Source organism: Bubalus bubalis, chromosome 19 (genome assembly GCF_019923935.1).
Source record: "Bubalus bubalis isolate 160015118507 breed Murrah chromosome 19, NDDB_SH_1, whole genome shotgun sequence".
NCBI classification, from domain to species: Eukaryota; Metazoa; Chordata; class Mammalia; order Artiodactyla; family Bovidae; genus Bubalus; species Bubalus bubalis.
In genome coordinates, this window is record NC_059175.1 from 37,366,760 (window position 1) to 37,510,938 (window position 144,179).

Below are 144,179 nucleotides of genomic sequence, written 5' to 3' on the forward strand. Positions count from 1 at the left end.
GAGCAAATTTCCATTGGCTATCTGTTTCACACCTGGCAGTGTATATGCTTCCGTGCTGCTCTCTCCACTCATCTCACCCTCTCCTTCCTCCCTCTGCCCTTGTCCATAAGTCTGTCCTCTATGTCTGCGTTTCCACTGCTGCCCTGCAAACAGGTTCATCTATACCATCTTTCTAGATTCCATGTATATTGTATTTGATGGGTTTTATATTATATGTGGCTAGAGAAATTACAATTTAACTAAACCAGACTATTTCATGTGGAAGGGAGATTATATCCTAAAACCAGTGCCTGGAAATCCTTAAAAATAGAATAATCTTGTGCGAGTAGTTCAGGCATAATCACGCTCAGAGGCAGAGAGCCGGAATAATGCTTCTTAGAGGTTTGGGGAGAGGAAGACATACCCAGTTTACAGTAACAGCTTCACTGGAATTCCCCTGTCTAACTCTCTCCTAGTACTAATCACACAAATGTGACATGATCGTAAAGTGAAAGTTGCTCACTTGTGTCCGACTCTTTGACACCCATGGACTGGAGCCCGCCAGGCTCCTCTGTCCATGGAATTCTCCAGGCAAGAATACTGGAGTGGGTAGCCTTTCCCTTCTCCAGAGCATCTTCTCAGCCCAGGGATTGAACTTAGGTCTCCGCAATGCAGGTGGATTCTTTACCATTTGAGCCACCAAAGAAGCCTAAGAATACTGGGGTGGGTAGCTTATCCCTTCTGCAGGGGATCTTCCTGACCCAGGAATCGAACTGGGGTCTCTTGCATTACAGGCGGACTCTTTACCAACTGAGCTACCAGGGAAGCCCAATTACACAAATACTATTGCTCATTTAATGGTTTTTCCCTTCTAGGATCTGAGCTTGGCTGGTTAACAGTAGATGCTCAAAATATTGTTGATATTAAGGTAGAATTATGAATGGGCATGTGACTGTGGGTCAGACATCCCATTTGGAGAATTCTAGCTGAGGAGCCCTGTGACATGCTGAGAGAGAGCTGGGCAAACTGGCTTTTTAATTTTCAGGGTAATAAATACTTATTACCAGGGTAATGAGATTTGTTTTATAATTAACTGCCTGGATTTTTTCAGTCTGCAAGAGCCTCTGAATTATGTCACCCGAGGAAGAGACTGATTTCCTAGCGCTTCAACTCTTCTGAATCCCTGACATAAGAATCCATGTGAACATTGGCAGAGTTTTCTTTTTAAAAAATATTTTATTTACTTACTTTTGGCTATGTTGGGTCTCCGTTGCTGCAAGCGGGCTTTCTCTAGCTGTGGATAGCAGGGGCTACTCTGTTTGCGGGGCATGGGCTTCTCACTGCAGTGGCTTCCCTTGTTTTGGAGCATGGTCTCTACTTACATGGGCTTCAGTAGTTGTGGCTCTCAGCCTCTGGAGCACAGGTCAATAGCTGTGGCTCCTAGGCTTAGCTGCCCCGTGGACCGGGGATCAAACCTGTGTCCTCCGCATTGCAAGGCAGATTCTTAACCACTGAACCACCAGGAAAGCCTGGCAGTGTTTTCTTGTGTTGTAATTGTATCTCTGCTCCCCATTAGGTTATAAGTTCCCTGAATCTGTTTTGTGACAGTAAAGCCTCTTTTGTGATTACCTGCTGTACGTGTGCATGATCACCTATCCTCACAGCTACCATAGCAAGGCAGATGTTGTCATATCTCCATTTGACAGATGAAGGCATCAAGGCTCAGAGAGGGTGTAAACCTTCCCCAAGTCACACAATTAGCAGAAAGCAGAGTCAGGATTCAGACTTACCTCTCTAAAGCCAGAGTTGGGGTACATGATAAATACGTGTTGACCTTGCACACTCTTGGTAGGAATGTAAATTGGTTCATCCACTGTGAAAAACAGTGTGAAGGTTTCTCAAAAATTAAAATATAACTACCAAATGAGCCAGCAATTCCACTCTTGGGTATATAATCAAAGGAAACAAAAATACTAATTTGAAAAGGTACATGCACCTCAATGTTCATAGCAGCGTTATTTACAGTAACCAAGATATAGAAGCAACATAAGTGTCTATCAATAGATGAATGGATAAAGAAGATGTGGTATATATGCATACCATGTATGTGTATATATAGACACACATACGGATCCTGGACCATGTCAGTGCAGGCAAGCTTCAGAACATGGAGCCAGAGGAATCATTATGAGAGAGATAATGCCTTAGGGGAAATGGAAATGAAAAACTTGTAAGCTGTCTGAATCCTCAGTCTGAGGGCCAGAGAGAATGAGAGAGATTATACACAATCAAGGGAGAGCGAAGGATAAAGAGAAGGAAGGCAGGGAGGTGGAGAAATGCTCTGAGCTCTAAGAACACCCATAGACTCTCTAAGCAGCCCCTGAAGATTTTTGCCTGGATGGGAATGAGCAGAGAAGGATGCTCCTCATGGCTCTAGCAACTTGCTGGATTTATAGTTGTTACAGTTCAGCCCTCTTTTTGTTGTTTTTCAGCGGCTCAGTCCTGTCTGACTCTTTGAGACTCCATGGACTGCAGCACGCCAGGCTTCCTTGTCCCTCACCACCTCCCAGAGCTTTGACATGAGTTCTCTTTGGCCTTACTCAGTTCTAGCTATAGATCATCTTTGAAGACTCATGAAATTTTAGAGTTGGGAAGGACTTTGAAGATTATTTGCTGCCATCCTGTGGTAAGATCTCTGTCTCTCTCTCTCTAGATAAAGTCACCAGGGATACACAGTGTGAAAACAAGAGGAATAATAACATTAATGATAAAATACCTGGAGGTGATAGTGAACATACTTTACAATCACTGATGCATGGATGCTGACCAATCAGAAGTGACACAGCAGCAAATCCCTGGTGTGGCTAGACTGGACATGGATTTTCAGCTGTATTCAGCTCTAGCATGTTTGTGTGCTGGCCATGAGTTATATGTATGCTGTGTGTGCTCAGTCATGTCCAACTTTTTGTGACCCTTTGGAATGAAGCTCTCCAGGCTCCTCTGTCCATGGGATGCTTCAGGCAAGAATACTGGAGTGGGTTGCCATTACCTTCTCCAGGGGATCTTCCCAACCCAGGGATTGAACCCACATCTCCTGCATTGCAAGCAGTTTCTTTACCTGCTGAGTAAGCATTGCCTAATTAAATCCCCAGAAAACCACCAAATGAGAAAACATTAAGTTCAGAGAAGTGACATTAGTGTCCCAGGACACATAGTGAGTAACTGGAAGTGTCTGATTTGAACTTGAGGCTCCTGACTGTAAGGCCCTGACTGCTTAACCACTCTGGAGTGACTTGCATCTCAGAAGGGCATAGCTGGGCCAGGGTGGGAACAAGGGAGCATCTGTTTGGAGTTTGAGTTTGAGACATGTAGGTGAGGGAGTGTCCTTTCCATTCTTAGAGAGACTTCTTGATTTCGTCCAATAATGGCCCCCGAGAGTGTCACTCTAGTTTCTTATTTCCCTTAAGGCAGGAAATGAATAGAAAATGGTGACCTCTTTCCTATGTTAAAGCTTTCCTGTCCTTTTGGGGAGTGGATTTGAAAAACATGTCCATTATTTTTACTTCAAGCCTCCTCTCCACTTCAAGAGGACTCTTAATCAAGAAAAATGGCTTGGCTTGGTTCAAGCATGACCCTGCAGGGGGCTGGGGTCCTTGACAGGGTCTGAGCTCTAAGACTCTTCAGCTTTTCCCCCAGCAACGTTATTTGTTGCTGTTTGGTTGCTAAGTCCTGTCCAACTCTTTGTAACCCCATGGCCTGTAACTTGCCAGGTTTCCCCAACATGTATTCATAGTCTTTCCTTCCATGTGCAGCAAAGGACCCAAGTGACTGGCAACCTGACCCAGGGCAAGTCACAACCTCATGAGGGGGGACAATTGGAGGGCACTGAGCGGGGAGAAACCTATGCCAGACATAAAAGCCTAACGTAGCTTGAATTTCATAAATGAATACATCTTAAAGGGACTTCTTAGTGAAAGTGAAGTCACTCAGTCATGTCCAACTCTTTGCGACCCTATGAACACCAGGCTCCTCTGTCCATGGGATTTTCTAGGCAAGAGTTCTGGAGTGGGTTGCCATTTCCTTCTCCAGGAGATCTTCCTGACCCAGGGATTGAACCCGGGTCTCCTGTATTGTGGACAGTCGCTTTACTGTTTGAGCCACCAGGGAAGTCCAAAAGGGACTTCTTAGATAGAAGTGAAAAGCGTCTTTGAAAAGACACTGGAAAAACCCCTTGTATGAAAAAGAACCCCAGTGAAATTTCCCTAATCACTACTGCCTCATTTTTCTATAATAATAATTGGTATTATAATAATTACATAATATTTTGGCAGGAAAAAAGTTGACAAGATTTCCTCTTTTGCTTTTCGGAATATATTTTCTGCCAAGCCTGGCCAAGGACACTTATCTGCCTCAAGAAATTAGGATAATTACAGCAGAAAGAAATCAATGGTATTCACGTTCTGATTCTCAAAATAAGATCTTATTTGGAGGCAACAGACCTGAGAGCAGACATTGTGAAGAGAGATTTTCTCAATTTCCTCACATCCTTCCTTAGCTTATCAAAACCCAGGCCTGGTAAACTAGACAGTCGGGGTTTCATTAGGAGATTGATGGAGGGAGTACTGTGGGTGGCAGAACCCCATCCCTTCCAGTTATTAAAACCCCATCCCTCTCAGCTATTAAAAGAGATGCAGCCAGGAGAGAAGTACCTTCTTTAAGAAGCTGGTGTTACCCAAGCTGAGGAGAACTCCATGGGCAGAGACTTCTGTGCTGCGCTGCCCTGTGCCAGCAGAGGGTATTACGGTATGGTTTGCTCACTCAGACCTCTCTCATTTCCTGTGCAGTGTGGATATCAGGCCGACAGCCAGCAGGTCTGAACAGTAACCTTGTGTGTGTGGGAGTGAGTCCCAGGGTTGGAGGAAGAAGCTGGAGAAGAGAAGAGGGAGCAGAAAGTCTAGGGAATGGCACTGAAAGATGCCACGTTATCACAGAAGACTATTTAGCTGGGCAAGGACTGGGTTTGTCAACCTGAAGGACCAACAGAGAAGTGAGAGACAAAATAGAGGATCCGTGGTGGTTCAGATGGTTAAGAATCCACCTGCAGTGCAGGAGACCTGGGTTCAATCCCTAGGTTGGGAAGACCCCCTGGAGAAGGGCATGGCAACCCACTCAGTATTCTGGCTTGGAGAATTCCATGGACTGTATAGTCCATGGGGTCGCAAAGAGTCGGACATGACTGAATGACTTTGACTTCACTTCACTTGTGGGAAAGATCCCAGCTAAGAAGCTGCAGCATGTGGGAGCTAGTTTCCTGACCAGGGATTGAGCCCAGGCCCCTTGCACTGGGAGCATGGAGTCTTAGCCACCGGACCATCAGGGAAGTTCCCACCCTATTTAAATAGTTCTCTAATCCCTCTCCAGGCTCTTACACAGCTTTATTATCCCTCACAATGATTACAGTTTGAGCCTATGTCTTAACAAAATATCACAGACTGAGTGGCTTAAACAACAGAGATTTCATTTTTTCATAGCCTGGAGGCTGGGAATCCAAGCTTAGAGTGTCAGCATGGTCAGGTTCTGGCGAGGCCGCTCCTTCAAGATTGAAGATAGCAGCCCTCTTGCTGTGTGCTCACATGACCTTTCCTTGGCATATGTGTATGTGTGTGTGTGTAGAGAGAGAGAGAGAGAGAGAGGATCACAAATCCTGTCAAATTAGACCCCTATACTTGTGGCTTCATTTAACCCTATTACCTTCTAAAAGCCCCATCTCCAAATGCAATCACATTGGAGGTTAGGGCTTTAATCTATTGGAGGGACTTGTATTCAGTCCAAGGCATCCTTATAAGTCCACGTTTATTCGAATGCATTTCCACATTTCTTAGAATTGTCTGTGCATGCTATTCCTAAATTGCCATGACTGTGTCTGCACATGGCGGGCACTCTATCAATATCTGTAAACAGATGAAGGGCAGAATCTTCTCTGTTTATCCTTGTGAGACTGTAAACAAGTTTATGACTCCATTATGATAACACCTCAAACATGCCCCACTGATCAGGCCGGTGCATGTGCTGGTCTTTTACCTGTGTTTCCGATAGAATCTTCAACAAGATCCTAGAAAAGAGGAATGATTATGACCCTGATAGGGATGAGCCAATTGAGGTATGGTGAAGTGAATTAACTGGCCCAGAGTCACACGGTTAACAGGCAAGGCCGGGATTAGGACCCTGGTCTGTCAATTCCAAAGTCCATTTCTGTTTAGATTCTAGACCAGTAGTTCTCAAACTCCGACGTGCTTCAGAATCACCTGGAGGACTTGTAAAAACAGCCTGCTGGGCTTTTCTGATTGTGTAGATCCAGGGTGGAATCTGAGAATCTGCATTTCTAGTTCGTTCCCAGGCGATACTGATAGCGCTGGTCCAGGGACCACACTTGGAGAATCCCTGCCATAGACATACACTACTTCGGGTTCCCTTTTCTTTCAGACTCCTGAACTCTTTTCTGTCTCTCTAGCCTTTGCTCCAGTCTCAGTCATGAGTTTACAGCAAGTGCCCGGGTTTCTGCCTCGTCTGATCTGGCGGGCCCCTCCGGAGAGCCTAGAGAAAGACCTCTGCCACAGGGTGGCAGCAGTATTCCAGGTACCGAGAGCCTGGCCTGGAGCTGGGGACAGCTCATTAGCGCACCCGCCCTTGGGTTCCCACAGAGTGTGGGCCTGACTGCCTCTCCGTTTCCCCTTGGCAGGGAGCAGGGCGGCTGGAAGGGGCCTGGCAGAGGGGGAGGTCGCTGGCACACAGAGAGGCGGTTTTGTTCTCTGGGAGACCCGGGAGGAAGCTGGGTGGTCCCCTCAGAGTGTCGAATTGTGCCCTTGACAAAACCGCCATGCAGCGCGGGGCTGCTGGGAGAGCCGGGCCTGACAAAGGCCTTGGAGGAGACTGGCAGGGGTTGCCTGTACCCTGGGTGCACGCAGAGGCCTGGGCCCCTCCGGCCTGGCAGTTTCTCAGGATGCTCGTTTCTAGGGGTGATGGGCCTCCGCAAAACCTCCCTCCCAGAGGAGGTTGGTCTGTGGCATGCTCCGGGAGTTCTTTCCTGCTCTGTGGGCTCAGATGGAGTCAGGAGCCACCTTCCCCTCCTCCAGCATCATCCGTGCGCCTCTTCTTTTTCTACTAAGCCGATTTTATTCTAGACACCTTAAGAATCTTCCTAAGTGCCTTGAGCTGTGCTGAGAATTTTATAATTTTCATTTATTTAATTCTCATTACATGTTGAAAGTGAAGTCGCTCAGTCGTGTCCGACTCTTTGCAACCCCATGGACTGTAGCCTACTAGGCTCCTCCGTCCATGGGATTTTCCAGGCAAGAATACTGGAGTGGGTTGCCATCTCCTTCTCCAGGAGATCTTCCCAACGCAGGGGTTGAACCCGGGTCTCCCGCATTGTAGGCAGATGCTTGACCATCCGAGCCACCAGGAAAGTCCCATTAGGGCTTTTTGTTGCGGAGGTCTTATTATACCTGTTGATAAGGAAAGCTGAAGCCAAGTGTGGTTGACCAGAGAGCCCCATTAAACCTCCTCTGGTATATGGAAAACTGAGAGGAAAATTGGTGTGGAGAATCTGGGTTTCATTTAACCTCCACATGTACAGATAAGGACTTACAGGGGAGCCTGAAGGTTTAGGTCAGGGTACCACAGTTGGCTAAAAACAGGTCAGGGATTTTCCTGATGGTCCAATGGCTAAGGTTCCAAGTTCCCAATGCAGGGGTGGCCCAGGTTTGATCCCTGGTCAGGAAACAAGATTCCATATGCCACAAATAAGAATTTGCGTACCACAACTAAAGATCCTGCATACCTCAACTAAGACCCAGCACAGCCAAATAAAAAATAAATAAAAGAAAGAAAAAAAAAAAAAGCAAGCCAGGGACTTGAACTCACATTTCCTTGTCCAGGTAACCACTATCACCATGAAGCCAATAGATTATGTTCCAGGGTTAAGCAAGATAGTTCAGGGATCTTGAAGAAACTGCCCAAGAACTTAGGGTTAATAGTGTGGATTCAGCCAGCATGGTCATATACAGGTTTGGATTCAACCATCACTCTGAAGCCAGCCAAAGGCCTTTAAGTTTGAGAAAGCATGAAGGTATTGATACTTTTAGCCTAGCTGTGTTAGTTTCCTAACACATGTGTAGACGTTCTACTTCTTCAGCTAATGGCTCATCATCAGCTTACATGGAATAATTCTTTATTGAAGCCCTGTAGTGCCAAGGCCATGGAATTTGGTGACAGTTTTCAGACTTGTGTTGTTGACAGAACTTTGAGTGCTAAGTTCTCCCCAGATGGATCGTCAGTTCCTTTGGGGGCTGAGATGACTCTTGGATGGTCTTCTTTATTTTTTCCTGCTATGTCTGCAAGCTCCTGGCTGGCTGCCTTCAGCCTTTTTTTCTTAATCTCTTGAACCTACAGATTCGGAAGGGAAACCCAAAAGTTGTCATCTGACACCATCTTTTGCAAGACCCACCATAAGCTGGCTGTGTGTATGTGATTATTGGGAAAGACTTTATAATTTTTAAGGGGCATATTTTGTGCTCCTTCTGCAGCACCAGTTGGGCCCTGCTTTTTAATCTCCTTCAGCTTCGGCTGAAAGAAGGGGCTTTTGTGGGAATGATGCCCAACCACAGAGGCTACAGTTTCCTCAGAAGACTTTGAAAAATGCCTCCTTTCCAACTTTACAATAGCTGGAAAATGACGGTCTTTGGATAGTGCAATATGAAAAGAATATGGGTGCGTTTTAAAAGAGCACCCCAAATGAAAAAAATATGTTCACATTGGAAAACAATATGTGAATGCCAAATTGCTCAGCTCTGTAACAGATTACAGAAAATATCTTATGTTTGGAGTTGGGTAGGGGCAGGGGAGGACAGGAGGAAGGGGTAAGAGAAGGAAAGGGGGAAAAATGAAAAGAGAAGAAAAACAGATGTGAGCCTAAAATATTTCAAGTATGGATAACTGAAACACTATTTAATTTATTTAAGACCATGCAGTGATTTACAAGCACATAATAAGTGATGAAGTCCCCAAAGTAAATAAATAGGAAGAAATGTCCCAGATTTGGGCTGCCTTTTACACATGTTTTTGTCTACAAAGAGAAATTAAAAATTAGGATAATTATTTTAACAATCACACGAACTCTGTCACCTATAATATTCATTTCACTGAAGCAAGCATAGTCTTGAATTCTTCATTTCACTTGTATGTAGGGTAGCCAAGTTAACCAAAAAATACAGGTTGCCCTTATGATATTTTGGGACACATGCTAAAACATTATTTGCTATTTAATACTCAAACTAAAACATTATTGTTAGTATTCAGATTTATCTGCTGTCTTGTATTTTATCTGACAATCCTACTTGAATGTGTATGTTCAATAAAATGAGACTGTTTCCAAACTGAAGGTTGAGATACTGGTTTTGCAGGGATAAAGAGGGAAGTTTTGCAGGCATAAAGATGAGCTGAAAAAAAATGCTCCCATGCCACTTTCTGTGTACCTGTTTTGTGCTTAGAAAACATAAGTGATAGGATGTGAAGATAATAATCTAGAACAAGGTGGTATCAAAAAAGGAAGTGGGAGGAGAGAGAGGCAGGTCCAGCGGGGAGACTAAACAGAATATCCAGAAAGGAAGAGGCTCCTGGGAGAGAGGACTGGAGAAGTAGGATGACCAGAGGGAAAAGGGAAGTGGGGCGGGGTTGAGTTTTAAACCCTTTGATGGCTTTCACATATTGATCTTCCCTCTGCATTGCAGACCTTGGAATTTCGTATTGAGCTAATTCAAGCGAGTTCTCCAAGAGGAAGTGCAGTTCCTTCCTGCGAAGAGCTCCGGGCTCCCCCCGGTGGCTATTATGGGTATCGCTCCCCCAGGCCCTACTTCATTTATCCCCGAGTTTTCCAATTTCCCGCTTTCTCTCTTAGAACTCGGCCTTCCTCGAACTTAGCTTTCTCGGCTCTTGCTTCTCGGCTTTTTCTGACGGTTTATTCATTCGGAGTCTGCTTTCGGCATGACGCCTACCAACGGCTCTGGCCCCCAGTACAGGCCACACAGAGCTGGTCATTGTTGCCCCAGTTCTGGGACCACCCGGGTGGGAGAAGGGGCAGCGCCGCGCCGCGGAGGCCGGATGACTGACAGCAGCCTCAGGTCAAGTGCCCCGCGGGCCACCCGGAAGGAGCGCGCGTGCCCCCTCCACGTCCCCCTTTGCCCCTTGCAGCGCGAAATGAGCCCTTCCTTCAGACCCACGCAATTAACAGCAGTAAAATCTCTATTTTCAACACTCTGTATATGAATAAAGACTTACCAAAAAAAAAAAAAAAAAGAAGGGATTTTACTGGGAAAGTGAGTTTTTCAGCCTACGAGAGAAAAATCCTGCTTGGAGAGGGGCAGTGGTGCTGAAGGGATAAATATGGGAAGCACGAATAGACTCTTAACTTCTCACAGTGCTGGATTGTAAGAAAAATTGTTAGGAGTGTGTTTACTCATCAGAAACAACAACAAAAAAAGTTGTGAATCTGAAAATTTTCCCAAGTTCCCTTTGTGAACAGATCTATGACCACCACACAGAGGGATCTATGCCGGCTTCCCCATCACCACCCTTAGTCACACACCGACAGGGCTGCCATGTCCCTCAACCCTAATGGCATCTCCAGATCTTCCACAGGCTGATGACCAGCTTCAGGCGTGGCTGTGGAGGTTGGGGCGGAGGCAAAATCCAGCTTCAACTGGGACGGGAAGGAAACTGGTGACTGCAGGAAGAAGCACTTCCTAGGGGGGAATTTTTTGTGGCACTTTCCTGATTGCTTCTGTATCCAGAGAGTCCCATAGATGCAGATTCCCTTAGGGTGGCCAGAGCTGGTTTGATTCCCTCAGGCTGTGGGCATTTCCCCAGCCAACCATTCAAATATCATAGATGCCTTGTAACAAGACTGGTCAAACAGTGATTTGTAAATGTTTTGGTCAAAAGATCCTTTAGAGAAATTGATGGAAATTAGAGATTGCTCCCATGCAGAAAGGCAAATGCCCAGAACTTTCCCTACAATTTCAATGGCTGTATGAGCTCACTGAAGTCTTCACATGGATGATCTAGAACAGTGGTCCCTAACCTCTCAGGCACCAGGGATAGGGTTCATGAAAGACAACTTTTCCACGGATAGGGTGGTGGCGGTGGGGATGGTTTGGGATGATTTAAGTGCATTACACTTACTGTGTACTTTATTTCTAATCTAATGCCACTGCTGATCTGACAGGAGATACCATTACTGTGGCCCAGAGGTTGGGGACCCCGATCTAGGGGTTTTGTGGACCATACTTAAGAGACCCTCCTCTAGGTGGCTGCCACCTGCTGGTAGAGGGTTAGATTAAAAGGTCTCCAGACACAACTTTAATCCGGGCATTCCATGGTACTGCCTTTCAGTTCTTTATTAAAAAGCATGACAGAAAAAAAAAAAAAAAAAAAGGCAGTTACTCATAATTCATACTTTATGAATAGAACGGTTCACTGGCACATTGGCTGTTTCTGAAATATCCCTTGAGATCTTATTCAGCTCTTTTCACAAATGGCAGCAGTCATCACATAGATAAATCTACCTAATTTGAAGGTCAGACAGGAAATTACTTTTTTTTTGGAAGAACCACTGGTGGCATTACACTCTTCTAATTAATCCCAACATGGAAATGATTCACTCTATTGCAGAAATCTGAATCTGAAATGAACAAGTAAATGCAGGCTGTTAAAGCAAAATGCTTCCCTCACCTCCTCCTGTTTCCAGCTTCAGTTTTAGGAGTTGGGCAGGGAGAGTACGTCCTTTCTGATTTTCTTGTGTTTGGGTTCCCTAGCTGGGCCTTCCAAGATTTTACCTAGTAAAATCTAAAAAAAGAAAAAAACCAAACAAACCAAAAATCTGCAAGGCATCCTTCCCAGCATTATCCTGACCTCACTGAAATACTTCCTTGAATGAAAAGTTTATTTTCCTTCAGGGAGAAGAATAATAACCACATGCAAAGATATCATGTAAAACTAATTTTTTTCTTTATTGAAAATACATCTACAAAGTAACGCTTCTCAGTCCACACTGGGTACAAGTGATATGCAGAGCCTGTGATGGGCTGGCGAGAGGGTCATCTCAGAGGATCTGCTTTCCCTAAGAGATGGTTAGCATTAAAAAAGATCACACTGTGTAACAGAGTTAATTTGACATGGTTAATTTTTGCTCTACTGGTGTCATGACAGCCATGGATAATACATTAAGTTTTGTACTGTATTTCCCAAATAGAGCCTTGACATTAAATGGTTATTCCACCACAGCCTAATGTTAACTTTTGTACACACGTAATGCTTGCGATCTATATAAAAATATCTCTAACTGTGTATCAGAGGATGTATGTCTATATTTTCAATCTGTTAGCATAATTAAGTCCATTCTTCACCATTTTCAGTCAGAAACTCAAACACAGTTGGTATTGTCTGACAGCTCCCACTTCACATCTTTAACTGCATATTCCTTACAGGGTAAAAAAAACAAAAAATTAATCTCTAAACCTGGTAGCTGCCTTGCCTGAAACTAATGCCCCAATGTCTTTTTTTTTTTTCTTCTTGGAACCACGCTGACATGGCTTCATACCAATTCATCTTCTACCATTTTTCTCATGGACAAAAACATAATCAAATCAAACACCACTCCAGCTTAAGATTTTGAATGATTTTTTGAGTGGTGTTCCAACACAAAGAAATATCTTGTTCTACTCATTCTGAGAACTTTTGATGAGAGTCAAAAACCTTTTCAAATAAGAGACCACCCACCTGACTCTGGGACCTCTAGTAGAGACAGAGCTCATTCATTTGACTTGTTTAAAATAATATAAGAAGTGACCTTATATTTTAATCTGCAGACTTCCTTAGGGAATGATTTTTGAACTTAAGAGAAAACGTGTTTCAGGTTAAAAAAAAAAAAAACACCTTTTCCTTAAAGATGACTTATAATCTTGGTGTTTTAAAATCCTCTGTTTATAATGTCAACCATGCTCCATTCTTTCCTGGCTGGCTCTTTAGTGTTCCAAAGTAAGATGGGTAAGCACCCTTGCTAACTGATAGTCTTACTTTTTATTTTCTAAAAGTCTATGGTCAGTTGAGGAGTGGTGGGAGACATCCTTCCCAGAAGAGTCCCTTAAGTTTGGGAAGAAAGAAAGGAATACATCCCCTCTTGGGAAGAACTAAGCAGAGTTTCATGAACAACTCCTCCTGGAATGCCTCCAGTCTGGTGACGTGTAACTGACATTTTGGACTCAGGACCTCGTAAACCACACAGCCATCCCTCCCACTATTTAGAAACGTTCATTCGCAATGAATGTCTGCTTTGAAAGTCCCATGCTTCATGGAATGATCCTTGCTACAGAACACTCTGAGGGGAATTTGAGGAATCTGATGTTCTTTCATGGTGCCACCTGATGTTTGGACTGGAATCAATCATAAAGGCATCTAAGGAACTTGCTCATTTTATAGATGGGAACACTGAGGCCTAGAGATAAGACTTCATAACTTCCCCATGGCACATGGAAATTTCTCTTTACATGCCTCCTTATAGCTGTGCTAGGTGTGTATTAATATTGTCCTGCTACTAATAAAATAAGGACACAAATCATAGGAGAAAAGGGGGGGCATCCTCTTAATATCCAACTAATAACCCATTGCTGATCAATTTGTTTTGTGTTGATCCTAAAACTGAATTGTATTCGAAGGATTTTTCCATTCTGAAAGTTGATTTAAAACCATGATTTTAGCCGAGTATTTGAGTCTTTAAATTATAAGATCTATCACATTTACAGGATTGTGTGCCACAGAAACGTTTAAGATCTGATCAGGACTATTTTTGATCTCAGTACCTTATTAGATAAGACTAACACGAAATGACTTAAAAATTTCTAGGCTGGGATGAAAACTATACATTTTGGCCACTGCAAAATCCTCCCTTGGTTTTGGATGAATACTTCCCAATCCTGTCAGAGCAGGGAGGAGAAGGGAGGTAAGGGGCTTACTGGTGAGAATGAGTTGTAATGAGATGGAAATATTGTATAATGGTTTTCAAACACCTGGAGCTCAAGGAAGCATTTCTTTGTGTTAGTCTACATCTTGGTCTCACTGTCCATGGATTTTTCAATTTCGCTTTCCTGGGAAATCAGCTGATATGGTTTCTTCATTTCATTCTCTTCAATCACTGAGTTACCCATTTCGACATCCCGGTTCTTCAGTTCATGTCGTGACAAGTGTTCAACAATGCCAGCTCCCAGAGAGTCTCCCAACACGTTGGTGGTGGTGCGAAGGCGGTCCCTGGGGAAGAGCGCGGAGGAGTGAAAAGCGAGTCTCCAGTAAACATCAGGAGCTTTCAGCTCATGTTCTGAACTAGCCAGCTAAGTTATTGGGGGCATCTCTTAAGTTCTGCTTCCCTGTCTCCTTCTATTTAAAATTAATCTTTGGTTCTCTTTCCTTCCTTTTCCAGAAGGTCTCAAATTGGACTCTAGAGACCACTGGGGGTCACGAAGGTAAAAACAATTTTCATAATAATGCCAAGATATTATTTGCCCTTTTCCGTCTCACTTTCTCATGAATGTCTATCTAGTGGAGTTTCTAGAATACTACAAAATAACACAAAAGATAACAAAAGAGATTGAAGGCAGAAGCAGTTAGTCTTGTATTAAACTAGATTTTAAGGAGATTTTCAAAGATGTTAAATGGTGTCATTCTTTTCTCTAAATTTTTGGTTTGGAAGATGGTATTTTTTCAGAAAAATGTTATATATGTTAACATGTAATGAATTTATTATTGTAATCTTTAAATGTATTTAACATTTTAAAAATGCCCAAGCTTTTCTAAAATGATGAATATTGATAGATATGACCCATACAGATAAAAAAGTTTGGGGAGTCCTCAATTTTTTAAATGTAAAGGGGTTATGAGACTAAAACCTTTGAGAACCACCGGTTTACACTATAAAAGTCTTCACATGAATCGAGTAGGACTATGGGGCAGATAGTGGGCCGAATGCTTCCTATATACCACTGCATTTAGTCCTCATAGCACCACTGAAGACATTCCTGTCTTCGTTTTACAGAGGAGGAAACTAGGGTGGCTGGGTACCCTCCCAGTATCACACGGGGCAGGACACAAGCCCAGATCCAAGTGACTGTGGATCTCTGGCTTCAGTTAATTACCCCCCTCCCCCACCTGATAGTGTCTTGAGCACACTGAGCTTCTGCGGTCATTGGACCTAGCTCACAGCGTCTATGTAGACTCTAGCACCTACTGTGTCCTTCTAGGCTTTCAACCTGGGCATCCTGGGGAGAAATTCTGTAAGTGGAAGGGAAAGAAGAGGAGTGGAACTTGTCAGTCGAAAGGGTGAGGGGAAAAGGGCAGAGGGATGGGCCCTAGAGGTTAGGGTCTAGGGTATTGTTCTTGGAATTTTCCCCAGAGCCAAAAATCAATTCTACTTAATGACGCCAGCTCTCTTTCCACTGTCTTTGGGGACGCCCCGCTCCCTGCGGGGATCAGATGGGAACATCTGCCCTGTATTACGCCATTGGAATGGGAAGCACAAGGAGAAAGTCTGAGCCAGCCTGGGAGGCCCACATTTCTGTCCCGGCCACCATGGGGATGTGTTGTGCAATTCAGAACTGACTTCGCTAATTTATGTTGATTTTGCAGACAGTGGGTTTCCCAATCCCCAAATGGCTTTATGGAGTGAGAAGGGTAACAGCCAGATGTGCCCTGTGGGCTGATAAGGGGGTGAGTGTGCATAGAGTCTGGGACTGAGGCTCCAGATAGCCGTCGGGATCAGGCAGGGAGCACAATAATTACAGGCCAAGCTGCCCCTCTTCCTGGAGCCCTTTGGCAGGGGTGCCAGGCTGCCTGGTGTCCTAAGATGACAGAGGTACCCCCATGACGGCAAGTCAGATGATGCAGCCCGAGTGTACTCACAGGAACCAGTCCACTGCGATGATGAGTGTGATGTCGTCGGTGGGCAGGCCCACAGATGTCAGCACAATGACCATGGTGACCAGGCCTGCCTGAGGAATCCCAGCTGCCCCAATACTGGCGGCTGTGGCTGTGATGCTGTTAGAGGAAGTCCCCAAACAGAAAACTTTTGTTTAAATCTCCCCAAATAGAGAGCAGACCCTATAAAACATGCACAGTGGTGCTGTATGACTTGCCAAATTAAGGACACACTTTAGAAAAATGTAAATGAGATTGTTAAAAAAACCCATTGAGTTAATAAGCATATTAACTAATACTTATCAAATGCCTACTATGTGCCTCCTGATATGTCAAGCATGGCTTACCTCATTTGCTTCTTGCAACAACCCTTCGAGAGTTGGTCCTACTATTACAGCCTTTTCTAAATAAAGAACCTTGTACCTAGATATTGGGTTGGCCAAAAAGTTCTTTTGGCCTTTCCCCTGTGATGTTATAGAATACTTCCTCATGTACTTGAAAGTATTTTGTAAGGTCTAAAATACTGTATAGTTATAATAACAATTTATTTCTAATAATTCCTCTATCCAAGCAGAGGATTGTAAGGGATATTGAACTTGTATGGCTACTGTGGTCAGAAAAATAAATCAAATTTATGAATTCAAAAGCAAAATGATTTATGAACAAAGTTCTGTAGCACTATCAATATTTTTTACAGAGGCGATGTGAATTTCATTTGTAAGGCATATAACCCGTCTGGAACTCAGTTTGTTAAATATCTATTTGATAGGCTTATGTGACAATGTGAAAATGTTTTATGAGTAGATATAAAGTGGTATTCATAAAGTAATAAGTCTGTGGAAGAGACTGTTCATGGTTCCCTTACTTTGTCCCCCTTGTATAGTACCAAGTGTTCTATAGAGTAAGGGACCAGAGCTTGTGATCGTGTCATCCTGGGTGTTACCCTCATCCGGGTGGCCCTGATCACTAGCTCATCATTTAAAGGCATTCTTAAGAAAATGCCATATAGAATATTCCTTGTACCTGATTGTAATAATCTGTCCAAAGTTCAGTTCGAAGTTGTTAACTTGAGCAATGAAAATGGCAGCCAAGGCCTCATAGAGGGCGGTCCCATCCATGTTGATGGTGGCCCCCACCGGGAGCACGAATCTGGTAACGCGTTTGTCTACGCCATTGTTCTCTTCCAGGCACTTGAAGGTGATGGGTAGGGTGGCGGAGCTGAGCACAGTAAAACAGGACATGTCAGTTGACCATCCTGACATGTGAAGCGTGGCTTACCTCATTTGCTTCTTGCAACAACCCTTAGGGAGTTGGTCCTACTGTTGTGCCTGTCTGTTTTAGTACTTTGGACAGAGAGTTCCTTCCTCTCCCATATTCTAAATTAAAGGGAACTAAGTCAGCACTATTATAAATAGGGGAGAGGATTAGGAACAGTGGGTCCCTTCACTGCATCATTTGACAGCTCTTCTGCTTCTAGGTTCCTCCATGAGGCATCGCTTGTGATTACTCTCCAACTCCCACAAGAAGAGCCTGTGCTGACGCTCTGCCATCTCAGGTAAATGGCAACTGGACAAGGGAGATGAGAGTGGGCAGGAAAGGATAGTTGATTTCTATTTTTCTCCTAAAAGTGTATATCCAGCCATTCCCTAAATCCCAAATCAGTGTGATTAGCATCAGAGTCAAAAAGCCAATTCATGCGTCTAGACATTTAAAACCTGGAAAAAATGCACCCTGCCACTCCAATCTGAAGGTTCTGGTTCAAAGTAAGTTTTGAAATATATTTTCTGATAGGAATAAGCCATGGATATATCTATACCTGGAGGAAGTTCCCAGAGCCGTGATGAGCGCTTGCAGCAAACCTCCGATGAAAACCCAGGGGTTTTTCCGCGTTACCAGGAAGTAGAGGAGGGGTAGGACGATGACAGCATGGATGAGCAAGCCCACGATGACTGTCACTGTGTACATGGCCAGCTGTCCCCCGATCACTCCCATGTCTTCCATCTCAACAATTTTCCCTGCAATCAGGAAGAGTATGCCCAGAGGGGCGTACCTATGTAGAAGCAACACACGCACAGTTGGAAGCCTGATTTCCAACAAACTATTCCACAGAAATTACCAAGTGATAAGAAAAAGTCAATGAGAGTTGATTTCCAAACTTTTCTGCCCAGGATACTATGAGGGCTTGCAGAAATTATGAACTTCCTTCTTTCCTTTTTTTAAAATATAAATTTAAATATAAATAGTACTTTAGGCTTTCCACTCACTCAGAATTTCTTTAGGTCACAGTTTTTTTTCTCCAAAGCCAAGAAAAATGGTTGGTTCAGAGGTTTTGTTACTTACCTCTTTTTTTCCCTAAACACCTCAGTCGCTTTGGGAGTCCTCAGATGCCATCCACTCTCCAAGCTCTCCCCACCACTTCCTGTTCCCCTGCTAAATACCCTGAACAGTCAGAATCTACTGAACCAATTTCCAGACTTCTGGGCAGGGGAGAGGGGGCAGCATTTCCCACATCAGAGACTGATTCCCAAGCTAAAGCAAGATGTATACCATGCCATTTCAGTGTTCTAGATTTGCAGTCAACTCTCTTTATCAAGGACCACTTTTATTGGTTTTTCCTATATTACAACCTTGTTATAATATTACATGCGTGGTATTTTTTTTAACTTAAATAAATGTATTATAAGAGGAAATTACATGTTACAGTGCAAATGAAAAACTAACACCATTTGTGATGAGTAGGAGGCAATCGTAAAATAAACTCACAGCTATCAAAGTTAATAACATGCATGTATGTACCTCCACAATCAGGTTATAAGTGCTCTAGTTAAGCAATTATTATCCACAGGCTGCTACCGCTATTTGCAATCCTTCTTCTAGATCTTGCTTTACATCTGTGCAAGAATTAACATCGGAGACATGAAATGGATTGTATACATTGAATCAAGGCTGTGCTGCCAGGCTTTCAACTCTCTTTGTCCGATGTATGCTGTAAACCACAACCCAACTCCCATTAGCATAAAAACAGAAGTCGATCACCCTTCAGGAAAAGGGTCTGTTGGGAACTGTGGAGGACTTCTTTCATATTGAAAAATACAATGGTTCTTTTAAAAGCCCTTTAAAAACACAGGCCAGAAAAGTATAAGAGTACCTGTTTTCAGAAATGTAATAACTCAATGTTGAATGTGCAGGCGAAATGTACAGCTAGAAAAAGCTACATGTGAGGTTCATTCAGCAGCCTTTGAATAGACTTCTTTCATAAAAGAGGTGAAAGGTAGAGCATTTTCATAATATGAAGATAAATGTCCACTTTCAGCCCCACCAAGATTTCCAAGGAGGGCCCCAGCATTGCAATGGGGATGCCTGTGGAGACCGCACTCTGATCATCTTTGTGTTTCCGACTTCATATCCATCTTGTACAAACTCCTGAAAAATGGATTCTCTGGGCTTCAGTGGCAATAAAAACCAAGGATATTTTTAATCACGTTGGTGAGTGCTTTTCTTAGAAATGGATGCCTTCCTGCCTCAGGTGCCAAGAGGGAGTCTGGATTTTAAATAAAGGATAAAAGGAAAGCAACCCTCACAGGAGGTTTAAACCAATCACTGGGTTCTTCCCTGCTGGGGAGAGTTTACTTTTCCAAGGTCAATGTTCCTCTGTGGATTTAGTCTTTTCCTTTGTCTCCTGCTCTCAACTTTCTTTGAAGGAAGTTTTGTTATAAATTGTGGCTTGGCTTTCTATAACACTTCCCATGAGTCCCTCACACTAGCTGCAGAAGGGCCATTTACACTTCCTTCTTAGGACTGAAGTGGAGGAGAGGAGAGCTCGATTTTTCTGATGGTTCAGGGGTTTCGGCCTTTGCTTTTCCCTCTCCTGGGAATGTGATTCTCACCACTTTATATAGCTAGCTTCTCCTGGTCATTCAGAGCTCAGCAAAAAATGTCATCCATCTCTTCAGAGGCCTTTCTGTCCCAACCAAGGCAAATTTTAAGCCTCCTCCTCAGTTTTTTTTTTTTTTTAATCACACCACATGATATTATATAAAATAAAATCTCATGTTTTATTTTATTTTTTCTCCATAGCACTTGTGACTCCAAGCATATGGTTGATTTGTTTAAGAATATAAGATCTGAACAAAGTCCTACTATATAGCTCAGGAAACTATATATAATATCTTATAATAAACTATAATGGCAAAGAATTAAAAAAAATGTAAGATCTAGGACATCTTTGTCTGTTTTCCTCAGTGCTACATCCCTAGTGCCTGGCATTAAATGCTTGGTATACAGGAGACAATACAAAAATATGTATTGAATGAATAGTTAATTAGTTGTAAAAGAGGAATGAGCAATGGGATACCATCAGCACTGGAATAAAGGAGTTGACATCTTTCAAAACCAAGGAAGCAAACTAATGAAGAGAGGTTCACAGATACGTTCAAGGCTACTACCAGCCCAGAAAGTCACTGATTTTCTTATGCTTACCCGGATGAAATCTCTGCAATTGGCCATCCTGCCTGGCGGCATCTTCCTCAGAACAGAACACAAGTTGATGGCAATAAGCATCTTCTATAGAGCATACAGAGCAAATGGAAATACATACCACATGATCACTGCTACCAATCTCATGATGGCTTCGTTGAGAGAATCAAAGAACTCTCGCAGGGCCTGGCCCTGCTCCTTCATGTTTCCAATCACAAATCCGAAGCACATGGAGAAGACAACTAGTCCCAGGGCATTGACCCCATTCACAGACCCTGGGACTGGGACTAACTCTTCTGTGATCCTCGTCAGAGTCTCCATGGCCTCTGACACATTGTTTATCACGGCACCCACGAGTGTTTCGTTGGGCTGGATGGGCACTTTAAAGCTCCTCTTCTCATAGTTGGTTTTAAACTTAAAAAGAAAAGACACAACAGTGATGAAAGATGATTTTTCTTTTCTTCTTTGTACTTCTCTGCTCGCATTTTCTGTAATGATATACATTACCCTGAATTCAGAGAACTGTGTTATAGAAAGTATCTATCTATATCTATCACCTATCTAATCTGTGACAAACCTCTACTACTTCCTCAGTACAGATACACACACAAACACACACACACACACACACACTTAAATATACAGCAAATCATAACAGGAAAGAGGTTGAAGATGTTGGAGTAAACATATGCATGTTTCTGAAACCCTAATAAAATGACTATAATAGGCTTTTTAAAAATTAAGATATTCACAACAATCCCTGTATCCTCTATGGGTACATGTTATGTGATCACTGGCAAATCACCTAACCTCCCTTTGCTCATATCCCATAGCTGCAAAACAGGGGTCACTGGGCTGACTCTACCTCACAGGGTTGTTGTAATGATCAAATTAAACAATATATGAGATTATCTGATAAATTTTAAAGCACAGATTTTAATGTTGGCTAATGATACTCACAAATAAAGCTCTTCTGGAACTAGACTTAGTTGGCGATTTTGGTGACTATTAAAAATTTTAATATCCCCAAACAACATTCCTCCAGGTATTCCTGATTGTATCAGTTCTTAAGAAGAAGTGTTTGATTGGTGAGGATGACAACCCACTTCTCAAGTCTACAGAGGAGTGTCTCCTCTTACTCAGGAAGTGGTCTTGAGGCTTCCCTGGTTGCCCAGTGATTAGGAATCCACCTGCCAATGCAGGGAACATGAGTTCAATCTCTGGTCCAGGAGGATCTCACATGCTGTGGGGCAACTAAGCCAGTGTGCCGCAACTACTGAGCCTGCGGGCTGCAACCAGAAAGTAGCTTCTGCTCGCTGCAACTAGAGAAAGCTTGTGAGCAGCAATGAAGATCCAGGGCAACCATAAATAAATAAATAAATCTTAAAAGAAAAAAAGGGAGATGGTCTTTATACCAAAATTTCTGCATAGATGCCCCAGACAGAAGATGCTGAGTGTCTTCCTGTGGCCATTTGAAAGAAGCCCATCTCTCTATGATTTTAATAAGAACAGAATTTCTGGCCTTCACGTTGATGGTACTAAAGCACCAGAGAAAGTAATAATCTATGGATGCTGCCTGGATCTAGAGTCTAGGGGAAGAAAGCACAGCTGTACATGGAATGCTTGGCCATCACTTTACCAAGAGTACTGGTAAAGTATGGGAGACTTTTTTTGTGCAGTGGGAAACTATCATTTCCAAACAAGGACATGGCCAGCTGTCAATACTGTAGACGTAGCCCTAAACAATCAATGGCATTGCTGGTAATTTTAACAAAGAAACTGGTCCCCTTCTGTCTCCTATTCCAGTCAAATCTCTGTTCAATTGGGGTGCTTATGCATTTTAGTGCACCCCAATTTTAGACTGTCTAGGATGAATTTTCAATCCCAACTAGCCTTTCCTACACCTCCAACTCTTTCCCCTAAGACACAGTTTGCAGCCTACACAGAAATTGCAACCTCACTTGCATTCTGATCTAAGACAAATAGATCTGGAACGATACATTTGCTTCTCCTTCAAAATCATGTAAGTGCTATCCAAAACCAAATATTGAATACAATAAATCTGTGCGAGTCAGCACTTTTCCCAGTGCTGCTAGAAATCAATGTTTTTGAATTCGTCCAGTGCCAGCTGACTAACTGGAAGAATCAGCCCCATGGTGCTGGGGTTGGCTGGCTGGATTGAAAGGGGATTATTATTTATGGTTACAGTTGTTTTGAATAAAAAGAGTTAGATTTTGCCTTGTCAGCCTTTTTTTTTTTAAAGAAAGAATTCTGTTTGAATTTTGCAGTATGTGCAAAATTGACTATTAAAAACGGTCAATACAGATTTTAAAAAGGGAAGAAAAGTGAAGAGTAGAAAACTTGGTCTTCCATGAGGTCAGGGTTTGGTTTTGTTTATTTTACACATCCCAAGCACAAGGGTTAGGGTAAAGTGACACCATCTGGGGAAATGTTTGGGAACTACTATTTAACAACTATAATATTTAATTGTTTCCCTCTTAATATTTTGGGTAACAAAGCTTTTTTTTAATTCAATTGAGGTTAGAATGAGCGTTACTCATTTTATCCCCTAATAGTAAAAATGTATTTGTGTGTTCAACACAGAGAGCCAAGGGTTGCCTGGATTTGGTGCTAAGAAGAACTGACGCTCACTACGGCCTCCTGGGAAGTGTCGCATCAGCCTAGATACTGCTTTCCAGGAAGGGGAACAGAATGTAGAAGCAGAAAGATGACAGAATTGGGAATCAGCACAACAGGTTTGAATTCTGGGTCTGGCATTTACGACTTGTGAAATCGTATGCCTGTTACCTGACCCCTCTGAATGATCACAGATGAGTTGCCTCATTGATGAAATGAAGACAATGATACCCATCATATTTATGTGAGGAGTAAATACAACATTAGTGCTTGGCACAGAGCAGACATCCAATACGTGATGGTGGCAATCCTTTCTGACATGGTTCCTCCTTTAGAGGCCTTTAAAGGCCCTCAACAGACTTTTAAAAAACACAACCCACTGACTTTTAAAATCAAACCCAGACACTTGAATAATCTCCCTGATCTTTGAAGCAAGTTGTAAATATATCTTATACTGGAGTTTGTGTGCTTGGTGAGCTTTTGTGTATGGGATATGGAGGAAGGGAGAAAGTCTCCTGATTAGCCTTCTTAACAATTAACAGAGACTTAATGAGCCATTTGTATGCAAGACATATAGTGTCTGGCAACTAATAAGCCTTCAATACAAGGGAAGACCCCTCCCTCCCCTCCCAATTCCCCAGAAAACTCTAGTGCTTTCCATCTAGTTGGCAAAGGAAGTGTTTCTTATTGCAGGGAAACAGGAAAAAAAAAAGTAAATTCAATTAAAAAGACAGCCACACTCTGTTTGCCAAAGAGGAATTTCAAAGGGGAATTCATGGCTGTAGAGTATTTACCTGTTTAAAGCAAGCTTCCACCAGATTTGGAGGGAACATATTCCTGCAAAGAAAATAATGATCACTTGAAACTTTTCCAAATAATAAATTAGTTCCTTAAATATCTTTTCATTGTGTGTAAGGTAAAGATTGTATCCAACTAAGCAGCAGATGGAAAAAGAGAAAGATTTTGGTAGATAGTTTTGAAATGGGATATAGGTCATCCCTAAGTGTGGTCCATGTAGTTCATATTTTTCAGTTTAAATCCCAAATCCAACTCATCTGTCCTTTTGTCAGACAAATGAATTTTTAAAATTCAGACATCAAACCCTGCGCCCAGGAAGAACCCAAGTGAAAATGGAAATGCCTTTTAGCATAAGCATTCTGGTTGACTGGGGCGGGGCGGGGGTGGCGGGGGTCATTAGGGGTCATTCAATAGGGGTCATTTTAGTATCACGCTGGGTGTTTAGGGACCAAATGTTCTGAATCAAATGTCATGGTCAGACTGTGGAATTTTATTCTCCACAAAGTCCTCCCAAAGAATGCTGGGGGGTGAGATAATGACTCTGAATGGTTAGAGCTTCTAGCCCTTTGGTAACCAACAGGGAGATGGTCCACAGAACTTGAAGTTGGGGCCCAGGTGGCAGAATTTGTCATTTCCTTAGACCAGTGTCTGTGCTCATGGTGGGGAAGGAATGAGAGTCAGCACTCTCACTGGGGAATTTCTAACCAGCTGTGTGACCTTGGGTGACTCGTGGCGTCCATGCAGGTCTCAGTTTGCTCATCTGTTAAAGACGAGATGGGTTTAACTATCACCAGGGCTCCAGGATGGAAGCCTGTGGAGGAGACATGACCTGGGCAGCAGGTCAGAGCCCGAGATTCCAGCAATTGTTAAGTCATCGATCATATGTTAAGATTATAAACTCTTGTCTCTTCTTACTGCCTGGACCATCCTGTTTCTTTGTTCTTCCCATCTATGCTCTATGGGTCTCTTTCTATGAACCCTGAGATAAATGTTTAGGAGGTTCCAAGATAAATGCTCAAACCAGGTGTAAGGGGGAGGACAGGCTAGTCTTATACTTGTCACTGGGGCAAGGAGGGGCAGAAAAGCATCAGAGAATGACAAGGTCCCAACTCTGTAAACAAGGAGTAGAAATTATACAGAAAGAGAATATAATAAAATACCCCCAATCCAAACTACCTGAAGGTAAAGTCCCTGAAAAAAATGGTGAAAAGCTTTAATTAACCGTAGGAACTAAATAAAATCATTGTCATCAGGTGCCAACTTGGTATGAACTAAAACAGAATGGCTTATTACCTTCAGATAACTGCCATTAACTCCCTGGAAAAGGCTTTCAAGAGGGGGCTGTATAGTGCTTACACACAGATGCTACAAAGTCACTTGTGGTAGGTATTGAGAGGTGCTGCTGAAGAGGTCCTTTGTTGCCCAACTCACTCTTGAACCTACCAGCCATGGACCCATTCCTTGAGATGGCATGGGAGACTGAGTTGCTAGGAGGAGCGCTTTCAAATGGTCAGTGGGGAATCCTAGAGTAGACATCTAGGACTGGCAAGCCAGTCACTCTGCAAGTAGGTCCATTAGAAAATAAGGAGGAAAGAGCTAGGTTTGGGAAGACAGCCTGGATGGGCTGCTGGCTGGACTGTTGAGCAGGTGGGACATCTCGAGGTCTGTGCTAGGATATCTTCCATTTGCCCTTCTCCATCTACCCGCCATCCTGCTCTGTGCCTGCGAGGCTGCCCCGTTGCCTTCTGGCTTCCTGTTGGGTTTGTCCAGTGGGAGGTGCTGACAGATCACAGACAGAAGTGGGAGAGAGAAGTGGATGTATAGGTTCTTCCAGCTCTCTCTCTTGGCAGGTTGGGCAATAGCTTCCTTCCTTCAAATTAGAGCTCCAGCCCCTGTCCTTGGTGGCCTTTTCCAAGGCTACAGCTCATCCTGAGTTCTAGGAATAGCTCCCTTCCTGACCTCAAAGCAACAGGTGGTAACAAAACAATTTCCTATTGCTGATAGTCCCCGAGTGTCACACCATCACTTGTAGGTTCCCTTAACCCAGCCCGCACCTTTGCACGCCCTGTTCAGTGATCCTTTTGAGCCTGCAACGCTTCCCTCCAGGACCTGACCCATGCAAAAGCAAATGTGGATAGAGAGCAGGCAGGGAAGTGCCAGGATCAAATTTAGGCTTACTTCTCAGTTCTGTGTAAATCAGACTATATCACTGGGTCTGTTTCAAGTACTAGATAAAACTAATTTGTAATCAGTATACGGTTTGTATATAAAAACAATGCTAAAGAAGTCATCCTTTAATCTTTTATTATTGATTTGCCAAATCCTTTCTTCATAAATAGTACAAAAGGAAAACCTTAGGACAGGTGAGATCAGATGATCTCTAAGGTCCCTTCTGGAAATGAATTGTTGTGTATAATGGATGGTGATACAGATCACAAGTTCCAAATTAGAAGAGTCCAACGAACAGGCTATACTTGAGGGAAAAAAATAGCCTTAAACAGTAAGACTTGAGAAAGGTAGGTCAAGAATTATTGAAAGGCATTATGCTAAGTGATATAAGTCAGAAAGAGACAAATACTATATGATTATCACTTATATATGTGGAATCTAAAAAGTACAGCAAACTAGTGAGTATAACGAAAAAAGCAAACTTACAGACACAGAGAACTAGTGGTTATCAGTGGGGAGAGGGAAGGGGGAAAGGGCAATATAGGGGTTGAAGAGTAAGCAGTACAAACTGATAGGTATAAAATAAGCTACAAGGATATACTGTACAACACAGGGAATAAAGCTGATATTTTATAAGCAAAGTATAGCCTGTAAAAAATTTTGAATTTCTATGTTGTACATCTGTAACTTATGTAATTGCACAACACTATATATACTTCAATACAAAATCATACACACAAAAGAACTATTGATATTAATATTCCAAGATGAGCTGCACAGTTAAGAGGACTGAGTGCTCAGATTCTGAATCCTAAAAGCAGGGCTCCTAAATCTTTATCTTTTCCTTGCTCTTTTTATCTCTTTCACATGAGATCAGAAAACGGATCCTTACTTCCATTTCTGTTACATGTGATCTTCATTTCAAGCCCAGCAGGACTGGTTCAGTTGGATACCTCTTCTAGGGTTTGATCAGCTCCCCCCGAAAGAGGAGAGGTTGTCAAAATATACTCAAGAGGATGGGCTTGCAAGGACATACCTGATCAAGTCCAGGAAGGCGTCTGCAGCTGTCACTTGTACAATTTTGCCTTCTCTGTGCATGTTTTCCTTTGTTCCCTTCCCAGGATGGATGATGATAACAATGATTATGCCAATCACCACGGCAATGATGGTCGTAGTCATGTAATAGACTACAGCTCGCATCCCCATCTTTCCTGATGCCTTACTATCTAGGGCCGCCATTCCTAGGGAAGGCAAACAGAAGGAGATTTTCAGGAAATCAGTTCAGGGAATTGTCCAGTGGAAGGTAATGGGAAGAGCATTTCCTTTTTCACTCCCCAACCCTCTCCCACCCGGCAATGGGATTTTATACATGTTATGAGAACTTGGCACCAAATTGAATCAGGGCATCACAAAAGGTGAAGGGAAAAAGCCATAGAATGGCTAGGCACCAGCTGTGTCAGCTAACACGTGATCACCCATTTTCTGTCCCAAGAGTTGATTTCACATGACTCTCTGATGGTTTCAAGGGGCAATCAAATTCTTTCCTAGGTTGCTACTAGTTGGGGAAGCTGTGAGTGTGAATTAGTGAGTATTGTGTGTGTGTGTGTATATATATTAAGAGATACCTTAAAAAAGGTTTCTGGCAGGATAATCTAAGCATATCTCAAGTTTTGAGCACTCTGCAGACTCACACAGAGTAACTACCATTAAATTCTTTTAGAAGAATTATTATTTTATGTATGTACTTGTAAGTTTTTTTTTAATGTAAAATTTAAGCTATTATTCTATTCACTTACTGAGTTATCCTCAATTTACATTTATAGTAGGCCAAAGTTCTCAAATAGCTTCTCTTGTTGTTTCATTTTATCTCATCTCATCAACAGTTTTTAAAAACAGTAATTTTGGTGGGGTTCCTCTCATTTTTGCTCTCTGCCTTCCTCCACCTTGTCCCACAGGCCTGGCATACCTTATCTCATGTGAAACATTCTTCCCCTCTTTTTCAGGACATCTTCAAAGTCTACCTCAGGCAAGGCATGATCCTCTGTGAGAGAGGAGGCATGATGGTGAATGTTTCCCTAACTGTTCTAGTAAATGGAACACATCTCCATGCCTCTTGGGATGGAAAAAAATTGGAAATAACCCAAAACTCTCAAAAGATTAAGTTTTCGTAATCATAATATGGGCTCTTCTGTTTCATTAACCATTTCCTCATTTGTCTTTTTTCTTTCTCTCCCCCCGAACTCCCTAAAACACTAAGATTCAATTATAGCATCATCCAATCGTAATTAATCAAACTATTTTCTTTATTATGCAAAATCATAATTTTATAAATATATTAAAAGTTTACACTGTAGCTCAGTGATCAGTATCAGACTCTAACAGTGGTTCAATATGTAGGTAGTGGCTCTGTTTATATCAATGTATTTAGAGTAAGGTAAAGTATATTGGATAATGTCCATGAATGCCAGATAACTGGCTGGGTTTGCCCCCAAATCTTGATAATGGTAATGAGCTTATATGGGAATTGAAGCCATGATCTCCAATTTATAATTTCATGTGTATTTGAATCAAATCATTCATAAGTTTCATAATAAGCACATAGTACTTGCTATATTCTTATTTTTAACAACAATCTATAAGGCAGATTAAAAAGCAATTAAGTAAACTTCTCAGTTCTTAGTTAATACCAAGTAAAATGAAGTGGGAACTTGAGCCCAGATCTTATGTAACTGAATTTAGTGTTCTTTCTGCCCCTGAGAAAACCACCTACAGCTCCCACAAACGAGAAGGCCAATTTTGGTTTTAAGGCAGTGAAGTTAGCTTCCTTTATCCTTGTCCTAGGCTTCTTGAAACCTAAGGTTAATACCCACTTGTGAGGTTGGCGCCACTTCAACACTTTACCATCATTAGAAATGGGCTAATCTGTTCTCAGTATACGTGGTCCCATCCCCCCAGGTTCATCTGCAGGTCTCCTATGGTGTCTCAAAATATCTTGGCTTTCCTGTGCTTGAAATCATTTCTCCCAGAAGGGGCCCACTCTCTTTCCCATCATTGCCTGAGCTCGTCACCACTGAAGCCTGCAATTCTTCGGCGGGCGAGTGGTGTGGGCACAAAAGGCCGGATATCTCTGCTAGGGGTACCAGGCGGCAGTATTCTCTTCCTCCGAGATGCTTTCTTTCCCTCTCGCCTTCTATTCTGTGGTGCTGTTCCGTTCTCACGCCAACTCTTCTCTGCCGCTCCTGCCCACTACTCCCGACCTATAGCTATTCAGAGAGAGCGCTAAGTGGTCAAGGCACAGCACTGGAAACCAACGTGGCAGACAAAGGAGGAGGCTTAAATCTCCCTCCCTCCCACCATGGGGGAGGGCTGGGCACTGTTATTCCGGAATTCACAGCTACAGGGCCATCAGCTCTAGGAAACAAAGTTTATAGGTTTTTTTTTTTCTTTTTTTAAATAAAGTTAATAAAAAAAGAAAACCAGTGAGTATTTACTCCATACTTTCCAATTGTGAAATAGATGAAGACAAACATTGAAGCATTTTCTTTAGCAATGAGCCCAGAGAGAGAATCGATGGTCAAATGAGAGGCCTCACCAACCTCTGCATATTGACCCTGATCCTGTGAAAGAGAATAAAGCAGCAACTGCTAACGTTTTAGAAAAGGCAGGGGTGTGTGCGGGTATCTTTATTAACCAAATCTCCGTGGAGGTCCTTCTTCTAAAGGGGTCTGGTGTCCCATGCGGGGCTGCTTGCTGACTTCTGCTCTGGGTACCCCAGTGCCCCTCCCCTCCTCCTTCCAACTCTAACCTCTCCCCTTTTCTCTGAGTAGGGTCTGTCAAACTAAAGGGAACGCTAGAAGCAAAGCCACACACTGTCATCAGGGCAAAGGTAGGATGGATGTGGACAATCTGTCACAACACCGGGTCTGCAAGAGAACAGCCTCAATGCTGGAGGAGCAAAGGAAATGGAGGAAAAGCTCTGGAAGGCAAAACTCCACACGGGCAGGCTGTCATTCTTCCTGTCTCTCACCCCAACTCTGGGGCCATCTCCTTTCTCAAGCCTCCCGAAATTCCAGACAAAGCGCTGCACACAAATGTCAGAGTGTCTGGGCACAAGGGTAAAGCACTAAATCACTCTGTAGAAAAGGGAACTCTGGCAGGAAGTGCTCTAAATGTTTGAGAAGGGGGAAGTCTGCATGGAGCCTCGTCATTTTAAAATATATGGAGGAAAAGGGCACTGGGGTGAGGGCGAACGAGGTCACTTGGGTATGCAGGTACTCGTGGGAGTATGTTATGACAACTGTGTGTTCATCTAAATACGTACGTGAGAAACACATTCCAGGGCAAGTAGTAAAGATAATGATCTTAACTGGTCCCTTTTTCCTCATCTGATCTGGGCTTAGCTGAACCAACCCCATTCAAGACATCCTGACATCTTTATTATGAAAACAATCTGTCATCAGAATTGAGATCCTCTTGAACCCCAAGAAATACTATATTGCCTATTAATTACAGTTCTGCCATAGTTCTTCCAATTACAGTGACATGTTTGTAAGTTTATATGTTTTGTATATTTTGAGTTAACTTTTGTGCTGATCCACTAAATCACTCACCAAATTCTTCCTCTCACCAGTGGCACATCTAATTTCATGACAACTGTATGTTGCAGATATTGTTGATACCATTTTAAAGGTAAAGAGACAAGAGACCAGAGAAGTTAAGTCACTTGCCCAGTGTTGCACAGCTAGTAAACAGTAATGGCAGGATTTGAACCCACACTCAAAGGGAGTACCCTTTCTACTATATCTCAATCCTTACGGACAAGCTAGGAGTCACCCACGTTTCATGCGCTTTTATCCATACTAGCTTTCTCTAACTTTATTGCATTTGAGTTCAATGTTGAAATGACCCATCTGGCTAGAAGAAATTTGCATACAGGGAGGTAACTGTGGAAAAACTCTGACATTTCCCCACCTTGGGGGGAAGTGGACCACAGTGGTCACCAGAAGGACTAGCTGGAGAGCAGATCAATCCGTTCAAATTCCTCATCATTCCTAGAAAAAGAGCTCAGAACGTGTTCTAATGGAGCACTGAGGATCATAGATATTGCTGACCGTGGGCACACGGATCTTGTCTTCTTTTCTAAAAACAAACCCATCAAATACCAGTTGTCAACAAAGTAATCAAGTCAACTATACTCCAATAGAAATTAATTTTAAAAAAGTAATTAATCATTCATGTCTGCAAACCTAATACATGTTTACCAATGAGTTAAGCATCTAAAAAAGACTGAACAAGACATTCTCTAGAATGCAAAAGATTTAGACTTTGCTTCAAACACCTGAATATTTTAGGCAGCAGTCACTCTGAAGAGAGAGGAAGAGAGTTTCTTAATGCAAATGGGTCAGTAAGCATTTACCTCTTTATTTATGAAGATAGTGTTTAAGTAATCAGTTTAGCACAACAGAAAATGCATGAAATTCATGTTTTGGGGCAAGATGGGGATGGGGAGGGAGTGTTCAATAAATATGTATATGGAACTCTGTAAGTTTATTGTAAATTAGATTTCTTCTGGTATAATATTTGGTATGGACTTATTGGATAAATGAAATATGTATTCAGTCAAGTATTAAAGGGTAACATATAAATAATGTCAAGTTCCTAAGGCTCTACTCTTTGCATGGATTTTATTCTCCCATCTGCTAAAAGTCTGTCTTATACGTTAATGGGTCTCAGTATATTCTTCCAATGATTCCTATTTGTGGCTCTGAAATGTGAAATCTAAAGAAGAAGCCTTCTGCTATGAATGCTCTTTCTACTCACCCTCATGGTGTTTCATTGTTCTTTCAGAGCCACTGGATCAGGCCCAGAAAGAATGGAAAAGGGAGGGGGTGGCAACTGCTGCCTCAAGAATATTGTTCTGTTTTAGTTTTTATTTTATTTTAGATATACTCCTTCTCTACCATGGGTTTCTCAGACACTTATCTAATGAAAGCCGCCTGTTCTCAAGCCTCCTAGAATTTTAAGACGGGCAAACTTATAACAAGGAAATCAAGGATGAGTGGTAGTATATACCGTATTCATGTGATGTTTTTTCAATAAGAAAAACTAAACTCTAAAAATTACAACGTACTTCATATTTACAGGCCGAAAAAGGAGCTCTTGTGTCCTAGAGCATCTGCCCATCGCTGGAGCAAGGGCACCCTGGACCCTCAGCACATAACAGCAGGAGAAAAAGCTCTGAGGAAACGTCTGAGGGGGTGGGAGTGAGCATGGAACAAATTGCTGTAAATCTCCTTCTAAAACTATGTGAAGTTTTTTTCCTACTGGAATATTTTCTTCCAGCTTTTTTATAAACTAGATTGGAAAAAAAAAAATAAGTTCGATGATTCTAGGGGTTCTAGAACAGAAGGCAAATCTTAGTTAGGTTAGAAATTGTATCATAATTTTGCATCACAATGAATAAGCTGGTTAAAGCCTCAGAATTTAATCGAAGAGTCAATATTTCAAACTACTTAAGGCCAGCCTCTTGGAGAAGGCGATGGCACCCCACTCCAGTACTCTTGCCTGGAAAATCCCATGGCGGAGGAGCCTGGTAGGCTGCAGTCCATGGGGTCGTGAAGAGTCGGACACGACTGAGCAACTTCCCTTTCACTTTTCAGTTTCATGCATTGGAGAAGGAAATGGCAACGCACTCCAGTGTTCTTGCCTGGAGAATCCCAGGGACGGGGGAGCCTGGTGGGCTGCCGTCTACGGGGTCGCACAGAGTCGGACACGACTGAAGTGACTTAGCTTGGCATAGCAAGGCCAGCCTCAGGCATTTTCAGAAGCACATTGTTTTTAAAAAATTGTGGCTAAGTGATTAAGAGTTCAGGCCCTGAGGTTAGAACACCTGGATTCAACTTCTAGCTCTGGGATGCCCTGTGACCTCTGGAAGCCTCAGTTTCTTTATCTGTATCATGGGAATGAAGAAAGCTCCCTCACAGGGTTTTCATGGCTCTAAAGGGACTTCTGTACAAGATGCACTTAGCACTGTGCTTGGCACATACTGAGCATTCAAGCAATGTTAGCTGCTATTATTATTAATTAATCAAATAATAATATTTGACCTCTCTAAGTCTCCATTGCACCTAGACAAGAAGATAATACCTACACTGCCAGCTTATGGAAAACTTACATGAAGAATCTATACAAAGTAAGCCCTTAATAAATGCTATGATTATTATATGATGCCCCCTGTTAGAATTTTAGTGCCAGGAGAGCAGAACAATCTGTTTTATTCATTGATGTAGCCTCCTTGTCCCAAACAGTGCCTGCACAGGAAGGTGCCCAATAGAATGTTGAATAGTCATTCTTATCATTGTTGTTGTTGTTATGCTGGGAGGAGGCCACAAACTTTTTAAAAACATTTCACTTAGGCTACTGTTTGAATGACCAGCACTAAAATTGCTTGTGTTTAAAATACTCTGAAATTCAGACTCGCCAATTTTGATTGCTCGTCCCCACATTTATCACAGTGTCGTTGTTGTTTGGTTGCTCAGCTGTCGACCCCATGGAACGTAGCCTACCAGGCTCCTCTGTCCACTGGATTTCCCAGGCTGGAGTGGGTTGCTATTTCCTTTTCCAGGGTATCTTCCTCACCCAGAGATCAAACCTGCCTCTCTTGCAAGTCTGCTGCATTACAGGCAAGTTCTTTACCATTGAACCACTGGGGAAGCCCTCTTCCCCAAATTTAATCCAAAGTAGTGAGGTTCCTTCTACCTTGAAGAAGGAGAGACAGACCTTGTGGGGAGGGACCCAGGATCACCTGGAGCTTTATCTCCAGATGGGGGTGGGGGGTAATCCGAGAAGGGCAGGATGGGCAGGAGGCTGGCACACCGCTACCCCTCACCACAGGAGTACCCCTCCCTCTCACCCAGCCTCTCCCTCCCCCGCTCCTTTATTCTTTGCCATCTTTAACAGGATTCACTCTAGCAGATGAGCTTATGTAATTGCTATAGTCCTATCTGTCACACAGTAACAGAACAATGAGCAAATAAATGAAAAACCCAACACAGAGACGGGAATGGAAGAGGAAGTGAGGTTGAGTAAGTGCTTAAGATGCCAGTCATGAAATCAATTTAGTAGGTCATGAGCTAGTATCTTTTATCCTATTAATGAAACAGGATAGAATAGAAAACGATAGAGTGCATTACATGGGGTAAGAGGGAAATACTGCTTTGTGAAGTTTTTCCAGCTGCACGTTTGTATGTCTGTGTGCGGCCAGGTCACTGCATAAAATACGTTTATATGGTATTTGCAGGTTCTAGTTAAAAAAAATAAAAAGAGTTTGCAAATGCTGGTATATACCCACATTCAGTTGAGAGTAGAGGCTTGAAAAAGGAGCCCTGAGCTACGGTCTTCCCACCCTCTCACCTTGCTTCCGTTCCCCTGGGGCTGTCCACCCACTCCACCCAAGACCGCACCCCATCTCTAATGGAGACCAAGGAAATGACGGTGCTGATCACTGGAATCTGGTCAACTCATCTGAACAGAAATTCTGCAGACACTGTAATGAAGGGAGAACTTTTAGAAAAGGTATGCTTCATGGAATTTTGAGCCAAGAAGGCTTTTACTTTAATCAGTGATTCTTGGTGAAGAGAGTTAAACCATCTTCCACAAAGAGCTGAGAATGATTTTGTGGAATTCACAGTCAATTAAATCACAAACATTCTCACAAGGGTTTCCCCCCTGGCCAATATTTCCTTCCTGTTATGGCTGTTCACAGCATCCCAAAACTTGGCGTTTCATTCACCTATGACACCACTTAGTTTTATGAGGTTATTTTGCCTGAGGAGGACAAAGATGCTTCCTAACAAATGTATCACTGGCATATCACTTTGTCAGCCAAGTTGATTTTTTAATTCAATTCTTAAGGCTTGTCAACAAAAGTCTTTTTCTGAGCTCTGGTGTTCACTAGTAGAATGCCATGGAAAGGAAACATTCTTTTTCAAGATTGTTAAATAGGAAACGTAGTGGAACAGACATGATTGTCAGTAGCAGGAAAAGTTTTATCATAAGTCACCTTTTATTCTCAGCGTGGTAGGACTGAGCAGACAATCCCTTTTCTCTGGCTACAGGCAACCTTGAAAATGAGCTTTCACAGAAGGGAGCAGAGGGGACATGGAGGCCCAGCTTCAACTTCTGCTACCTCTCATGTCCAAGAGTTTCTGGGTCCTTTTCGTTGACCTTGGGGTGGGGAGAATCCTTCTTTTGGGTGGGGCTTTCCAGGTGGCACTAGCAGTAAAGAATCTACCTGCCAATGCAGGAGATGTAGAAGTGGCTTCAATCCCTGGGTTGGGAAGATCCCCTGGAGGAAGAAATGACACCCCACTGCAGTCTTCTTGCCTGGAGAATCCCATGGACAGAGGAGTCTGGCAGGCTACAACTCATGGGGTCTCGAAGAGTCAGACACGTCTGAGCGCCCTCCTTTTGGGTAACCAACTGGTGAGGCCCTCCGAATGGTCAAGCTTTGTCTTCTCTGCACTGTGCTGTGCTTAGTTGCTCAGTTGTGTCCGACTCTTTGTGACCCCGTGGACTATAGCCCACCAGGCTCCTCTGTCCATGAGGATTCTCCACGCAACAATACTGGAGTGGGTTGCCATGCCCTTCTCCAGGGGATCTTCCCAACCCAGGGATCAAACCTGGGTCTCTCACATTGTAGGCAGATTCTTTACCATCTGAACCACCAGTGAAGCCCTTTTCTGCACTAGTCTTAACCATCCTATAGTCTCATCCCAGCCTAACACAGCATATCCCAGCCTAACACAGCCCTGCAACGAATGGTTCCAGTAACTTGGGAACCCATCACACCAACTTCCTCTCTCTCTCAGCCTGGTCTCAGGAAACTCGCAGAGGGCCAGCTCTGAGGTTCACGTCTCACAGGCCACAGCTGCCGGCATGAGGCCCACAGAGAGGTGATTTAGATACCCATTCACCCCACACTCTAGCCCATCCTTCACTCACGGTATTGGAATGTGCCGCACAATATGCTTTTTTGAAGAGGAACCAGGGAGTCATTCATCTTCTTTATGTGTGCTAAGCAGAGCAAGAGGGAGAGGCGAGTGGGACCCATGATGAGCCGGGGAGTAGTGATTAGTAACAGCTGACAGCCTCAGACCAAGACCCTTTCTTTGGTTACCTCATTGTAGCAGCCAAACACAAAGGAATGACTGTCTTCTCGCCAAGACTGGGAAACCCAGGACCACAGAAAAGAGCAGCTAAGAGAAAAAGTGAGAGTTGGGCAGTGGGGGCAAGGAGCTGATCAGATCGACTCTGAGTTACACCTGTGGAGTCTGGCTTCGAGAAGAGACCTCTACAAGGTGGAAAGATGCACCCCTGGCAGGGGACCCTCAACCAGACCCTGCCAGCAGCACTGATGTGAATGAGGAAAGCAGGTGACTTCCCTCACAGCAGAAAGAGCACGCAGAGAGCAGCAAATTGCTCTGGTTTAATGAGAGGAAGTTCTTTGAGGGCCAGAGCTCCAGCTCCCTCTGCCTTTATTCCCCCAAAGAATGATTTACAACCAACCACCGGATGAGTTGTTGGCCGTTTCCATAACAGCCCTCTTTCCTTAGGGTTGCCTAACTTGCCACGGAAAAGACCTTTATGTTCTGGGCATCGTACAACTTTCTTAAGAAGGTGGTGATCGAGACAGTACGTTTTCTAGCTGGCAGGATGCTGAATGGGACTGAGTTCCAGCACGGGGCCAGACTCGTCCCAAGTTAATCAAAGGGCGTCACAAATGACTGCAGAACATGTCAGACTCAAGGGGTGCTCTTTCTTCCCAGGGAAGGCCTGTCCCTCATAGGAAAAAAAAAAAGGAATTGAAAGCCTCAGAGAAACTGAAAGCAACATATGGACATTAAAACCCAAATCCATCTGGCCTGGATTCCCAGAACAGTTGAAGCAGGAGTATGACTCCGGGCCTTGAAATGAGGCTGGGAAGCAGCAAAGAGTGCTGGAGCCAAAGGACTCATACAGACTGTGTGACCCAAAGTCCACCCTCCCCCCTCCAATTCCTTGCCATCAAGAATCTGGAACCATAACCCAACCTGAAATGAACTGAGGTTGAGTCTGTTGCCCAAAACGAAAATTAAGATATTTTTAATATTTCTTTAAAAAAAAAAAGGAAGAATTGAGAGTAAGATATGTTCACCTGGAAGCATGTTTTCTGCTTGCAGTGCAGGAAACACGGGTTTGATCCCTGGGTCAGGAAGATCCCTGGAAGAAGGGAATGGCAACCCACTCCAGTATTCTTGCCTGAAAAATTCCATGGACAGAGGAGCCAGGCGGGCTATAGTCCATGGGGTCACAAAAAGTTGGACACGACTGAGCAACTTTCATTCATTCATATGCTCACCTGAGCTATTTCCTGAATTAAATCCAGAATGTAGAGTCTTATGTACTACAAAAAAGAATGCATTTTTGAAAATGTAAGTCCATGTTTTGCCCAGTTAAGAGAGTTTTCAAAATTAAGTCTTTGGGGATCAAGTTGGGGTTGAGGAGAAGAGAAAGATAGTGGAGATAAGAGAGTTGAGGGAATGACAGATAAGAAAGACAAGAGACAAAAGAAACGGAGACTTAAAAGCTGAGAAGTGTGGGATGGAGAAACAGTTCAGAAGGTGCTTTTATCTCAGTCGGCATATTTCTTGGGCTGTGGCCAACACCCACCCCCCTTTCCAGTTCTGATTAGTTTTCTCAGCATTTAAAAGTTCATCAATTGTTCTTATCTAATCTATAAAGGAATAGTCGCACCCAGGGGGTGGAAGATTGTGCTCCCAACTACCTGACCCAAACAATAAGGCAGTATCACTTCGCAGAGTGAAAAAGACTGTAAACTCTAGAACTGGTTGGCTTGCCTCATCTCTGCCTCATGCGTTAAGTCAGAGAACAGTCCCTCCTTGGAAGAGGAAAAGCTGCATTTTTGCCCCCAGGCCCAAGGGCGACAATGGAATTGAATTATTCCTGAAATAGTCCACTAGAAGTAGAACAACACTTTACAGCTTTTTTCCCTTCTACACAAGGGAGTTGTTTCTGCAAATTCTACTTTAGTTTTGTAGCATCAATTTCCTATTTTGATTTTTTTTCAAGGGATAATTTAGGAATTCCCAAAAATTCTCCAAAGAAAATTATGGGCAGCCCCTGACATAAGACTTCAGTTATCTTGAATAGACTTCAGGGATCTAGAAGGTTGTGAAAGAAAAGATGTGGAAATGGTGTTTGGTTGATTTGAGACTGATATTGCATGATTAGTAATATTCTTCTTTAACTTAGACTTTAGGACTGGATGGGCGCATTTAAGTGAAATCTGGTAACACAAAATAGAAAAGAGAGAATATGAACTTTGGGATATTGCTGTTAAAACTGAATATGGCATAAAAGGTTTATAAATAAGATTAAAAAAAGCAGCTACAAAACATCAATTTCAAATGACTATTAAATAATTCAAATAACTAGGACTGTCCCATCACAAATAATGGAAAGAGGCAGTAAGGTAATGAAGTTCTGTTAAGGGCAAGTTACTTCTTTTGAAAGTGGCTATACTAATTGATTTTATAATTAAAAATTTCTCATTTATTCATGTGTTCAGTCACCTTTCATTAAGGGCCTTCTCAATGATCCGCCAAAGACATGATCATTAAGACCCTCATGTATTTAGTATTTAGTAACAAGTAAGACTTTAAAACATATTAATGTGAACAAGTAAAATGCATAGAATTATCCAGCAGAGTGATTTGGAATGGAATTAGGAGGAAAACCAGGAAATTTGTTGGTATATATTGGAAGAATATGGGAATGGGTTTGGTTTGAATCCTGGTTCCCTCACTGATTAGCCGGTGACTGGTCAACCTCTCAGGGTCTCAGTAAATGAGAGATGATAATAGTATTTAATTCATGGGATTGTTTGGAGGATTAAATAAATTCAGCATGTGATGCCTCAGAACAAATATATGGCGCATATCCTAGCCATGATGATGGCAAATTTTTTGTTTTTTTACAACTATTTTTAGGTTTGAAAGACTCCTTGGAACACCACTCTCGTTGTGGCATGGGGCTGAGTTGCCCAGCATTGTGTGGGATCTTAGTTCCCCGACCAGGTAACGAACCTACATCTCCTGCATTAGAAGGTGTATTCTTAACCACTGGACCACCAGGGAAGTCCCAGCTTTGATTTTTTAAAAACCTGGTGCATAGAGAGAACTGAAATCTGGTTCTTTATAACTCTTTTCCCCCTGAGAGAAATTTTAGCTTCTGGAGGAACACAGAACAAATCTGGTCCTCATTTATCAGAGACCTTGGTCTTCTTTTCTGCACACTAAATACACATCATTTCTCCAACCGATCTCCATATAGCATTGTTTTCAGAGGTTCATGTGTGCGTGAGTGCTAAGTCGCTTCAGTTGTGTCCAACTCTTTGTGACTCTACGGACTGTAGACCTCCAGGCTCCTCTGCCCGTGGGGACTTCCAGGCATGAACATTGGAGTGGGTTGTCCTGCCCTCCTCCAGGGGATCTTCCTGACCCAGGGATCAAACCTGCATCCTCTTACATCTCCTGCATTGACAGATGGGTTCTTTACCACTAGCACCACCTGGGAAGCCCTTTCAGAAGTTCACCAACCTGTAATCCTTCTAAAATTGTCTACCAGTCAGGACTCTCATGCTCTGATCCAAACCTTCATCTCTCAGCTTCATCTTCTACAAAGCCTACCCTATTCTTCTGGACAGCCTACACTGCTCAGTAGTCCCTAGACATGCCTCGAGTTTTCATGTCTCTGCATCTTTGCTTTTATGGCTTCCTCTGCTCTTGTCCTCATTTCCTGTGGAAATCCTCCCACCGGTCCAGCTCCTGAATTCTCAGAGCACTCTCTTTATTGCTTCTTGGCTTCAGAGTCAAGCTTGGTTTTACAGTCAAGTGTGTACCTGTCAGGCAGTCCATTAACATTTTCAACTCCTTGAGGCTAGAGACTGGCAAGGTCTTCTTCACATCTTTATTCTCATAACCAGTTAGCACATTGCCGGCTCAAAACAGGAGTCCAATAAATGTGTCTGGGATTGGATTCAACACCCTCTTAGTAGCTACTCTGCTTTGTCAAAGGTGCTCCCGAATGTGCTCGGTTCTAAACAAATACTCCCGAGGCAGTGTGACCACTGCAGAGTACAGTGAACTATTCATAATTCTACTGAGGAAGAACACGACTATATTCATTCTTTTTTAGCCACCACATCCTATTGTTGGTTCCCATTAAGTTTTTAGTTGCATGAACAGCTGCCAAGCTCAGTTGCTCCCTATCCTGCAATTGCGCAATTGCCTTTTGAATCTAAAAGCAGAAATGTGCATTTATCCCCTGCTCAGCTTCATCTTGTTGGTTTCCATCCAGCATTGCCGCCTATTGAAGTCATTTTGAATCATCCTTAGAGGCATATGTGGTAGAAGCTATTCTTCAGGGGCTTATATCATCTCAAAACACAATGTAGGTGTCTTCTGGGTCATTAAGTTGTTGATTTAAAACAATGGAACAAGACAGCGTTTTTTTCATAAGTACACTTGAATACTTTTTTATGAGTACACTGGGCTTCCCTGGTGGCTCAGTTGGTAAGGAATCTGCCTGCAATGCAGGAGACCTGGGTTTGATCCCTGGGTCAGGAAGATCCTCTGGAGAAGGAAATGGCAACCCACCCCAGTATTCTTGTCTGGGAAATCCTGTGGACAGAGGAGCCTGATGAACTACAGTCTATGGGTTTGCAAGAGTAGGACACAACTTAGCGATTAAATCACCATCACCACCATCAGAGTACGTTACCAGGTATCTTTCCAGGTTGCCATGTAGCTTTAAACACTCCTTAGGAGCTAAACATTCAGTCAGTTTCAAGTATACACAGTGGTATATACTTGGTGCTATTTTATTATCAAGGGTACTACAGAAGACTGAAATTTTCAGAACAACCAAAATAAATTGTATCCAATTGAATTCAAATAAATTGAAGTCCATAGCCAAATGTTATTATAGAAAGGGATTGCTTTTAAAACATAAAAAGATTCTTTGTAGCACAAGGAATTCTTACAGGATACTTTGTGAGAATACATTAAGCTTGACTTTGTAACTTTAGGAAATAATTCTCTTTTCCTAAAAGAATCAATAGTATTAATCCAAAAAATTATACATTGATAAATATCTTTCTCTACTAAATGGGAATGTAACATCATGGGGTAGAGATTTAAACAGGACAAGGATTAATACAAACATAGTTACTCATGTGAGAAAGAAATAGCATAATAATTATTTTAGGCTTTAGAAAAGTTCACTGGGTAATTCATTGGCAAACAATCCCAGATGTTATGCTATGTTAATGACACTGATCACTAAAACGTCCATTATTTTTCAAAAGTGTATGCTTTTAACTCATCTTCACTTTTAGTCCTTCTACCAATACAGAGTAGCTTGTGGTTTTCTAAGTTACAGTCCTTCAATTCTAAGTAAACATGATGGTCGGTATTTACTGCTGTACGTCCCGTGGCTATCACAGTAGGGACCCAAAAGTTATTTCGTTGCACAAATGATGAGTGAAAAAGTGCACATTTAGCAGGTGAGAATAATTAAGCAAATGTACTCGATCCACAAATCAATGAGATATTATTTATGTAATATCTACTAAACTCGTCACTGTAACCAGGCCTGAGATGCAGATGGCCAAGTAGTTCCTATTCTCAAGGAGCTCTTTCTTTGAGTTGACAAGTTCTCAACAAATAAATGATCAACCACATGTGACTTAAAAAGTTAAGTGTATACTGCTAAAATGCATTTGTTGCCTTAATGTGGAAAACTTTTGCTCATGTGGAGAAAAGACTTTATTACAGGCAGTAAAATTAAGGCAACAAATGCACTTTACCATTATCAGTCAGTCTTGTACAAATCTAGTGGCCAGAGCCCATAAGAGGTTGCACGGCACTGCAGAGTGTATCTCTGCATGGCATCGCTTTTGTGACAAAGAGATCTGAGTTTGAACACAGGTTCAGTCACTTGCTGCCAGGGACACCTTGGGAAGTTTCCTCATCTGAAAATAGGAATAACGACCTTGCAGAAGGAATAATAAGTATATGCATTCAAGGCCCAGCATGTCTCTTACACTCAATAACTGCTAGCAATTATTATGCAGGTCAAATTTCAAAAGTCACTGACCAATCAAAGAATAAATCTGCAACCAGGATTATCATTTCACCTCTTTAAGGTAGGAGAGAGTGAACATGATCTGAATGGCAATACCAATGTTCTCATACATTTTCAGCTTCAGATGTAAATCACACATTATTTAGCCAATTTTTGAGGAAATACCATGTGCCGGGTTCTGTCCCAGACTAAGCAAACCATGTAGCACTATCTCTAACTTGCACACATCTTAATGCTATGGAAACTTGATAATCCCAAGGCAGAATCTGCAAACACCCTTTTAAACCACATCCATTACCAAAAAGCCAAAATTAAATGCTGAAGACTGGGGCTAGGTCATGGCTAAGGAAAATGAGTCCCAGAAACCAAGAGACTCTCAATAATGTACGAAATGACACCACTTGGTAGTGGTGAGGCTGGGATGGAATGAAAGCTTCACCGTGAAACTTTGCAAAGTAGTTTAAAGCTTTGCATTAGTACACCAACTTGAAGCCAGTTAAAATGTTAATTGCTGAGTCATGTCTGACTCTTTGTCTGACTGACTCTACAGTCCCTGGACTGTAGCCTGCCAGGCTCCTCTGTCTATGGAATTTTCAGGCAAGAATACTGGAGTGGATTGCCATTGCCTCCTCCAGGGGATCTTCCTGAACCAGGGATCAAACCGGTGTCTCCTGTGTCTCCGGCACTGCAAGCAGATTCTTTACCCACTGAGCCATGGGGAAGCCCCATGAAGCCGGTTAAGTTTAGCACAAAGAAAATTTTCCCAATCCTGGGAGGTCATGAGCTTTTCTGGCAAATGAGTTTTTTTTTTTTTTTTTTTTTTCTAACATAGAATATAAAGTGACTTTAATGGTTTAAAAAAAAAATTAAAAGTTAGCTTCCCTGGTGGCTCTGACAGTAAAGCGTTTGTCTAAAATGCAGGAGACCCGGGTTCAATCCCTGGATCGGAAAGATCTCCTGGAGAAGGAAATGGCAACCCACTCCAGTATTCCTGCCTGGAAAATCCCACGGTCGGAGGAACCTGGTAGGCTACAGTCCATTGGGTTGCAAAGAGCCGGACACAACTGAGCGACTTCAGTTTCACTTTTAATTGTTTACCCTGGGTCATCCCCAGCAGTGTTCTTTTTGAGAAACATTGATGAGCTGCAGTGAGCATGTCTTGAAGTGACGTGAAAGTCTCTCAGTTGTATCTGACTCTTTGCAACCCTATGGACTGTTCAGTCCATAGAATTCTCCAGGCCAGAATACTGGAGTGGGTAGCCATTCCCTTCTCCAGGGGATCTTCCCAATCCAGGTCTCCATCTTCCCAACCCAGGGGTAGAACCCAGGTCTCCCGCATTGTAGGTGCATTCTTTACCTGCTTAGCCACCAGGGAACCCACAAATTGGCTGAAAGGAGGTAAAGTGGCATACAACATGATCTGATCTCCAAAACTGGCTACCAATTAGTGACAGCCCAGGAGTGGTCCTAAAGCTGATGCTCCACTACTTTGGCCACCTGATGTGAACAGCTGACTCACTGGAAAAGATCCTGATGCTGGAAAAGATTGAAAGTAAAAGGAAAAGAGGGCGGCAGAGGATGAGATGGTTGGATGGCATCCCCGACTCAATGGACATGAACTTGTGCAAACCCCTCTTGAAGAGTTGGATACTACTTAGTGACTGAATAAGAATAACAACAACAGTCATGGTCACTGATTCGAGCACTATCAGATGACCTGGGGCCAAGACTTTGGAAATGAATCCTCTCTGAGCAGATGCAAGATCTACAAATGAGGAAGGGCCTTTCACCAGATCCTCTCCAGCAAGGAAGCCAAAGGACCTTTGCATTTGATGTTCACAGCATTGAAGCAGAGTCCGAGAGCGACAGTAATCACTAACATTAGTTCAGTGCCTGCAATTCACACAGAGCATGCGCATAGCCACAGTCTCAGCTGGGCTCATCTCTGGGTCCCCTGTCATAGCATGGACAAATATTCCTATCGCTACCATTATTTCCCACTCCATCAATAAGCCTTGAATACCAAAGCAACGTTCCCCTTAGCTAGTCAGTATGAAAACTAGTCTGATAATTCCAAAGTTTGTGCTCTTAAGAAACAAACAGGGATTACTGTGGGTACATGCAGCCAGAGGGAGCCTCCTGTTCTTTGATCCTCTACTCTGCACTGCTCAGCTAGCCCCTTTTCAAGTTTTCAGAATTAAACACCTTGTCTGTCCGCAGAGGAAGGAAATCCAGGGCCTAGAGTCCCTGTTTAACAACTCTGTCACTTGCTTCTTCAGTACCTAGCACAGCTGACTGGAGGAACTCAATACTGAATGAATTAACAAGCTCAGCTAGACAATAGCCACTGTGCATGACTCAGGGCACAAAAGCAATGAGGACACGGGAGGGAACGAAGCGTGAAAACGTACGGCAGATGCTGTCGGGACTATTTACCGCGCGTCCAGTGAAAGTGCGGAGCCAGACGAGGTTTGACGTGGAAAATAAAGGAAGTGGAACAGCCCGTGCTCCCTGAGAAGTGCCTCAACAGTCTTACTGAGGCCACAACACAAGCAAATGACTCATGAGGGCTTGTGGAATAACTTCCAAATGAGTAGAGATGTAGAATACTTCAAGTAGGGAGATAAATGTGTAAAGAAGGTGAATGGAGTAACCATCTGTTGGGAATCAGCTTGCAAGATAGGCAAACACGCCCCTTAAGCCACCCCTGAGTGTTTGGAAGCATGAGAGGGTTTCCACCAGCTTATCCAACGCACTGCGGATTTTCTGTTCATACAAACAGCTTTCCCTAGGCTCCTGGAGGAGCATTAGAAGCCCAGGTTCGATGCAGGATACTGGATGCTTGGGGCTGGTGCACTGGGACGACCCAGAGGGATGGAATGGGGAGGGAGGAGGGAGGAGGGTTCAGGATGGGGAACACATGTATACCTGTGGCGGATTCATTTTGATATTTGGCAAAACTAATACAGTTATGTAAAGTTTAAAAATAAAATAAAATTAAAAAAAAAAAAAAAAGAAGCCCTTCTGAGGAAGATTCTGAGATTAAAGCTGATTAAGAAGAAAACACAAACATTTTCCTTTTTTCTTGGTGAACCATCCTTGGCTTATTTGAAAGAAATTTATTGAGCACTTATTGCATGCCAGGCTTGGGAAATAAAACCCAGGGCTGGTTTCAATGCTCCCAGCAGCAGGCAGAGCAGTGATGGGGGAGCCACATTCTGGCAGGAGAAGAGAGGAGTGCTGGGGAAGGGGAGCGTGGGGACTGTGATAACCTGGAAGCTGGGCTTCTGGCAATGCCTGACTTTGCTGTAGGGACAACTGGAGAAGTACCTTTACAAAGAAGGAGCAATTTTCGTGCCAAAACAGATCTGCCTGTGCATGTTTACCAGATTGGACCAAGGATTTAGCAGTGATGCCATCAGAACCAATAAATAGGTTAGGAGAGCTCATGAGGGGTTAAGTGTGGAGTCAGAGGTTAGGTATGTCTGTGAGCACACTGAAGGAAATTTTTTAATTACAAGACATGAAATAACCCCAAATTTTGAAAACTAGTACCCCTCACCATGCTGCCAAACACCTAGCATCTGTTCAAATCTATTATGAACCATCTCCTTGGGGAGGAATGTGAAAGAATTGCAAGCAGCTGCTGAGAAGTGTGCTAGCGAGGCGTACCGCTTCCATGCAGCAAATTCATGTGTGAACTGATTCATTAAGTAACACTGTTCTGACCACAGACATGCTGCAAAGTGGATGAGGAATTCAGTCCCAGGGTACATGTGAGGTCAGTGCCCCAAGGTCATCAAACAAGAAGCCCATCTTAGAAAATGCATTCTCCACTCATTGCAACCAAAGAAAGCCTATGCACAGTCACGGAGACCCAGCATAGCCAGATAAACAAATAATTATTTTTTTTTGAGAAAAAGAAAATCCATTAAAAAGCAAACTAGCATCTCACATTTGGTTTATGAAGCTGTAGTGATGCTCTCTAGTGGAAGCATTTCAATTCTCAGCACCCTCACCGTAACCATTTCAAAGCCTGCAATTCACGGTAGCTGAATCAGTGACTCTAATTGGACTTTTTGAGGTTTTAACTTTATATTGTCTACTGGCACCTAAGAATTGCTCTTGGTGAAACTTTCTTCTACTGGCCATTTACCTCCGAGAGTCACTATGGAAGGAGAATAATAAAGTCATGTGATATGGCAGTATTAGTAACACACAGCTATATTGGGTTACTGTCTTTTTACTAATCATTTTAGGCCAGTTCTTGCTCCCTAGGTAACTCTGGGAATTCTCCGCAGGCGTGCAGAAGACGTGAATCTAGCTCTTTGTGTCTGTAACTGTACACCTGCTATTGATGCAAAGGATGAAAAGAAAAACACCCAATACACATTGTTCTATTTTTAAGCTGTTGTACTCAGTTCCAGAGGAGAGAGTGATGCCCTTCTCCTCTTGAAAGTTACTGAGAGCCAGTTATTCTGCTGTTGTGTCAATTCCATTTCCAAAGGTTGAAGACAGATGATTTTAAGCACCGAGGGAGAAAGTGTGTGTGTGTGTGTGTGTGTGTGTAGACATGCACACATACCAGTTGGAGCTAGGGGGGCCAAAATAAATCTTTCCTCACATCCGGAAATGCCTATCAGGGAAGCAAACTAGCTGGCAATCAGAAACTCCATGTAATGCTAACTGTTTTAAACGGCACACACTTTCATGTCCTAGGGCAGAACTGCATGCCACGGCTTTAGAAGGCACTCTACCAAATATTAACTGAAAGAGTGAATCAGTGAATCTTTCCAGGAAAAGCATGTCAAAGATCTCTTTGCCTGTTTAAAAAAAAAAAAAAAAAGCCAACTGCATAAATTGGCAGTACAGTGCAATATTTTTCTCTAAGTCAGGAGTCCAAATGTTGGCTGTTCTGGTCTGATGCTACTCAAGGACACAGTGGAATAGTTTCAGGAGGAGCTGGGTCACCTTGGAGCTGGGTCACCTTGCTGACCCTTCTTCCCTCCTGTATTAACTTCTGACAAATGGTATGCAGGGTAGAATGCCTTTTTTACATGAAAAATGGAGACTTTCATGTCTTTTTCTAAAATCACTGAAGACTCTCTGGGATCTCAAAAAACCATTGTTGCCAGCCCCCTCAGGGATGTAGTGTCAAACAAAATGATCCTATGCTTCCCAGAAACTTACAGTTGGCTGGAGGAGGTGGAAAAATGACAGCGGGGCCACTTGACACAGGAAGGGTAGGAAAGGTTTCTTGGCGGAAATGACATCCAAAGTAAGATCGGAGGTTAAGGAGAGCTTTCAGATAAAGCTTCCAGGCAGACATGGTGGGGGAAAGTCAGTGAGAAATGAGATGGAAAGAGATAAGCAGGAACCACAGAAGACATGCTTACATTCTGACCTTTATTTCAAAAGCAGTGTGGGGAATTCTAGCAAGATCATACTGCCTTCATGTAAAAAATCGGGTCAGAAAAGGGCAAGTCTCCATGGGGAGTTGTGAGGGAAGGCAGAGAGGCTGGCAATGGTGTTGAAGCTGTAGTTTAGGATTGAGCTGGTGTTGTTTGGACTTGGTGGACGAGTGTCCACAGCAAGAAGTCAGAGTTAAGGAGGTGGAATCAACAAGTTTGTGCATGGGGGGAGGAGCAGGAGAGGAGGTGAAGTTTCTGATTTAGCCCCTACTGTCTACATTTCCTTTGATTTAAAAACAACAGCAAACTTTCAATAGTTTTGTACTCTTTCTATATCTGAAATAGCTGATTTCTCCTCCATGTTTACATTCTTTCACCAGGAATACATTTATTCGACCTGCACTCACCATCTTCATAATAATGAACCAGCTCTGTAAAATCTTAGTAACTTAAAAGGGACCAGCACGTCCTTCTCAGGCAGTGAACCAGGCTCAGAATTATGAAGTTTTTACTGTGTCTGTAAGTTTATTTGGCAGATGATTCTAGTTTGCACACACCTGGGAACACATCCAATAGCTATCTTCCATCTGGAAATAAAAGAAGAATTTTTGTGAGTCTGTAGAAGTAACAATCAGGACTTCCTTGATGGTCTAACAATAAGACTCTGTACTTCCAATTCAGGGGGCCTAGGTTTGATCCATAGTTAGGGAACTAGATCCCACATACTGGAACTAAAAACCCTGCATACCATAATGAAGATGGAAGATACTGTGTAACACAACTATGACCTGGCGTGACCAGATAAATAAATACGGAAAAAAAAAGAAAAGAAGTAGCAATCACATGTCAACAGTGGCCTAACTCAAGAGCCTTTGGCCAACTGAGTTTTACCAGTTCCTGAAAGCTGTGGTTACTAAGGTTCTTCAAGGTCTCTTTCCAATACAGACTTCGGGTTGTATCTATCTGTGACTCTTGACCAAAAAGCTATGGTCTGATGGACAGAGGAAGATGTTAAACAACACCAGGGAGATGTAATCAGCAAAATCCAGAATATGGAAAACTGATTTTACATGACAAACAATCTGGTCTCTTCAACAAAGTACAAAAGAAAAGAGTGGGAAAGAGAGAGACAGAGAAAAGAGAAAGAACCTGTAGATTACAAGGTTTAAAAGATATGCAAAACAATCTGGCTTGATTCAAACTAACACACTGTATAAAGTGAGGGAGAAAAGAAATGGGGATTTTCTTTTGAAACTGATTGGATGATATTAAGGGATTATTGTTAATTTTTAAACAAATGATAATGAGCATTATAGTTATGTTTCAGTTCAGTTCAGTTCAGTTGCTCAGTCATGTCCAACTCTTTGTGACCCCATGGACTGCAGCACACAAGGCTTCCCTGTCCATCACCAACTCCTGGAGCTTGCTCAAACTCATGTCCATCGAGTCGGTGATGCCATCCAACCATCTCATCCTCTGTCATCCCCTTCTCCTCCTGCCTTCAATCCTTCCCAGCATCAAGGTCTTTTCCAATGAGGTAGTTATTCGCATCAGGTAGCCAAAGTCTTGGAGCTTCAGCTTCAGCATCAGACCTTCCAGTGAATATTTAGGACTGATTTCCTTTAGGATGGACTGGTTGGATCTCCTTGCAGTCCAAGGGACTCTCAAGACTTCTCCAACACCACAGTTCAAAAGCATCAATTCTTTGGTGCTCAGCTTTTCTTTATGGTCTTACTCTCACATCCATACATGACTACTGGAAAAACCATAGCTTTGACTGCTGCTGCTACTCCAGCGTTCTTGCCTTGAGAATCCCAGGGATGGGAGCCTGGTGGGCTGCGGTCTATGGGGTTGTCCAGAGTCGGACATGACTGAAGCGACTTAGCAGCAGGTCACTTCAGTTGTGTTTGACTTTGGGCGACCCCATAGACCACAGCCCACCAGGCTCCTCCATCCCTGGGATTCTCCAGGCAAGAATACTGGAGTGGGCTGCCATTTCCTTCTCCAATGCATGCATGCATGCTAAGTCACTTCAGTTGTGTCCACTCTGTGTGACCCCATGGACAGCAGCCCACCAGGCTCCTCTGTCCATGGGGTTCTCCAGGCAAGAATACTGGAGTGGGTTGCCATTTCCTTCTCCTAGCTTTGACTAGATGGACCTTTGTCGGCAAAGTAATGTCTCTGCTTTTTAATATGCTGTCTAGGTTGGTCATAGCTTTTCTTCCAAGGAGCAAATGTCTTTTAACTTCATGGTTGCAGTCACCATCTGCAGTGATTTTGGAGACCAAGAAAATAAAACCTCTCACTGTTTCCATTGTTTCCCCATCTATTTGCCATGAAGTAATGGGACCAGATGCCATGATCTTAGTTTTTTGAATGTTGAGTTTTAAGCCAGCTTTTCAGTCTTCTCTTTCACTTTCATCATGAGGCTTTTTAGTTCCTCTTCACTTTCTGTCATAAGGGTGGTGTCATCTGCATATCTGAGGTTATTGATATTTCTTCCTGCAATCTTGATTCCAGCTTGTCCTTCATCCAGCCTGGCATTTCTAATTTCATTTGTTTAGGGAAGGGTTATATTTTAGGGAAACGAATTTTCCTCTTTTTAGGCATACACGACTCCAACAGAAGCCAGACTTTCTCTCAGACTATAGAAAGTCCTTAGCCTGTATCCAGGAAAGATGATTTTCATTGTCATTCTAGAGCTAGAGGTTAGGGTAGAAACAGTGGAAGAGTTTCTCCAATAGTGAATCTATTTTCCCCACCTGTCTCTTGACTGCTGCTGCTGCTAAGTTGCTTCAGTCGTGTCCGACTCTGTGCAACCCCATAGACGGCAGCCCACCAGGCTCCCCTGTCCCTGGGATTCTCCAGACAAGAACACTGGAGTGTGTTGCCATTTCCTTCTCCAATGCATGAAAGTGAAAAGTGAAAGTGAAGTCGCTCAGTTGTGTCTGACTCTTAGCGACCCCACGGACTCTAGCCCACCAGGCTCCTCCATCCATGGGATTTTCCAGGCAAGAGTACCGGAGTGGGGTGCCATTGCCTTCTCTGCATATAAGTTAAATAAGCAGGGTGACAATATACAGCCTTGATGTACTCCTTTTCCAATTTGGAACCAGTCTGTTGTTCCATGTCCAGTTCTAACTGTTGCTTCCTGACCTGCATATGGGTTTCTCAAGAGGCAGGTCAGGTGGTCTGGTATTCCCATCTCTTTCAGAATTTTCCACAGTTTATTGTGATCCACACAGTCAAAGGCTTTGGCATAGTTAATAAAGCAGAAATAGATGTTTTTCTGGGACTCTCTTGCTTTTTTCATGATCCAGCAGATGTTGGCAATTTGATCTCTGGTTCCTCTGCCTTTTCTAAAACCAGCTTGAACATCTGGAAGTTCATGGTTCATGTATTGCTGAAGCCTGGCTTGGAGAATTTTGAGCATGACTTTACTAGTGTGTGAGATGACGCAATTGTGCGGTAGTTTGAGCATTCTTTGGCATTGCCTTTCTTTGGGATTGGAATGAAAACTGACTTTTCCAGTCCTGTGGCCACTGCTGAGTTTTCCAAATTTGCTGGCATATATATCTTTTGGAGTCTTTTTAAACAATACAAGTGTACAAGGCTCCTTCTGTTCTCCCCATACCAAAAAAACAAAACAAAACAAAACAAAACTAAGAGATTATATTAGTTACTATTAATTACCAAGAAGAGTGATTTTTCTCTCTCAAGGAAGTTGGGACTGGAAAAATTTAGAGAACCATTGATCTGGACTTCCTTTTTGGGTATTTTTTCAAAGTGAAGTCTACCTGATCATTCAACACAGTCAAGAATTGTTCTAGAACCAATTTGTTGGAATGAAGTTCCTGCAAGAGACAGGAATGCCTTTCGTCTTAAGAGACAAATAAATAAGCTGCAGAAAGGCCAGAGCCTTGCTCTTTATGATACTTTTCTATCTCGATTTTGTCAACCAACAGAAGGTAGGACTGTGTTTTTTCTTTGAGAAGCATAGGAATTTAAACCAACTGTCCATTTTTCACAATAGAGAAAATGAAAACCTCAGAGAATCGTTTAGCCATGAGCCAATCAGATAAATGTATCAGCTGAGATGGACTGTGAATGATTCAACTTTCATAATTCAACATAAGGAATATAATAACTGTACTGTACAATTAGGACTGTTCATTATATGTAGCAAAAAAAAAAGTTATCTGTAGTGTTTTCTAAAAAGGCTTTTGTTTTCATATTTTTTCTTCTACTGAAATCTTAATAACTCTTGAACCACAGGTCATTAATGAAGTTAGAGTCCAGAGAGATCAAGTCCTGCACTTCTCTCTATTGAATCTTTTCACAATGTCTGTGGAGAGAAAGAAAACCAGAGAGATTCACTGTGTCTAAAGATCGGTCACACAGGGGGTCTGCTCGTGCCTAAAAGTCCTTTCCAAGCCCCTCTTGTGGTGAGGCTGCACTGTTTGGAAGTGGACTTTGACTGTGCACTTGGGAAGCTGGGATCAGTAGCTTGGTGTCACAAGAAGGCCAAGAGGTTTATCTACAAGAACCCTGTGACATGGCCCATCAAAGCCATAAATACCTCCCAAGGGCAACTGAAGGTTGTAAGAGCCAAAATCTCAAACGACACAGAGGAGACAGTATGAAGTATGGTACAGAATGCCTTGGAAATTGTCCAAAGATCTGATGAACTATGGGGCAAAAACAGTAGATCTGATTTAAGAACAGTGTTCCAACTTATATTAGTCATCAGTTATAAAACAAAAAAATGGTTTCTTGACACAAATCACAAACTTCCTTGAAAAGTCCCTAAGTTAAAATTTTGAAAACTGAGTTTGTTGTTTCGAGTGGCACAGTCCTGACTACAGATAAAATAATCAAACATGTAAACCTTGAAAAATTTCCTTTCAACATTGAGACAGTGCAAACATTTAAAAAAATTTAATAACAGAAAGGTATTTAGCAGAATAAAATACAGTTTTTTGCATGTTTATGTGCTTGGTCCTCAAAAAAAAAAAAAGCCAAATGGTAAATTTAAGGCTGATTAATACCTGAATCAAAAGAAAATCTAAGTGATCACATAGAAACATAGAGAATGCTTCTTATAAACTCTGAGCACCCAAAGCCCATTTTAGCCTCCTCCACATGAAGGCTGTGATATATTAAAAATAAGGAACAAAAAACCCAGGAAGTTACTGTGATAAATAGCCATAAAAGAAACTGAGCTCTTTTAAAATATAATAATTGTTGGAACTGCTGCTACCTTTTCTCAAAAACTGTTTTCAGTTGTAAAAATAAAATGGATGATTGCGAGCTGGATATTTAAGGAAATAGCCTTTCAGTAAAAATCTGACCAAAATCTGACTTTTTCTAGTATTGACAAAAATCTCTTTCCATGAAAGAATCACAGATTCTATCTTATCTTTGGTGTAAGTAAACCAATGAGTAGATTGGCAGGAATAATGTGCCCAAGTAGAATTGATTAAATTCCTTTAATACATTTGATTTCTCTCTCTTTCTCTTTCCTGAGCAAACTTTGGAATCATTTTGAATGCCAAAGGTAATATTCCACTTAACAAAAGATATATTTGAATTTGAGTGTATCTTGATTGAATGTCAAAAATGAATACTTATTTGGAAGGATCAAGTATGCTTTGCTCCAGAGAAATTCATGGCAGCTAATTTTGCCTTTTGTATATTGAAAATAATTAAATTATTTCATTCAAGTCCTTTTAATAAATTGCATTATGACTGGCATGTGACTGAGAATAGAAGTTGGTTAACAGTGAGTGTTAGTTGAGTACTCACAGGACTCACAAAGTATTTTAAGAGGAAAATGGTCAAATTAGATTCTTACTTGGTGCTACAAAAGAAGAACCACATATTTCCAGTGGGGTAATTAAAAAAAACAAAGGAAAACCTAAAACTTAGTTATGCAGAATCATGAAACTTTCTCTGCACCGCCTGTGTGTATGAAGTAAGTAAGCAGAGACTAATTCCATTGCAACACTCACAAATGTGTAGTTTATAATGATATGGTGTCATAAGGAATCTGTATTTTACTAGAATAGATATATTTTGGCTAGTGACCCCAGGGCTGTGGACAGAAAGGATTTCAACAAAAAGTATGCCAAGGGAACAATTCTACCTCTGACCCTTACACTCCAATAGCCCAATAAACATGGATGGATGTAATATAAAATTTAAATTTAAATTCCTGCCCATGCTTTTGTTTCCTTCACGTAGCAAAATTTGTACTCCACCGAGGCAAGAACTTTTGTACCTGTAAAGTGTCAAGAAATCTTTTTCTCTCCCCCCAAAATACCCCTTTGGGCATTATTTGTGAGGATGCTTGAAATAGACATCCTGAAATAGAAAGTTTTCAAAGACTTAAGAACCACTTGGAATATTCTCCTTTAAGAGACCACAAATATGACACCACAGATTGTTTTCCTTCTAATATCCAAACCCATTTCCCAGCAGGGAGGTTAAACTGTCACTGTCAGTGTGTACACACAGATGCACAGGGCTGGGCCAGTGTGGACCTGTGGGGGAGCTGGACTGCAAAGCTTAATCAGAAGGGAGACGCACTGTCTGCCTTCATGCAGCTTGCACTTGGAGAGGACACTGGCCCAGAGCCACCAAAAGCAAATCACAGGGCTGCAGAATGAAGCTGACACATACCAGAGTGCGGTTTGTCTAACCACAAGAGGGGGCAGACATGACTAAACAATGTCTAACATTTAGATTTCCAAAGAGCTTGGGATATTTTGTTTATTTTTTGAGGGTTTTAATCTCATGGCCCTTGTGTGGATTTCAACACAGAAAGGATAATCTGAAACAGCAAAATAAACAGAGGAAACCAACTGTTAGTGAAACAAAAGCCAGCCCTTGTTATCAAGGATAGTCCATGTAATACTCTATCAGTGCTCTTTAAAATTCCAGACTTCCCTTGGTCAGACCAATAATCCATCCTGTCTCTGGCAGCAGCACCAATGTTGCCCTCTGAGACATCAACTTCAAAAGACCCAACAGACTTTAGTTTTCCCTTAACAATATAGCTTTGTTTCTTTAACGGGTGGTCAGTGGCTTATATTTTGCTTACACCAGTCTTTAAGGTTTTATTTAATAAAACGCAAAGGAATAATTTGTAATTATCCTGTACATTACTTATACATCTGTAAGAGTGTATCACCATCAATGCAAGAAATAGCTTGGGCTATATAATTCTATTCAGGCATAAAAATGAGCAATAACCAGTACCAAAACTAGCTCATCAAACAGAGGTAAAGCTCGTTCCTGGCAATTCAATAAATGAGATGGAAGCTGAATGAAACAACCCCCAAATTATTGAGAATGATCAGTTGGCAGGCTTCACTTTGGCTTTCTGATGGTCGAAAGGCAACAAAAGCCATTCTGCAAAGACACAGCTCAAAATTTGGATTGGAGGTCTTACGCATGCTTTAAAGGGAAAGATTCCTAAAAGAATGGAACTAAGGGGGTTCTTAAATTCCCCAAGTGCGAATACCTAAGGAAGCAAACACTTTCCTTCTGAGCTGAAAATAACTGACTTGGAATTATAGCTCACCATGCAAAGAATTAGAATGAATACATAATTCAATAGTATTGTAAAAGATCGGAACAGAACTTTCAGCAATGGGGGGCATTCTGTAAATTAAGATGTACCAGGCCACTGAAGCAGCTCATAAAAATCACTTCATACCAGTGAGATTTGTATCAGCACTCCAGTCTTAACATCTACATTCCTTGGAGGAATCCAGAGGATCTCTGGCTTTAGTCTGTCTCTTCCCCCACCCCCACACTCACCCCCAACCACCTCAGGGAAACCACAGGGGCCATTGAAGAATGTCTCAGTTTGGAGAGATTTTAACATTCTGGATAACCCAAGCATCTATACTGCTATTTCCAAATGTAAATCCAGGCACAGGGAGAAAGCTATCTGACTAAAGCAGATGTCCTTTGAAAGCTGTGTGTAAAAACTCTAGCGGTGGTAGATTAGATTAATAAGAAAACAAATATTTAGAATATTTAGACAAATATTTAGAATGTCTCTTTCAAAAGAACTAATATTAAAATAGCACATCTTGTATGACTGATTAATTTTTGCTATACAATAGAAACTAACACAACATTATAAAGCAACTATGCTTCAAACGATTGACTTAAAAAATCATATTTTTGGAGTGGAAGGTGAGAGGGAGGTTCAAGAGGGAGGGGGCATATGTACACCTATGGCTGATTCATGTTTATGTATAGCAGAAACCAATACAATATTGTAAAGCAATTATCCTCCAATTAAAAATAAAAAACCGGAAAAAAATTACATCTACCTTATTTTAAAAAATGTTTGTGTTTAAGATCATGTAACATAAAATTTACCACCTTAACTATTTTTAGATGTACAGTTGAGTGCTGTTAAGTATAGTCACATTGCTGTATCACCTGTCTTATTTTTTTAGTTAAGTTGATTTGTATTCACTATAAAGAAATGAATACAAACAAAAAGTTGTAATTGATGAGTCCACATACATTTTAAAGGATTTCAGCAATTATTTTAGTGCAACCAAAGATGTAATATTTGAACTTTATCTTTTTTGAAATGTAAAATTTAGTTATAATACAGGAATTACATATGACTTCAAAAGTTTTAGCTAAAACATACATCTTTTATAGGTAAAAGTTAAACAACAACAAAAAAAACCAACAAACATGGTTAGTGTTGGCAAGAATGTAGATAAACTGGAACCCCACCATGAGGCTGGTGGGGATGTAAGATGGTACAAATAGTACAAAACAGTCTGGCAGTTCTTCCAAAGTTTTAAGGAGAATTATTATATGTCCCAGGAGTTCCAGTCTGATGTATATACCCAAGAGAAATGAAAACACAGGCCCACGAAAGTTTACAGCAGCATTATTCATAAGAGCACCCTGCCTGTAACAGACAAAATCCCTGAAGTCTACCAAGTAATGAATGATAAATAAAGTATGGGATGTTCAGAAAACAAAATATCATTTGGCCATAAAAGGGAATGAGACACGAACATGCACAGCAACAAGGATGAACTCTGAAAGAACTAGTAACAAAGGACCATGCATTTCATTTATATGGAATCTCCAGGATAGACAGGCGCATAGAGAAAGGCAATAGTTTGGTGTTTGCGTAGGAATGGAGGAATGGGGTAATTGCGGGGAGGGGGGCAGGCGGTGATGGCTATGGAGTGTGGGTTTTTTTTCAGGGGGTAATAATAATGTTCTAAAATTTTAATGTGATGATGGATGCACAACTTCACGAATACGCTAAAAACCATTGAATTATACACAATAGGGGTAAATCGTATGTGTGTGAGTTACATTTCAGCAGAACTGTTAAAAAAAATTAAAAGCACCTTGAAATAAGATCAACCTAAGTCTACCAATACCAAGAAATAATTTTAGGAACGTCATATAAATAAAAACCTCTCTCTTTCTATTGTAAAGTAGGCTCCTATCATTCCAAAGTACAAGGGAAAGTAGTGACAGAGGCAAAGTTTGGCAACCAGGATGTTCCTAGCAGTTGAAAGTCTGATACACACTGCTACACATCCATCTTTCACAGATGCAAAATGTGCTTCTGTGGTGTATACAGCACTTTTCAGGCACTTGACCTCACTTGCTAGTTGTTAAGTTAGTGTTCAGATGTTTATTTAATGGGAAATTATAGAGTGACGTCAGTCACTTTCCCATAAAACATCTGTTTTCTGCTAAGATCAGATAATGATGCCACATGCCCAATTCAGAGGGAAAAAAATGAATAAAGTCAGTAGACCGAATTCTTTTGATTTTTCACTATAAATTTTTCTTCAGTATTTCTTGCCTCTACTTATGTGAATGCTAGCATAAAAATGACTTAAAAATTATGAATACCTAAATGATATTACCAACTTTGCAACTGTCAATCATGCTTTCGTTTAATAGCTTATACTATTTGTGGAAATACGCTTTATAGTTTTGTTTCTATACTGCATAAGAGTCATATTTTCTTACAGTAAATGTATTCCTACATCATTCAATATGTAAACATTTTGAATATACCCATGAGAGTGTTATGAGTTTCCAGTTTGTTATTCTTAAATATGTTTAAGAACTACTACATTAATGCCTGGCTTTAAGCCTAAGTATGCCAAAGGAATGCTTTCAGATATGTCATTATGCATAGGTCCCAAGATAAGACTACCAAATTCTATTCAAAAATAAAAAAGAAGGCAAGATTCTAGTATAAAAGTTACAAGATTCTAGTATAGAAGCTACTAATGTTTCCATCTTTTTTTGAAAAAAACCTTTTTATTTTATATTGGAGTATAGACAATTCATAATGTTGTGATAATTTCAGGTACACAGCAAAGCAACTCAGCCACATGTATTCATTCTTTCCCAAACTCCAAAATACTTAGTGTGTAGGTAAGGTATGCTGATATTAAGGATTTTATGGTATGCACCAACTCAAGAAAATTTTGCGATATTCCTTAAGAAAGTTAGTTCTAAAATAATTGAAACTTCAGCTCTTAGCACAAATTCCTCTGAGAACAATGTGTTCAAATTATAGCTTAACTAGAAATAATCTATGTAGGATACCATAAAGTACAGAAAGAAATTCTGAAAAAGTTGTAAATTACAAAGAGTAGAGGCAACAGTCAGACCAGAGTATTTTTCAGAGTCGGAAGAACTTTGGACAAAACACACAAAGTTATGTGTGCACACACATACTTGTATTGTGCTACAATGAAAAATTGTGTCCCCAAATTCCATAGCATCAACATTTTATTGCATCATCTTATACCAGAGATGTATCATGCTCTCTGGAAGCAGATTTTGGTAATTACTGTAAAGCAGTGGCAGAGAAGTTTGTACTACAAAAGGAAAGAACTTGGTTGGCAACACTTTTAAGTGACGGACAGCTCTTGGTGTGTGTGTGTGCGTGGGTGGCGGGGTAGGACATTATGGAAACATGAAACAAGTTAAAATTATCTTAAAATATCATTCCTGTCTTATCTGTTCTGGTATTTGCTTCAAAATAATCCAATGGTGGGAAGGAGTATAGGTGGGGGAGGGGATCTAAGGGTACTGCAGACAAGATTTGGGGTATGTATATATTTATAGTCTCCCTCAACCGCACTGACAAGTCCTGGTAATATAAATGTCATTTCAACAGGCGGAATCTAGGAAGTCTGCAATCATCTTGCCACCTTGCTCTTCCTTCTAAAACTCTTTCTAAATGGCTAGCCAAGAGCTTCTTCTGACTTGTTTACTTGCCCCCAGCATCACAGAGCTCAGACACTGGCCTCCCTTCATCCAGCGCCCTGTGAGAGGAAACCCCCTTGGTAATTTAGGGGAAGTTTCTTCCCTCCGAGAAAAACTCAGATGAAAACTCAAGTAATTGTTTAACAAATTAAACAAAGACGGCAAAACCTATTTCCCCATACATGGGAGTCCAGGAAATGGACATCTGAAAGCAGTCTTAACTGAAAATGTAGATGTTGCTGGGCTAGCAAAACAGGTTGCAATCATGGGTAGTAAACTGGCTTCCATCTGGGATTTTTGTAAAGATCTTCCGTGAAGAAGCTAAAAAGAAGTTTATCTTGCCTAGAGAAATGAAATTTGCACAAATACAAGACTCGGGAAGCTAGATTCTACACAGGCTCAAAATTGGGTGGATCATTCCAGCAGATCCATCCTTCAGCAGAAAATATCATCACCCCAAAAAGCCTTCTTTCTGCTTATCATGAAATACCCACTAAACACTGAATAAACAGAAGAAGGGGTGCTATCCCCTGAAGACATACAATCCATGACATTGTCACAGAAAGCCTTATCCAGCTATAGAACCTTTTCTCTTTCTGTCTCTATCTCTGTCTCTTTCTGCTGGCAGATACTCCAGCACCTTTTTACTTGGCTTTATGAGACATGCATAATTTATAACGGAAGGCAGTTTTCCCAGTCACTTTCAAGGTAAGCAGTTTTCCTAGCAGAAATCCATTCAAATCAAAGTTAATAAACTGGGTGTCTGTGTGTGTCCTTAAGCAGAAATTTCCAGTCAGGATTCATCCTCGCTCTACTGAAAACCATTATCATATCAGCAAAATAAAAGCATCTGTTTTCAGCACCATCCACAGACCTGCAGTTTCAGAGTGGTTTGAAAGAAATTACCAGATTGGTAACATAACCTGGGGTTGGGGGGTGGGGGGGGGTAAGGGTGGGGGTGGGGGTCGGGGATCTTTTTTTTCTTAGAGAATAATCTAACTTGAAAAGAAGCTTTAAATCTTTTTCTTTAATTTTATTAAAGAAACGTTCAAAAATGTCTTACAAACAGGAACTGATCAAAACTGTAGGCTACCTACCTTGAAGCTGCTGAAATTTCATAGATAAGAATTCCCAAGTCATAGAAGCCTAAGCTTTCTAGGAAAGCCTTGAGCCTGGGGCTTCTGATTTTTCAAGAACGGTTTGATTTTTACCACAAAAACTTCTCCACAAACTTCATTTCTGAGGGGTTAGGTGACCATAGGCTGAACCCCTCTGAGCCAGGGGTCTGTTGCAACTGATGACAACTGACCCAACCCTAGTCGGTATGAGCAGAGGACTGGGTCCGGTGACTGCCCCGACCTGGTCATGTGACACCTGGAACACTGGGTTCAACTCTGGGAACACAAGGGGATGTGGAAGGCAACCAGGTTGGTGAAGGGCCTAGGAGGACTGGGCACCTGAGAAGAACTGGCAGAAAAATTCGAGGCTGTGCTCAAGGGCTTTCCTGACACCGTCCAAACTGTCATCCCCTATTTCTCCCTGGACCTCACAGGAGACAAGTTCAACTTAAGTTTGGACCATGGACGCACAAAACTTTCAGGCAGCGGCTGCTGGCCGCCTTCCGGGGTGCAGGGGAGGGGGCTGCCACTCTGGGCATTGGAATGCACAGCACGTCCTCTCCCTGCCGTCCAGCTCAGAGGGACCCAATCTCCTGCATGCCCCACTGAGAGCCGGGAGAGAGGCTCTGCTCCCAAAGGGAGTTTCTGTGGCTGAAACCCCGTCAGGGTCCTCTTCCCTCTGTGGGGCCGCACATCCCAGGGTTACTTTTGCTGGGAGCTGCCCAGGGCCCAACCTCCGGCTCTTGTAGCATTTAATGGTGAGCCAAGTGTAAGGAGAACAACAACCTAAACAGCTTCTTCTCTGCTCGTAGAGTCGCTTCCTGACGAGGGAGCCTGAAAACTGGGGAGTACAGCTGGCCTGGGGTTACTCAGTCTCTACTTTGTCCCTCCCTGGGCTCTTCCTCCCTGCGTCACTGTCCCTGTCCACGCCACTGCTACTGCAAGTCTATCGCCCACCAGACTCTGAACTCCTGAAGTCAGGGATTTTGTCTTTCTCATTAAAAAAAAAAATTTTTTTTTTTTTTGGCTTGTGCCTTGAAGCATTCGGGATCCTACTTTGGCGACCAGGGATTGAACCTGTACCCCCTTCAGTGGAAGCCAGAGGCTTAACCACTGGACTGCCAGGGAAGTTCTGTGTCATCTTCCTGTCCTAGAACAGTGGCTGGTACATTAAAAAAAAAAAAAAATTTAAGTGCTTATTGAATGAAATTATTTGTGATGGAAAGGTAGATATTTTCTGGGACAGCTAGACTTAAATAATTTGGTCTACCTTTTAACAAAACCCAAATTTACTAAAAATAAATAAAGAGCATTTAGTTTCCCAGATTTCCTTTCTACAGGATGCAAAAAAAAAAAAAAAAAAAAAAAGCCAGGTGATCTCTTCAGCCCTCAGGTGGGTCTTCCTATTATATCTTACAATCTCTCTGTCTCTGTGGATGTAATTCAGCCTCCCTCCCCATGTTTGCCAACAGATCTAGAGAGAAAATGAAGCGGGGCCAACCTGTTGGCTTCAAATGAACTGGGCCAAAGTTTCTTTCTGGGTGGCTTGTTTCTAGGCTGCCAAGCATTGTGTCGAGACAGACTCCACTTGTCCAACTTTTGATTAGCCAGGAAGGCTCCGCTTGTGGCCTATAAGCAGCAAGTAGGTTTTGCTGCCCTGTGGATTCCAGGGTGCTGCACACTGGGGCCTCGTTGCTCAGTAACGACTGGGCAGTTGTATAACCAATGATAATATTTAGAATGATGCAGCAGTAATAAGGTCATCCCATTCCACATTGCAGGGCAGAAACCAATCCCTTCCAGTGGAGAGGAAGGAATTCTCCCTGGCTCCCAGTTGCTACTTGATTAACTTCATGGTTTCTTTAATCAACCTTTAATAGGAAAATGATGACTGTGAAGACCACCGACAAATAAAATGTAAGGAATCTGGAGGCTTAGTTACATGCCCCTAAGCTGAAGCTCTCTCTTCTTGTTCTAGAATTTTCACTCATACTGTGTGGACCAGGACAACTCTTACTGCTGCTATCCTTACCACCAGTAGCTACCAGTAACTGAGCACATACAACCTAGACAGCATATTAAAAAGCAGAGACATTACTTTGCCAACAAAGGTCCGTCTAGTCAAGGCTATGGTTTTTCCAGTAGTCATGTATGGATGTGAGAGTTGGACTATAAAGAAAGCTGAGCACCAAAGAATTGATGCTTTTGAACTGTGGTATTGGAGAAGACTCTTGAGAGTCCCTTGGACTGCAAGGAGATCCAACCAGTCCATCCTAAAGGAATTCAGTCCTGAATATTCATTGGAAGGACTGAGGTTGAGGCTGAAACTCCAGTCCTTTGGCCACCTGATGCGAAGAGCTGACTCATTTGAAAAGACCCTGATGCTGGGAAAGATTGAAGGCGGGAGGAGAAGGGGATGACAGAGGATGGGATGGTTGGATGGCATCACTGACTCAGTGGACATGGATTTGGGTGAACACCAGGAGCTGGTGATGAACAGAGAGGCCTGGCGTGCTGCAGTCCACGGGGTCACAAAGAGTGGGAAACAACTGAGCTAAACCGAACTGAACTGTGTGCCAAGCACAAATCCTCAGAACAGACCCATGACACAGATACCATGAATGAATTCATTTTACAGAGAATGAAAAGGAGGCTCAAAGACACTCCTCCCCACCAGAGATAGATATATTTCCTTCTTCAATGAAATGTATGTGTAGGGGGGAAAAGGAAAGAAATCTACTCTCCCTTTTCTTGTACATAAGCACCTGGAGTATTTCATCAAGGCCTCAGTGATACCCCTCAGCCACGACAATGTATCATTTGAAATAGTAAATTTTTCTTATGTGTTTTGGCTTTCATTTTTGCAAGACCTTCACAAAACCTTTATATGTCCAAGAACCAAGAATCGTCTAGCTCATTGCTTGCCCTCTCGTGTTAAATGAAATGACAAAACTTGAGATCATTCTTATTGTAGCTGTCTTTTCTTTGACAATAAGGGGCCATATTTTGAGGTTTACCATTTACTGTCTCTACTTCTGTTTTCTCAAGTAAGGGAGCCCTTTGCTGAGTGGAGCTTGTTGGCTTCACCTATACTGAAGTCCTATATTTCACTGAATTCACGGGTCTACAGATTTGGAAGATCGTTTGTCAAAAGGGATGCTTTCCCCTTCCAGAAAACTGTTGACACAGAAGATTTCTTGCAGGGTAAGAGATTGAGAAGGAATGCACATTCAGAATGAGAAAAGAAAGCACGAGTTTTCTGAAAAGATTCCAAAGTAAGGAGGAAGTGAGGTGGTAGCTATGTCTACACAGAGCAACCTGAAATGGAGTTTAACTATTATTTAGTGAATTTAATCAGGGTTAAGTCAGTCAAACCAACTCATATTTCTGGCATGAAATATCTAGTCTGGCTGCCTATCTTGACCAAATCAATAGAAATTGGTGCCAACTCCCCATTTTATTGTGTGGTATGTTGGCACAGATGTATTCCTTTTGTCCAAAAAAATAGGTACTTGAGTACAAATCTAGCTGTTAGGCTTTCTCCCGGCTTCTCTCTGGCAGCTTCTGGAATGCTAATACATACCCAGGATGTTAGGAAGGACTGAAATTTCAAATTTGAGAAAAGGAGAACATGGCTTACAGGGTCTCTAGTGCCAGAATTCACCAAGAGGGATGTTCCAAGCGTGAAAATCTAACTTAAATTTCTCAGAGTTTAAATGTGATTAAAAACATTCAGAACCAGGCTTCTCTGGTGGCTCATTGGTCAAGAATCTGCCTGCAGGTGCAAGAGTTGCAGGTTGGATCCCTGCTCCGGGAAGATCCCACATGCCGTGCAGCAACTAAGCCCGTGTGCCACAACTACCAACCCAGTGTTCTAGAGCCCGCGTACACAAGCCCACGCACTCTAGAGCCACTGAGCCACAGCCCCTGAGCCTGTGCTCTAGGGCCCAGGAACTGCAGCTACTGAGCCCACCTGCCACGACCCTGAGCCCACCTGCCGCAACACTGAAGCTCATGCACCCTAGAGCCCGTGCTCCACAAGAGAAGCCACAACAATGAGAAACCTGCACGCTGCACCTAAGGTTTCTCCACAACCAGAGAAAAGCCGGTGCAGCAACCGGCTGCCCAGCACAGCCTAAAATATATTAATTAATTAATTGAAGGAAAAACAACATGCAGAACCTTCTGAAACAAAATGCCAAATGCAGGCAATGCAGTAAGGGTTTCATGCATTCCAAGTTCTGTCTGCACAGACCCTGGGACTTTTGAACTTAAAGAGTGCTGAGTTCTCGTGTTCCTGATGGGGGCCGAAAAGGCCAGCATGGCCAGGACACAACACATTTATAACACAGAAGAGGGAGAGATTTTCCAACAGTTGCTTGTTTAGTGGTGTTCAGTTGCTGATTCCATGTTAAGCTTTGACAAGGAACTGCCAACCGTGGAATAAGGCAACATATGAAACCTGGCGATAGCTGATGCATGCACAATGCATGCACAAGTCTATCAGTGCATTCTTATAATTAATAGCAGCAACACTGAAACCTGAGTTCCAGTATTGGTGGCTCAAGTGTTGGACTGAGCCTGCAGATGTGCTTTGTTTGGCTTTCACTGTTTTGTTCTGTTACCTATGTCAATGTGTAAAAAAAGCTAGGTTCTGGACTTCCCTAGTGGTCCAGTGGTTAAGAATCTGCCTGTCCATGCAAGAGACATGGGTTCAATCCCTGGTCCAGGGAGATCCCACATGCTGTGGAGCAACTAAGCCTGTGTGCCACAGCTACTTAGCCCATGCTCTAGAGCCTGTGCTTTGCAATGAGAGAAGCCATTGCAATGAGAAGCCTGCTCCCCTCAAATAAAGAAAGCCTGTGCACAGCAAAAAAGACCCAGCACAGCCAAAAATAAATAAATTAAAAAAAAATCTAGGTTCTTATCAATTTTTGGATTTCTGGATTCTGTGGAAAAATTGGAAGATTTGGCCCTTGTTGACACATGGCAACAACTGGATGGAGTTGATAGCTTTCAGGTCATAATCACCTCCTTTCCTCCCTTTGTCTACACTGTTCTGCAGTGGGTCACTTTCCATTTATCATCACACTCATCCCTGCTACCTCTCCCACTGAAGAGAAATATTTCCCTGTATCCATGATTCTATCAAGTAGGAAAACAAAAAGGAGCCTGAAAGGGCAACTTCATATATAAAGATCCCTCACCTGCTTGGCCACCGGAGGCATTTGAGCTTGCTTTTCCATTCTAAAATATTGGGCCCTCACCTTGTCCTCTCCCAATATATTCTCCAGGAATGCTTCCCAACACACACAGAGATCCTCTTGTGTATGTGTAATTTGCAAAAGTTCCCCAAAGGGGACCTCCTTATTTACACTGGATCACACCCTGCTTTGGTTTAGAATCACAGCACTTCAAATCATGAAATAAATTCTTATTGAATCTATCATTCATTCCAATTGATCATAAGTATCTAGATTATCATGTAGCTTAGAAATTATTCCTTTGAGACTAACACCTTGAAAAGATCTTTAGCAAACGTAATTATGTCCCTTGCCTTAACAGTCCTAGAAAAGAACTGAGACTCTTGTAATGGTTCCAAGTGGTGGCATTCCCAACTTGCAATTACGTTACCTTTTAAGGTTCATTTTATACTGGTTGTTCAAGGTTTAAAATTCCTTTCTCTTTAACACCAGTATCATAAATGTTGATAATTTCTCCAAGGTTTGCACACAGTTTCTTTTTAACCAAGCAGAGGGACTGCCTCATAGTGTTGTTGTTGTTTTTTCCCTGAAAAATTACTCAACCAAAGCTCTTATTCCTGCAACAAAGTTGATGTATTAAGTATGAGAAAACACTAGGGAGTTCTACTTCAAAGGATTGCAAAGGGAACGAATATTTTCTCTAGTTGTACTGAACAAGGGCTCTCCTCTTATAAAGGGTAACACAGTGGGTTTTTTTTTTAAAGCACAATTATCAGAAAGCAGAAACCTCTAAACACTGGCCTCACCATTGAAGAGAGAGCATAAAGGAACACAGGCCCCTCAGTTTGCATCCAGGAAAACTGCAGGTACTCAATTCAGATTCCAGCCATAGGGTGGTGGGAAGGGACTCCCTGTTCCACTAAACAAAATGGCGGATATGAGTTCTGTCCTCTGAGTGCTTGCTGCAAGAACTTGCTTCCCAGAAAAATGGCAGCAAATGCATAATGAGGACGTGCCCTCACCTCAGTATGAATGTAGCTTCTCTGCTAAGAATCGTGGCCGGCTATGATTACCTCTGGTCAGCAATGGGCCAGACCGGTTTCAAAAAAAGTGCCCCAAATCATCCTGTCTACTTGACTGTTTTATGGGCAACTCATCCTCCAATGGGAGCTTTATGTACATGCAATCACTTGTTTGAAGACCTGGGCAAGTAGAAGCCAGCAGAGATTTGCAAGGCATTGGGAAAAAAAAGAAACTGACGTAGTTTCTGTTCCAAGTAATGGCCAGCCCTCCAAGGCATGAAGCAGTCAGAATCTTGCCTCAAGACTTTCGAGTTGTTCTATGGAGTTCTTTTTACACAGAGATCTTGAAAGGAGATTATAAACATCCTTGCGAACTCCCTGGGAGGTGAAAAGATGCTGAGAGCCAGCTCACAGAATGATCTGCCTAAGGGTGGACAGTAAGCCAAGGACGGAAAAGAAAACAGGGCCAGTAATACCTGAGGTCTGGGCTTGAGCTACAAACCCAGAAACCATCCTGCTGGGGGTAGTGTCTACGGATATTCCTTCTCCAAGTCAGAGATGTGCTGTGGGGAAAGAGAACAGTGGGCAGGGAGGAACGTACAGCAACATTTTTCTGAAATTTTTAGCTCTGTTCGTATTCACCAATCACATGTACTCTTAAACCGTTTCCCACGCAGGCGTAAATCGTTATTTGCGTTCATAGAGAATAAGAATCCTATCCTGCCAAGCTTCCACGCCTCGACAATCCAAGTGTCAACTGACAAAGTGTCTGGATGGGGAAATCTCCCACCCCCTCCCCATTCTCCCACCAGCGTAAAAGGCAACGGGGGTGGGGGACAATGGAGAAGTCATGCGGGTTCACCAGGAAAAGATACAGTGTTGGTGGCAGGAGAGTTGGTGAGTGTGTCGTGGGCATTACCTCTTGATGAGGCTTCCAAGAAGGCTCCCGCTCAAGTCGTGGTGGCTCTGAGAACAAGCATTCTTGCATCAATAGCTAATAGGCTGTCCAACCAGATGTTATCTGGGTGGGATAAGAGGGTGAGAAAACAGACCTGTTGTACGCTGTTGTCAACTACATCGCTGTGGGCAGAGAAGGCTGGTGGTGTAGTGTCTAGCAGGGTGCCTCTTGCATAGTGAGGCAGACCAGATTACGTGGCGGTTCAAATCCGTTTCCTCTTGTGATTGGTAAAATACGAGAGTTATAATCATTCATGCATTACTGAAGCCTCCTTTCTATCATTTTGAAGGGACTTTTATTTTCTAGAACAGAGCATGCATCCAGCAGAAACCTAAAGCGTTGGTTTTTCTAAGCGATCTTTGGCAATAAGCACACATGAAAAAACAAAACTGCATAGGGTACCTGTGACGAGACTGGAGATGATGAGTGGTAACACCAGCATCTGTAGCATCCTCATCAGGAGCTCCCCAGGAAAAGAGAAGTACTTGACTTCCCGGTAGCTCATTCTGTATGGTCGGAGGGTAAATCCAAGGATTGTACCTGAAGGAAAAAGAAAAACAAGGAAGAAAAGTTGAGCCTTTCTTGAAACTGTAACGAGCCTAGAAAAATATGCAAGAATTTGGCTGGTGATCATGCCTATCTAACAAGAATCAATTTATTTAAGCAGCAAATATTTGTGCTGCTTTGCTGCAAGGGGTGTTGCCTGTCTTTTCAACCATAATCTCAAAGGGTCTGGCAGAATTCAGGGCTTCAAAGAGTAGTTAGAGAAAAAAATGTTCCTGGTCTTAGCCAATGAAAAATTTCTTTGTCTAACTTGCAACCAATTTTGACATAGCCCAGGACAAAGTTATAAAGACTGGGGCATATCTAGGAAACAAAGCGTGTCCCCATACACAAGGCAATACAGGGGGAAAAGGCTTCTTATATTCAAGTTCCTTTGTAACAACAGATGTTAGAACTTCTGGCATAACTACTAATAAAGGGTAGTGTAATTTTATTTTTTACAATTAAAAAAAAAAACTCCTCTTGCTCACACTGTGAATCCAGTTTCATCATCCCCCTATCTACACCCCACACTTTCTGTCTACGTGGTCCTGATATTGCCTTGGCAACTATCCTGTACAGACTTGCTAGTTGCTGGCAGGAGAGGATTTCAAAATTACCACTTTTCCCAAAAATCTTCCCTGAAAAACTTAGGGGATAATAGGGGACAGAGAAAGCAATTTTTCCCTTAATTTGATTCTGCTCCTGGAACTTAAAAAAATATCAAATTGAAGTACTCTGTGGTGCTCTGGTGGTTAAGAATCTGTCTGCCAATGCAGGGAACATGGGTTCAATCCCTGGTCCAGGAAGATTCCACAGGCTGAGGGGCAACTAAGCCTGTATACCACACCTACTGAGCCCATGCTTTAAGGTCCATGAGCTGCAACTACTGAAGCCCGCACACCCAAGAGCTTGTGCTCTGCAGTGAGAAGTCACTGCAATGAGAAGCATGCAACTGCAACTCGAGTGTAACCCCTGCTTGCCACAACCAGAGAAAGTCAAGCGAAGCAATGAAGACCCGGTGGAGCCAAAAATAAATAAATAGAATCTTTAAATATTTATTAACTTTATATGCAAATCAAATTATGCATGATACCATTGGAAATGTTTAAAAATCAACAAATGTAGTGAATAAATTTACTCCCTCTCCCCTTTCCCTAATTAACTTTCCTGACTCCGCCTCAGTTCAGTTCAGTTCAGGCGCTCAGTTGTGTCTGACTTCCCGACCCCATGGACCACAGCATGCCAGGCCTCCCTGTCCATCACCAACTCCCAGAGTTTACCCAAACCCATGTCCATTGAATCAGTGACGCCATCCAACCATATCATCCTCTGTTGTCCCCTTCTCCTCCCGCCTTCAATCTTTCCCAGCATCAGAGTCTTTTCAAATGAGTCAGCTCTTCGCATCAGGTGGCCAAAGTATTGGAGTTTCAGCTTCAACATCAGTCCTTCCAAAGAACACTTAGGACTGATCTCCTCTAGGATGGACTGGTTGGATCTCCTTGCAGTCCAAGAGACTCTCAAGAGTCTTCTCCAACACCACAGTTCAAAGGCATCAATCCGTCGGCACTCAGCTTTCTTTATAGTCCAACTCTCACATCCATACATGACTACTGGAAAAACCATAGCCTTGACTAGATGGACCTTTGTTGGCAATGTAATGTCTCTGCTTTTTAATATGCTGTCTAGGTTGATCATAGCTTTTCTTCTAAGGAGCAAGCGTCTTTCAATTTCACGGCTGTAGTCACCACCTGCAGTGATTTTGGAGCCCAAAAAAATAAAGTCAGCCACTGTTTTCATTGTTTCCCCATCTATTTGCCATGAAGTGATGGGACTGGATGCCATGATCTTAGTTTTCTGAATGTTGAGCTTTAAGCCAACTTTTTCACTCTCCTCTTTCACTTTCATCAACAGGCTCTTTAGTTCCTCTTCACTTTCTGCCATAAGGGTGGTGTCATCTGCATATCTGAGGTTATTGATATTTCTCCTGGCAATCTTGATTCCAGCTTGTGCTTCTTCCAGCCCAGCGTTTCTCATGATGTACTCTGCATATAAGTTAAATAAGCAGAGTGACAATATACAGCCTTGATGTACTCCTTCTCCTATTTGGAACCAGTCTGTTGTTCCATGTCCAGTTCTAACTGTTTTCTCAAGAGGCAGGTCAGGTGGTCTAGTATTTCTCAAGAGGCAGGTCAGGTGGTCTAGTATTTCTAGATTTCTCAAGAGGCAGGTCAGGTGGTCTAGTATTCCCATCTCTTTCAGAATTTTCTACAGTTTATTGTGATCCACACAGTCAAAGGCTTTGGCATAGTCAATAAAGCAGAAATAGATGTTTTCCTGGAACTCTCTTGCTTTTTCGATGATGTTGGCAATTTGATCTCTGGTTCCTCTGCCTTTTCTAAAACCAGCTTGAACATCTGGAAGTTCACAGTTCATATATTGCTGAAGCCTGGCTTGGAGAATTTTGAGCTTGACTTTACTAGCGTGTGAGATGAGTGCAATTGTGCAGTAGTTTGAGCATTCTTTGGCATTGCCTTTCTTTGGGATTGGAATGAAAACTGGCCTTTTCAAGTCCTGTGGCCACTGATGAGTTTTCCAAATTTGCTGGCATATTGAGTACAGCACTTTTACAGCATCATCTTTCAGGATTTGAAATAGCTCAGCTGGGATTCCATCACCTCCACTAGCTTTGTTCATAGTGATGCTTCCTAAGGCCCACTGGACTTTGCATTCCAGGATGTCTGGCTGTAGGTGAGTGATCACACCATCGTGATTATCTGGGTCATGAAGATCTTTTTCGTACAGTTCTTCTGTGTATTCTTGCCACCTCTTCTTAATATCTTCTGCTTCTATTAGGTCCATACCATTTCTGTCCTTTATCGATCCCATCTTTGCATGAAATGTTCCTTTGGTATCTCTAATTTTCTTGAAGAGGTCTCTAGTCTTTCTAGTTTTCCTCTATTTCTTTGCACTGATCACTGAGGAAGGCTTTCTTATCTCTCCTTGCTATTCTTTGGAACTCTGCGTTCAAACGGGTATATCTTTCCTTTTCTCCTTTGCTTCTTGCTTCTCTTCTTTTCACAGCTATTTGTAAGGCCTCCTCAGACAGCCATTTTGCTTTTTTGCAATTCCTTTTCTTGGGGATGGTCTTGATCCCTGTCTCCTGTACAATGTCCCGAACCTCCATCCATAGTTCATCAGGTACTCTATCAGATCTAGTCCCATAAATCTATTTCTCACTTCCACTGCACAATCGTAAGGGTTTTGACTTAGGTCATACCTGAATGGTCTAGTGATTTTCCCTACCTTCTTCAATTTAAGTCTGAGTTTGGCAATAAGGAGTTCATGATCTGAGCCACAGTCAGCTGGTCTTATTTTTGCTGACTGTATAGAGCTTCTCCATCTTTGGCTGCAAAGAATATAATCAATCTGATTTTGGTGTTGGCTGTCTGGTGATGTTCATGTGTAGAGTCTTCTGTTGTTGGAAGAGGGTGTTTGTTAACCCTTGACCCCTAAAATGTGCCTATTCCATTATTATGAATATTTTCAAAAATTTTGCACTGTTATTACTAAAACATGTGAGTTATAGAGAAGTACTGAGTAGTCTAGAGGCTAAAGGTTGGGGAAGTGAATACTGTGTAGACACAAGTTTTTCCAAAGGAAGCAATCTTTCCTTTAAGGAAACTGAGCCATCCTAACTTCTTATGAAATGAGACACAAAGTTCATTTCAGTTGTTACTATAACTTCCAATTTCAATTCTTGGATTCCAGCAGCAATGAAGTATCCATTTGATTACATACTGTGATACCCCAATCATGAGCTGAATCTATGATATCCTAATTATGAGCTGAATCTATGTTTACTAGAAAATCCAGCTGACCCAGTTTTCAAGACCTTCAGAAAAATATTTATTGCTTTCCCTCAGTATAACAGTAACATGTTTGATATACAAAAGTTGATTGGGAAAAGGTAGAAAAGTCCAGGCAAAACCCTGCTTTTATTTGCTTTGCCATTTAAACAGCAAATAGCTAATGCTTGGAGAAGGAAATGGCAACCCACTCCAGTGTTCCTGCCTGGAGAGTCCCAGAGATGGGGGAGCCTGGTCGGCTGCCGTCTGTGGGGTCGCACAGAGTTGGACACGACTGAAGTGACTTAGCAGCAGCAGCTAATGCTTATTGAGGTCTTACTATTTGCTAAACATTTCTGTTAAGTGCTTTACCTGTATTTAGTCACTAAGTAGTATCCAACTCTTTTGAGACCCCATAGACTGTAGCTTGCTGGGTTCCTCTGTCCATGGGGTTTTCCTGGCAAGAATATCAGAGTGGGTTGCCATTTCCTTCTCCTTCCTTTCCTGGCCTGTATTAGTATATTTAATCCTCAAAAAAAATCCCAGGAATTATGTACTAATTTACCACCAATTTACTCACAGAGAAATTTAATCACAGTGAACTTAAAACATGCCCAATTTTAATAGCTCTTCCATATCAAAGTTGAACAGTCACTGAAGTGGCAGAGCTGGGAGTTAAACCCAGGCAGTTTGGACTCAGATCTCCTGTTCCTGACTACATTTCATTCTCCTGCCTCTTCAGTAGGGCAGACAACCACTGTTAGTGCTTCTGTGAGTTTCCTCCCAGAATGTTCCCATACAGAGTGAAATATATTGAAATCACGAAGACAATACTTTTCCATATACTGTTACTATAAACAACACTTTTAAGCCTCAGGATAACAGATCTAATGATTGTATCAAAATGTACCTAATATTTTTTTTTGTTGTCACTTTGTTGTTTCACATTTTTTACTTTATGAAAAACTCCATTATGAATATATGAAGGCTGGTTTTTTCCTAGGAATATTTTGCTTAGCGTGGTTCAGGGAAAGGGAACCTGTGTGTTAAAGAATCTGGCTACCAGGTGGGAAGAGGAGAGATTAAGGTAAGAGAGATTAAGATGTATAAACTTGCAGTTACAAAATAAATGAGTCATGGGTATGAAATGTACAGTGTGGGGTAATATAGTCAATAATTATATAATATCTTTGGTAGAATGACAAATAGTAAGTAGGCTTACCATGAGGACCATTTTAAATGTATGGAAATACTAAATCACTATGTTGTACACCAGGAACTAACATAGTGGTGTAGGTCAATCTCACTTCAAAAACAAACTCATGGAAAATGAGATCAGAATTGTGGTTACATGAGGCACGGTGTGGGTGGAAGGAGAATTAGAGGAAGGTGGTCAAAAGCTACAAACTTCCAGTCATGAGACAAAGAAATACTAGGGATGTAATGGACAACATGATAAATTAACACTGCTGTACTTATATGTGAAAACTGTTAAAAGGGTAAATCTTGAGTTACCACAAGCAAAAAAAAATTTCTATTTCTTCAATTTTTGTATCTATAAGATAATGGATGTTCACCAAACTTATTGTGATAATCATTTCATGATGGAAGGAGAGCAGACCAGTCAATCCTAAAGGAAATCAGTCCTGAATATTCATTGGAAGGACTGATGTTTAAGCTGAAGCTCCAATACTTGGTCCACCTGATGTGAAGAGCCAACTCACTAGAAAAGACCCTGATGCTGGGAAAGACTGAGGGCAGGAGGAGAGGGGGACAACAGAAGATGAGACGGTTGGATGGCATCACTGACTCAATGGATATGAGTTGGAGCAAACTTTGCGAGATTATGAAGGACAGGGAAGCCTGGTGTGCTGCAATCCATGGGGTTGCAAAGAGTCAGACACGACTGAGTGACTGAACAACAATAAGTCAAATTATTATCTTGTACATCTTTGTGGGGGTTATGGGGCCGAGCTGTGTGGCTTGTGAAATCTTTGTTTCCTGACCAGAGATTGAATCCTGTCTCTCAGCAGTGAAAGCTCAGAGTCCTAACCATTGGATCGCCAGGGAATTCCCACACTGTATATCTTAAACTTACATGGTGCTGTATGTCAATTATATCTCAATAAAACTGGAAGAAAATAAAGTGTATGACTACCTCAATTCATGCTATCAATCTGCTTTCTCAATGGGTTAGCTCAGCAGTTTAATTCATTAGTGAACAAGATGGCTTATTTCCTATACCTCTAGGAACACAGCATTATAAAAAATGTTTAAAAGAAGCAGAATTTTTGAATGAGAGGAGAAAATAGTATGCACATTTGTTTTCTTTTGAATTTACTTAATATTTAGTGATCTTTACCATTCCCTCAATTGTATTTTCATCAAGCATTTATTACATTTTGATAGTTTAAGAGTTTATGTATGTGTGTGTATATTTGGTATATATTCTTTATGTAATAGAGATAGTTACTTTCTGCCTATATTTAAAATGGTATTTGCTAGAACTACTTTCCTAATTTACTTGCCATATATTATTACTTAAAATATACAGGTATTCTACTTTATAAAACAATGTCTACACATCTTTTTTATTAGATGATCTTTTCAAGAGTTATAAACTTAATTTCCCTCCCAAGTTTGAGAAATCTTTAATATATTTTTCCTTTTTAGATAGTTCACTTGGTTTTAAAATATTGAACCTTTAATCTTCCTGGAACTTGGTTTGGGGTAAAGGATTTTACTTCAATTTTCATTGTGCATTATTTGATACAGCAGTATTAACAGCAGATAGATATTATAAAAAGCTCTGGTTATATCTGTTTTTTTTCCTACTTATTCATATAAAGGTTGTTACTAGTTTAAATGCTTTATCTTATAAGTATGTAAATAAATAAATATTTAAAATTTTTACCTTACTTCCAAATCAAATTTACACTGGTATTGATTATGTTTTGTGACTTTTGTTTAAATGCATTTAAACACTGGTCATTCAATTGTAACAAAAAATATGCACAGTAAACATGAGAAACTCACTTTGGTCTTCTGGAATTTGACCATACCAAGCTAGTAGGAATTTTAGATATCCTTCAAGCAACAATTTAAGAATAAGCTTGGCTTTACAAGTTCATTGCTAAATTCATGTATTTACTCATGTATTGATACAACAATATTTCCAAGGGTAGGTAGGATCCTGCCTAGTTCAGAAAATTTAAATTATAATTTAGAAAAAAACTAGCAAGATAGCTTCTCTACTTATGATATAGGTTCTGAGAGCAAGAGACAAGCTAGTGTAGATGAAAGAAGGGATTATTCTTTCTAAATATTAGGTACATTTGATCCCACTCCCCAGAGTCCAACCATTGCCAACACTGATTCTACTCTGCTCTCAACAACCAGTTCAGCTGTATCTGCCTCTTTCTTTCTGAGTGCTCCATGTACCTCTCTTCCATTTAGCCTGCCTAAAGACAGTTCTCAAATGCACCTGACCTCTGGGTCTTCAAGCATCTCTAAATCGTAGAAGCAACTGAGTACTAAGCTTTGATCTGCTGAAGATGCTGCAGAGGTACCCAGCACATCTTGGAACCTTCCATAGGTCCTCTGACTTGCTGAGGGTCCTACAGTATGGTTATTAAGCATCAAGTCACTTTTTAAAATGGTTACACCAAGTCCTTTTTTATGGAATGATTTAACTAAACTTAAATAGAATTTACTCATTAAAGCAGCCTGCCTTTTCTTTCCAGGGCAGACATTTTAATCCTTGGAAACCATCAGTACACAAAGGTAGGAAAGACATGAAAAGAAAACATGCTTCAGATTCTCTCACTTAATGATATCAGTCTTGAGCACGTGCAAGATGCCACGTTCTCACAAGCACAGATACCATGGAGGCCAAGACTAGCACTACCTATATCTCAGATGAAGAACCGGTCATCAACAAGGTTGGTAAACTGCCAAAACCACAAACCTGTGTAGATAGACCACCTTATGAGTGGTCAAGTTCTTCAAGGTCAGCTGAGTGGCTGAGCTGGACTTCACACCCAACTCCAGGGCCCAGATCATCACCCACTACGCTGTACTCAGGGCCTCTCAATAGTCATGTCACTGGCGGGTTTGAGGGAGAATAGATACATGTGTCTGTACGGCTGAGTCCTTTTGCTGCTCACCTGAAGCTATCACAACCCTGCTAATTGGTGATACCCTGATACAAAATGTTTTTGGTGTTAAAAAAATAGTCATGACACTACTTTAAAGAGCAATATTTTATCTACCTTTTCATTCTATTTTGAATTAGGTTAACTAATTAGGTTCAATATGGAGCTAAACTTGAGGACAGATTTCATTGAATTAATGAAGTTAACATCTAGCTGTTTTCAACTCATTTGTTACATGAAGAAACAAAAGACATTTTTTTCTTCAGTCTTCTGCTGGGACAGGTAGTTAGAGGTAAAGCCAGAGTGGTGAGGTCAGCCAGCGATCAACATCAAAATCAAGAGGAAATGGTCTGCACGCAAAGATGGCTTCTGGGGGGTAAGCAATTCAGGTTTCTGATTACAGAAATGAAGCCTTTTCTGAAACACGTTCTCACAGCCTGATGCATAGATGTCTCAGCACCCTCTCCACTCTGTCCTTCTGACCTGTTAGCGGGAGAGGGATGGGGGAGCCTGCTTTGCTTTGGTAAAGCAACTCAATGCCTCTGCAGAGCTGGGTTCCATTAGTGGACACTTACTTAAGTACATTGATCTATATTCCCAGAGTTAATAAAGACCTTTATGGCCACCAGATCTTCAGTGCAAAAGAACAGACCCTTTATTATTGATTACTCTGCGGAAATAACAATAAAAACCAGAAGAACTTCCTAACAGGACTGGTCAGAGCCAAAGCAAAGTTTGCAAAGTTGGCATCTTGGTGACATTATGTAATACATAGATGTCATGAGCAGTATCAAGATCACCCATTCTCAGCCAGTAGGCTTACAGCACTTCTGTTTTGGTATTTTAACAAGATTTCTAGAATCTAGGAAATACAGTAACAAAAATGTTTACAGGGATGAAAACTAACTGTACTTAGTTAATTGCTATGAGCAAAGATGCATTTTCAAAAATATTCAATTCTTTCTCTTAATGTGTAAAGCACAAGAAGAGAGTACTTCAGGGGCTCACTGTTCTCCCTAGGGAGTCTATATAACAAATACTTCTTTGGAAGATTAAATATCACTTCACTTTCTAAACTAAGACACAAAATGCACCCTGCTACCTCAGAAAGAACACATTCTCAGCTCGCTTTTGAAGGCCAAACACACACAAGTAAAAGCTGAAGACTTGTTTTAAGAATTTGGTCCATATCTAATCTGAAAAAATTACTGAAAACATCAAGAAGTCAGAACATATTTAAAAGTGAAAGAACGAGGCACAGTCAGAAGTAAACTAGATCAAGTCACCCAATTTAAGTTTTCGAGGATGTTGGAGTTAGAAACAAAAGTTTTACTAAGATTCCTGCCCTATCTCCAAACTCTGGAGAGTTGGTAGAAAGCCTTCTAGAATTATTACTTACAGTTGCAAAATTCTCAGAAAGAGATGATGCCCCCTAAAGACTAAGATGTCAAGAGAATTTAAAGGTGACAGTGGCATTGATCTTGAGAAGAGGACCTCACATTCTGAGGCCAGCTGTAAGAAAATTATCAAAAGCCTACCCAAGATGAGCCAACTAGCTCTTTAAGCATTTACACTGCAAACCAGTCAAAGTGCATTCAAACTGCTACCAAGAAAAGGCTTGGCCTGTAGGTCTTTAGCCAGAAAGACCATGCTGTCTGTAAGATGATTCAAGGATGTAGCAGTAACATCAAAAGTTGATAGTGCACCGATGGTTTTATGTACAAAATGCTACTATTTCCCAGCTACAGTCTTTTCATTTTTGTAGCAAAAAAAAAAAAAACCCAAACACACACACAAACAAAAAACTAGCATAACTTTGCCTCAAGTTTACAAAAATCTAAAGTATGATGTGGGCTTCCAGAGTAGCTCAGCGGTTAAGAATCCACTTGCCAATGCAGGAGACCCAGGAGATGCAGGTTCAATCCCTGGGTTGGGAAGACCCCCTCAAGAAGGAAAAGGCAACCTACTCCAGTATTCTTGCCTGGGAAATCCCATGGACAGAGGACACTGGCAGGCTACAGTCCATGAGGTCAAAAAAGAGTCAGGCATACCTTAGCAACTAAACAGCAACGTGTGATGTAATAAAATCACAGGAGTGGCATCCATCACCTTTGCCATATTCTATTGGCTAAAAGCAAGAACAGTTTCCCCACACCAACAAGCAAGCTTCACAGGGTGATTAATGGTTTGTCTGACCTGTAAAGTCTCTAGGCCTGGCCTCCAGCTGCTGTTGAACAATTTCCTGAACAGAGGAATGACTTAGCTCCACAGTGAATCTGATTCCTTACTGTGCTGTGTGAACATAGGAGCCTGCCCTTAGAGACATCTCCTGTCTGCCAAACCGTGGTTTCTCTCATGATTTGGGAAACTGGTTCTTGATTGAGCTACAATTTCTCATATGCTTAGGCTTCTAGACTCACAAACTAGGCATGATAGCTCTCAATCCCTAATACTCTGACAAGGCAGGTTGTTTTTATTTTTTTTTTTTTGAGTGTGAAGAACAGCAGGTGTGATGCAATAGCAAGATCATGGACTGAAAGTCAGATGCTGTTAGTAAATAATGCAAGTAGACACTTCACTTAAATGATTGAATCATCACAGCAGACATACTTAGACTTAGAATCACCATTGTATAGATGAGGAGACTGAACCCTAGAAAGAATAAGCTGTCTGCCCAGGATTACATGGCCAGTAAGAGATGTTGGCAAAATGGGGTTATAGACTTGGATCTTCCTATTTCCACAGCTCCTACCTTCAAGTCACATAATCTCTTTGCTCTCCTTCCCCTCTTCGTTAATCTGAAAAATGGGAGAACTAGATCATAAAGCCAGTATCTAAGATCTTCTTGAACTGCAATAATCTCAGCTAAATGTCCTGAGCATTAGCTTAGCTTCTTTATGAATTCATCTTGTTTCTTCTAATGAATTCTAAAGTCATTGAAAATGCACACAAAACTAGTAGTAAGTCATAAAATGCTTTATCAATTTGGCCATTATGGCTATTATGGCAGGTACGCAACAGGTTGAGAGATTGAATAAAAGTTTCTGTTTTGGAAATTTGTTAGACTGTGGCCAATCCATTTGGAGATGTTAAAGGCTGGTCTCATGTCAGCTTGAGGAAGCTGCTGGACATAAAGCATCATTAACTCATTTTTATAAAGACTCCAAGGCAATAATGGAGAGTTTACCTGCTGGGGGTGGGGGGATTGGGGGTCTGAAGCTCCCTGGCCTTTTGTTTCAGCCCAAACTTGCAGGCATTTCCTGGTGAGAAGCTGCCCTGTGTTGAGTCAACCTTTTGACCCTCCCCCACTCCTCAGTTCCCACATCCTTCAGAGATTTGGGCCCTGACTTGGCTCATTGTTTTATCCTTTGGTATTTCCTGTTGCTGGAGGTGGGAAATACCTGTTCCAGCCTCCTTCCACCAATGATGCCCAGATAACCAGCCGTGACGGACACCAGGCAGGGTACAAACGCAGACTCAAATCCACATGGCATGCAGCCCTGGGACCCAAGTGAATTGCAAGAACCCTGGAGTTCTGAAAAACCTGGTGTTTTCTCCTTCTTTTTTAAGACAGAGACTAATATGTATTTATCACTAGATGATCCATTCATGACACAGTTCCTGACACATAGTAGGGCTCAATAAATATTAACAAAATGGCATAGTGAGCACAGAATGTCCCAGGGACAGCAGAGTGGCTTTCAATGCGGTGCGACTTTCTTCTTCAAATTGCAGTAACACAGGCTATGCAAAATGGTAATGTAATTTATAAATAATTCTACAGATCTCTTAAATGTCCAATCCATTGTCCTTTTAAAAAAGTCTTTTATTTTAGAAATACGAATTATAATCACCAGAATCTGTTGCCTTTATTTCTGGTTTAAATATATATTATATAACTATATATATTATATTTTATAGTTACATAAGAAGGAAATGGCAACCCACTCCAGTGTTCTTGCCTGGAGAATCCCAGGGACAGGGGAGCCTTGTGGGCTGCCGTCTATGGGGTCGCACAGAGTTGGACACGACTGAAGCAACTTAGCAGCAGCAGCAGCAACTATATAGTTACGTAACTATATAACTATAGTAACTATATAGTTACGTAACTATATGCCTCCCTGGTGGCTCGGATGGTAAAGAATCTGCCTGCAATTGTGAGACCTGGGTTCAATCCCTGGGTTGGGAAAATCCCCCGGAGGAGGGCAGGGCAACCCACTTCAGTATTCTTGCCTGGAGAATCCCCATGGACAGAAGAGCCTGGCAGGTTACAGGCCAAAGGGTCGCAAAGAGTTGGACATGACTGAGCGACTAAGCACAGCACATGTACATATATAGTTGTGAGCAGAAACCGAAAATAAAATATATTTAAAAATTTCCAAGTTCCTCCTATGCCTTTGCTATGAGTCACATGCTCGCCAGTCCACATAAACTACAAAGTCCACTCATCTTTACCTGTGGCAGCAGTCCCATTGGGAAAACTTTCAAATCTCACAATTTGAAAGAGTAAATGACAACAACCTCTATGAGGTGTAAGTTAGCCATATTTATCAAAATCACAAATGTGTATATCCTTAGTCTCAGCAACTTCACTGTAAAGGGTGTATTCTATAGACATACTTTACTAAGGTGAAATAACTTTCATCCAAGATAATTCATTATACCATTTGAAAAATGATTTCGAAGAGCTGGAAACAACCTTTACATTGGGGATTGTTTAAATAAATTATAATTTGCCCATACAACGCAGCCCTGAGAGAATGGAGCCTTTTTATGTGCCAGTAAGGAATGACATCCAAAGAATGTTGCAAAGTGAAAAAAAGCAAAGTATGAAGTGGGCTATATATACTATGCTACTATTTGGAAAAGACCAAAAAAAATCAATATGAATTTATTTTTGTGTTCATAAAATCACTCTAAATACACTGAGGAAACTGATAACAAAGCAAATTAGATCCCTGGGGGAGGGTTTTGGTGGCCATGACCCTTTCATTTCACATCTGTTCTTTTTGATTTGGGGCAGTGTGATTTATTTCATAAGTTAAATAATAAAATACACACACAAAAATGGTCCACAACTACAAAAAGCAATCTGAGGGAATTCTATTTTATATATTTTCTGCTAGATGCCTGGATCTTTCTAAAAGGTCATTCTGGGTCTGGGTCGGCTTGTCCTCAATCTATTTTAATAATGAATTTACTTAACTTGGGTCATGGAGAGAGGAGACACTAGTTGTGCTCGGTCTTATAGCTGAGTGGATCACTTTCTGACCAAAAGGCTCTTTTTCTGGAGACAAGGAAGTGACTTTGAAAAAACTTTGAACTCAGTCATTTGAGGCTCATGTGCCGATTCACCCAATTAGCTGGGGTTACAAGTACCCCAGAACTGAAGACTCAGAGACTCAATAACTTGGCAAAGGCATATGCTCTTTCCTCATCCACCATGTTGTGTAAAGCATCCCAGTAACAGAAATTACAAAGCCCTGGCAACTTTACTGAATCTCAACTTTAGCACAGGACTACTTCATTTGCCTTAAAAAGCACATCTAAGACAAAAGTAAAAAAATAAGAGAAAAAAACCAAAACCAGCTAGGGTCATAGGCATCTCTTCAAAGACATACTTTCTTTCTTGATGTCTTTGTCTTCACGTTCATCAACACAATGAAGACAGCAAGAAACACATGGATCTCTGAGGTTTTGCCTTTCTTGCTTTAAAGGTGGAATTTCCAATGATGCAATGGATCTAAACGCAGAGGCCATCATTTCAGCATGAGAAGGGCAGTAATTGTCCATCTCTACTCTCATTAGGGACAAATGAGCTTCGTCTTACAAGATTCTGAATAGAAAGTCTGTCATTAATAGCCCGCTGTTTTCTCTCTGAGAAGAGACAGCAGTGTGTGGCCTGGAATCATTGCTGGAGAACTGCAGAAGTCTCTTTGGGGCCAAGAAGAATGAAGCTGTCCTCTCAGGAGACAGGGACTCAGTCTTAAAATTCAAAATTCAAGTGTGCCTTTCAACTCGCTGCTCCTAAATTTACCTTCAACTCTTTGATAAGCTACACAGAGGAAACCTTGCCTTAATTCAGCCAGGGTATAACTTTCTTTATCTACTTTTGGGAGTTTTATTCTTTTCTTTTTGCTTTCAAAACAACTTGAGCACATTTTTGATTGGGCCTAGTGATGGGACTATTCTTGGTCTAGGGAATCTGCTCTGGGTTGCTTTGATTGCACTGAAGCTTGACATAAAACTCATAATTTTTATCCTCAGTCAGTACAATGGCAATACTTTGTGTGCTGGAGTGTTCTCTGTGTTTCCACATCTCACAGCAATGATACAGCTCACCTCGCTGCCAGACCAAATACCTGATGAATGATGGCACCCCAGTGTTCCATAAATATCAAGAACTCTAACACCTGGAATGTACAGCTTGGGAAAGACGGGGCTTAAATTCCAGTTGCCTCTTCCAAATAGCGTAGGCTCTTCACAACCTTGTTTACTCTATGGCAAAAACAGACACCCGAAATTTTCATCCTTGGACCTATGATAGGTTAGCAGAAGACGGAAGGTTGGAAGTGACTCCTGAAGAGGTATGCCTCACGTGTGTCCTCGAACATTGCTTAGGAAACACTGGCCATTACCCAGAGTCAGGAACTTGACAGCCAAGAATGCAAAGCAAGAGAAGGCAGCTGCTTGTGAGTTTAGAGAGACTGGCTCAAATGGGTTGGGAGATCATGAGCTCAGGAAAAAGGTCCCTGCAATGGTACCGCGTCATGGGCTGCAAACACTCTTGTATCTTATTTCATATATAGCTTTAGAGGAAGGCAAATTAGACTTTAAATGATAGAATTTTGGAGCTGGCAGCAGACATTAGTCCAAATGTATTTTCCCGATGGTGGTGCTAGGGGTAAAGAACCCACCTGCCAATGCAGGAGATGTAAGAAATGCAGGTTTGATCTCTGGGTGGGGAAGATCCACTGGAGGAGGGCACGGTAACCCACTCCAGTAGGGCACGGCAACCCACTCCAGTATTCTTGCCTGGAGAATCTCTATGGATAGAGGAGCCTGGCAGGCTACAGTTCGTAGGGCTGCAAAGAGTTGGACACGACTGAAGTAACTTAGCATGTATGCACGATGAGACTTTGTGAGGACCAGAGATTTGTTTTAAATCATAAAGGGAGGACTTCCCTGATGGTCCAGTGATTAAGAATCCTCCTGCCAATGCAGGGGACATGGGTTCAATCCCTGGTTTGGGAGGAGTCCACATGCCACAGAGCAACCAAACCTGTGGGCCCCAACTACTGAGCCCACAAGGTCTAAAGTCGACATTCCCCAAGAGGAGGAGCCATTGCAATGGGAAGCCTGCATACTGCCCTAGAGAGTAGCCACATGAAGCAATGAAGACCAAGCACAGCTGAAAATAGAATAAATAAAAAATTTTTAAAAATCATAAGGGGAGCTGATGGCAGAGCAGGGTCCTTTAGATTCTTAGCAGGACCTTTAGATTCTTAGCACTTTCCTAGCTGTGTTCCAGACATTCCCAGATACTAATCAGAAGAGGGGATGAACTGGCCATGGACTTACATTGCTATAAAGGGCAAACAGAAAGTGCTCTGTAAAGTGACACAGAAAAATGGAAGGTATTATTATTATTGCAGGTAATTGTTCTGAACATATCTACTTACTTGATGGCCTACTTTTAAGATAAATAGATTTGAAATTGCCTGCTCAGTTTTCTCATTATCTGATTTAACAGAAAGAAAATAGAACCTAGAGATAATCTGAGAACAACATTAAGCCTTACCCCTACTTCAAAACAACCTCTCCCAGCTCTGTTAGAAACCAGCAACATTTTCTCCAAGTTTCCAGAACCCCTCATCTTTCCTGCCCCCACTCCAATGCAGGGGTGACAGTTAAAGAATAGTCGACACCAAAAATGGGCTTCCTTGGTGGCTCAGTGGTAAAGAATATGCCAGCCAATGAAGAAGACATGGTTTGATCCTTGGGTCAAGAAAATCCCTTGGAGATGGAGACGGCAACCCACTCCAGTATTTTTGCCTGGGAGATCCCATGGACTGAGGAGCTGGACGGGCTACAATCCATGGGGTTGCAAAAGAGTCGGACATGACTTAGTGACTAAACAACAAGGAAGACACCAAAATGCTGGAGAAAAGGAGAAATCAGGGAGGTGATGGACTCTCTGATGGGTCCCCAAGTGCTAGGAACAAAAATGAGCTATTGAGTATGTTACAACATTTATTGAAACCACTTTTCCAGCAACTTCCCATTTTCCTGAGAGGGGCCTCAGCTATCAGGTGCTCCCTGCATTGAGCAAGCTGTGTTGTGATAGCAGTTGCCTGGAGTTTGCTTTCTGCTTTGACTCAAGAGGCCAGGTAGATAAGGGACAGATAAGGATGGTGTCACTTACTCTGAGGCTTTCATCTCTGCTCTCAGAGCCCTTAACAGCTATTAGGTCTCTTCCTACAACTCTCTTAGCTCTTTTCTCTAGCCAAGGAAACAGAAGCCACTTCCAGACCTAAACCAGGTGACTGACTTCTCTGCTTCCAGCTCCCAGGCCTCCCTCATTCCTGGGTCTCCATCCTCTGAGCAAATAGCATCATCAAACCTGTGCATATTTCCACTTATTGCCATAACAAAGATGGGAAGCAAAGGCAAAGCGTGGACAGTTCCTACAGACACTCTGTCTGCCAAGCATTTAAGGAAGTGATTTAAGGTTACATGGTTGTAAATGGCAGAACTGGGATATAAATCTTGGCAGAGAGGTGTTGTAATTATTCCATTTTACACGCAAGGAAACAGAGGCTCAGTTCCAGAAGTGGGACATAGCCCTAAGTGTCTGACTCCAGAATCCATAGCTCTGATCCACTCCTCTCTCCAGTCCTGGACTCTGTCCCCACGACAGGAGGCAGCTCCCTGGAACGCTTGCGGAGAAGGTGGGGTATAGGGAGGGCTAGGATCAAGTCAGCTAATGCAAGTCACTTATTTGCTATTGCTGTCCCTGACAATTTTTCTATAGTTCTGCTCCCTGGGGGAGAAGATAAAGCAGATAAAAAAGAAAAAAAAATTCAGACTCTAATCCCTAATACTCAATCACTGTGTCATTTCTCTAAAGCAGGGCATTGTGGTTCTCAGCTCCAAAAGCCTAACCCTTCCAGTCCAGCCCTCTGCCCAGGGAGCCTCCGTTGTGTGACCACAAATAGCTGGGCTTTGGTAACACCAGGGGAGGGCTTGCCTCGGGAGCCACCCTCCCCGAAGCTTCCGGAAGCTCTCTCTCTTCTCTTTTCCAGGAAGTGTTGAAGGAAACAGAAATCCGTCCACCATTCTTTGGATTCCTGTTGTTCAGCCCGAGAGGAGATGCCCTTCTCTTAGTAAGGTGGAAGGTGTCAGCAGGGGGGCCCCTAACTCAAATAGTTGGCTACTTTGGTCCCAAGACCTGTCACTTCAGTGCAGCAGCTGATGGTTCACCGCATCGATGAACCTGTTGAGCTAAACTGACTCAGCTGGATATTGTGTTACATGTCCGAGGCTCAGAATACCACTACAGCCTTTCTGGGAGATTACTGCTTCTAGTCATAAAGAAGGGCCCTAGAGTTATACTGCTCTCAGAACAGACTCACCTACAGAGTAGCTTATGTAGTAGAATAACCTGATTCACTGATCATTATTCATTTACCTTCAAAGACAGAGCCTGTCTTCACTGGGCCTGGAGATGGTAAGGCTACCATCCAAATCTCTGTGAGCCTCTTGCACTACATCTCCACTGCAGTGGCAGCCTGCATCTCAAACTCAGTACGTCCAAAACTCAGCTTATTATTTTCCCCATCTTCTTCCTGTATTCCACCATGACTGGTGGCACCATTCCCATGCAGGCACCCAAACCAGAAATCGGACGATTCACCTGCAGTCCACTTTCTCTGTCAACTCACATGTAATCAACCACCAGGATTCAGGAGTGACCCTTGTTCTGAACTGTTGATTCAATCTCTCCTTTCCACACCTCGTGTTGATGTGTCAGTGCACATCCTTAGTTAACTGTTGTAATAAAACAAGAATGAACATTTCCTGAGAGCAGAGATGAGCACCCAGAACACTGTGGTGGGTAAGAATATGAACTTGGAGACAGAAGGGTGGGTTTGAAACATGGTCAAAATGCATCAACTGTGGTCAAAATGCATCGACTGTGCATCAACTGTGGCTGACCTTCAGTTTCCTCATCTATAAAATGAGAATAAAAATACCTTCCTCCCTGGCTTACTCTAGCACTGCTTGGCACCATGTAAGTGTTCACAATATATATCATACATATAATGATAGATGAGGAAACTGAAACTTCAGAATAGCTAAACGTCTTATTTAGGCTCACACAGTGATTAAGTACAGCTGGCATATGAACCCAGATCTATCCTTCATTGAAAGCCACAGTTTAAAAAAAGATTATTCCACGTGGCACATCTAGGGCTTCAAGTGTGGTTGTTAATAATACAATAGAATCTCTAAAGTACCAACACAGGAAGACCTCATATATGATACAGCACTGTATATACAAATATGATCTCATTTTAAAGAATGCTACAAACTCCTCTATTATGATATCTGAACCCTGTATATCACTTTGTCATCTCATGTTTCATCCATCTCTTCTACAAAATGACCGGAGGGCAGAGACTCCTCATCTCAAAGCACAGGGCCAGATATACAATATCCAATATTTGTTAAATCACTGAATAACACTGAATCTTTAAAAAAATTAACTTATGTATTCAGCAAATAATAGATCACAGTGGGTAATGTGTGAATGTGGTATAAAGCATTTATTAGCATCACGCCATAGCCAACTGAGCTAATCAGCCCTTAAAACATTTAAACTATACAAAAACTTACTTAGGATAAAGTAACATTCCTTCCGTCCTACTCCCCACCTATCCAAATTCTACCCCAAGAGGCAGTCATGGTGGCTCATTTCTTGCACATCCTTTCAGATATATTATTGAACTGCACTCAATTTTAGTGCAATTGAAATTTATTGCCAAAGAGTGTCAGGGAATGGTGAGAAATGTAATATACACATTCAGTCAGCAGGTTTTCTTTCTTAAAAAGTCACCAATTTCTCTCAAAGTCACATAAAGATAGTCTAAACATTAACGTTGTGTGTGTGTGTGTGTGTGTGTGTGTGTGTGTGTGTGTGTCTGTCTGTCTTAAGACCAACAGCAGAAAAAGGTGCTGGGTATTGTATTTGTGAACTTCCTCAGGTAAAACCACCATCTAATTCTCTGCAACTCTATTTAAAGATTCCCTCCCCTTGAAGCTGATCTTAAGACTCCTTTCTTCGTAATTCTTTGGCCTGAGATTTCACTTTTATTTTCTCTTCATTCCCTGCACATGAAATGAGTAACATTCTGTGACTTGACCATGACAAAGGATTTTCCTTTGTTTCAGGGAGATGTCTGAGGTCACTCTAACACAACTGACCACAGTTGAAAATGAGAAAATGCTTCCTGGAGAAAGGACGGTAACCACTTTTCTCAGTATGGCTTTTGTCAGACAGCTGTCTGCAATAGCCTGGGAAGACACTTCATCTAATGCTTTCATGATGAACTGTCCTAAAGACATCTAGCACGTGGCGCTGCCTTCTCTCAGGTTGCTAACCTGCTCCTGTTACATGGGCTTTGCAACCTGGCATTTTCAGACTTTTGATATCACTTAGAAATGACAGTAGAAATATTATTGCATAGAAATGACATCAAATTGTTCATGTAGTTCTATGCCTGTGTTTGTAGAGGAATTGCTATGGAAATATTAATATTTACAATTCTCTACTTTTTTGAGCATATGGAATTACATGTCTCTACTCTTCCTCTCTTTTTCTAGTTTCTATTTCCACACACTAAATGAACATTTACTTTATTTCAAAAAGATAAAGAAAACATATTGGAATAAAAAATTCACCCCAATATGTAGGTTTTTCCACTCTTTCTTAGTAAAAGCAATCAAAACCTAAGAATTCGAAAACTAAGTAATAGCTATAGTTCTTTTGTCTCATTTCATCTTTGGGGAAAGAAACTATTTTCTTCTTTCTTCCTAGCAACTTCCCAGTCTTTTCTTATGCTGCAGCAAATAAATCTGAGAAGACATGTACAGACATGTCCTTTTCCTAATATTTCTTTAAGGTTGATGTAGACATGTACCATTGACAAGCTAAATTCATGTTTTCACTCTATGGAAGAGGCACCAAGAGATAACCGAAGCATCCTCCTTCTTTCCTAAACCTGTTTGCTACTAAATTGAGATTCCAAGTCCTTTATGCAGACTCAGTGGTCTCTCTGACTGTCAATGAGCTCTTTTTATTTGTTTCTTTGTTAGTGGCTTCTTCTTACTTCTACCTCCTCAGTTTCCATTAGTAAAGCCAACACCGAGGGCAACCTGCCAAGCTATCTACCCCAGCTCAGCCAACTCATCACAAATCTCACAAATTGTAGGAACGACTCATTGGGCTAGGAAATGATCCCAGAACTCAAAGAGAAAATGGACTTTTAAATCTGGAATTATCTTCCTTCTATTAGAGATGTTATTTCTTTTTAGTCACTTAAGAACTTCCTGCTCCATCAATCTGCTTTCCATGCTCAGGTTTTTACCATTTTTTATTTCTCTGTTCTTGAAATGAAACACTTCTGTCGTAGCAATTGAACTCTTGTGTTTAGAACACCATTTTGAATCAGGGTTTCTATATCTTTTCCAAACATACACCAGTATCACTAAGCTCTAATATTATATGGATAGGGTTACAAAATAAATGGGTATTTGTTAAATTAATGATAGGGATGCAGCTTAATCATTTGTAGGAGAATTATACGTTTTCTGCTGAATTTAACTGAGTAAATCATATAGCAAAATTACAAGGCTATGTGAATGCATCGAGCATTGCTTGGTAATTGGCTTCTACCAGGACATGGCAGTATTTTTCTTCCTGGCAACTCTCATAAGATATAAACTAGTCAGGAGAGCAGAGAGGCAAGATGGCAGAGTAGTTAAGAGAAATCACCTCTGGCTCTAGACAGCCTGAGTTTCACTTGCAGCTCTAACATTTATTGGTTGTGAGATGTTGGCCAAGTGGCTTATCTCTCCATGCTCAGTCTCCTCAACTATAAAATGAAGATCAGAGTAATCATACCTATCCACAGTCTTCATAGGTTTGTTTAAAGATTAAGTGAGCTAATATAAGCAAAACACCTAGAAAGTAGCTGGCATAGTGCTGTATAAATGTTCACTGTTAATATTATGCAGCTATTAGTTGGCTTGACAGTGACTGTAATTCATTGAAAATAATGTATTTTACATCAACTTCCAAGACAGTGACACAGCACTGAAATACTTCTTCGAGGAAGGTATTCAAACCTGGCAACCTAAAGAAAGCCATTATTTTTCCTAGTCAGTCAAGACACTTTCCCTTGGAACGTCTCTAGAATTAATTGAACACTCATTAATCAACAACAGTTACGAAAAGGAGCCAATGATACTGACATGGAATGTATCTAAAGTCTTGTGACAAACTACTCTTCTGCTATATTCATATTTGTCTGTGATCTAAGAATCCCTTTTTGGGGGACAAAGTTACAATTATATTTACATGCTACAGAATTATCTTAGTTGTTTTGTCATTACCTCTTATATTTGATGGAGATTTTAGCAAACTTCAAGTTAGAGATTAAAACCTTTTCTGGTGGCAGCTTTAAGCTTTGTTTATTTGTTTGTTTTTAACAGCATGGCATTGGCTTATCTGTTTACTAGCCTAAGGACTTTTATATTGGTTCAGTCAAAAATCCCAACTACATTTTAAAGGAAGATTAATGCTACCCACAAGTAATGAACTGTAATTTCAGATAACAATAAATCAAACAAAACAATGTTTTATTTGTACAGATTGCCATCAACAATGCTAAATTAGTAAGAGGCTAAAATGTTTCAAAAGAGTTATAGCCATTTATGTCAGGCACTTAGAGGCAATGAATGAATGACAGATCCGTGTTAACATTTTCCGAAATTTACCTTTCCCAGTCACTGGATGACAGAGAGTGCAAACAAAAAAGATTCCGCCTCTAAGTCTAAGAGTTGTTACTCAGCTTCAAGACAGCATCAGTTAGAATATAATTACTATCAGCGACCTGTGTCTCATTTTGGGTATACTAATTGTGTAAATTAGTTTTAAGTGAAAGTTACATTGTATAAGGATCACATTTTGGCCAGATCTACTGTGCTTGCTTGTTTTTATTGTTATTTGACCGCTCAGGCCTAATGATTAAATTATCCACTTTTATTCTTACATAAGATGGAAAAACATTTGATTTATTTCCCTTCTCCACACAATCAATTGATTTGCATAATGCCTAAGGATGCTTCTTCAGATTCCTACATGTTTATCAAAGTTCCAAACGTGCCAACAGACTGTCATGTAAAGGGGAAAAAAAAGAATCTTCCAATTCAGAGGAAAGCCTGGGCGGTCCTTTTGAATACCTACAATCAGTTCATCTGATAATTTTCCCAGGCAGTCAGATGCCCCAAAGAAACAAGATCCAGTTGTTTTTTTTTTTTTTTGGAAGGGGGTTTTGTTATCAAATGACTTACCCACAATGACTGCAGTGACCGTGAGCAGCACAAATGCATTCCGAAATAGGTAACTTTTAACGTCCTCCTTTGTGATGTTCTGCACTTTCTTCTTGGCCAACAGTGTGCGTTTACGGACCCCTTGCTGGAATCTCTCCATCCTGCCTCCCAACCTGGCCTCTTCTCCATTGCTTTTCGTCATGTTTTACTTCTCTAGAGTGTCTCTGCTTTGAACGTCAACGTCACGGAATCAGCCCCGGAAAGCCAGTTCTCTTTGGTGTTAAAGAACACAACTAGACAGGAGAGAAAGAGACGAGAGTTACAGCCCCCAGGGGTGAACAATCAGGGATGCCTCACACCAGGGGAAGCTGTTGGCAAACTGCATGATCTCACTAGGAATCAAGGACTGGAGAGCGGCAATGCCAGACTGCAGGGCTCGAATGTGGATATCTTACTGAACCACGTGTGAGACATGTTCATAAATCCAGAATATATGAGCAGGAACTTGTGTTACGTTTTTAAAAATTTGTCCTTCCCTCTCCAGTGAAGCTATAAAAGGGCTCATCAGAGCTGGGTGTGACGGAACAACCCCTACCCCAACCTGATCCCCTGGAACCTAGCTGGGTGCCTTACACAGGGTTCACCCTCAATAAATGTCCAACTGAATTAAATGCACAGGAAACGCTCAATAACTATACTTAATGGCTTATGTTGTATACATGGGAAAGGCATAACCAGCTCAATAAAATGAATTAAGATGTTGAGATTTCAGTCAGAGGTTTCTGTTATATATAATAAAGTAACCATTTTCTCCGTTAAGAAAAATGTCATGATAACATCCAATAGTAAATATGCTTATGAACAGAACACAAGTACCCACAGGCCCTGAGAAAGAATGACTCTTTCACATGGCAACTTTTTAGTTTTTTTCACGAAATGAGCAAAGTGGGCTGGGCACATTTATAAATGATCTGAAATCATAATTCATTTACATTTCTGTCACAAGTAGAAGTACAAAGTAGCATTTATCTTTGTGGCAAACATGCTGAAGTCTTCTAAGGAAACTATCACCCACTTCTCTGTATTTTAAAATTTAGGATTTCTACAACAGATGAAGAGATGAGTCCAATTTTCATTCCAAACATTACAGTTAGTGTGGTTTCCAGTTTCTTTAAAGTGCTCCTAGGTTATTCAAATATATCTAAGTAAATCTCCCATTGGTAGAAATCAGCTCTTTTGAAAGATCAAGAAATTCCTCCTGCTGTTTTACAAGATTTCTAGTCCATAACCTTTCCCACGATAAATCCAAGTAAAAAGCAGTGGTGCCTGTGGACGTGTATAGTATCTGGCGAACAGCCAGCGTGTGCGTCCGTGGGGGAAGTAACTAGAAAGCGAGGGACTCCTCGGAAGCTTTTGGCAAATTCAAGTGCGGGGCGTGTGGGGAAAACAACCCTAACAGCTTTGACTTTTAAATAAAACTGCAGGTTGGGGTCAGTGGTAATAAGACGTACAGGTCGTTCAAGACTTCATAGCAGATTAAACGTTTACGGAGAAGTAAAGCAGAGGAGACGCGAGAGACCAGATTTTTTTTTTCCCCTACTGATCTCTCATTCCCTTTACCAGTCACTTTTAAACAGACCAGCTCAGCCTTGATTCTTTTCTAGCGCCGGAACCACAATCTGCCCCCAATCCACCCTGAATGACTCAACTCCAAATTAAGAGAGGACGCGGCGTAAATAGACACCACACGCTCCTTGCATTAAATCACTAACATGGACTTTATCTACCAAAATGGCTAGCTTTTACTCTCGCTACTCCTCTGCCTGGGAAACAAAATACAGGGGCAGAGAAATGGAATTAGAAATTAAGCCCAGCAGGAATACAGGACGTCAGACTTACCTTTTTCGGATTTTGTAACGGGTGGAAGATACCCCAGGCAATGACAAGGTGAATTCCCAGCAGGTACGGCAGAGCAACAGAACGCAGCGAGCGAGGCGTGCATGTGCTCTGAAACTGCAAATTACTATCAGGGCAACTTAAGAAAAGGGGCGGAGTCTGTGCCCGGGAAAGGGGGAGTGGGGAAAAATGAAAACACCACAGGGAAGGAGGGGAGAAACCCGAGGTTTCTGGAATATTGATTAATCTTGGCGCACCAGAAGCCTGCTTGTTGGCTTTGTTTTGCTCCTTAGACCACTTTGCCGCTTTGTCAGTTCACTTTCATTAGAAATGCAAAACCGGGACCAGGAAGAATTGAAGAATAAAGCGCACACACACTCAGAAAGCTTGAAGTCTTGATTAGAACGTTTCAAAGAAGAGATTTCTGGAGCTAAATTTAATTATCTCACATTGTTACTGGTTTCCTCCCCTTAAGGAAACACGAGTGTGCTCTTTTGCCTGGTTGTACACTATTATGAAAGAGTCCCTCTTTTTAGAATTGGGGAAATAACTGACATTTCTTGGGAAGACCCAGAAGGCAATCAAGTATGGAGAAAAGAAATGCTATAATGCTCTAAACTTGACTAAACTTACTCAAAACACAAGATGAGACATGCCTCTGTTTTAGCAGTTAAAACTCTATTATAACACATATAATTTTAGTTCAAATTGTCTGGTGGCAAAGATTAAAAAAGGTAAGAAACACAAAGAGACCAAGACCTTTGCTAGACTACTAAAGTAAAAAGCATTTTAAGACCAAGAGTATAAATGCACACTTGAAGTTTTGTAATTTCAAAAGATAAGTTTGCTGTGCAGACAGATGCCTCAATTTTAAAGGATGCTATATGTCCTCTACACCCCCACCTGCCCCATCGTTTTTTAGGAATTAGAAAATTCTCATTCCCTTGAGACTGTAACTCGTACTTCTAGTCCACCTTTTTTAAAGAAAATAGATTGTGAAAATAGGTTTTTAAAAATTAAAAAAAAAATTTTTGAGCCTGACTCAACTCCGAAACTTAGAATGTGTTTAGCAAGAAGAAAAAATGTTTAATAGAAACAAAACTCATACCAAAAATTACAGCCAGAGTTCTGTATTCCTGTTTATTAAATCTTATATTCCCCATACAAAATCCACTTAATTCTTACGTCTGTTTTCCAGCAAGAAAGTATGTCTTTTTCTCTCATTAGCAAATCCAGGGAGATTCTGAAGATATGTCTCCTGCCAAGTCTCAACTGTTGCATGTTTATACTTTTTTGAACATCTCCTGGTTGGAAAGCAATGGTGAATCATGTACATGCTAAAAGTATAAATTAGCAGCAATTACAACAACTTTTAAAATTGCATCATTCTAAGGGTTTATTGAAAATATATGCTCTTGGCAGTCCCAACCCTCAGCAGTCTTTCTCTTTCTTTTATCTCCTAGCTTGCTTAGCATCTGTATCACATAGTTTAACATTTAATTACAAGTCTCCTACCACTCTTTTCTTTTAAAAAATCCTGGTAAAATTTCTGGCTTCTCAACTAAATTGTAAGTTCTTTGAGAGCAAGAATGGGTTTTATACCTGATACACAGTAAATATTAAATTTAACTCTTATGAATAAGTGACATAATAACACTTGGCAACAAACAAAATCGCTTTTTGTGTTGGCACTTCTGGCCTAGGCGCCATTTCTCAATGCCTTGACTACATTTTAAAGCATTTATTTACTACACTGAGTCCTCTGTGAGCCATGGATTTAAGCCTAACTTGTCCACATTTCTTGAGGAAATGTCTTGTATTTCAAGAGAACTTAAAAGAGAAATCTTTATATAATTTTAAATGGAATTTCAAGTCAAGTGGCATTTCCATCTTTTATTTCTGGTTGTTTTGGAGTAGGGGGACAAGAAAAGGGATTAGAAAACCATACTTTGGTTAGTATAGAGATGAGAAGGCTCTAGTACCCTCTCTTTATCCCTTTTTTTCTAATCCCCAAATCTTAGTTAAAAACCATTTCATTATTTTAGTTAGCACAGACATTATAGGAGTCTGGTGAACCCCAGAGAAGGGAAGTAATTCACCACTGAAAGTTTTGTTGGCTATAATAAAAACCTAATGAGAAAATGAGATGTAAAGAGTCTCAGTTCAGAGTTCATCTGAATTACAAGGGTGTAGTCTGGGGGAAATATTAGGAATTACTACTTTTAAGTACCACTTTCTCTTTTGGAAAGCTATAGCAATAATGCCCTCGGGACAACTTGGGTTTACTCAACATATTTCTTCCTTTTCCTCCATTTTATAAATAAGACCCTTGAGCCTTCAAACATTTTTTCCTTCATAGAAATACTAAATAAGCCAAACAGCAAGAAATTATGAACACGTCTCTATATGTATTTTATTTAATGCTACTGTGGGTAGGAGACGCAGGACTAGGAAATCATATTCATTTTTCTATTCCAGAGTTAAAAAAAAAAAAAGGATGAGGCAAATGCTATTTCTTTTGAAAACTTTCAAGAATCTTCTTTGAACATGCTATTATAAAGTATGTTGTAGGTGAATTAACTGGGGTGGTGGGAGGTGAGGGGAAATGCCACAGTAACAAGAAACAACCAAATCCAACCTATCCTTGAATTTCCATTAGTTTGAAGTTTGACGTATTAGCAAGTTTTGTAACATAGTACAGAACCATCAAATTTCAGCATTCAAGATAAGGGAATTCTGGAATTTGAGGAAGAATGTGATTAGAAACCCTTTTAACTTTTGTTGAATATTTTTCACTTTGATTTGTCATTTCAAGGGAGATTTTGTCCATTCTTGTTTAGTTTACATTTTAGGATTACCATAAGGAATGTCAATTTTCCTTCTGCAATTTGGAAATTGTAGAATATTAGGACAATGAAGGGGGCTTATTTAACTCCAGTGAAAGTACTGGAGGTAGCAGGCATAGAAACAGTACTTATGGTAGCTGGTCTCTCATTTTGTCTTAATTTTTTTTTCCTTTTGAGCCCGAATGTAAAAAGCAAAACAACAAAACGTTGGTGGTGAATTCTGGTTAGGTTTTTAACAGATTGGGTTTATCTTGAACCTATGTGAAGCCTGAAAATCCCAATTTTAGTGGGCAGCTAGGCTTCCCTGGTGGCTCAGAAGGTGAAGAATCTGCCTGCAATACAGGAGACCCGAGTTTGATCCCTGGGTCAGGAAGATCCCCTGGAAAAAGGAAAGGTTATGCACTCCAGTATTCTTGCCGGGAGAATTCCACGGACAGAGGGGCCTGGCGGGAAAGTGTCCATAGGGTTACAAAGAGTTGAACAACTAAAAGTACTCTTTATCATAGTCACTCATTCAACAAACCTTGAACAAGTGCTGTGCTCCAAAAACCAGCCCCTTTTCTCTAGGAGGCCACAAACACGTCTGTAATTATTCAGTGGGCAGTGGGAGCAGCCCACAGAAAGTTATGGGAACCCTGTCCTGCAGCCTATTTACCAGGTTTTCCTCTGAGACTCAGAGACTCTTGGAGAAGCTATGCCTAGCTCAACATTATTCTTACTCTGTGTGTGCTGTGTTAAGTCGGTTCAGTGGTGTCTGACTCTTTGCGATCCTATGGACTGTAGCCCGACAGTCTCCTCTGTCCATGGGATTCTCCAGGCAAGAATACTGGAGTGGGTTGCCTTGCCCTTCTTCAGGGTAACTTACAGAGGAGCCAGAACACTAAATTAAAAAAACCTTGAACTCTACTCCTAAGCAAGAGGGAGCCACAGGATTTAATCATTGGAGTGATTTTAGGTTTAGATTGATGGAAACCTTTTAAGGGAACAAGACTTGAGTAAGGAAGCCAAGGGGACAGAGGAGCCTTTACAAACCAGAATGATTCACACTCACATTTAAAGATAAAAAAAAGATTACACTGAACAGTACAGACAACCTCAAGGTATGGAGATTCAACAGACAGGCTGGAATTAAACTGAGACCACCTCCCCTAGAGGTAATTTCTTTCCAGATCTCTGGGCCTACCCACTTCACTCCTTTTAGTTACCAGTGGGTTTCTCTAGAACATTCTAATGTTTTGACCCCTGAAGAGGTTTAAGAAGCAGTCTGAGCAAGGGCAGACGCCTAGGGAGTCCCACTATAATAGAGAAAAAGAACAACAGGACTCCCCCTCAATAAATCTGCAGGTGGTAAGAAATTATACCAACCATTTTATCCCAAGTTAGATAAGAGTTGGACACAATGATGGTTTACTGAAATGTAACACATTCTCTTCATCCTAAAACTAAAGAGGGTCTGCTTTTTAATGAAGATTTCACAAGCCTTATTGCTATTAATTATGACTCATATTGTGAAATGGCTCCCTTCCCAGTTGTTCGATGTGAGCCAAACCTCCACAGGACCAGAATCTTGGTGTAATTGGGAAAGATCGGGTAGGTCAGTGGGAATTAAAGCTTTCCGCAGAGTGTTAGCAATAATGATAGTCCATATTTTTACAGGGCTTTATAGTTTTGTAAACACTTGTACACACATTATCTAATTCAATCTTGGTGATAGTACTTTGTGGAACATTCTATCATTACTGGCCCTGTATATCCAGATGTTGACATGGAGTTTCATAGGGATTAAGCAATTTGCCCAGGATTACAGTCAGTGAGTGACAAGAGCTCTTAACAGTTCTCGGAAGTTTGGTTTCTCATCTTTTTCCAAAAGAAGTCCTCAGTAGCTTTTATTAAGACAAAGAGAAAAGAAAGTAAAGGACATTAAAAGGAATGCCCACCATCTGTTATTTCTTCTGCAAAGTCAACCCTAAACTTCTCCTCTTCCTTCTCTTCCTCCTCAAATCTTGATAGGGTTGACTGCCCCTTCTATGTGCTCCCAAGATTCCTGGGGTTTAAATTTCCAGAGTGATTGCCACACTGTTCTGTAATTCTCTCTTTCTAGACTGCGGGCTCTTTGAGAGCAGTCTGTCTTTACAGCTACTGCGCACCCAGTTACTAATACAGATGGTTGCCTGGTTAAGTAGGAATTATTACATGAATAAATGGACACATCACAGCCACAAATATGAAAAATTATATCAATCCATCTCCAGTGCTAAAACTTGAAGAAAGGATCTCAGAAAACATGAAACTTTAAAAGGAGGAGAAGGAATTCCCTGGCAGTCCAGTGGTTAGAACTCTACCCTCCACCACAGGGGTCGGGTGACATGGGCAAAAGAATAAAAAATAAATCCAAGTGGAGCTACTCTAATGGAATGGATAGGAGATGGATGTCAGAACCTATTTCAGTGTCCCCCTCCTCTCTCCCTCAGGGGAGCCCCTCATCAATCCACAGATTCTAGGCATCATCTTTGAGAAGAAGGATGAATGAGGAAGTCAAGTCAGCGTGTGCCAGGACTCCTTAGTGCCAGGTCCAGGTTTAGAATTTAGATGCCCCATTCCAGCTCCCATCATATTTTTAATCACTAAACCACAAATTCCTCCCCTTCCAAATTTGCACGTCATCTGTAAAATGAGATTGGTGGTAGTTTACTCACTAAGTCATGTCCAACTCTTACGACCTCATGGACTGTAGCCTGCCAGGCTCCTCTGCCCATGGGATTTCCCAGGCAAGAGTACTGGAGGAGGTTGAATTCCCTTCTCTAGGGGATCCTCCCAACCCAGGGATCGAACCCTCATCTCCATCATTGCAGGCAGATTCTTTACAGACTGAGTCACCAGGGAAGCCCAAAATGAGGTTAGACTACGTTACTTTGCTCAAGTCGCTTTCCCTTTCAATGTTCTATGATTCTAAATTTGTCATGCCAGTAATAGGCTTGCCCCATTCACTTCGGTCTATTTAGTTAAGGACACAAATTTTTATATGCACTCAGTGATTAATGGCTTCTCATTAGATTTCTCTGCCACAAATTAAACACAAACATATAAACAGTCACCAAAGGAAGCTTATTGAAGGGCATGGGTTTTATGAAGCACAGCAATGACATGAATCTTTTATAAGTGTTTGTAAGTATAGAATCATAATTACAGCAATCAAGACAGATACACATTTTTTGTAAGGAAAAAAGTAATTATAATTTAAAAGCACACAGCTCAAAGTTGCCATCACAAAAACGACTATTATAGCAACTATTTCGCATTTGGACATTTTTTTGGCAGGAGGTCTGGGCATTGTTTATTGTGAGTCAGAAACAGGCACTGAGAAAATATGCAAATTTTTTAAGCAAGAGAAAATGCAGCTTTGAGTTGAGAAAACAGGGTGAATGGTGGAAACTGTCTGGGTCTTGCACACAAATCAATCTCAGTGGCTGAAATAATTTTTGGTCATCGGATGCTGTGGGAGTAATTTGGGGTAAGGTCAGAATAAAGTTGTTTCATGCTTTAAAATGTACATTGTGCTGTGCTCAGGAGTTGAAGTCCATCTTCTGCTAATGTCACGTCTATAGGCTGATTCTAAATTGAAAGACCAAAGAGGAAACCTTTAGAATGCTACCAACCCCATTTTCCTGGGCTGGGCAGGGGGATTGCTGTGGCCTTGTGGGGCAGTTCACCTTGGGTCACAGAAGTGGCAAAACCAAGCCTCCACCCTCATCCTGCTCTTTTCTCACATAGGACCACACCTGCCAAAATGAAATGACATTCTCACAGGATGACCTGTTCACTCCTGTCGATAGACTTCAGTTATAAAATGATATTTCTATCACTGTTGCATGAGTTCCAGTAGGTTCTTCAAAAATCTCTTGATACTGGGACTTCCCTGGTGGTCCAGTGGCTAAGGCTTCCTACTCCCAGTGCAGGGGGCCCAGGTTCAATCCCTGGTGGGGGAATTAGATCCCACATGCTATAACTAAGAGTTGGCATGTTGCAAATAAATATCTTGCATGCTGTAACTGAGAAGATCCTGCATGCCGCAACTAATACCCAGGACAGCCTAAAGAAATAAATATTGAAAAAAACTCTTAATATCAACAGATAAAACTTGAGGAGATAATTTAGTCTTGGAGAAACATACACGGAAGCTGGGGTCAGGTTGTGGAAGCTTGGGAAAATCCTGGGACTAAACTAAAGGTAAGACAAAAACTAGGTTTCAGACTTTTTTTAACCTGATAAAGTTAATTCATGTATGAGCCCACATCACACATTAAAACCCAAGTCAGCCCACACTGTCAAGGAAACCTAAAACACCAACTCCAAATCTCCAGCTCAGCTTTAGCTGGCTTGTGTGCTAAGTCACTGCCATGGTGTCCAGCTCTTTGCAGACCTACGGACCATAGCCTGCCAGGCTCCTTTGTCCATGGGATTCTCCCAGGCAAGATAATTCGAGTAGGGTGCCATGTCCTTCTCCAGGGGATCTTCCCGACCCAAGGATCGAACCCAAACCTCTTACATCTCCTCCATTGGCAGGCGGTTTTTTTTTTTACCACTAGCACCACCTGCAAAGCCTTAGCTTACCTTACCAGAAAATAGGGACTGCCAGCCTTATAAGGCCTTCAGGCCAATTGGCCTCTTCTAAAGTTCTACAAATTAACTTTTGCCCAAAATCCCCCGGGAAGGGTGTTCCACTACTTATGATGAACTGTGCTCCCATAGTCCCTGGATTGTTTTCACTTGAATAAAGGACATCAAACTTATTTCTAAATTGTATTATTTTTGTCATTTGATAAACACTTTGTTATAAGCTTCCTGGGTTTGATTCCTGAGTCAGGAAGATAACCTGGAGAAGGAAATGGGAACCCACTCCAGTATTCTTGCCTGGGAAATCCCATGGACAGAGGAGCCTGGCTGGCTACAGTCCATGGGGTCCTAAAGGGTTGGACACGACTGAGCGACTTTCACTCACTTGTTCAAATAAAATCTCATGATGGAACAAACGGTAATATCACACATCAAGGATCAGTCTAATGTGGAGGTGGGATGCCCAGAGCCTCTGGATTTGCCCTCCCTCTGGCATCCACTCCACTAGCGAGTGAACCTGAGTGGGTTCCCAGGGCAAGATATGGAAGTGACTGTATCAGGTAACTCAAAGTACTCAATTTCTAAGAAAAGCACTGTAATAGGATAGAATAACTTCATAGCAAAAGACAAAAGCCTTAAACTCTAAGGACCCCACAGTTTCAGCGATGCCTCAATTAATAAATCTTACAGAGGCATGGCTTGTTGTAGTAAATTCAGCCATAGGTAAGATGTCTGGGAGTATGTTTTGCAGATCTCAGGCCCAGGCCTGTGGTCAGGGGATGGGAGGGGATGGTGGGTGGTGATGAGACAGACTGGACTGAGCAATGGGTCATAATTTTTATGGCCATGTGACCTTGCTAAGCACCAGGATAGATGCAGGAAATGCCATATTAATGGTTTGCCCAAAGTCAACGAAGTGAACATCAAAGTCAGCACCTGAACCTGGTGTTCACACTCCCACCAGTCATTTTCAGAGAAACATACAGTGAAAGCCTAATATCGTTTGACTCACTTATAAGGGAGATATTTTCAGATCCCATGGTAGAAAGCTATATTGTCCAATGTGGCTGCCACCAGCCACAAGTTGCTATGGAGTGCTTTAATGTGGCTAGTACAAATTGAGATGAGCTGTAAGTGTGAAAGTGAAAAGGGTTAGTCACTAATCGTGTCTGACTCTTCACGGCCCCATGGACTGTAGCCTGCCAGGCTCCTCCATCCATGGGATTTTCCAGGCAAGAATATTGGACTGTGCTGCCATTTCTTTCTCCAGGGGATCTTCCTGACCCTGGGATCAAAGCTGGGTCTCCCACATTGTGGGCAGGCTCTTTACCATCTGAACCACTGGGTAAGTGTGAAGTATATATTAATTTTGAAAATTTAATCCAAAAAATGTTAAGTATACCATTAACAGTTATTAATATTAATTACATGTTTGTAATGATAATATTTTAGATATTGGGTTAAGTTGTTGTTTAGTCACTAAGTCATGTCTGACTCTTTGTGACCCCATGGACTGCAGCACACCAGGCTTCCCTGTCCTTCACTATCTTCCAGTTTGCTCAAACCCGTATCCAATGAGTTGGTGATACCATTGAACCATCTCATTCTCTGCCATCCCCTTCTCTTCCTACCCTCATTCTTTCCCAGAATTAGTGTCTTTTCCAGTGAGTCAACTCTTTACATCAGGTAGCCCAAGTATTGGAGCTTCAGCTTCAGCATCAGTCCTTCCAATGAAAATTCAGGGTTGATTTCCTTTAGGATTGACTGGTTTGATCTCCTTGCAGTCCAAGGGACTCTCAAGAGTTTCCTCCAGTACCACAATTCGAAAACATCAATTCTTTGGCACTCAGCCTTCTTTGTGGTCCAACTCTCATATCTGTACATGACTACTGGAAAAACCATAACCTTGACTATACAGACCTTTGTTGGCAAAGTGACATCTCTGCTTTTTAGTATGCTGTCTAGGTTTGTCATAGATTTTCTTCCAAGGAACAAGTGTCTTTTAATTTCATGGCTGTAGTTATCATCTGCAGTGATTTTGGAGCCCTGAAAAATAAAATCTGCCTCTGCTTCCATTTTTTCCACTTATTTATTTTCCATGAAGTGATGGAACTGGATGCCGTGGTCTTTGTTTTTTGATTATTGAGTTTTAAGTCAACTTTTTCACTCTCCTCTTTGACTGTCATCAAGTTGAAGAAAATATATTAAAAATATGTTTAAGAATTTCACCTGTTTATTGTAGCTTATTTTCATGTAGCTAATAGAAAACTTAAAATTACATACGTGACTTGCATTGTCTTTCTATTGGACAGCACTGTTATAAGTGATTACTCTTTATAGAGGTGTGCTTAGACTTGGCAGCACAAGCAAGCTCTCCAGTCCATTCTCTCTCAATTTATTTAAATAGATTAGCATGTGTTGAGACTATTTTGGTCTGTGCACAGAGGTTTAATGCTATGGTAATAGTAATAATAATAAAACAGCTACCATTTATTAAATCTTTTCTGTGTGCCAGGCCTTGTGCCAAGTGCTTTACATTTGCCTCATTTACTTGTCACAACAACCCTATTGTTACTAAATTTTATTATTCCCACTTTCCCAATGAAGGAATTGAGGTTCTGAGAGAATGAGCACCCAGCCAAGATCACAAGCTGGTTAAGTGGTTGGACTCAGATTCTACCGCAGCCACTTGCTTTCAAAGTTCAGGCCTTTGAGTGCCACACAATTTTGCTTTGAGAAAGAACACTCCTGATGAAAATACTGCCTTCTGAATTCTACAAATTCCCACAGGTCTGAAGACACTGAAAGGAAGTCCGAATACACAGAGAAGGACAAAATGGTTGCAGTCCTCAGGGATCTTACAATATCGTACGGAGAACATATGCAGTGAGATAGATGACTATATAAGGCCTGATGAGATTGAAAAATTAAACTCTCTAGACACACAGGAGAGAGATTAATTCTAGTTTCAGGGGGAAATGGCGGGTTGCATGGAAGAGGCAATATTTCAGAAGGAACTCTACAGGAGAAGTTTTTTTAATACAGTTAGGAAGATCTCCTGGAGAAGGGAATGGCAACCCACTCCAGTATTCTTGCCTGGAAAATTCCATGGACAGAGGAGCCTGGTGGGCTATGATCAATGGGGTCACAAACAGTGGGACAGGACTGAGGGCCTAATACACACACACACATACACACACACACACACACACATACACAGGAATAGCTCGGGAGAATCTTTCAGGTGGCAAAACCAAAGAGCAAAGACACTGCATGGACTCCAGAGAAGCTATTAAAATATGGCACAAGTGAAAGACAAGACAGAAGAGGTCGAGTATTCCGTGTTTTATTTTCAATATTTTTTTGACTGCGCTGGGTCTTAGTTGTGGCATGCAAGATTTAGTTCTCTGGCCAGGGATGGAACCTGGATCCCCTGCATTACTAGAGCAAATTCTTAGCCACTGGACCACGAGGGAGGTCTCAGGCATACTGTGTTTAGACAAGTAGAGAGTAAGAAGGTAGAAAGACCTTGGATACTTTGCTTTATTCTTTTTTTTTTAAATTGAAGTATAGTTGATTTACAATATTGTGTTAGTTTCAGGTGTATAGCAAAGTGATTTGGTTATATATATATGTACATGTCTATATACATATATATTCATTAAATTTTTGTTGTTGTTGTTATAGGCTACTATAAGATATCTGTGGAGCCCTATACCAAGGTTGCCCGTGTGGAACACTGTACCACAGGATAAAAATCTCTGGAACTAACCAAGCCCCATAGCAGTTGTTGCCATGAGCTTCCGGATCTAAACCAGCCAGTTCTGTGACCTCATATTATGTAAAATACCCACCCTACTATCCACCCTATAGCATCCTAGCCAATCACCTAATGCCACCATTCCAGTAGGAATTTTCTGTCTCGAGGCTATAAAAATTGGCTGCAAGCCTGGGAAAGCATTCAGCTCACCCTTGAGCCACCCTGCTATTCTAACAGCATCTCTCACTCTAGTCAACTTTATTCTCCTCTCATTCTGCCTCATGTCTCAAAATTCTTTTCCAACTCTCACACGGACTGTGACAATATTGACTCTAGTTCCCTGTGCTATGTAAACGTAAATGTGTTAGTCACTTAGTCGTGTCTGCCTCTTTGTGACCCCATGGACTGTAGTCTGCCAGGCTCCTCTGTCCATGGAATTATCCAGGCAAGAATACTGGAGTGGGTTGCCATTTTCTTCTCTAGGGGATCTTCCTGATGCAGGGATCAAATCCAGGTCTCCTGTGTTGCAGGCAGATTCTTTACCGTCTGAGCTACCAGGGAAGCCCTGGTGCTGTACAGAACAAATAAATCCTTGTATTTTGTTAATTTTATATATAGTAGTGTATATCTGTTAATCCCAAACTTCTCATTTATCTCTTGTCCACCTTTGCTTTTTTGACAAGGATTTCTTGGGTTGGAAAAAAGTCTTGTCAAGATCAAAGATAGCTTTGTATTAATGCAATTTGTAAAGCTCTCAAGTCTTTTTCTATAACCAGGTCAAACAGGCAATAGCACCAACTACCACAAGATCAGACCCTAAGAACTTCAGAGAACCACCCATCTTCAAGAATCAAAAGGAACAGTGTATCCAAATGTAACAAAGATGCCAGGGAAGTGATCTCCTGGTGGCCTACATTCTTTCATATTCCAGGATCTTTATCAGCAGAAACAAAAGGCCTTCTCAACTATGCCCCTGCCTTAGCTCCACCCCAATGCATACTCAGGTCAAAATCCTGGTTGCCTTCGACTCCATTACAGGAAGGACTGTTTGGGGGCCAATAGCAGAAGGCAATGGCACCCCACTCTAGTACTCTTGTCTGGAAAATCCCATGGACGGAGGAGCCTGGTGGGCTACAGTCCATGGGGTCGCTAAGAATCGGACACGACTAAGTGACTTCACTTTCACTTTTCACTTTCATGCATTGGAGAAGGAAATGGCAACCCACTCCAGTGTTCTTGCCTGGAGAATCCCAGGGACAGGGGAGCCTGGTGGGCTGCCATCTATGGGGTCGCACAGAGTCAGCCACGACTGAAATGACTTAGCATAGCATAGCAGAGATAGACAGAAGGATACTAATTGCTAACATTAAAGGGGCAGACAGAGAAGCCTAGAAAAGGTAGCTTTTACCAGCATGTAGAAGACAGTGAATAATTTTATTAGATAATCTGTTGGAATCCCTCTTAGATGTCTGTTAAGTTTTCAAATGTAATTTTTAAGGCAGAACTCACTGCCGACTTCCTTGACAGGGAAGATGGAGTTTCCCCTTCCACTGCTTAAATCTTTTTTTCACCAAATTCAATGTGACTCAGAACTGCCTGTCCAACTTTCAAATTCTTGCAGGAAATTGGAGCCACCAGGTGAGGCCTTTTGTTATGGAACAGTTCAGTGATTAAAATGTAGTCCCAATCTAATTTCAGCCCAGGGTTTGTCTCTAGGTTAAAATGTGTGGTGGTGAATTTAGGGAAAGGAGTGTTGCTGAAGGGTTAATTTATCTTGGGTTAAAATGGAAAGAGTGACAGACTTTATATTCTTGGGCTCCAAAATCACAGTGGACGGTGACTGCAGTCATGAAATTAAAAGACACTTACTGCTTGGAAGAAAAGTTATGACAAACCTACATAGTGTATTAAAAAGCAGAGACATTACTTTGTTGACAAAGGTTCATATAATCCAAGTTGTGATTTTTCTAGTAGTCAAGTATGGATGTGAGAGTTGGACCATAAAGAAGGCTGAGAGACAAAGAATTGATGCTTTTGAACTGTGTTGCTGGAGAAGACTCTTCAGAGTCCCTTGGACAGCATGGAGCTCAAACCTGTCAATCCTAAAGGAAATCAATCCTGAGTATTTATTGGAAGGACTAATGCCGAAGCTCCAATACTTTGGCCGCCTTATGTGAAGAGCTGACTCATTAGAAAAGACCCTGATGCTGGGAAAGATTGAGGGCAGGAGGAGAAGGGGACGACAGAGGATGAGATGATTGTATGGCATCACCAACTCAATGGACATGAGTTTGAGCAAACTCTGGGAGACAAAGGACAGGGAAGCCTAACATGCTGCAGTTCATGGGGTCTCAAAGAGTCAGACTGAAGAACAACAACAAACCACCTTTTGCACCAGTCTTTCACTACAAATAATAGTACCATCACCAGGACCAAGCAAATCCTACTCTTAGAATATGGTCAATGTATATATGTCAATCCTGAAGCTATGCCTCTGGCATTCTTTTAACCCACTTGGAATATCTGGCTTTCTCAACTTCTTATCACAGAGAATTTATTGCTTCTTTGCTGGCTTTTTAGAACTGTTTTCTTGGGTCTTCTGGATAAGATTGTTGCTGTTGTTGTTCAGTCGCTCAGTGGTGTTCAGCTATTTGCGACCCCATGGGCTGCAGCACACCAGGCTTCCCTGTCCTTCCCTATCTCCCAGGGTTTGCTCAAACTCATGTCTGTTGCTTCAGTGATGCCATCCAACCATCTTATTCTCTGTTGTCCCCTTCTCTTCTTGCCCTCAATCTTTCCCAACATCACGGTCTTTTCCAACAGACTGTAACTTGGTGTTAAGAAATTTTATTCTGCTGAGGAAAACTCCTCTTACTCTCAAGAACTGTATCATCCATCATGCTTGCTGTGCTGTTCACCTCACAATAAGTTCTCTTTTTTATAACCAATTATATCTTCATACCATCAGATTACCCACTCCAGTACTCTTGCCTGGAAAATCCCATGGACAGAGCAGCCTGGTGGGCTATAGTCCATGGGGTTGCAGAGAGTTGGACGCACCTGAGGAATTTCACTTTCACCATCAGATTTAAATACATGTGTGGAATTAACTAAAAAAAAAAAATAGATGTGATTAGGGTGAGAAAAAGGAAAAGAATAAACAAGACAAGAGAGTGGACAAGGGCACAGATAATCTTCAAAAGGGTAGAAACTGGCTATGGTGGAAGCTGGGGTTTTGATTCTCATTAGGAAGTCATTGTGAACCAGAGGAAGACTCCTCTCTAACATTTTTCCTAAAAGGTTGATGTGACTTGTTCAGCTTCCTCAGCTCCACCAGTAGATTTCTGGTAGATCTCCACCACTGTAGATTTCTCTGTCTTATTCTAGTGCCCCTTCAATCCTATGGAAAGCTTAAACTTGCTAACATGTTTACATAAATTTTTCCCCTCTAAAATTTTTGAGGATTAAGTCTTCAAAATGCATTTTCTTTACAAAAGAGTAAAAATTATAAAGGAAAATGTAAGTGTTGCCCTTCTATACTCCTTTGCACCCCCAAATTTTGCTTCATCCACATCCAACATTTTATTTACTTTAAAAAAAAATAGAAGCATAGTTGATTTACATGTTGTGCTATTTTTGCTGTACAGCAAGGTAATTTAGTTATATATATGTACATATTCTTAAAATTTTTTTTGCATTATGACTTACCACAGGATATTGAATGAATTCCCTGTGCTATACTGTGGGACCTTGCTGTTTATCCTTTCTTTATGTATTAGTTTGCATCTGCTAACCCCAAACTTCAAGTTTATTTACTCTTTATGCAACAAATTTCTGTTGAGTCCCTGCTCCGTGTGTGGCACTGTTTAGGTGCTGTGGATAGAGTGGTGAAGAAAGGAAAGGAGGTCTGGATGCTCCTGGAGTCTGCATTCTAGTGGGAGATAGAGCCTCAACAAAGAAATGCACATGGCTTCAGGAAGGGGCTCTGGATCTCACTGAGAGAGAGAAGAAGCCACTGTAGGGCTTAGCTTAGCACAGAGGGGTGAAGTAGTCTTTTTTAGTGGTCTAGGACTTTCTTAGTGGTCCAGTGGTTAGGACTCTGTACTTCCACTATAGGAGACCTGTGTTCCATCCTTGGATAGGGAACTAAGATCCTGGTACAGACAAAAAAATCGAACTCTGGCTGCTGCATGGAGAATGGTTAATAGGGTGAGAGACCACTAGAAAAGCCTCAAGGAAGGATGATGGTAGCTTGGATTAAGGTGACTAACCAGAGAGATTATAAGCAGTGGATGTCTTTTGAAAGAAGAACTGTCAGTCTTTGATAATGTTTGAATGAAGGGTATGAAGGTAAGAGAATAGTGAAGGATGGAACTGAAGTTTTAGGCTTGAGTAACTGCGTAAACAGTTTAACTGAAATGGGTGGAAAGCTGAAGGTTTCGGTTAGGTGTAGGGAATGGAAGAGCTTTTTTGGATTCTCTCAGATCTCCAAATGTAGATGGCTGGGTGGCAATGGCATTCAAGAGAGATGGAAAGCCGGCATTCCATATTTGTCATACATACAGAATTAAGAGCTCCAGCTCTGAATGAGCATGCCAAGGGAGTGCATGGGTGTGCTGGAGACAGAGCAGAAAGATTCATAACAAATGTAACAACTAAAAATTAAATAGTTCAGTTTATTTTGCTTAACATTATACATGCTAGTACACCAAACACTATTACAAAGGCTGAAGTTATATCTAATGGAATCTCTATTATTCTGCTTTATACTGTTAGCCAAAGTTTTCATAAGCATGTATTGGCTCAAAAAGGATGACACCAAGGTTTTTGGCCTGAGAAACTGGAAGACTGTGGTTGTAATTTATCAATTTGGGGAAGAGTGGGAACAGACTTGTGTGTGGTGTGGGCAGGACAGGAAATCAAAAGGTAATCAAGTAGGGATATCGAATAGGCTGTTAGATATAAGAGAAGGAATTCAGGGGTGAGGTCTGGTTGGAGATTAGATCTGCTGTTATCAAATTCTATATAGTGTTTAAAGCTAGGGCACAGTTTGATACTAACAACTTGGATTTTGTCTCCACAGGGTGTGAGTGTAGCTAGAGATAGATAATCAAGAATTGATAATCAAGGAATGGGCTGGGGGCTCTCCAATACCCAGAGATGAAAAAGATATGGAGGGATGGGAAAAGAGCCCTCATGGTAAGGGAGGAAAAAGCAGAAGTATGGTCCAATATGCCAAATTATTGTAAACAAGTACTTAAAATACCAGTTAGTCACAGATTCTTTTGAAATTTAATGCAAGCGTAGAATTTGTTGTTTGGTCGAGAAGTCATGTCCAACTCTTTTGCGACCCCATGGACTGTAGCTTGCCAGACTCCTCTGTTCATGGAATTTCCCATGCGAAAATACTGGAGTAGGTTGCCACTCTCTTCGAAGTCCAGGGGATCTTCCTGACCCAGAGATTAAATCAGAGTCTCCTGCATTCCAGGCAGATTCTTTACCACTGAGCCACCTGGTCTTATTTACATGGCCTCTGTATTTAATTCTAAATCTCCCCAGGATTATATATACTTGCTTGCTTAGAAAATAAATATGTCATCCAGAGGATTTGAGAGTTGCTTTCCCAAAGGGATATTTTAGAATTATGTTTCCAGCTATACATTCCTGGCTAATCAGTGTGGCACGTTGACCAGAGATTTTGGCTAGGTGTGTTATGGGAAGCAGCAGACAGCAGGGCTTGGCTTCTCAACTCCTGACTGCCATGCTGTGAGATGCTGTTTAAATCTCCCTCATGATTTTGAAGGGTAAAGAGTGGGATGAGGTTGGACTATTTAAGCAACCACAGGGGAGCCACAACACTTGATTAGACTTTGCATTTCTTTATATTTTGAGGTTGTGTCAAGATCTTCCCATGGAATTCTGAACCTGGGGTTGGAGGAGCTGTCCAAAGGGTCTTCTATTGATAAAACCTAGGTGTCCATGAACTTGGATGTGAAAAATATTACAGTTTTCCTTTCAATCTTTTCATTAACTTTTTTTGGGGGTGCTGCACTGGGTCTTTGTTGCCCCGTGGCATTGGCCAGGGATCTTAGTTCCCTGGCCAAGATTGAACCTGGGCCCCCTGTATTGGAATGTGAATTCTTAACCACTGAAACACCAGGGAAGTCCTACTTTCATTAACTTTTAATTGAAATTCAGCAATTCTTTCACTTAAGAATGTAGGCAACAAGCCATATTAATATTAGCAGTACCTGGACTTTGTCACTGACATAGATAGCATTATATCACATTACAGTTGTTTCAGATAGTTCAACAGTACTTCAAAATTGCAGTAATTATTAGATTGGACACTGTATCTTTTTTTATTGTGTTAGTAGAGAAGCATATATACATATAACTGAATTTCAAAATAATTGGTTCCCTTTGTAATCTTTTGCATTATGCATTTTCTGTTTAATCCTGAGAGGGACTTCATAAGATTGCCAAAGGAACAATGGTGCAGAAGGGTGGAGAACTTCTGCTGTCTCTGAATTTGTGTCCTGAACTCTTACGATATACTTCCCACTTCTTGGCACAATACTACTCCTAAAGGTAGAGTAATGATATTCTATGGGACATCTTGAGGCTTTGGTCAACAACATTATCATTATTTATGGTGTCTTTTCTCATCTGAGGTTTGAAATTTTAAGCAGTAAGTTTGCTATTGTTACTTTTTTTCATGGCTTCTGGTTTTAAATATTTCTTTCAAAGACTTTACCCATTCTAAAGGTATAAAAGTACTGTACTCTCCAAGATTTTCTTCCAATGTTTTAACAGGGTTTTTGCTTTGTTTCTCATCTCAGTCAGTTGAGTTGCTCAGTTGTGTCCAATTACTTGCAACCCCACAGACTGCAGCACACCAGGCTTCCCTGTCCATCATCAACTCCCGGAGCTTGCTCCAACTCATGTCCATCGAGTCGGTGATGCCATCCAACCATCCCATCATCTGTCGTCCCCTTCTCCTCCTACCTTCAATCTTTCCCAACATCAGGGTCTTTTCCAAGGAGGCAGTTCTTTGCCTCAGGTGGAGCTTCAGCATCTACATCAGTCCTTCCAATGAACATTCAGGACTGATTTCCTTTAGGATGGACTGGTTGGATCTCCTTGCAGTCCAAGGGACTCTCAAGAGTTTTCTCCAACACCACAGTTCAAAAGCATCAATTTTTCAGCGCTCAACTTTCTTTGTGGTCCAACTCTCATATCCATACATGACTACTGGAAAAACCAAAGCTTTGACTAGATGGACCTTTGTTGGCAAAGTAATGTCTCTGCTTTTTAATATGCTGTCTAGGTTGGTCATTGCTTTTCTTCCAAGAAGCAAGTGTCTTTTAATTTCATGGCTGCAGTGATTTTGGAGGCCCCCAAAATAAAGTCTGTCACTATTTTAATTGTTTCCCCATCTGACTGCCATGAAGTGATAGGATCAGATGACATGATCTTCTTTTTTTGAATGTTGAATTTTAAGCCAATTTTTTCACTCTCCTCTTTCACTTTCGTCAAGAGGCTCTTTAGTTCTTCACTTTCTGCCATAAGGGTAGTGTCACCTGCATATCTGAGGTTATTGATATTTCTCCCAGCAATCTTAATTTCAGCTTATGCTTCATCTAGCCTGGCATTTCACATGACGTACTCTGTACAGAGTTTGAACATTCTTTGGCATTGCTTTTCTTTGGGATTGGAATGAAAACTGACCTTTTCCAGTCCTGTGGCCATTGCTGAGTTTTCCAAATTTACTGGCATGTTAAGTGCATCATCTTTTAAGATTTGAAATAGTTCAGCTGGAATTCTATCACCTCCACTATGTTTGTTCATAGTGATGCTTCTTAAGGCCTACTTGACTTCCCACTCCAGGATGTCTGGCTCTAGGTGAGTGATCACATCATCGTGGTTATCTGGGTCATGAAGATCTCTTTTGTATAGTTCTTTGTATTCTTGCCACCTTTTCTTAATATCTTCTGCTTCTGTTAGGTCCATACCATTTCTGTCCTTTATTGTGCCCATCTTTGAATGAAATGTTCCCTTGGTATCTCTAATTTTCTTGAAGAGATCTCTAGTCTTTGCCATTCTGTTGTATACTTCTCTTTCTTTGCACTGATTGCTTAGGAAGGCTTTCTTATTTCTCCCTGCTTTTTTTTGGATCTCTGCATTCAGATGGGTATATTTTTCCTTTTCTTCTTTGCCTTTCTATTTTCTTCATTTCTCAGCTATTTGTAAGTCCTCCTCAGACAACCATTTTGCCTTTTTGCATTTCTTTTTCTTCAGTGAACAAAGCAAACACAAATCCTTTCATTCATAGACCTTATCTTCTAATGAGGTTGATCATAGTTTATTCAACCAACTTCCTAATAATGAATGTTTAGTTTTCAATCTTTTGCTATTATAAACAGTGCTCTAATAAGTACTTTACATATATCATTTGACACATATATAAATATATTGATAGAATACAATTCTAGAAGAGGAATTTCTGGGTCAAAAGGTATATACATTTAGAACTGATATGATCAAATTATTCTTGGTAGAAGATTAATCAATTTATACTTCCACGGATAATGTATTGATAGTGCTGGCTTCTCTACACATTGTTCTATGTAGGTTTTTTTTTTAATTATGTCCATTTAATAGGCAAAAAATGATAAATCATTGTAGAGTTATTTACATATTTCTTTTAAGGAATGATACTGGGTTTTTTTTCATGCTTAAGAGCTATTTCTATTTCATATCCTTTGCCTGTTTATCTATTGATATCTATCTCTTCCTGCTTACATAGAATAAATATATTATTAGCAAATGTTGGTCTTTTTTTCTGTGATTTAAGTTTCTAATATTTTGACCAGTTTGCCATTTATCTTTTGATTATTGATGGGCTTTGCTGTACATAAATTTTGAATTTTAGGCAATTGAAATGATGAGTCTTTCTTTTTGTGATTTCTGAGAAGTTTTATGGTACTTAGGATTATGAAAGGACTCCAGTGATTTCTTCCTGAATTTTTGTTATTTAATTTGTTGACTTTAAATATTTAATATACTTGGAATTATCTTGCCATAAAGTAAGGGCTCTTTTTGTTTCCCCAGATACTGCTCCAACACAATTTATTAAGTACTCTTTCTTTTCGCTATTGATATTAAATGTCATCTTTGTGACTATATTTCCACATATATTTATGCCTATGTCTTCCCTGGTGGCTCAGTTGGTAAACAATCTGTCTGCAATGCAGGAGATGCAGGAGAGGCAGTTTCAGTCCCTGGGTTGGGAAGATCCCCTGGAGAAGGGGAGTGGCTACCCACTCTAGTATTCTTGCCTGGAGATTTCCATGGACAGAGGAGCCTGGCGGGCTATAGTCCATGGGATCACAAGCAGTCAGACACGCTGAGCGGTTAATGCTCACCTTTCTACTCTGATCCATTGATCTGTCTGCAGCTTCAGTGTGTCAATACCACAGTTTTAATTATTGTATCATTGGACTATCAAGACATTCTTTCACTATTTTTGTTTTTCACAACTGTCCTAGCTATTCTTGCTTGCTTATTTTTCTACGTGGACTTTAAAACCAGCTTATGCATTCCAATATTTCTTTATTTTTGCTGAGATTTCCCAGGGAGCCCAATATATAGTATATCTTTTCTCTGTCCAGGTTATGAACACAGTGAGAAAAATGGTAAAGAGGCAGGCATATGGGAAATAAAAAAGATACCCTTCATTAGAGGCTACAACTGAGTTGATAGTGTACCTATAAATGTACCTCCAAATGGCCCTATGAACTGATTCCAGGATTAGGCGGATGTGCTCCTGAGCCACAGGCAACCTTGGTTTGGGGACGATCTCCCGAGGTGGGAGTTGTCCAGGCAAGGCTCTAAGCACCTTGATTCCACGATCCTTGTGGCCCACCAAAAAGGTAAGAATGGAGCCAAAAAGGTCTACTTTATTCTTCCCTAATTTGCCAGAGAAGAAGAAGGAAGAGTGAGTGAGAAGTAAAAAGAGGCCTTGAAAATGAATCCTCCACAAGAAAGAAAACTGAGTCTTTCCCTTCTAACAATTTGATGTTGGATGGAGTAAAGTATTATTCCACTTTTTAAGGTGAGGTAGAGAGTACACAGAGATGTGAAGAGACACAGAAACTTCCATCTTCCGCTTCAGTTCACTCCATATGCAAGGCCTTGGTGGCCTGAAACAGATCCCCTCATTTAATCCCCTACATTAATTCTTGAAAGTTTATGTATTTATTTATTTGGCTGTGTCAGGTCTTAGCTGAGGCATGCAGGATCTTCATGGCATCACACGGGATCTTCCCTTGTGGTGCAAAACTCTAGATGTGGCTCACAGGCTCCAGGGCACATGGGCTCTGTAGTTGCAGCGAGGGCTCTTCGTTGCTCCCCTGGCATGTGTGATCTTAGTTCCCGAACCAGTGATTGAATCTGGGTCCCCTGCATTAGAAGGCAGATTCTTAACCACTGGACCACTAGGGAAGTCCCTCTTCTATGTTAATTATGTTGGTATTTTCCCTCACCCCCATGTATACTTAACAGAAATCATAAAAATGAATTTCCTCATTGGTTTTTATTTTTCCTCATTGACATGGTTTATAGATAATACAGTCTCACAGGCAAATAATCCTCAATCCAACCTTGCACTGCCTCCGTTTGAAATTTCAACATTGAGCTCAATTTTTCTTTCTGTTTCAGGAGAGCATCATCTATCTTTCTTGGCACTATCACATAGCTTGTTTCTGTCTGACTCTTATCTCAAATTAATTAACTCTGAAGTGATGCCAACTTCCATGCATGGTTCCCTCTATGTCGTGCGTTTTTCCTATTCTTGATGGTATCTGTGGGATTATTGCTGTGGACCCTAAAACAAGTATTCTTGCCTGGAGAATTCCATGGACAGTGGAGCCTAGCAGGCTACAGTCCATGGGGTAGCAAAGAGTTGGATACGATTGAGCAACTATATAGCAGGAATAGCTAGAACTGAAGCAGAAATACCACCGAAATCATCTTTGACTTTCTGAAGTTGAAGCTAAAATCACCTGCCTTACACTCATCCCACTCCCTGGGATCTGGTTGCACTAAAACTGATTACACATGATGGATCAAACATGCCTCTTCAGTGATCACTTAGCTTTTCCTAATGCACATACTCCTCTAGGTGATGGAGCAATCTTAGCCCTCCAACCCCTGCACCCCACCCCTGAGACACTGACTCTATGGAATTCCAGGGCAGGGACATTATATCTAAACATATGTTCTGAAACAAAATAATGCTTACTTTTAATTAGATATGTTAACATGATAGGTTCCCATAAGAAAAGAAAGAATAATCTTAAATGTATATCATTACTGGAATCAAAAGAGAAGAATGAATTTACTTTTGAATGTACCGATGAAAAAAGGATTCAGCTTTATTGTGTAACCTCCTAAAGAACTAATAAAAGTCATCATTACAAGCTTTTAGGATATTTCTCTCAGTGTGTGAAGTGGAGTTTTTTTTTTTTTTTCTAAATCATTCTCTGTCTTAGTCCTACTGAGTTCAAGTACACTCCATCAGAGAGCTTGTTAATGTTCATCACAGCATCTGTGTTGTATTTTGGGAGGTCCATGAAACTTAATTAGAAAGAAAGTTGGCTTTAATTTCTTCTTTTGGTCCCCCCACTTGAACAAATAAAGACTGGCTGTTTGAAGACCCATTTGAAAAAATCGTTTTCAGTTTCCTCTTGATTTGTGTTTATTGCTAAAAGTTTTCCCAGGGGAGGGCTGAAGGCAACGCTAGAACAGTTCAGGCGTTCTCTTCTATTCCTTTTCTATCGCAGAGCTCCAGATAAGAGCCCTGAAGAAGGGAACACATTCAGCCCTCACAGCAGGATGTCAGTACTTTATAATAACCTCTCTCACAGCCCTAAACTCTCAGCACTATTCGCTTTGTACTAGTACCCTTGACATCACACAAAGGAGACTTTGAACGTCCTTGGACCCCACATCCCTGCTGAGACCCCAGGATGCAGGATACTGCCCAGCAGTCTTCAAAAAGCCCCCTGATTTTATTTTTGTTTCTGATTTCTGGGTTGGAGTCTTCTGCCTGAACAAGGGGAAGAACAGCTGTGTAAATAAATACAGATGAATACACTGGCTGTGTGCTTCCCCCAACTGCCTGCTCCACTCACATAGGCTCTCTGCTGATGGCAGGTGAGATGCATAAGGACATGCATGGACCCGAAGTGCAGTACTCTGTTATTCTTCAGAGAGAAAATTGTCTGGTATTAAGCAGCTGGGAGAGTTTTCTATATAAAACAGGGATGCAGGGCTGCATCTGATTGTAGTTAGGAACTTCCAAAAAGCCTGCTTTCCTAAAACCAATTGATATTTATTCAACAAACATTTATTGAGTATCTATCACATGAGAAGCATATTTCTAAGTGTTTATGGGGACTCTTGGCAAACCTCAGTGAGGTCTGTCTATGCCTTTAAGGCTGTGGATCAGAGCAAAGGGATAAGCAGTGATTAAAGGTATAGTTTCTGAAAGCAACTGTCCTAGGCTTGAGTTCTAACTCCATTATCTACTAGCTGTGTGGCCCCAGGCATGTTGTAAACCCCTTCTGAGCTTCAGTTTCCTCATCTCTAACATTATTTTCCCACAATATCATTGTGAGGGTTAAATGATGCGATGCACAGTGTCTGCTACTTGATAAACTCTCAATATAAAGATTAGCTATCATAGTAGGTAGGATATGGACTAAGCTACAATGACAAGGAGACTCCGAAATTCAGTAGTACAGAATAGAAATGGATTTTCTCTATTTGAAGCTGAGAGGTCTAGGACTATAAAAATATCTCTGCCATTTTCAAAATATAGTTTCATGTCTAAGGCCAAGATGGTGGCTCCAGCCCTTGTCCCATCCTTGCCAGCAAGAAAGGGAAAAGGCTAGGGGAGGGCATGCTTATTTCTTTTTAAGGGAATAAACTGGAAGTGGCACATTCTGTTTCGATTAATGCCTTGTGCCAGAACTTAGTCATATGATTGTGTCAAGCTGCATTAAAAGAGTGGTTAATTGTAGTGTCTGGCTGGCCATGTGCTCAGCAAAAACTCATGGCTTCCACTGTGTGAAATGGTTGGCCGTGAACCATCTCTGCCATAGCTATCACTCTTACCTAGCCATAGGATCAATGACAATTGTGTTGTGTGAGCCTCAGGAGATGACAGGATAGATGGGGTAAGAACAAACATTTTCAGTGAAGGGAGGGAGAGCTTGAGGGCATCAATGAGGGGGCATGATCAGCATACTGAGAAGTTCAGATTATTGGGAGCATAGCATGTAATAGTAGCACTATGTGGGAAGAAAAGCCAGACCAAATGTTAGCAGCAGACCATGAAGGGTCTGAGACAATTGGCTGGTACTTTTCAGACAGTGAATGAAGAGATAGTACAGGTTTTTTTTTTTAGCAGGAGAGGGGGGAAAATAGAGGATGTGGTTTGAGAACACATACCTGACAGTGTTGAATAGGCAAAGATATGAATGGTCAATTGGGTAATAATTTCAATAAATCAGTGATGAGATTCTGAGGGCCTGAACTGGGGCAAGGTAACAGCGGGATTTGTCAGATGGAGTCAGGTTTGGGAGGCACCTTCTGGAATAGAATCAAAACTATATGATAACTAATTTGAGTATATGCAAAGAAATAGAGGAAAACAACAGAATGGGAAAGACTAGCGATCTCTTCAAGAAAATCAGAGATAGCAAAGGAACATTTCATGCAAAGATGGGATCGATAAAGGACAGAAATGGCATGGACCTAACAGAAGCAGAAGATATTAAGAAGAGATGGCAAGAATACACAGAAGAACTGTACAAAAAAGATCTTCATGACCCAGATAATCACGATGGTGTGATCACTGACCTAGAGCCAGACATCCTGGAATGTGAAGTCAAGTGGGCCTTAGAAAGCATCACTACAAACAAAGCTAGTGGAGTTGATGGAATTTCAGTTGAGCTATTCCAAATCTGAAAGATGATGCTGTGAAAGTGCTGCACTCAATATGCCAGCAAATTTGGAAAACTCAGCAGTGGCCACAGGACTGGAAAAGATCAGTTTTCATTCCAATCCCAAAGAAAGGCAATGCCAAGAATGCTCAAACTACCGCACAATTGCACTCATCTCACACGCTAGTAAAGTAATGCTTAAAATTCTCCAACCCAGGCTTCAGCAATATGTGAACTGTGAACTTCCTGATGTTCAAGCTGGTTTTAGAAAAGGCAGAGGAACCAGAGATCAAATTGCCAACATCATCGAAAAAGCAAGAGAGTTCCAGGAAAACCTCTATTTCTGCTTTATTGACTATGCCAAAGCCTTTGACTCTGTGGATCACAATAAACTGTGGGAAATTCTGAAAGAGATGGGAATACCAGACCACCTGACCTGCCTCTTGAGAAATTTGTATGCAGGTCAGGAAGCAACAGTTGGAACTGGACATGGAACAACAGACTGGTTCCAAATAGGAAAAGGAGTACGTCAAGGCTGTATATTGTCACCCTGCTTATTTAACTTACATGCAGAGTACATCATGAGAAACGCTGGGCTGGAAGAAGCACAAGCTGGAATCAAGATTGCCGGGAGAAAGATCAATAACCTCAGATATGCAGGTGACACCACCCTTATGGCAGAAAGTGAAGAGGAACTAAAAAGCCTCTTGATGAAGATGAAAGTGGGGAGTGAAAAAGTTGACTTAAAGCTCAACATTCAGAAAACGAAGATCATGGCATCTGGTCCCATCACTTCATGGGAAATAGATGGGGAAACAGTGGAAACAGTGTCAGACTTTATTTTTCTGGGCTCCAAAATCACTGCAGATGGTGACTGCAGCCATGAAATTAAAAGATGCTTACTCCTTGGAAGGAAAGTTATGACCAACCTAGATAGCATATTGAAAAGCAAAGACATTACTTTGCCAACAAAGGTTCGTCTAGTCAAGGCTATGGTTTTTCCTGTGGTCATGTATGAATGTGAGAGTTGGACTGTGAAGAAGGCTGAGCGCCAAAGAATTGATGCTTTTGAACTGTGGTGTTGGAGAAGACTCTTGAGAGTCCCTTGGACTGCAAGGAGATCCAGCCAGTCCATTCTAAAGGAGATCAGCCCTGGGTGTTCTTTGGAAGGAATGATGCTAAAGCTGAAACTCCAGTACTTTGGCCACCTCATGCGAAGAGTTGACTCATTGGAAAAGACTCTGATGCTGGGAGGGATTGGGGGCAGGAGGAGAAGGGGACAACAGAGGATGAGATGGCTGATGGCATCACTGACTCAATGGATGTGAGTCTGAGTGAACTCTGGGAGTTGGTGATGGACAGGGAGGCCTGGCATGCTTCGATTCATGGGGTCGCAAAGAGTCGGACATGACTAAGCGACTAATCTGATCTGATCTGATGAGGAAAATAGGTCAAGAGTGACTCAAATTTTTCAGCCTTGGTTTTTGTCAGAAGGATAATGCTATTAGCAAGGACAGGGAAGCAGGGAAGAGGAGAAAAAGAGCTAGGATGGGGTAGTGTTTTGTGAGCCAAGAAAGGAGAAAGCTTGGTGCCATCTTTGTAACTGAATTTAATTTTGGGGGGGTAATTGTTTGATGTCTGCTGTAGACATTAGAGCAGGTGACTGTAAACTCAGATATAGCTGCATAACAAACCATCTCGAACATTGTGGCATAAAGTGAAAACTTATGTATCATTGTCCATGGTTCCAAAGGTTGGCTGGGCTCAGCTAGGTGATTATCACTCAAGATCTCTCATTCAGTTATAGTCAGACAAGGTCTGGAGTTGGAATCACTCGAAAACTCACGTCTGGTGGTAGACAGTGGCTGTCAACTGAGACTTCAGCTGAGACTGTTGACCAGAACACCTCCACGTGGCTGTGACCTCTCCACATGGCCTCAGTTTTTCACAGCATAGTGACTGGTTTTCAAGAACACGCATCCTAGAGAAAAGCAAGGAGAAATTGTGCAATATTTCTGCTAAGGGCAGAGTCACACAGTGACACTTCTGCTGCATTCAATCCATTAGAAGCGAATCAGTAAGGCCAGCCTGTGCTAGGGCTTGATGGGAGGACTGTTGAATTAGTGGACATGTTTTAGGTCATCATATCTGTGAGGACAGGGGCCCAATCTGTCTTTTTTTGAACCATGATATTTTAGGGGAAAAGTCACATATTGGGTAGTCAATGAAAGTTTGTTGAACAAGTGAATGAAGAGAAAAATCAATGTTTCAGGGCCACAGGGGATCCAGGTTAAGAACTGGAAATATTGGCCCTTACTGTAATCATGTACAGATGTGAGAGTTGGACCATAAAGAAGGCTGAGTGCCAAAGAATTGATGCCTCTGAACTGTGGTGTTGGAGAAGATTCCTGAGAGTTCCTTGGACAGCAAGGAGATCAAACCAGTCAATCTTAAAGGAAATCAACCCTGAATATTCATTAGAAGGATTGATGCTGAAGCTGAAGCTCCAAGTTTGGCCACCTGATGTGAAGAGCTGATTCACTGGAAAAAACCCTGTTGCTGGGGAAGACTGAAGGCAAAAGGAGAAGAGGGTGGCAGAGGATGAGATAGTTAGATAGCATCACCGAGTCAATGGACATGAGTTTGAGCAAACTCTGGGAGCTAGTGGAGGACAGGGAAGCCTAATGTGCTGCAGTTCATGGGGTTACAGAGAGTTGGACATGATTTAGCAACTGAACAACAATTGTTTAGTTCTAGCTATCCACCTATGTAGCCATCACTTCTACATGAGAAACTTGATTTTTAGCAGCTGCCACTAATACCACTGGAAGCATAAGAACATCACAATTACTATTTATTGGGCCACTGGCTCCTGATTATGGCAAAATGGATCTGAGATATATTAAAAATAAAATGAATCATATTTTAAAATTTATGAATTTATTTGAGCAAAAGTTGGTTCAATCAGTCAACACCCAATCTAACATAGAAAGGAGCACCAATTAGCTGTACAAAAGAATTCTACAGGCAAAAGGGAATTGGAAGAAGTTATTAATCTATGAAGCAAAAAATAGGTTGGTTATTGCAAAGTTACTTTCCTTTAGAGGATTATAAGGAGTCTCTGAGCCAAATTCCCCAACTGGTGGTGGATCGGGTGATTTCTGGTTGACTGGTTTGATATTCCATTTTTGGAAGCGCTTAGACTATAATTATCTCAGTTTGGTGACGTGTGTGTGTGTGTGTGTGTGTATGCTAAGTCGTTTCAGTCGTGTCTGACTGTGACCCTATGGATAGTAGCCTACCAGGCTCCTCTGTCCATGGGATTCTCCAGGCAAGAATACTGGAGTGGACTGCCATGCCCTCCTCCAGGGGATCATCCAGACTCAGGGATGGAACCTGTGTCTCTTATGTCTCCTGCATTGGCAGGTGGGTTCACGAGCACCACCTGGGTAGCTAGTGCATCAGTATTTTATCTTATTTGGAAATGATCTAGGTAGTCAATGAACATCCATCATTTACTTTATCTCACTCTAAGGTTTCAAGTTACCAGAAGATTTTGGAAACTATTTTCCAAGTAGAGTTATGAAAGGGAGCAGGAACCCGTGGGGCTCTCCCAGGTATAAATATTTTCTACGTCCCCAGTTCTCATTTGTAGCAAAAAGGCTTCAGCCTCCTAGACCTTCCTGAATATTAAAGGAGAGATTCAACAGTAGTTAATCAGGGGAATAAGGAAATGCAGGAACCAAGGAGGACCAGTCAAGAAATAATACTGCAGGAAATTCCCTGGCAGTTCAGTGGTTAAGACTCTGCTTTCACTGCTCAGGACCTGGGTTCAATCCCTGGTTGGGGAACTAAGATCCCATAAGCTGAGTGGCATGGCCAAAAAAAAAAAAAAGGAAAATTACTACAGTGGTAGGGCAAGGTCCTGGTTCTTTCTCAAGGGATATATATATATAACCGTACCTTTGAGTTCTTCCTCAGGAACCAAGGTCTTCCACCCAGGTGGAGGATGGTAAATTCAGGATGAGCATAAGATTTCTGAGCACCATCAACTAATCAGAAGAAAGTCATCCTGCAGTCCTCACCACAAATTTTTCATGTTTAAAAACTCCTCATCCGAATCATGGAGGAGTTCAGGGTTTTTGAACACAAGCCACCCATTCCTCTTGCTTGGCCCTGCAATATAGCTTTTTTCTGCTCCAAACTCTGACATTTTGGTTTGTTTGGCCTTACTGTGCATGTGAAAAGTGAAAGTGAAGTTGCTCAGTCGTGTCCGACTCTTTGGGATCCCATAGACTGTAGCCTGCCAGGCTCCCTCGTCCATGGGATTTCCCAGGCAAGAGTACTGGAGTGGGGTGCCATTGCCTTCTCCAGGAGATCTTCCCAATCCAGGGATTAAACCCGGGTCTCCCGCATTGTAGGCAGATGCTTTCCCATCTGAGCCACCAGGGAAGTACTGTGCATGGGGTACATGAACTTGCATTTGATTAAGTAGAATACTGCTACTACTGCTAAGTCGCTTTAGTTGTGCCTGACTCTGTGCGACCCCATAGACGGCAGTCCACCAGGCTCCCCTGTCACTGGGATTCTCCAGGCAAGAACACTGGAGTGGGTTGCCATTTCCTTCTCCAATGCATGAAAGTGAAAAGTGAAAGTGAAGTCGTTCAGTCGTGTCCGACTCTTAGCGACCCCATGGACTGCAGCCCTCCAGGCTCCTCTGTCCATGGGATTCTCCAGGCAAGAGTACTGGAGTGGGGTGCCATTGCCTTCTCCGAAGTAGAATAAAGGTATTATATTTAATGCTCATAACTCTAAAGACATGCTGGTTTTGTGTATTTATTTTCAGCTGCACTGGATCTTCGCTGCTGCATGTGGGGTTTCTCCAGTTGTGGTGAGCAGGGGCTACTCTTTGTCGCAGTGTGTGGGCTTCTCATTATGGTGGCTTCTTTTGTTGAGAAGCATGGACTCTAGCCAAGTGGGCTCAGTAGTTGTGGCACATGGGCTTAGTTGCTCCATGGCACTTGGAATCTTCCAGGATCAGAGGTCAAACCCATGTCCCCTGCATTGGCAGGCAGAGTCTTAACCACTGGACCACCAGGGAAGTCTGACATGCCTGTTTTAATTAAACTAACAAACTTAAACTAGCTTTTAGTTACCGAAGATTATCCTAGATCACATGAACTTTAAAAACATTTTAATTAGTTTCTACATTTTTAAGAGTATATTTGATTAACATAAATGCTTGTTTGTCTTTAAGCCTATAAAATAGAGCTTTAGACAAATTAATTTTGGTAATACTTTCCCATGGTAGAAAAATATCAGACATCAATAAATAAACACATAGACATACATAAATATACAGACCCAAACAGAGATCTTATAGCTTTTGTTCTGAAATTTTAATCATAAGATGGGCATGATAGTACAAAAGCCACTAGTTTAAAAAAGTTTAAAAAAGAACAGGTAGATCCAAATTGTGTTTTTTGCAGATGGAATAAGTTAAGATTACCTGTTCAGGTGGTTAAAGCTTTTTACTAATTTTTATGAAAGAAATTTTTAGTTTTTTATTGGTCTACTTTGCAAAATAGCCTTTCCTTTTTTACTGATAAGAATTTCCCTGGTTCCTGGAGAAAACCAGTGGAATACTTATCAAAAGGCACAGAGAAAGAATTTCCACCAGGAAGGACTTCTGTTTCCTAAGTCCAGACTTTTTACAGTATCTGCAAGTCTTTTGAGGTGAATAGAGGAGGTTAGGAGACTGATAAAAATAGATAGATGGGCTTTGAATTGTTCGTAGAGTCACACTTCTGTTCTTGTGTAAGACTGCACTTATCTTACAAGACTCAGTTTGTAAGATGCTGTTGATTTTAATTCCTCAAAGAACTGGGTTGAAACCCGACTGATACGGAGGTTGCCTGGTAGCTCTGTTGTGCTATGCTTAGTTGCTCAAGCATGTCTGATTCTTTGCAACCCCATGGACTGCAGCTCGCCAGGCTCCTCTGTCCATGGGGATTCTCCAGACAAGAATACTGGAGTGGGTTGCTATGCCCTCCTCAAGGGGATCTTCCCAACCCAGGAATAGAACCCAGGTCTCCCACATTGCAGGTGGATTCTTTACCGGCTGAACCACTGGGGAAGCCCAAGAATACTAGAGTGGGTAGCCTATCCCTTCTCCAGAGGATCTTTCCGACCCAGGAATCAAACTGGGGTCTCCTGCACTGCAGGCAGATTCTTTACCAGTTGAGCTACAAGGGAAGCCCTGCCCAGGAGCTAGTCATCTTCAATTTGCTTCTTTATATTTGGTAGAAGATCTTCAACAGTGATGAAAAACAAAAGATGTCTGTTTTCTGGATTTAGATTTCTGTGTTACAGATTTAGAGCTGGATCTAGATTCATGCAACCCCATGGACTGCAGCATGCCAGGCGTACCTGTCCCGGAGCTTGCTCAAACTCATATACATAGAGTCGGTGATGTCATCCAACCATCTCATCCTTTGTTGTCCTCTTCTCCTCTTGCCCTCAATCTTTCCCAGCATCATGGTCTGGGTGGCTCTTTGCATCAGGTAGCCAAAGTGTTGGACCTTCAGCCTCAGCATCAGTCCTTCCAATGAATATTCAGGGTTGATTTCCTTTAGGATTGACTGAGTTCACAGAATCTCAGCTGCAAGTGAATTGAAACCCATATTTCTATCCAGCCATATTTTTGAGGCCCCTAACCTACAATTTTCAAGTCAAGATTTTAGGACACAAAATGAGACAAATAAGAAGTCAACAGACATTGCTGGCTAAGGATGGACAACCAACAGGTACCTGAAAGCAAATTCACAGGTCACAATTTAAAGATCTAATTCTTACATGTGTTTTTTTTTGTCTGCCAATCTAAAAAGAAAGGACAACATGAAATTTTACCTTCTCTCTTCACCTGGCATGACAGATAGAGATCTAGGTGAGCTGACTTGGGTAAGAATTCTCCCCCTTTGCTGGCTTCTGCCAATTTCCCCAGGACCCCGTCTGCAGGTTCGGGAGCAAGTAGGCTGTCCTAAGGGTGTCATCCTGGTCACCAGAAACTGTAGAGGAGGAAAAATAATTTTCCTTCTACCTTTTGTGGTCAATGCTTGGCTGAGACCCCTTTCTCTCTAAGGACACCTCATGAATGGATAAGCTTATCTAGATTAAAATTTATTCACTTCATATAGCAAATTCCCATTGATTACCTATTTTGCACATGGTAGTGTATATGCTTCCTTGTTACTCTCTCCATTCTTCCCACCCTCTCCTCACCCCACCCCCACCCCCTGCCATGTTCATAAGTCTGTTCTCTATGTCTGCATCTCCATTGTTCCTTGTATGACTCAGGAAACTCAAACTGGGGCTCTGTAACAACCTAGAGGGGTAGGAAGGGGGTGGGAGGTTGGAAGGAGGTTAAAGAAGAAGGGGACACATGTATACCTATGGCTGACTCTTGTTGGTGTATGGCAGATGCCAACACAATATTGTGAAGCAATCTTCCTTCAATTAAAAATAAATAAGTTTGGGGGGAAAAAAGTTCTTCACTTCGGCCATTATAATTCAAATTATCTTTGGTAAGCGTAACCTACTTGTTCAGCCTTAAAACAAAATTTTATTCACCCAAACGGCCTCATCTGTCCAGTTTCTAGGTGGCACCTCAGTATGAAGCTGCTATTGCTGCCAAGTCGCTTCAGTCGTGTTCGACTCTGTGCGACCCTGTAGACGGCAGCCCACGAGGCTCCCCCGTCCCTGGGATTCTCCAGGCAAGAACACTGGAGTGGGTTGCCATTTCCTTCTCCAATGCATGAAAGTGAAAAGTGAAAGTGAAGGCGCTCAGTCGTGTCCGACTCTTAGCGACCCCATGGACTGCAGCCTACCAGGCTCCTCCGTCCATGGGATTTTCCAGGCAAGAGTACTGGAGTGGGGTGCCATTGCCTTCTCCCAGTATGAACCTAAACCCAGTCCAATTACTAAGAAAGACCTAGTCCAACCCAGACTGGATTCTAAATTGAACACTTGTCACTTTTTGGGTTCAGCCAGGAAAAAGAAATGCTTACGTAAAATCTGAAAACTCATAATTCAAAAACAGAGGAACTAGAATGCTAGAGGGACTTACCCACCACCTCCAAGGGCTCTAAGAAAGTTGGCAGGTCAAGCGGCTCCAAGCATACCTAAGTCTGGTTGCTCTTTGCTCCTGAGGGTCTTCTCCTGGTGGGTGGGTGGGGGGAGTCTTCTTTGATTCTCTCTTCTGATACCAGAACTGTTAAAAGACAAACTAAGGCAAGTTAAAAATTTTAAGAGTTTATTTGAGCAAAAATTGATTTGAAACAGACATCCTGCAATCTAGCAGATAGAAAGGAGCTTCAGGGATCTGTCTTTATAGGCAGAAGGGAGCAGGAAGAAGGAAGCTGTATGAATCGAAACAGCAGGTTGGTTTCCTTTAGGAAATGCCATGTGTCAGTGCATTCAGTCATTACTGACTCTTTACAACCCTATGGATTGTAACTTGCAAGGCTCTGCTGTCCATGGAATTCTCCAGGCAAGAATACTGGAGTGGGTTGCCATGCCCTCCTCTGGGGGATCTTCCCGACCCAGGGATTGAATCTGTGTTTCCTGTGTCTCCTGCATTGCAGAAGGATTCTTTACCACTGAGCCACTGGGGAAGTCCTTTAGGAAATGTCAGGGCTCTGTAAGGCAGATTGCCTAACTAGAGCTGATCAGGTGATTCTTCTTTTCTTTCAGTTGCACCAGGTCTTAGTTGAGGCACGAGGGACTAGGGATCGAACCTGGGTCCACTGCATGGGGAGCACAGAGTCTTAGCCACTGGACCACCAGGGAAGTCCCGATTAGGTGATTTTGATTGATCATTTCTGGGAAAGATTTCATTTCTGAGAAAGTCAAGACTATAATTAAGTCTTAGTTCGGTGGTGGCTCAGATGGTAAAGCATCTGCTTACAATGTGGGAGACCTGGGTTCGATCCTTAGGTCGGGAAGATTCCCTGGAGAAGGAAATGCCAACCCACTCTAGTACTCTTGCCTAGAAAATCCCATGGATGGAGGAGCCTGGTGCAGGTTACTGTCCATGTGGTCGCAAAGAGTTGGACATAACTGAGCGAATTCACTTTCATTTTCGGTGACATGAGGCTTAGCGTAAGTGACTTCATTTTAGGCCTGTTGATTTGTTTGTTTCTGGAAGGAAATTCTTTTTTTGATTTTTTTTTTCTTTGCTACACAGCGTGGCTTGTGGGACCTTAGTTCTTCAATCAGGGATCAAATCCAGGCCTCGGGAGTGAAAGCACTGAATCTTAACCAATGGACGGCTAGGGATTTCCTTGCTGTCTTGTTCTTAACAGAGGAAAACCTAAACCATATGCCTTCATCCTGCAATGGACTGGTTTCAGCTTTTACCCAAAGGTAAAATGTGGGTGTAGTAGTTTCTTTCTGCTGCATAACAAATTACCAGACTTGGGGTCTTAAAGGAGAAGGAAATGGCAACCCACTCCAGTATTTTTGCCTGGAGAATCCCAGGGACAGAGGAGCCTGGTGGGCTGCTGTCTATGGGGTCAGATAGAGTTGGATACAACTGAAGCGACTTAGCAGCAGCAGCAGCATCAAGGGCTTAAAACAACACTCACATATTAGCTTATTGTTCTGTAGGTCAGAAGTCTTTAGATCTCTGCTTCATGTCTTACAAAACTCAAATCAAGGTGTCGGTCAGACTGCACTCTCAGCTAGAGCTCGGGGTCCTCTTCCAAACTCATGTGGTTGTAGAAAGTCCCGTTCCTTATGGTTATGATGCTGGCTGGGTGATGTGGTTTCCTTGCTGGCTGCCCAGGGGCCACTCTCAGAAGTGAGAGACTGCCTACCTTCCTTGTCGAGTGGCCCCCTCCAGCTTCAAAGCAAGAAAGGAGCGTTTTACCCTCATTGAATCCCTCTCTTGTGCTTCCTATCTCTCTGACTTTCTCTGTCCCCATCACAGACCCAGCTTTAAAAGATGATTAGGTCACACTAGTCTGGCTAATCTCCCTATTTTAAGACCAACTGATCTGGGAACTTGATTACATCTGAAATTTGTGTTTGAATAACGAGAGGTCACAGCAGTAGTGTCTGAATAACTGGGAGAAGGTGCATGTACACCAAGGCTAGGAATCTTGGAGGCTATTTTAAAAAACCTGCCTCCCACAATGGGAAATTCCCCCATAGGAAGGTGTATGGGTGGTTTAAATGTTGGAAAACCAAAATTTTACGATGTCCACTGTTAAGAAAGAAGACAAACACAGACATAGGAAAACTAAAAGGTAAGCATCTGAGGGGAATTCCCTGGTGTTCCAGGGGTTAGGACTCCTATCATTCACTGCCAAGGGTCTGGGTTTGATCTCCGGTCAGGAAACTAATTTCTCACAGGATGAATGGCACATCCAAAAAAAAAAAAAAGTTTCTAAAACTGAAATTATAAATTCTACTAGGAACTAAAAAGAGATGGAAAAAAAGAGTTGAAGCAATATTGAAAACCTGGCTGAGATGCAGAAAATGGCAATAGAAGCTCTTGATATGATTAATAATTTCTTAAGCAATTAACTGCAGCAATGAACATAAAAAGATGAAGTTGGAGAAATTAAATGGAAAAATGCACAGCACAGGAATTAACAAGGCAAGCAGAGCATTGGTCATGGAAGCAAAGGATCATGGTAAGGGCATCTGAAAGGAAAGGAGCTGGATTCTTTCTTTATCTATAAAGTAAGGGCTTTGCAGTGGATAACATCCAACTCTTAGCTCTAAAGCATCTACAATTCTATGTTGTGGCCCTAGGGTCCTGCTGAGTTGGAAGGCAAGGGGAGGATACTTCGAAGAGTAGGGACTGAAAGTCATGTTGAGGACAAAGACTGGGTTCATTGGGATTTGATGGAATAAGAAATGTAAGGGTAAGAGAGTTAGGTAAAAAGTTGATTTTATGCCATTTCCCATAGAATTTTAAAACTTTACAGCATTATACTTCCTTTCCCTCCTCCCTTTCTTTGTTCTATTATTATGATAGATTTTACTTTTCCATATGGTATAAACCTCACAGTACTTTCTTGGGGTTTGTTTTAAAAGTTAACTATTATTTAAGGACTTAAAAAATGAGAAATAAATGTCTTCTATATTTATCTCCAGAAGTTTAAATTTCCATCTGAAGTTATCATCCTTTAACCTGAAGCACTTTAACAACAGCAATGAGTTTTCTCAGGTTCTGTTTGTTTGAAAACATCTTTATTTAAACTTCATTTTTGAAGTTTTTTTTTTTTTTTTTAATTATAGAATTCTAGGTGGACTTTTTTTTTTTTTTTAACCCTTTAAACTTAAAAAAATGTTAGTTCATTTCCTGGTTGTATCTTTTCATTTTCCTTTAATGAAAGAGTGAATAGATTTGTTCTGTCATGTAATTAATTTACTGGCAGAGTGTCTTCATCATTTTGAGGCTTGTTTTTAAGCTTTATTAAAGTAAATTTGAAGTAGTTTTTATTCTATTTTTAGTTTGGCCTTAATGCTATGGGGTAGAAAAAAAATTATCCAGAATATTTGGTCAGGTTTCTGTTTTCCCTTGATTGGTCTCCTTTTGTATTACCCTATATAGGAACAGACTTGTATCCAGTCAAAGACTCAAGGAGATTCCTAAAGCTACATGTCTGCATGCATAGCGTCCTTCTCTCTGCCTTGCAAATCTCAGCCACTTCAGCTCACTTCAAGTAATGTCTCTTGTGGGCTTCTGAGGCAGCACAGTGGTAAAGAATCTGCCTGCCAAGCAGGAGACGAGGGTTCAATCCATTGGTCAGGAAGATGCCCTGGAGAAAGAAATGGCAACCCACTCTAGTATTCTTGCCTGGGAAATTCCATGAACAGAGGAACCTAGTGGGCTACAGGTCATGGGGTTGCAAAAGAGTCAGACACGACTTAGTGACTGAACAACAACAACGTCTCTTGTATTCATTGAAACCACTCTGTTGTACCTACTGTGTCTGGAGTCTAACAAATACCTTCAGAGAATTGTGGTCATCATAGGGGTTATTTCATTTATTTCTATTTTCTTTGGAGTTACAGTTCTCTCTTGCTGGTTCTCCATCATCTAAAAACAATTGTTTCATATATTGTCTTCTTTCTTTGGTTATTTGAGGCCTGAGCACTGATCTGGTACTACGTAATCTGTCTTTGGCAGTGGTGGAATGACCACATTAGAGCTATATTATCTGTTGGGGGCCGGCATGAGGCACTCCGCCCATGGCAAAGGTCGTGAGGAAGGAGGCTTGACATACGCAAAGGCGGGATCGAGCCTCAGGAGTCCCCCTGGAAATTCTCGAGCATCTACCCCCCAAACCAGAGTCTGCCTACTTTCTGCTTTGTGCTTTCACCTACACCTCTGACTTTACGGGGGGCTGTCTCCCACTACCTCTCTCTGGAAAAAGAGTTAGCTTACAGCTCCAGTTAATAATTCCTGGGTGTGACAGTGTTTAACCTACAAACTCCTTTGGAAATCCTCTAGCCTGCCTGAATAGGTTTTTCCGGCCACATGTGATTGTTCAGAGCCTCCCAACTGTGAGAGGCAGGAGATGTTCTAAACTGCCTAAACACAGATTCCTTTGAGTAGTTAAAAGATTGATTAGAAAATGTATTGGTGAAGGGTTTTTCACTTGTTGGGCCAATGTTTGCTGCTAAGTCTCCATACTCCTTACCTACTGTGTCTTTGGCAGTGTATTGATTGATATAATGGGTGTATAGAAATGTAAAATGCAGCTTTGTCCAATGCTTTTTGGAAGGCTGGTGCCTGACTTTGGAATAATCACCTTTAGAGAAAAATAAGTTTCTTAAAATGTTAACAGGCCTCCGGGCCAGAAGATGATGTCAATCACCTGAACTTTTGCATATGATAAGTTTGAAAGCCTGGCTTAGATTAGAACCAGGAACTGCTGTCCTTGCATGACTCCACCCCTTCCCCCATTATCCTCTATGCATACCTTAAGGTATAAAAACTACTTTGGAAAATAAAGTGCGGGCCTTGTTCACTGAAACTTGGTCTCCCCATGTCACTCTCTCTCCCAAATTCCAGCTGAGTGTCCATCTGGAGCGCGGATGTCCTCTGCGACCATTTATTTGCCTGGGCTTCTAAGACCCACTCGAGAAGGTGTCTAAGGTGGGGCACCTTCCGCTATTCGAGAGGGCGCCTGCAGCCTCCGTGGTCAGAGCTAACCTGGTGTCACGGGTTATATTGATTTTCCGCGTAAACCAAGCCACTCAGCTTCTTTTCTCCACTGAATTTTCCTACTGAGCTATCCTTATTTCAGCCGCTTTTCTCCACTGAATTTCCTCACTGAGCTATCCTTATTCTATTACTCTTTGTATCCTTAATTAAAGTGTAATTAAGCAGTTATTCCCTGACCCTCGCATCAATATATATTATTATATTAAATAATATTATATATATATGTATTATATTATATATATTATATATGTGTGTGTGTATATATATATATATATATATATATATATATATATATTGCTGCTGTTGTTTAGTTGCCAAGTCGTGTCTGACTCTTTTGTGACCTGGACTGTAGCCCGCCAGGCTCCTCTGTCCATGGGATTTCCCAGGCAAGAATACTGGAGTGGGTTGCCATTTCTTTCTTCAGGGAATCTTCCTGACCCTGGGAGTGAACCCATGTCTCCTGCATTTCCTGCATTGGCAGGCAGATTCTTTACCACTGAGCCACCAGGGAAATCCTGAGTGTTGGATTAGGGCCTTTTAAAATAGGAGGCAAATTTTTCTTAGTCCTCAGTTGAATGCAATTAGGTGACAGAATGCAGGTTGCCTCTCAGTATCTATTCTCCCCTTCTTATTAATAGGAACATAATGTTTAGGTAGGGATTAGCCACTTAGAATATAGATTTGTTTCCAGCCTCTCTTGTGGCTTGATTTGGCTATGTGATAAAATTTTCTTTGAAGAAATCTGAAAAGAAGGCTTCTGTGGCACTTTTTGATAAGCTTTTTAAAAGGAAGAAGAGAATGACACTATAGTTTTCCCTGCTTTCTTCTGATGTTAGGCTGGAATGTAGACTTGATGACTGGAGCGCCAGTTGCCAACTTGGACTATGAGGGAACCTGGGGATGGAAGCCAGTGCCGAAGATGACAGAGCAGAGGGGTAAGATCCTGGGTCTCTGATGACTCTGTACAGCCCTGGAACACCTACTTTCAGCATCTCTGATGTGAGAGAAAATAAACCTTATATTCTTTTAAACCATTCTCCACTACCCCACCCCCTGAGATGTGTAGCTGAATCTATTCTTCCTTTTTTTTTCTCTTGAATTTGTTTTTATTTTTATTGGGCCATAAGGGATGGGTTGGGAAAGACCTCTGCAAGTTATGCCCCACTAGGGAAATGTCCATTCTAATTTTCTTGGGATAGCTTTTGGAGCTTTTTCTTTTTCTTGGAGCCACTGCTCTTCCTGGCAGCATCCTCTTCAGGCCCCCTGCTGAGTGGCTCCATCTTGGAAGATCATTTCCTCTTTTTCTTGGGGACCTGCTTATTTTCTGACTCTTCAGGGTCACTAACTGGTTCCTCTTTGGGGAAAGATTTCTTCCTCTTGGGAAGACTTTCACAGCCAGCTGTCTCTTCAAGATGACTACTAACCAGCTCCTCTTGGGAAAAGGTTTCTATTTCTTCGATTTGGAGAAAGAGATAGATAGGTCTTTCATTCTATTCTCCTGAGGAGCTCGGGGCTTTTGCTTTTCCTCTTTTTTAGGTCTTTTGCTTGTTTCCTCATACTCCTCTGGGTACTACTGCTGTTTTCTGAAGATGCCGGAGCAATCAAAGACAGCTTTTCCTTTTCCTGCCTCTGTTTTCTTTTCTTTTCTTTCTTCTGTTTCTCCAGCTTCCTGGTAATTTCAGCAGCCAATTCTTCTGTCTGAGCTGTTGCATCCGTCACGACAACCAGATTCTTTCATGGAATCTCTCTAGTCTCACAAAAGGACAGTTGCTCCTCAACTTGTTCTCAAAGTTTCTCCCCAAATACACAGGTGGATACCTCAGAGAAGCAATCAGTTCATGAGGTATATGGCATTTGTTTGCCAGATTTTAGCTTTTGTTCTTGGCAGCTGCTCCACCAATGAAGGTAGAGTGGAAAATGAGTCCATATATTGGGGTGTTACCCCTGGTCTTCAGGGCTCTGGAAACTTGGTCCCTTGGCTGAGTCCAAGGAATCACTCAGACACAAGGACTGGAATCTAATCCAAATTAACAAACTTTCTTGGGGTTTCAGTAGTTAGTAGGTATAGAAGACTACCACTGCACATCAGGTGAAGAACACAGAAAATCCAGGTCTACTCCTCTTCTTTCTGTTTATTGCTATGATTCCCAGGGGATGATAAGCAGTGACAGGCTCAAGGAGGGGGATGGGATGCAAGGAGGTACAACTGACCTGTCCGAGGCTTGGATCTGAGAGACTGAAGCTGCATTTCTGGCTAAGCCACGCTTTGACTATGATCTTCTGAACATTACTTTCCCTGAGCTTCAGTTTCTTCATAAGATAAACATGGATGAAATTATTTCATCTGCTTGCCATGTAGAGTTGTTATGAATATCAAATGAAAGAACAAATCTGAAAGTGTTTACAAAAAATAAATTGTTTAATTTTATTGTTAGTATGGTCATCCATGACATGAAACTCATCTTCTGCTCTGCTCATTTGAACTTTCTTAAAATTCTTTGCAAAACACTTTAAGGCAGACTTTCTTTTTTAAAAAAATTTTAAAATAAATTTATTTGGCCATTCTGGGTCTTTGTTGAGACTTGTGGGGTCTTTAGCTGCAGCGTGTGGAATCTAGTTCCCTGACCAGGGATTGAATCCCAGGCTCTCTGCATTGGGAGCGCTGAGTCTTAGCTACTGGACCACCAGGAAAGTCCCTAAGGCAGAATTTCTTTTCCTTCCCTCCCTTTTTCTTTCTTTCCAAGACTTGATGGTGAGAACCTGCTTCCCAAGATAAAGTAAAAATATCCTGAAACTAGATTTTAAAGTCTCCGTGTTACTTCTAGTCATTGTTTTGCTACCCATGGTTAGGTGATCTGTAAACATTGTTGTTATAAGAGTTAATGAGAGAGTCCTGGCTGGAACTGTCAGCTTATTGATTTGTTTGGATGAGATCTTCCATGATGTAATATATGGAGAAGAGACAAGTTCAGGGACTGAGTCCCGGGACACTCCAGCCTTTATGGTTGTCAGCTACAAATTGGCACTTGCCGTGGGTGCTTGCCGTCTACGTCTACAAGGATTAAATCGTGTGCTGCTGCAGCTGCTGACCTTCAACACCCACTGGAGGAGTTCAAGGTGAAGAGCAGAAATGAGGTGCTCTGTGCTCTGGGAAAACTGGCAGCACAGGTCTTCAGTGTGTTAGATATTCTCAGGAGCTGATATTATGAGTCCAATTCTTGTATTTCCTCATATCTACAAAAGCACTAAAATCCTTCATTGTGACAACTGTTTCTTGTGACTAGCAGAAGCTTCATGAAACCAGCAGAAACTTTCTAAAAAATAAATATGCTAGATTGCACGTACTCCTCCTTTATCAAAACCACATGCATGCTGTCCTTCCACTGTCTCTTTGGAGTCGTTTCTTAGACCTAGCTGTCTCCCTGGCTGCAGCCCTCATTTTGCCCCCGATAAACCTTAACTTGAAACTTTCACATCGTGCATCTTTTTTTAGTCAACAGGGGTCAGGTTGAGGAAGAAGATACATCAAAGGAGATGGAGAAGAAAGTGGACTCTCAGATGCTTGCCTATGTGCCTGCTTCCCTCCTTGGACAGGCTTTTATGATTATTTCTGGGGCGCCCTGCCCTGTGGGTGTACGCTGGCATTTGTGGTTGTGGCTCTGCCGGTGCACTTGCTGGTGTCTGCGCGTGTGTGTACATGTGTGTTCCTGCAGGATGTGGACATTAGAAGTGCGTGTTCTAAAAGAGCAGCATAGTCCTGGTGCCCCGGAAAGAACAGTGTGGCAGCCCAAGTCACACTGGGGGAAGCTGAGTGAGGTACATTTCACATAGTCCTCTTTGTTACCATTCCTCAAAGTCCAGGGCATTCTGGGAAAACTGGGTGGAGCTGACCCAGAGAAGGAAGTGGGCATAGGACTCTTGGGTCCACCTCTAGCCTCCCTGGCCTCCTTCGTAATATCCCTTGTGCATGTATGCTTAGTCGCTCAGTTGTGTCCGACTCTTTGCAACCCCATGGACTGTAGCCCGCCAGGCTCCTCTGTCCATGGGATTCTCCAGGCAAGCATACTGGAGTGGGTTGAAATTTCTTTCTCCAGGGGATCTTCCTGACCCAGGGATCAAACCCGGGTCTCTTGTATTGCAGGCAGATTCTTTACCATCTGAACCACCAGATAAGCCTCATCATGTGAAATGCTGAGCACAGGGGCTGGGTTTTTACTTTCCAATGGGAGATACAGCTCAGAGCAGGGGACTTCAGGAGACTTCCCTTCGGAGGGAAATTCTTTAGACAATGGCCAAGGTAGGAGTTTGGTTAGTTATTACTATGAGGCAAGTAGCTCCTGTCTCCCTCCTCCAGGTCCTGAGTTGGGACAGTTCTTCTGAGTGAAAGCAGGACCTGAACTAGAGCTTGGAGGAGGCTTGGAAGAGATGGGAATGGGGTGTAGGCAGCAGAATGGCTCAGCCTCTCTCACTTTTCCATGAACCTTTTCTGAAGTCTCCTCTTTTTTCTTCCTTTGCAAACTCTGGTGATGTAGCTGCCATTTCCTTGGGAGCAATACTTTTTACGAGAGCTTTTATTGTGCCTTTAAATAAACCAAAGAATAAGAGAAATAATTCTTCACTGTGGAATGCTTGAAAAATATTTAACATACTTAGGAAGCGAAAGCTATGCATACTGCCACTGACCATGGACAACTACCTTAGATGGTATTTCTTTTTTAAAGAAGTTTTTTCAAATTTATTTTTAATTGGAGTATAATTGCTTTATAATATTGTGTTGGTTTCTACCATACAACAATGTGAATCAGCCGTAAGTATATATATGTCCCCTCTCTCTTGAAGTGGGTTGCTATTTCCTTCTCCAGGGGATCTTCCTGACCCAGGGATTGAACCTGTATCCCATGCATTGGCAAGTGAATTCTTTAACCACTGAGCCAACTGGGATGCCCCAAACACTCATTAGCTGTTAGTTAATATGAGTATTTTCCATGTTATGCATGAATTCATTGTGTTATCAAAGTATGGTTTGTCAATGATTGCATATGCTATCATTATGTAGGTATATCATAATTTACTTAACTGTTTCCCTATTTTGGACATTTGTGTTGGGTAAAATTTTTGCTCTTTGTGATGAAAGGTACTTGAAGGTAAAAGTTTGTCCACCTTTCACATAGAGGTGAATTCCTGGAAGGGGAAGGAATGGTTGGGGAAAGGAAGAGAGCACCCGTGGAGGAGCATTTTCCTCATCCAGCTCTGCCTAGATGCTTCCAAACCTGCTATGACCACCTCTACAGGGCCTATGAGAAATGACGGCAGACAGCAGGATTGCATTGGCTTCCAGGGGAGTGTGGGCTGAAGGAGAAAGGAGGGCATTTTGCAAGATTTCTGTCTCCTTTTCTTCTTTCTTTCCTTTCTTCCTTCCTTCCTTTCCCCGCCCCCCACCCCCAAATTTTCAAAGGGTTTGGACTCACTGAATTGGGAAGATCCAAGTTCTAGTTCCAGCTGGATGACTGAATGTATGAGTCTGGGCAAGTTGCTCAATTTCTTTGGGCTTCCCCTTCAGTTCAGTTCAGTTCAGTTCAGTTACTCAGGTGTGTCCGACTCTGCCACCCTGCAGACTGCAGCACACCAGGTCTCCCTGTCCATCACCAGTTCCTGGAGCTTGCTCAAACTCATGTCCATCAAGTCAGTGATACCATCCAAACATCTCATCCTCTGTCATACCCTTCTCTTTCCGCCTTCAATCATTCCCAGCATCAAGGTCTTTTCCACTGAGTTAGTTCTTCGCATCAAGTGGCCAGAGTATTGGAGCTCCAGCTTCATCATCAGTCCTTCCAATGAATATTCAGGACTGATTTCCTTTAGAATTGATTGGTCTGATCTCCTTGCAGTTCAAGGGACTCTCAAGAGTCTTCTCCAACACCACAGTTCAAAGACATCCATTCTTCTGTTGTGTGAGGAGGCCTTACAAATAGCTGAGAAAAGAAGAGAAGTGAAAAGGAAAGATAAATCAATCTGAATGCAGAGTTCCAAAGAAGAGCAAGGAGAGATAAGAAAACCTTCCTCAGTGATCAATGCAAAGAAATAGAGGGAAACAATAGAATGGGAAAGGCTAGAGATCTCTTCAAGAAAATTAGAGATACCAAGGGAACATTTCATGCAAAGATGGGCTCGATAAAGGACAGAAATGGTATGGACCTAACAGAAGCAGAAGATATTAAGAAAAGGTGGCAAGAATACACAGAAGAACCATACAAAAAAGATCTTCATGACCCAGATAACCACAATGGTGTGATCACTCACCGAGAGCCAGACATCCTCGAATGAGAAGTCAAGTGGACCTTAGGAAGCATCGCTACGAACAAAGCTAGTGGAGGTGATAGAATTCCAGTTGAGCTATTTCAAATCCTGAGAGATGATGCTGTGAAAGTGCTGCACTCAATATGTCAGCAAATTTGGAAAACTCATCAGTGGCCACAGGACTGGAAAAGGTCAGTTTTCATTCCAATCTCAAAGAAGGGCAATGCCAGAGTGTTCAAACTACCCCACAGTTGTGCTAGCAAAGTATTGCTCAAAATTCTCCAAGCCAGGCTTCAGTGGTACATGAAATGAGAACTTCCAGATGTTCAAACTGCATTTAGAAAAGGCAGAGGAACAAGAGATCAGATTGCCAACATCTGCTAGATCATCAAATAAGCAAGAAAGTTCCAGAAAAACATCTACTTCTGCTTTATTGACTACATCAAAGCCTTTGTCTGTGTGGATCACAAGAAACTGTGGAAAATTCTTCAAGAAATTGGAGTACGAGAACACCTTACCTGCCTTCTGAGAAATCTGTGTGCAGGTCAAGAAGCAGCAGTTAGAACTGGACATGGAACAACAGACTGGATCCAAATTGGGAAAGGCTGTATTTTGTACAGACTGTATGTCAAAGCTGTATATTGTCATCCTGCTTATTTAACTTCTGTGCAGAGTACATCCTGTGAAATGCTGGGCTGGATGAAGCACAAGCTGGAATCAAGATTGCCGGGAGAAATATCAATAACCTCAGATATGCAGATGAAACCACCTAAATGGCAGAAAGCAAACAGGAACTGAGGAGCCTCTTGATAAAAGTGAAAGAGGAGAGTGAAAAGCAGGCTTAAAACTCAGCATTCAGAAAACTAAGATCATGGCATCCGGTCCCATCACTTCATAGCAAATTGAAGGGGAAACAATGGAAACAGTGATAGACTTTATTTTCTCAGGCTCCAAATCACTGCAGATGGTAACTGCAACCATGAAATTAAAAGACACTTGCTCCTTGGAAGAAAAGCTATGACCAACCTAGACAGCATATTAAAAAGCAGAGACATTACTTTACCAACAAAGGTCCATTTAGTCAAAACTATGGTTTTTCCAGTAGTCATGTATGGATGTGAGAGTTGGACTATAAAGAAAGCTGAGCACCAAAGAACTGATACTTTTGAACTGTGGTGTTGGAGAAGACTCTTGAGAGTCCCTTGGACTGCAAGGAGATCCAACCAGTCCATCCTAAAGGAGATCAGTCCTGAGTGTTCATTGGAAGGACTGATGCTGAAGCTGAAGCTCCAATACTTTGGCCAGCTGGTGTGAAGAACTGCCTCATGGAAAAGACCCTGATGCTGGGAAAGATTGAAGGTGGGAGGAGAAGGGGATGACAGAGGATTACCAACTCAATGGACATGAGTTTGAGTAAGCTCTGGAAGTCAGTGATGGATAGGGAAGCCTGGCATGCTGCAGTCCATCTTTTGGCAAAGAGTTGGACACGACTGAGTGACTGAACTGAACTTCCCCAACTTCCTGATCCTGCTGCTGCTGCTGCTAAGTCACTTCAGTTGTGTCCGAATCTGTGTGACCCCATAGACGGCAGGCCACCAGGCATTAACAAAATCTCTCTATCTGTGAGACTCTTGTCTGTCTTAAAATATCTCCATAAAGCAAATGTTGAGAATTTTCAAGATGAATGAGATGATGCTGACTATAAAAATGTACACGGGGCTTCCCTGGTGGTCCAATGGATAAGAATCAGCTTGCCAATGCAGGGAACACAGTTTTGATCCCTAATTTGGGAAGATCCCAGGTGCTTTGGTGTAATTAAGCCTGTGTGCCAAAGATACTGAAGCCCTGGTGCCTAGAGCCTGTGCTCCACAGCAAGAGAATTCACTGCAATGAGAAGCCTTCAAACAGCAACTAGAGAGTGGCCTCCACTCATAGAAGCTAGAGAAAGCCTGTGAGCAGGAACAATGACCCAGCACAGCCCAAAACAAACAAAATGTTTTGTTTTGTTTTTTTAAAACATGGTTGAACAAAACATTGGCCTTACTCTTGCAGACACTGATGGGGATGGGCAACTATGAAGTATCTGGGGCTGTGGGAGATGGGAGTGATGTCTGTCATGTGCTGTAGGAGACCTGAGGACCGAGGGATTTAACTCCTGGGAGGTCTAGAGAAAAGAACTCTGCATTGGGGGCTGGAGGGGGCTGTTTCAGCTCCAGGGTCTAGGATGAGTTGCCTGGTAGCTCTGAGCATCAGTCAATAGCTCCAGGAATGCTCACCTGGAGACAATGCTCATAGAGCTGGAGTGTGGCCCTTTCTCCCTTCCTCCACTTATTAACCTTTCTGAGTCTCAACCTACCCTAAAGGTGTGAAGGGATTTCTCCCTGAAGGAATGTAGATGAAGTACTGAGTGTGGAGGCATTTGCCACATGCCAGAGCATGACCACGGTTCTGGAAGAAAGAGGACTTGAGCTGGGATCTTTAAGAGCGGAGTTCTCCGGTAGGCTTTTTCTGGAAGGTTCTGGCATTCCGCAGGCAGCTGTGGTTCTCTGGCAGAAGGCATCGTGAAGCAGCTCGTTGCTGGAACCGGGCCCGATGCTGTGGTCGTGATGGCGAAAGCACTGGGAGGAAAGGGAAAGGGAGCAAAGTGGAGGAGGGTGGTGGCAGGACAGCTGATCACATCGCAGTCCGACTGGTCCAAGAGGCGGCAGGGAAGGGGGCGCTAGGGGGGAGCAGGGGTGGGGATGGGTGGCTGCTCAGGAAGGGCCGGCCGCCTAGCAGCAGGGAGACGGGACAAGAAGAAGCCGTCACTGCCCACCTATGCCCTTCCTTGTGAGTGAAGTTAAAGTTGCTCAGTTGTGTCTGACTCTTTGTGACCCCCATGGACTATACAGTCCTTGGAATTCTCCAGGCCAGAATATTGGAGTGGGTAGCCTTTCCCTTCTCCAGGGGATCTTCCTAACCCAGGGATGGAACCCAGGTCTCCCGCATTGCAGGCAGATTCTTTACCAGCTGAGCCACAAGGGAAGTCCTTGTTGTATTCCAAAGCAAAAAGCTGTGATGAAAGGCCTTTCAAAAAAGTAGGGCAAGGGAAAGACAAACCAGGCAGGGGTTGCCCGGGCTCTAGGGAATGGACAGCTGGGTTGCATCTGGCCGGGAAGGAGTGAGAAGTGCGCTGAGTATTGGGCACTCTGTTCAAACAAGATGCACAGGATCTAGTGAGACCTGCCCCACTGCGCATCCTCCCCACCTCCCTAAGTCCACCCAGAAAGGGAGAGAGGTGTATAGTGCTATAGGGTGCCTTGACAATAACGCAGAAGAGGGAGAAAGTGGGCATAGAGAGGAAAAATGTGGGATCATGTTCTAGGGTACCTTCGCGAGGCTCCAGGACCAGAGGGTCACTGGGCAAACAGAGCATCGCAGTGAGTATTATGGCCCCGTGAGCAGAAAGCCTGTTCTGTGTGCGGAGCTGGAATGGGCGACCTTTTTGAAAGGAAGAGCAACAGGCGTGCAGCATTTGCAACATGTTGGGATGTGTCTTCACTGAGTATATTTCCTGTGCATGCTCTCTACTGCAGCGGATTTCCATCCCAGTCCCTTCCTCCAAGGGTGGTGTGGGTGCCTGCTGTGGATGGCACTTGGCAAGGTGGCAGACAGGCAGCACAGCTACAGGTTCAAAATGCCAACTGTACTAATGACCCAATTTTGTTTCTTTTTATGGCTGAGTAGTATATATATATATATATATATATATGTTCCATTGTATATATATACCACGTTTTCTCTATCCGCTCATCCGTTGATGGGCATTTAGATTGTTTCCATGTCCTGGCTATTGTAAATAGTGTTGCTATGAACATTGGGGGTGTGTGTGTCGTTTTACACATGGTCTTCTCAGGGTATATGCCCCAGAGTGGGATTGCTGGATCATATGATTGTTCTATTTTTAGTTTTTAAAGGAACCTCCACATTGTTCTCCATAGTGGCTGCATCAATTTACATTCCTCCCAACAGTGCAAGAGGATTCCCTTTTCTCCACATCCTTTACAGCATTTATTGTTTGTGGATTTTTTGGTGGTGCCCATCCTGACTGGTGTGGGTCGTTTGTAGAGACATCAGTCTGTCATACAGAGTGAAGGAAGTCAGAAAGAGAAAAACAAATATTTATATTAACTCCTATATGTGGAATATAGGAAAATGGTACACATGAACCTATTTGCAGGGCAGAAATAGAAAATGGACATGTGGACAGGGGAGGGGGGAGGGCAGAGTGGGATGATTTGGGAGATTAGGATTGACACGATGTGTGTAAAATAGCTAGTGGGAAACAGCTGTATAGCACAGGGAGCTGCAAGTGTGTTTCTCTGTGATGACCTGGAGGTGTGAGATGGGGCTGAGTGTGTGGGATGTGCGAGAGGGAGGGGATATACCTATACCTATAGCTGATTCACTTCATTGCACAGCAGAAACTAACACAGCAATGTAAAGCAATTATACTTTAAAAAAAAACTGTAAAAAACAGACAAAAAAATGTGGACTGAGGTACCACACTCTCTGGTTTTGTAACCTGACTCTCCCACTGGGACGAGAACTTAGTCTTCCTGGGACTCAATTTCTTCATCTGTAAAATGGGGTAATAATAGTATCAACTGTAGGATTGTTCTAGGATTACGGGGGTGGGGCATGGTTAATGCATGTGAAGCACTGAGAAGACTGCCTGCTACATGGTAAGAGCTCTGCAGTACTGGCTTTCATTATTTTATCTTATTTTGGCTTTCATTAATATTAAACACCTGCATTTAGAAGATATTCTATCTATAAATGTTAACTGCTATCAGAAAGATCATCCTATCAACTACTTCCTCAACATCCCACATATCCGTGATGCTATGCTATGCTAAGTCAGTTCAGTCGTGTCCGACTCTGTGTGACCCCATAGACGGCAGCCACCAGGCTCCCCCGTCCCTGGGATTCTCCAGGCAAGAACATTGGAGTGGGTTGCCATTTCCTTCTCCAATGCATGAAAGTGAAAAGTGAAAGCGAAGTCGCTCAGTCGTGTCCGACTCTTAGCGACCCCATGGACTGCAGCCCACCAGGCTCCTCCATCCATGGGACTTTCCAGGCAAGAGTACTGGAGTGGGGTGCCATTGCCTTCTCCGATCCGTGATGCTATACTCGATGCTTATTTTTGATGCTGTATTGAAAATTTGTTTTCTGACCAAAACTTGCACGCTTCCACACAATATGTGGACAGATTGATTTAGACACATGAAAAGAGCTGATGAATACAATGAGAGTAAGGTACAGTAAAACAATGTATCAGAAAAAAATGATCTGAGCTTAAGAAGGCACCCAAATTTGTGTTGACTGTCTTAAAGTATTAATCTCAGTTCTTACTGCTAGGGTTTTAAAGTTGGTTAATAGGTCGATTTGTAGCTGTTAAAGAGTCATAAACTACTGGAAGGAGGTCTCTATTGGACTATCATAGTGATCATTCTTATCCTGGGGGAACAGTTTTTCATAATAATATTTTATTAATTATTATAATAATAAATGTCTAATGTCATCTTGGTGAATAGTTTTCTATAATAGTTTTTATTATCTTAATACATAATTAATGAAATATGTACTATATGTTGTTTTAATAAATATATTTATAATTATATTTATTACTATATAAGATATTGAGAGATATACCAGTTTTGATGTCATTTCACCATCCCATATTTTATGATGCAAAGTATTTCTTATTATTCCATTCGACAGATTAAAAGTGAGACTTAGGTTGAAATTGCCCAAGTCCACACAGTTAATAAAGCATAGAACTATTTGAATCCAAATTTATTGTTCCTTAAAAAATATTTATTTATTTCTGTGTTGGCTGTGCTGGGTCCCTGTTGCTGTGTGGGCTTTTCTCCAGTAGCGGTGAATGGGGTTCTCATTGCTGTGGCTTCTTTTGTTGCTGAGCATGGGTTCAAGGGTGCACAGGTTTCAGTAGTTGTGGTTCTTGGGCTCTAGAGCACATGCTCAATAGTTGTGGTGCATGGGCTTAGTTACTTTGAGGCATGTGGGATCTTCCCTGACCAGGGATTGAATCCCTATCTCCTGCACTGGCAAGCAGATTCTTTACCACTGAGCCACCAGGGAAGCCCAAATTCATTCCTAATGACAGGTGATTCAAAGCTAATAATTTAGATAATCAGAAAGAACTCAAGGGAAAGAAAGCTATGGACTGAGACTAACATGATTAAATAAAATGGGGGAGAGATGGAAATTTCTGAATGTACCTTCATAACACTAGCTATTTGAATCTGAAGTGGAGAAACTATGGCTTACTAACAGTTTATGTGGAATAGGCTTACGTTTACTTTTTTTAAAAAGTTTAAATTTTCATATGAGCCAAGAAATTGTAATAAGCCTACCCATGAAAGCTAACTGCTGCAGTGGCAGCAATGGAAGTAATATCTGCAGAGGTACAGCCATAAAGGAATTGGCGAATAAAACACTATTTGTCATAGAACATGACAGCAAAGGGTCTGGAAATACTTCGGCTTCTAAAAATCTCAACGATGAGGAATCACAGTGTTGTTTTTTTTCTAGAAAGCAGTAATAGTTATAATAATAATACCTAATTCTGATAAAACAGTTCCTTTGACCGAGTTATACATATTAACTCTTTAACTCCTTACAGTGACTTCATAAGTAAATCTATTATTATTCCCATTTTATGAATGAGGAAAACTTTTTAGCAGCAAAGAAAACTAACAGTAGCCCTCTACCTTGTGCTTTTAGCTTCTACCCAGTCATGTGAAACACGCACATGCAGTGAGCAGTTTTTACTTGAACATATGGTCAAATCTGAAAGAGGACTAATGATAAGTCATACCTGTTTTTTCCACTGTTTCCATATACAATATAATTAACCCCTCCTTTTCAAAAATAGCATGCATGTTAAAAAGAAGAGCATCCACACTTGAGCTAACTCCTTTTTCTCTTTGACAAGTGGCTGCCTCTGCTTGCCATTTGGTCTACCAGCCAGCTGTGCCCAGGTATGTGCCCTAAC

The 144,179-nt window shown here is 41.8% G+C and overlaps 1 protein-coding gene across 2 annotated transcripts; it reads right to left on the reverse strand.

Moving 5' to 3' along the window:
• Positions 1-12,020: 12,020 nt before the first annotated feature.
• On the reverse strand, positions 12,021-92,507 carry SLC1A3 (solute carrier family 1 member 3). Of its 2 annotated transcripts, XM_006059555.4 has the most exons (10): positions 92,351-92,507; positions 90,473-90,744; positions 67,693-67,830; positions 27,113-27,317; positions 23,904-23,946; positions 20,594-20,886; positions 17,813-18,046; positions 17,020-17,214; positions 15,982-16,116; positions 12,021-14,337 (listed from the first exon to the last, which is right to left on the reverse strand). In XM_006059555.4, exons 2-10 carry the CDS (start codon positions 90,651-90,653, stop codon positions 14,133-14,135), a joined length of 1,629 nt encoding a protein of 542 aa, XP_006059617.1. In that variant the 5' UTR covers positions 90,654-90,744; positions 92,351-92,507; the 3' UTR covers positions 12,021-14,132. The 2 variants fall into 2 exon arrangements, with proteins under 2 accessions (XP_006059617.1, XP_044788642.1); XM_044932707.2 differs by lacking the exons at positions 67,693-67,830; positions 90,473-90,744; positions 92,351-92,507 and adding an exon at positions 67,252-67,353.
• Positions 92,508-144,179: the final 51,672 nt, after the last annotated feature.

What these genes read in the sequence shown, in the direction of transcription:
- SLC1A3 (XM_006059555.4), bottom strand. Translation starts at nt 90,653, where the DNA reads ATGACGAAAAGCAATGGAGAAGAGGCCAGGTTGGGAGGCAGGATGGAG. An exon ending in GGACAGATTATTACAATCAG is followed by an intron (nt 16,117 to 17,019) that starts GTACAAGGAATA and finishes TTCCTCTAACAG; the next exon opens with CATCACAGCCACAGCCGCCA. An exon ending in ATCGCAGTGGACTGGTTCCT is followed by an intron (nt 14,338 to 15,981) that starts GTGAGTACACTC and finishes GCTCTTCCCCAG; the next exon opens with GGACCGCCTTCGCACCACCA.